The 117953-nt window shown below is 40.1% G+C and overlaps 2 protein-coding genes and 1 long non-coding RNA gene across 8 annotated transcripts; 2 read left to right on the top strand and 1 right to left on the bottom strand.

Moving 5' to 3' along the window:
* Nucleotides 1-14290: 14290 nt before the first annotated feature.
* On the top strand, nt 14291-30632 carry TTLL1 (tubulin tyrosine ligase like 1). The gene is made up of 10 exons (XM_041426810.1): nt 14291-14359; nt 17333-17465; nt 18660-18868; nt 20063-20243; nt 21303-21437; nt 21606-21714; nt 24658-24801; nt 26555-26641; nt 27776-27939; nt 29479-30632. The coding sequence occupies exons 2-10, from the start codon at nt 17353-17355 to the stop codon at nt 29606-29608; spliced, it is 1272 nt and encodes a 423-aa protein (XP_041282744.1). The 5' UTR covers nt 14291-14359; nt 17333-17352; the 3' UTR covers nt 29609-30632.
* A 5384-nt stretch (nt 30633-36016) lies between these two features.
* PACSIN2 (protein kinase C and casein kinase substrate in neurons 2) lies at nt 36017-96345 on the top strand. 6 transcript variants are annotated; one of them, XM_041426791.1, is made up of 12 exons: nt 39578-39688; nt 47288-47351; nt 70211-70321; nt 81156-81312; nt 82045-82280; nt 82960-83115; nt 84154-84329; nt 86767-86887; nt 88969-89093; nt 89769-89885; nt 90831-91027; nt 94517-96345. In XM_041426791.1, the coding sequence occupies exons 3-12, from the start codon at nt 70262-70264 to the stop codon at nt 94627-94629; spliced, it is 1458 nt and encodes a 485-aa protein (XP_041282725.1). In that variant the 5' UTR covers nt 39578-39688; nt 47288-47351; nt 70211-70261; the 3' UTR covers nt 94630-96345. The 6 variants fall into 6 exon arrangements, with proteins under 6 accessions (XP_041282726.1, XP_041282721.1, XP_041282725.1 ...); XM_041426789.1 differs by lacking the exon at nt 47288-47351 and adding an exon at nt 40013-40167; XM_041426792.1 differs by lacking the exons at nt 39578-39688; nt 47288-47351 and adding an exon at nt 36017-36040.
* An 11966-nt stretch (nt 96346-108311) lies between these two features.
* LOC121347848 lies at nt 108312-114207 on the bottom strand. The gene is made up of 3 exons (XR_005954290.1): nt 112843-114207; nt 112464-112660; nt 108312-109179 (listed from the first exon to the last, which is right to left on the bottom strand). It is a non-coding gene; the product is annotated as an uncharacterized LOC121347848 (long non-coding RNA).
* Between the last annotated feature and the right edge of the window lie 3746 nt (nt 114208-117953).

Raw genomic sequence — 117953 nt, 5'->3', positions numbered from 1 at the left:
TGCCTCCCCTCTGAACGGAACCCCGCGAGTTGTGTGGGATTTGGGTAGTTTTTAAATGAGAAATTTCAGCCTAAAGAGAAAAAAACCAGGGCACTGAGGGGGTACCAACAAACTAAGGGATAAACCCCAGCCTGAAGCCACATGATACACTTCACTCCCTGACAGTACAAGGGAGTCAGGTGCTCCTGTTGCCTACGTGCCAACAAAAAGGTGGGAGAAAAGGGAGAGAGCATACCCAGCCTCCATAGCCAGTGAGCCGCTTTGTCCAGTTACTGCTCACATCTCCACAGCTTCTTATAACACTTTTGATACCATTCCATGTCTGGAAAACACTGATAGCAACCCTGATGATTTAAACAAAACAAAGAAAGCATGAGGATAGAAAATTTATTCTAAAAAGTGGCAAATAAAAAGCAATGTTTAGGAAACAAAAACCAACAAAACAAAACCCAAACAGAAACCTTTAGTATATTCCTTCCTAAAAGTGTATCTGTACATGTATATGTCTCTAAATACTTAGGAAGTAGATCTTTGAAATCTAAAGATAATTTAGGTTCAGAATTAAGTGATAAAGTGACAATCTTTGTAGTTGTTTTAAACTTAGAAGAGCATAACCCAATGAGAGATGTTTATGTCTGATGAATCAGGACAGCAATACAAGACTGACACAGTAATGCTACAGGCTCTCTCTGGAGTGTGAATCCAGCTTTGCTGAAATAGATGTGTACAAATGTTATATACAGATATATTTACAGGTTATGTTACACAGCTGTAATTGACTGCATTCTGGTAGGTCTGCAATGAGTGACCATCCCCTCCCAGAAGCAAGGAGAAAATAAGGTAGAGTACCTGGGGCTTCAGACACAGCTGAGTGTCTCATGTCAGGACACTGCTGCACGTCAGTTAACTATGCAGGACAACCCTTCAGCTCACAGCAGATAAAAGGCCGATCAAACTAGCTCCAGCCATGTTTTCTTGGATGTGCATGGCTAAGTTGTTGCACATGCAGTAACATGTTAATCTCACACAGGGCTGCAGGTCTCTCATCACTCAGTTGTACTTAAAATTGTGTCTAAAGTTACTGTACCTCTGAGGAATTTGAAACAGCAAGACACTGTTTAAGTCTTTCAGCTTTAAATGGCTGTAGTTTGTTGAAACAACTTACACTTTACGTTATTACAAAGTTTTTCCTTGTAAAACAAGCTGCTTTGCTTTTCTATGTTCTGTATGAGGCAGCAGTAGCAGCAATAATTTTTTTATTTTTTGTACAGAAACATTCTTGTTTGTCTAACATGATTATTAAAAGGATCTGCCAATAAGATAACTTACACTTGTGCCAGGTGAAGCAGTGTTTCTTCTAATGTCCTGTGGTACCTCCTGTTAAATTCATCCCCGATCAGGGCCAGCTGATGGCCAACCTGAGTAGCTGAGCTGCAAAGCAGTCAGAATATACACATTAGAGGAGAACTCTGCAAAAGCAATTTTCTAGAAGCACTCTGTAAAAGTCAGGTAATGTAATTCCCCCAACAGCTGGGCTAAACTGGGAATGTAAAACTGAAATGTTACAGGAGGTTTGTTTCCCATTATTTATGGGTTTATTGATTAAGTATTTTGTGCCCATTCATGAAGTGTTTTGATGTTTTCATAAGAAGCTGCATATTTGGCACTTTTGAAAAAACATGTTGATTATTTAGGTGTTTCATTTCTTTATATAAGACAATGGGATTCTCTCTGGGGGTTTTTGATTGTCCTGCTCCCTTCCCCACCAAGTCAAAATATTGAAACTGCCTTTACTTCAAACCTTTCAAGATATTTCATCTTACAAAAATGCTGGCTTTGTCATCCAACAGATTTACTCCAATGTGTTCCACTGTGCAGTGTGGGTCTCCAGCTACTGGGTGGTGCCCAGGTACAAACTGACCAAAACCTTAATGTTTTTAGGGTGGTCCAGGGATATACAGAAACTTGAACAACATCTGTGGTACATGTTGATGCTAAAAACCGGTTATGTTTTCCTGATGAAAATTTCGCACTAGATGTAGCTTCTCTTAAGACACGTGATTTTGTTCTGGTAGACAAATAATATGAATATACATTTTTATTTTAATTTGCATTTCTGCTGAGCTCTGTTTTCCAGATCTGCTAAATAGTAAGTAGGCTTAAAAGCTTAATTCTAGAGTTTGCTGAAAAAAAATCCTTGGGCTTGGTCAGTCCACCTACAAAAAGCCAGGAAAAAAACAGGAAAACCACATAAAGGAATTTTCACAGATGGGGGAGAAAGGAAACCCCTGACTCTTATACTGAAAAAAAAAATGTATGTATGGGATTAAGAAAAACCCAAGACAGAACTACTAGTTTGTTCTAAGTGGCGCCTGGAGAATTATGTAAAAATGGCTTCTTCAGCTGCTTGCTGTAACAGGTGGGTCTCTAGTAAAGAGCCATATCTGTGCCCCTGTGCAAGATAAAAACTTAAAGACATTTAATGCAGCATAATCTTGAACAGTCAGTGTTAAGCACCACAGGTTATCTACACTTGCATCTATTCCATTTCCAGTAGTATGCACTGTGATTAGTTGGCTTAGCAGTTTTCTGGAAGTCTGGCACTTTGTACTTGGAGAGGACAGAAGGAGTATTAATGTAGTATGATACCTGATATCAAGCTCCATTTGCTGTGTGGTGTCTGGAATTGTTTGGAGGTTACTGTAGGTTTCCTCTTCTGGTGCTCCATTGGGGTAGCTGGAGAGGACAAAGTGCCTGGGGGCTCTCCTGATTTGAGACATCTTACTCTGCAACAAGTCATGAAAGACAACCTTAGGGCTTCATGTCATGAAGGGTCTTTTTAGTTTAGGTGGAAATTGTTTAAAGTGCTCTTACTCTTTTTACTTCTCCAGCCAGAACACGAATGTTTCTAAGACTACTATTTTAAGAGTAGTCAAAGGAAAGTTTCAGTGACCTATCAGATGTCTTGCAATTCAAACATGCAGCATTTAGATGGCTGCTACTTTATACTGGCTCAAAACAATCCAGAAATTGGAAAATCTCGATAAATATAACTAGTGTAGACAAGTGTAGTTTCTCAGTAGTTTCACTTAGTACAATATGCTTTCCTACATTGTTTGCAACAACCTGCCTGGCATTAAATCACTCTAACCCATGGAGAAGCCCAGGCAGCAAAGTACCTAAAACAAACTTGAACAGGTCTTTCTAAGTCTAATTCAGGTCCAAATTTACACATCTTCTTCAGCTGGATGCTAGCCCCATGGAAATTACAAGCAACTCACCATATAAATAAAATATAAGAAAGATTTAAACCCATTAATAACTTTCCACATGAAGGAGCAGACAGCTGGAACCAGTAAAATCAGTCAAGCTGCCTGCTTGTACAATGGGAAATTTATTCACAACCAGTACCACAAAATCAATGGCAAAATTTAACAGGTTTCAGCACGTGTCTTGTGTTAATATTGCAAGAATTTGTGTAACACAGAGCAGTGTTTGGAGAACAGAGCTGATGTTTTTGTAGTCATTAGGATTGTTTTATTTGGTTTATCAAGGGAAACAACATCAGAGCTACAGATGGGGATTATTCCAATTACAAGTCCTTGGACACTTGCTGTAGCGGAAGGCTCTACCTGATGAGGAACTTAATTACAACCATCTGGAAATGCTCTGGTTTTATCTGGCATTGGGTTTGGCTAGCTTTTTTATGGTTTCTTTGCTTTCTGGCTCCGTCATTAAAAAAATTATCTCTTTTGTTGATGGAATGATCCTGGACAGCAACAAAGGGAAGTTCTGCTGCCTCAATTTCTTTCTCATTTTAAACACACTCTCAGCAGGTCAAATGAATAAAATGCAAAGAAAATATTCTCAGAAATTAAACTAAACCATGCAAAAGGTAATGTCATAATGCTGCTTGGTATGAATTTGGTTTGCTACATTGCTGCAGTCATGCAAAAACTTTAAATTTTACACTTGGGATGAAGTTAGGGCCTTTGTGATCTTCTTTGAATATTTAGATGAAGTTTACATTTTCCACAAAGCAAAATTATTCATAACTAATGTGTATACATTACTGCATAAGGAAACTCACAAAAATGTGATACTAACTAAATGAAAATAGACTTGGTTTACAGAAGCATAGGATCCTCTTACAGTGGACAGGGGTGTTTAATGTGGCTGGAGAAAAGCATGTTACAGACCAGTGTCAGCTGGCAGATATTATGTGTTTTATACAGTTTGTAGTTTCATCTTCTGGATTTTTTTCCTTCTATGCTACAAGCATTTCTGCTTTACTTACAAAGATGTTTAGAATCTAGGGTTTCAAATATATCCAGAGTTCTGAAAGTTCTGAAAAGCTGTGTAGTTTGGCCATGACAAAGAGAAGCTGGGATCAGGTCTTCTGAATTTTATTGCACTGGTTTTGAGGGAGTTGTGTGACCCAACCCTCTTTTTAAGGGGAAATACCACAGCCTTACTTCCACCTATCTGAATGTATTTTATTAGGTGAGCTAAAAAGCTCTTTTAATTCAGATAATACTTTTTTAGAAGAGACAGTAGTTTTAGGTGCTGTATTTGCTTCAAAAGATGCCCTGTCCCGTTTTAAATGCTTCCTTTATGTATTGCTGTGTGTCTCTCTCTTCCATCCAAAAAAGAAAAAATCAGGGGGAAAAAGGGTGATGCCCATAGAGGAACTTTCTGCATTCCAGCACCATACCTGATTTCCAGATACCCAGTCACCCCTAGGGCTTTGTAGCTCTGAATCAGGTGCCAAGGCTTCACACACACCAGAATGAAGCTGTATCCCATTAAATCATTCCATATTCACTGGAGCAGATACTTGAACAGATCTTTCATTTCCCAGGGCAATATCTAGACCAGTGGGTTACTGGGTGTAGCGGTGGCCAAGGGCTGATCACATTCCCACAAGGGTATCCCTGTCCCTTTCTGATGCAAGGTCCAATGTGACACTACTGCAGTATGGACTGGGTGACCCAGGGCAGCTCCTGGTTTGAGAACTCCACCAGAGCTTGGGCAGGAGCTCCAAGACATCCTTAGATCCATGAATGGGAAACTGGGAACGGCAGAGCAGGGTTTGGAGGATCCCAGGGATGCTGAAGCGCTCAACTGGACATTTAAAGTGTCAGTTCTCCAGATGCAGTTAATCTCAGTAGCCTGCATAGAGAAACAGTCAAAGCACGCAGTGCTGCACTTTTGGAGGTTTAACAACCCAACTGTTTGGCTCACACATACAAAGTAAACATCTAGGGTTGTAGTGGTGTACTCCTGTGGCCTGTACCAATGGGTACAAATGGAAATGTATTAATTGTGTTTCTTCACAGTTCAGAAAGTTGTTAGAAGTTATCTAGTAAAACAAGTGCTATAATGGATAAAATGTAGTAAGACCAAGCATAAAGGTCAGCTGTCTCCTGCACATGTATTACTATTTTTAGCTTTCACAACGACATAGTGAGGGAAAAAATACTAAAAAAAAAGTATTTTCTTTTTCTCTTTTTTTTCTTCTTCATTTCTAGACTCAATGTTAGTTTCACATTCACAGGGCCATACAACGGAAATGTCTATATCTGTGTGAGACGAAAACTGTGTCCTGAAAAAGAGCTATAATAAGTCAACACAGTACAGAACTCAGACATGTAAATAAACCATACAGTGCCACAACAAAAGCCCAAAGTGCAACATATGCTACCTCACACCTGTTACCATGATAATACCTTCCTCCCACAGGCTAAAAAATAGTTGTTGGGTCATGCTCTCCACAGCTCAGCTGCAGCCTTGTATGTTGGCTTTGCTCACCAAGCTGTCTCAATGCAAGGCCCATCCAGCAAGGAGGGATGCTCAAATGTATTTTACAGGATGGGCAGTACTGAGGTAAAGGTAGTCTGGGAGGGTCACTGTCTTGAAGGTGTACAGGATGGGTCTAATTTAGTTTCAGAGCAAAGCTTAGCAATTATCTTCTTGAGAATTACCTGTCTTGAGGCCATTTACTGATTTCTGTCATCATTTAAAAAATCTGGATGTATAGGTATAATGTAGAAATGCACACAAAAGCTACACTAATATGGAACACTGTTGTGTTCCTCAGGTCTGGATCTGTGCAGAACTGATCAAAAGGAGCATGTATCATTCTCCACAGCAGGATGTATTAATCTTCTACCACCCATCTCACCCTTCCCTTCTTTCTCTCATTTATACAGGAAGAAAAGGCAAACTGATTTTGGTTTACAGAGACCAAAGAGGTTGTACATGTTTGTGAGTAATTGCTTGTGATTCAGAGAGTAAGTGTCCACCCCACAACACCTCTGAGGAGGCACTGGCATGACCCCATGACAGCAACAGGGATCATTTCCAAACAAGCAACCAGATCAAAAAAGCTCAAGCTTCCCTGTAAAGCTTTGACTGAGCATGCTTAAAGCTTAGTTTCAATGGTAAAATGCCTTCAGCAGAATAAATAATGTATTTCAAGTAAAAAACATACTTAATCTTCTGATGAAAAGAGGTCTAGATCCAAATTTTAAAAACAGCTCTCCAAATGCCTAATTATATGATGGAAATTATGACAATTTATGAACACAAGACTGATTAAATAATGAAGCATCTTCAGTAGGAAGATTATGTTGACGATGTCTTTACTTTGCATAGTCAGGTTGGTTTTATTTGTGAGGATGTTTTTTAATCTACCAAACCAGAACAGAAAATCTTGAAAAGGAAACATCGCTAAACCAGGCAAGCCAGCAGGTGAGTTGCGGAAAACAAAAGGATCTGAAATTTACTTGCAGTCAGTTAAATTAGATTTGCTGTGTTAACAGATTTTAAGACTGGCACAATGATTCTTTAGTACAATGCACCGAATGCATTAGTTATAGTTTATATATTATTCTTAAGTATTTTATAACTTATCAATGCAGTTCATGTGCACTTTATGTCTTATGCATACAACCTTACATATTTTATGCCGATGTGACACAATAAAGCTATGACAATATATTATTTACTATGTTTTAAAACTGGTTATGAAAACAGAAAACCACTACTGATAATCTAATTCCAGTGCTCAGGCTCAAAATTCCCAGCAACTGCCTACATAAATATGGATTGACAGACAGGACCTTCATCCTTTACCCCCACAGTATCAAAGCCTATCTCAAACTGCTTCAGATTCTACCAGCTGCCCATGCAAATGAAATTTAAATGAAAAACAAATAGAGGCTTGGTTGTTTGCATATATATCTTCAATCCATAGCCACCTCTTTCAAAACATGACATCATCCTCATGGCTGCAAGCACAAATCTCTGTGCTATTTTACAAGGACAAGTCTCTGACATAGTGACTGAAGATTAAGAGCTAGTTAAGGTTCCAGAGAAACAGCAATATTTGGCATACAGGAATATACACTTTAAATTCTCGGGCATTTTTTTGTTTGATTTTCTTTAGGCTCTCCTGTGACCTCTGTCAATGAGCAGCAGTTGCCCTCGACTTCTGGCCCGCTTCCCTTGCAGGCCAGACGCTGCGAGCAATAGGCAGCGCACCGCCCATGGGCACCAAGAGATCCCTGCCCCTCCCTCACAGGGGCACCTGCCTTTGGAGCCACCACAGCTCAGGGAAAAATGTTGCAATGTAACCATCAGCAACCTGAGTTTCTCTTAGAAAGATGAGAGGTTAAGTCATCATTACTATTTTTTGCAGGTTAAGTTAACCCAGGGTGCTAGATGAACTCTTAAATCAGTATTACGTCAAGGAGCAAAGATAAATTAATTCTTTGTCTCCTACCATGTTCTCAGTCAGCCTAACATCAATGACCTTGGAGACTGTTTACACAAAACACTTCTTAATATTGCCTCAAACAGCTATTAAGGGACACTTTGCAAATCTAAAAAATACACACTGTACTTCTTACATTTTACTTCATTTTTGGTTTTATGCTCAGTAAGTTAGTATGATAACATGCCTCCACTGGGAATGTAACAGACATTTTCTTACCTCAAAACAGAATAGGAATTAAGCATTTGATTATATTTAAACATAAAAAAAATGTATTCCTAAGCAAGTTCTGTAACCTCAATAGCAAAAGAAATGCATACAGCAGACTTTAAATGGAAGAAACCTTTTATAGGAAAGAGCATGTACAGATATTTTGTATTTCAGACTCCGCTGAAAATGTTTAAGGGGCTCTGATTGAGTCAAAACTTCAAGAACTTCAAGTTTTTTATTTATCATCAGCATGTTGTCTGTTAGAGCAGTCAGAGAGCACCAGTCCTGACTGTGACAGGGATTGTGACTGTAGAGAACAAGAGATTTCCACCTTAAAGAGTAAATAGCACAGTTATGTCTGCATTAAAAAGCCATCATTTGATAAGCCTATAAAGTATAATTTTCCTTAAAGAGTCTATGGATTCCTTCAGTGCTCACAAACTTATTTCAATGGCTTCTAAACTGAAAAAGAAACAAGGGGTGTCTGCTTCTATCAAAATGAACACATTCAGTTCCCAAGAGGTTTCATGCGAAGAACTAAGAACACTGACGATAAGAATATATTGATACCACAGTGAAACTATTCTAATCAAAAAACCCAAAACCACACACACATCTCTGTTCTGGGGTTGTTTTTTTGTTGTTTTTTTTTTTTTTTGTGACAGCACCACCTATCTCAGGGATATCTACTTGCTGATAAGAAGTTAAGGTTTAGATTGAGTCAGATTCTGCCCAAACATTGACATTTCCTTTTCAAAACATCTTCTTCCCTTTGTACTTCTCTGTCTCACCAAAAGCTCAAGATTCTTATATAAGAAATAAGAACTTGCTTAAAATTGATTATTGAATTGCATGACCAAATTGTTGGAGGTATGACAATATATATGGTTCAATAATCTGTGAATGGAAAAATGTTTCTTTGTTCACATTTACTCCAAAATTTTGTCTTAGATTTTTGTATTTTTGAAAGCTCCTAAAATAGACTATGCAGACAGAAAAGTTACTATTGAAAAGTTATTAAAAAGTCTGTGCAAAACTCATATAATACAGTTACATAGTAAAATATGAGTCTTAATTTTAAGATGTGTTCAGTCAAATTAAAAATTAAAATCTGATGTACTTTAGAGACCTTGTTCAACCTCTCCATCCACTTGCAGGGTAAAGTACCTGCAGTGAACCTGCTTGCATCCTCAGCAAATGGATTATGGGATTCATGCCTTGATATTAAATGTAGAATTCAAGGATGCTGGTCACTAAGGTCATAACCTATAAAAATACTGAGGCAGATGCTGAGCTTTAATGGACCAAATAACATTTTTAATTTAAACCTGGTAATTCATAATATTAAAAAGCTGGCACACTTGGGAGAGCTATGGGCTGCTTTTTCCTTCACCTGGTCCACTGAGCACTGCACAGCACAGCACCCACATTGTCACCTTGCACCTTCAGCCTGTCCCATTTAGGGACACTTTACTGGACTTTCAGTCAGAAAACTCATCATCTTCTAAGACCTTTGGTGGCATCTTCTACAGATGCCTCTGGAATCCCAGTTACTGCTGCCACACTGGGAAAGTGAGAGAAACTGTTAGTATGCAAGAACAGCGTGACTGTGAGTAAAAGAACTCAAATTTATGTCAGTATTGATGTTGTCCTTGTTCTGAACATCAGTATAGAGAATTAAAATGCCATGCTGTTTACAGTTTTACTTAGATTTCCTGTATTTGGTCAAGCTCACAGTTCCTATTCTACTCCCACCAGCTCTTGCTTTACCCAGCAGGCTGTTACCCTGCAGAAGCTGAGTACATTCAATTTTTTTTTAGTCTGCTCTAAATGATCTTATAGTCAATGACTTATTGATACAGAAATCATTAAAAATAACTACCACAGACACCTACCAAACAGGAGAAGTAGGCAATTTTGTTAAATTTCTTTTTTTTTCAGAGAGATTGTCTCTACAGAGGTGACATTTTTACAGCAAAAGATATCAAACACTTTACATAAAACTGATTTTCTTCTTCATTATACTCACTGCCAACTCTCATTCAGCTGACATGCATTAAATAAAAAAAAAATTAATGTGCCCACAATATTTTAGTTCAAAATAACTTTGTCCATGTACCTGTGACAGAAAATGACAATGGAATCTACTCTGTCTTCCTGTTATACATGTGTCTGTCTTTCTGCTATGGCCTTGAAAAGCAATCTCAGGCTAATACTTTCCACTTGAACATCTCAAAATCTGTTTAATCACAGAACTCACCACGCTGATGAAATCACTCCTTGTGAAATGACTTAAACATTACTGCTAAGTACTAAGTATACGCTGCTGAACAGATTTTTGTATTCATCACTGCTGTTGCAGATCATTCCCGTTTATCAACAGCACCGTTTTAAACGTACACAGATATAGTAAATGAGTTATTCAGGGATATTTTATGTTTAACTCTGGCATATTTTGCTACATATCTTGGACTTCTTTTGAGGGCTTATTTCCTGCTTTGCTAAGAGTGAAAGTACACGCACTCCGCTCTTCATTTGCTTAGAACACCGTAGCTGAGTACAAAGTGCACGGGTGCTCGCAGCATCCTTCGGAGGGACACACAGGTCCCTGCCGGGGCTGAGCAGCCGGGGCCGGACGCTTCCCCGTCCGCGGGCACAGCGTCCATCCCCGCCCGCCGCGTTTGTAACAGAGCATCGATCCCGCCTCCCGGAGCCGAAGATGTGGAGGTGCTGCCCGTGAAACGTCCCGGGGTACGCCGCGAGGCCGGGCGCGCAGGTGAGGCGGCGGGTCCCGGCACCGCCAGCAGCCCTCGGCACTCCCCGGCGACCCGGGAGTGCAGTCTGGGTCTGCCCGGAGAGCCCGGCCGGGTTCCACCCGCTCCCCCCGCGGAAAGGCGCCGCCCGTGTCCCGCCGGGACCCCGCCGCTCACCTGGGCCCGCAGTCCCCGCCGCGTCGCGGGCACACAGCAGCGTCAGCAGAGGGGGCTCCCCGCGCCCCCCGCGCTGGCCACTCACGGCGGTGATCCTGCCCGACTGCCCCTTTTGTCCACCCGCGCCCCGCCCCGGCCCGGCCGCGCCGCCCCGCCCCTGCGGGGACACCGCCGCCGCCACCTCCGCCCGCCCGCCCGCCCGCCCGGGTGCTGCCGGCGCCGCGGGAAGCGCCGCGGGGGGAGCGGGGCTGACTGCGCCGTGGGCCCCGGGGGGAGCCGGTGGGGCGGGATGGTCCCGGGAGAGGACCATCCCGCGGTGGAACAGCGGCCATGGTGGAATGGACCCCTGCGTGGCCACTACGGCTCTTGGTCACCACGGCCCCCTGGCCGCCATGGCGTGCGTGAGCGTTGCCGCACCGATGGAGATGCCAAGTGGCAGGAGCAGGCCCTGCGGGCACCTTTTGCAGAAGGAGCCCTGTTAGAAATGGCTGCTCTTGTCTCCCAGTGGGCCCATGTGGATATTTTTCAGCACGCTGAGCGTGCTGGAACCCGCGCAGGGCTTTGGTTTGGGAATGTGGTGGTGGTGGTGGTGGTGTTCACTTTTAAACAGGGAGGAGCAGGCTTTCCTCTTAGTTCAGCTTAGCAGCAAAAATACACTTGCATCCCCAACTGTCTCGAGGGTACCTGAGGAAAAAGGGTGTGGAGCAGAGAATAGAAGCCCTGGCAGCACAGCCAATGCAGAGGAGAGGTTAAAGAGAGACAGATCTGCTGAAACGCTACTGGCACCTTGCCCAAAAGGTTTAGTGAGCTCATGGGACTTGCGGTGTTTTTCTTTGTGCTGGTGATAGCAGTGTTGTGATTCAGTCAGTATCACCCATCACTAGAGAGCACAGTGTACTGCAAAAGAGCTCTAAAGAACCAACCCCGCTATTGCTCTGCACTTTATTGTCATGTCAAACAGCAGACTTCACCAGGTAATGTTTGAGAGCGGACTTTGCCCTCTATTTATAGTATGATTTCATCTCTCTGAGTGAAGGTAAACACCAGGAGAAGCAGAACAGCAGCATAGATACAGCACTCCACCTAGAGCTGGGATGTCCTTAAGACTTTCCTGGCTAAGTTTTTAAATGTATAAAAGTGTTTGCCTGTGTTGTGTGTGTGTGTCTTATGCAAACCACTTCTTTCAGCACTGTGCAGTAAAACCCCCCTTGTCTCCCCCCATCAAGTGCCGTACAAGAGCTTTACTCATCTGTAAAATGAACATGACAAAGCTTACCTTCCAACTCATGCCAAGGACTGTGCTGTGTTTACAATCGCACATGCTGGAAGAAATTTGCCTCGAAGGTACAATATAATAAAAGGTAAATTAACCTCTGCACTGTCACTGTTTGCCATGACTTTCTTCTATTCACCAGTTCTGATATTTCCATTCTTGTATTTACCACTTCAAATCAATAATAGTTAATCTCTTGACACCAGGCTGAATTTTGCACATACAGGTAACCTTGTGAGTTGCCTCAAGCTTAAAATAAAATACCCAAATGTCATCATAGGAGTAATTTCTGTCACAAAGATAGCACACCAGGGCTGCCACTGCATTTCCTGACACAATAATAGTAAGCACCACTGAGCTGCTCTCAAATTACACCCCACTTCCCTTTTTTTAACAATAATGTTAAAAAGTGGAGATGCCTTAATATTGAAAACCACAGCACCAATTATAAACTGTGATGTAATAGTGTCAGTGTAAATTTCAGAGAAACGGCAAAACAACATCTAATACTACGGAACTGTAACATCAATTAAAAACTGCTAAATTAAGCTAAAAAACTCTTATAATTAAAAAAAAAAAAAAACAACAAAAACAACAACAACAAAAAAAACCCCACCAACACAACTGTTTCTGTCCTTAATGAAATATTTAATACATTTAAAAAGTGATCTTCCTGTCATCTGTCCTCTGAGGTATGATGGATGCAGGAACAAAAAGGGATTGACCAGCATAAAGATTCAGGCTCACTTTTCTTGCTGTCAGCTGCCACGGCAGATATACCTTCTTGATAGAAAGAAGGCTGTGAAGGCTGCTCTCTTCTGCTGCCAGAGGTATTGTGCTAGGAAATTTCCACTGCATGTGGCCATGCACGTGACACTGCATTTTGCAGCTGCTTTCATGGCTAAACTAGGGAATACTTAATAGCTCTGATTATATGAATTATTAAATTAACTCATTCCTTGTAGTTGCATCCTTGAAACACCCTATTACTGTACCATCGCCCAGGAAATCATAATGTATATTTATTCTAGTCAGATTATTTGGGGAATTAAGGCTCTTAGGAATTTGCTGTACTCCAACACACTGCAAACTGCTTATTTCAGCTACTGTCTTAATGTATCTATTTTTAAATGAGTAATTTGTCTTACAAAGTAAATATTAGATAGAATATGTCGTACAGAGTCTCCCTCAAAGACTTTTCAGATCTCTGGAGTACACTATGTAGTATCTTATTGTTTTGTATCAAGCCCATCACAGAATGGACTTGAAGGTCTGGTGACCTTTATGTATAGCAGCTGTCTTAATGATCTCTTTTTGGAAGGATTTTTGTATGCACAGATCAGGCTTCTTCACACAGGAACTAAAACCATGACTTCTTAGGTGCTACTCTTCTCACTCAGCTCTCCCTGAGTAAATTAAATAGTGACCACATTGTTGTTGTCACTGGCACAGGTTGCCCAGAGAAGCTGTGGCTGCCCCATCCCTGGCAGTGTCCAAGGCCCAGCTGGGTGGAGTTCAGAGCAACCTGGGATAGTGGAAGGTGTCCCTGCCCATGGCAGGGGGTGGAACAGGATGGGCTTTAAGATCCCTCCAACCCAAACCAGTCTAGGGTTCTGTGATGAAATTTTTGGGTGAAAATTTGCCTGCTTCCTCTGAACAGTATCCGTGCAAAACCACCTATTCCTGCAGCTGTACGGCGAAGAACATTTTAGCACCTGAAAGGCTCAAACGTGGACTTGAGCTTTGGCATCTGAGTGTCCCCGGGGTTTTTATATTCTGGCAACATCGGGAAGGTTTTGTCACGCGATGGCCTTTAACAAACCCCCATTTACTCATGGACTGATGTTTGTTAGGGACTTGTTTCCCGATGATGGGGCAGGCCCAAGCCGCAGTCGCTTGAGACCAAAACATCCCCAGACAGCAGGGACAACCCTGAGGCGGCTGGGCGAGTTCGGGGCTTCCCCGTCAGGACTGCAGCACGCTCCTGCCTCTCGGGGAAGGGCTAACCCCGGCCTCGCCATGCTCCGCGCTCCGCCCCACACACAACATGGCCGCCGGCGGCCTCGGCAGCCCCGCCCCGGGGCGGTGGCCGGAACGGGCGGGGCGATGGCGGCGTCCGGTGGGGACGGTCGGGGCTGAGGGGAGTGGAGGCCACGCTCCCGCCGGCAGGTGAGCGTCGGGCGGGTTGTGGGTGTCCCTCTCCTCCCTGACATCCCCCCCACAGTGCCTCTACACATCCCCCGTCCCATCTCCTTCCTCCATAGCCCCGTGCCTGTCCTACATACAGCCCCAACACACCCATACACATCCCACACACATACACACCCACACACATACACACCCACACACATCACCACACATACACACCCCGCACGTGCACACAGACACACCACCCCACACACAGAAACACACACCCCTCCATCACCCCAAACACACCCACGCACACACGGCCATGTGTCTCTTTCAGTCTTGGGCTCCTCCTCCCTAACGCTTCGGGAATCTCGTAGCAAGCCCTCTTGGCCTCCTGTGATGGCACAGCCAAACTGGATTTTCCAGTAGTAAATTTAATTATGAAGCACAGTTACATTTTGTACTGTTGGAAGGAAACAGAGATTGCTGGATCGGGTGCTGGAGGCACAGCTTCACCCCTGTTTTGCGGTGTGAAAAGTCTGCCATCAGCACCTATGGCTCCCTAGAGTGGTGGTGATGCCATCCAGGCTGCTTTTGGATCTCAGTTCATCAATTTGTACCAGAGCAAGAGGTCTCACCTGCGGTAAGGCTGCTGCGAGGCTTTCTTCCTGCCAGTGGGAGTAGTCTGGGCAGGAAAGGCAGTGTTTCGGAGAAGTGGCGGGCCTGCTGTGCCTCTGTCACATGCCTGCTGTCTCTTGAGTAGGAGCTCTGGTGTTTTGTGAAGGATTTGACTTACTACAAATGTGCAGGCTACGGATGTGTTACGAAGCTCTTCTTTGCTGTTTTGTGAAGCTAAGGATCTCAGCTGAGCAGAAGTTTGAATGTGTAGCTATCGTGTGCGATCTCATTGGGTTATCTAGAACACCTATTTCCAGATTAGTGGATTCCTCTAGAAAAGTACATTGCATTAAAATTATATTATTTGTTGTGCATTCTTGTTTGTGGGTTTCGGCGATCAATTTGTACAAAATTGGAAGGTTTTATTTACAGGCCACTTAAACATCATCTGAGATTGATTAAATTCTGCAGAAACCAAGGACAAATTTTCAGTCTGCCTTCAATCCCTCTGTTGCAGGTGGGATAGGTGGGGCACCAAGATCCCAAAACAGGAAAAGAATTGTGTTCTTGTAATTTTTCTTTTGATTTCTGGTAGAAGCTGTCTCCAGTGTTTAGCTCTGGATTAATTTTAGCTCACCTTCCTGAGTGTGAATTGCTCAAGGAGTCAGAGAAACAGGTATAATGTTAGGTTTGAATTTTGGTGAACCTCTTGGGATAGCTTGGAGATATGAAGAATGTTTGTTTAAAGCCTTTTGAAAAGTTTGCATTGTGGTTGGTTAATACCATGGTAGCCTTTAATGCATTTCCATTTGAAGGGACAGTTGTATTGCAAGCAGACTAATCCCTGAACTTTTAAAACCACAACAAGGTGCTTTGTGGTATTAGTGAGTTACTGATCGTGGATTATGGAAACTTCGGTACAAATAATTAATTGTTTCATTTACTTTTGTTCTGGTAACATCTGGAAGGCCCAGAGAAAGATCATGACCTTGTAGAACTAGGGATTGTATAAAAGCACACACAAGAAGACAGACCCTGAGCCTTTGTATACTCTTTTCTATCTAAGCTTGATTTGATTGCTTTACCAACATGAATAAAAATGTGTGTCCTAAACTTTCTAAAATTGAAGTTTGTTAGTAAACATTCTGGCTTTGTAGGATTTGACAGGATAAATAGTCTGTGTGGGATTATATGGGTTATACCTCCCAGAAAGAAACAATAGGGGCCTGAGCTTGGTGGCAAATGTACATTCCCATATCTAGTCCTGGAAAATGAAGAACCCTTGAATTCCAGTCCAACATGTTACTTACAGAAATGGCATTAGCATTAAATTGAATTAACATTCATTAATTACATTACTACATTTAGTAAACATGCTTTTATGTTTTAATTTACTTTTCAATAGAAAATTGTGTGTAGAAGGGACAGTACATGGGGCTGCTTGTGGGTGTGTGATAACCCAGCTCTCTCCCACTCCTTTGCACAGCGAGTTTTGTTCTTGGGAAAGTAAGTAATAATGAAAAATGTAGGGAAAATGATAAAAATATTGGGAGAAGCACCCCCTCCCCCCACCTCCATTAGGTCAGTGAGGAAGTGTGATAGGATGCCCCGAGAAGCTGTGCTGTCTGTGTATTTGGGGCTTTTCAAAACATAAATGGGTAAAACTGTCCACACCTCGTAGCTAACCCTGCGCTGAGCAGGAGGCAGGACTAGGGGACTTGCTGGGGTCCCTTCCTGCCAGAATGGTCGAGTGATCCTAACAAAAGGCTGACCTGGGCAAGTGAGAGATCTAATGTAGAAAGTGACACCTGGTGTCAGGAGCTGAACTACAGTTTGTAAGCACTCTTCTAACAGCCTGACGTTTAGGGAAATGCTCCCGTAAGGGTTTAATGATACCAGTTGCGAGGTCAGTAACTTTAGTTCCCTCCCCTGAGGTACTGCAAATCTTGATTTTTGATAGAGCATGTAAGGGATTTCCCTTGGAATCATGAGTTTTTATTCTACAGGCACCACGTGATCCAGATGAACTTTCGCGCTTCAAAAGAAAGCAAAAATATATGTCCCTAAGCTAGAAACAATGCAATGTCTGTATTGATTCTTTAAATATTACCCAGTGTAGAATAGGTTGGTTCTGTCAGTAGTGTATTTAAGGGAAGGTTTTATGCCTATTTATAAAAGGTGGGGAGTGTGAAAACCCTCCCTGTAACCAGTGTCCTTGTGTGCAGTTCTCCAGCTGAGAAGTGCAGGGTTTTAGTCTGAGCCTAGATGTTGTTTTCCTTGGGTTTTAAGCTACTAATACTTATGTGAAAGTGTTTTCTAGGTGCCACTTTTCTTCTGCTTTTACTTCCCTGTATCCTCCCCTATTTTCAACTTTAAACTTTTCTGTATGAACAGGTTGAGTCCACTTCAGGATAATGGCAGGAAAAGTAAAGTGGGTAACTGACATAGAAAAATCTGTTCTAATAAACAACTTTGAAAAAAGAGGATGGATTCAGGTGGCAGAAAATGAAGACTGGAATTTTTATTGGTAAGTATGCTACAGTTCCCAATTTTTTTTATCAATGTTATGGAGGCTTGCCCTGTTACCAGAGTCCACACTTCTGTAATAAACTGTACTTTCCTTCTCTTCATGATAATGATTTATATTCAGGCTAACTATTCAACATTTCAATACTGAGAGTGAATGAGAAACTAGACCGAGATTATTGTAAAAGGAGGAGAGTAAATAATCTTCTCATTTGGTGTTTGTCTAATATAAGTGCTGTCCTAGAATGCAGTAATCTATTAATGGGCAGAAACAGTACTCTTTAAATAAGCAAAACAATTTATGATGTTCCTTTGAAATACATCAGAATGGCAGTTTGTGCTGCCAGATGTACCCTTTGTGAACCACTTATTTAAATGGACAGGAATCTAAATGGGCAGGAATCTAGTAATCTGCTCATGCTTTTGGAATGCAGTTGGGGGAGTGGGGCAACACTCATGGAAATTGCTGTGTTGTATTCTTTTGGGTTAGTTTTTTTTTCTTTCTGAAATGGAAATGTAGCAGATTGGTAGCATTCAGGAAATATTCTTAAATTTTCGCATTGAGACATCTAATATGGAAAATTCTTTGCATTTATGTTCCCACTCTTATCTTCTGTGAAAAGTGTAGTTGATAGCTGATTTAATGACTCTGTCACTGCAGCACTTTCATCTGTTATATAACTAAATGGCACAGGTGTTTTTAGCAAGTTCTCTTAAACAGTTTTCAAGTCATATGTTTGAATTCCTTTTGTAATCCAAGTAGCAAGGCAGTCAGTAAGAGGTTGGGTTTGTGACTTTTCTGAAGAGGAAAGGTGAGTATCAAGAGTGTGAAGTAAGAGATTTAGAAAGAGGATTCTGTAGCATTTGGGGGCACTTCAGTCATTTTTAGGCCCTGCTGGGGATTGACCTGACTATCAGCAAGCCAGAGTCCAGTAGGACCCACTTGTCATCTTTCTGTCCTCACTTCATGCACCAGTTTCAGTAGTAGTGGAGGAACTGATTAAACCTTCAGCAGGATTTAATTTGCTTTGTTAATAGAACTTCAGGGTATGTTGGATTGTCACTGCAGCAAAATATTAAATATGAAGAGAAATGAGAGGAGAAAAGATGAAGAAATTGGAGGGAAAAGATCTCTAATTTGTCGTTCTGAAGTGTGTTTCTTGAGAGAAATCACTTGGTGTCTGTCTGGTTTCAGGATGAGCGTCCAAACAATAAGAAATGTGTTCAGTGTGGAAACTGGTTACCGCCTCTCTGATGACCAAATTGTCAATCATTTCCCAAACCACTATGAACTGACCAGAAAAGATTTGATGGTAAAGAATATTAAGAGATACAGAAAAGAACTTGAGAAAGAAGGAAGTCCTCTTGCAGAAAAGGATGAAAATGGGAAATATATTTATTTGGGTATGTTCTTATTTTCAACATTCAGCTGTTTTCTTAGAGAGTCAATAATTGGAAGAGAACCAGTTTTTTTATGCATGAAGAACTGAAACTCTGGAGTGTTATGACATTAAAGTGACTACCTTGAAGTGCTCTGTTCCTTTTTTGGGTTTGATTCATTTGGGGTTTCTCAAAAATTATTTTGGAGAGGGAAAATTGTGGGTTTAAAATACTTTGCAGTTAGGTTAGTGGTGAAACCAAAGGGCTCTGCTACTTCATATGAGAGAGGGTTACAGTTTCTTTAATTCAAAAGTGAAAAACTATTATGTGAAAATCTTACAATGGAGCAGCAACTAAACCTTTTTGAAGGTTTTAGTTTTCTGTCACTGAATGAACAAACACCTCAGAGGGGAAATTTGGGAGAAGTTGGGGAACTAATAATGACTGCTAAAAATAAAATAGAAAGCAAACCAGACCAAAAAAATACCCAAGAAATTCAAACCCCAAAACTAAACCAAGAATAGATCAGGAATGAGGAAAGCAGAGTTGGTTTGGAGGTCAGAAAGCATTGAAGTGAAAGAGAGTGAGATATGCGGAGGTGAATTACATCTTGGAAAAGTGAAATGAAAACACTTCATCCATGTAAGAAGGCAGGTCTTCAAGAATGGAATTGAAGAGAATTTCATAGCAAAAAGTGAAAAATGTTTTTCTTTAGGTTTCAGTAATCACAGTAAAACTGAGTGTGGGAGCAAAGAAGAATAATAGGAGTTCAGAATAAGATATAATAAATAAGAATAGTGGGAGTTACATGGAAATCAAAATTACACAGCCAAAGGGGTTTTTTGCCTGCAACAGAGCATGATAAAGATTGGTAGAAGCTGATTGAGGAAATTGAGAAATGTTAATTGTTTTGTTGAAATGGTATCTAATACTGTAGTGGCACAGCATATAAATGGAATCTATCATAAATCGTATAAATCTATTCACATGAATTAGAATCTATTACTATGAAGTTAGCATTGTGCAACATTTTGCAATTGTTTAAGTATAAACTAGTATGTAAATGAGATAAAAAGCAACATGGATCTTAATGAAGGTGGATCATGCCAGACTGGAAAACTGAAAATACAGAACTTTTCTTTTTTAGTCTTTATGTGTCAGTAGCCTATCAGATAGAGTGTGTTTAATTGTGCACCCTTTTTTCCCCCCTTAATTCAGATTTTGTTCCTGTGACTTTTATGCTTCCTGCCGATTATAATCTCTTTGTTGAAGAATTCAGAAAGAATCCCTCCAGCACGTGGATTATGAAACCTTGTGGCAAAGCTCAAGGAAAAGGAATATTTCTAATCAACAAACTCTCCCAAATAAAAAAATGGTCTCGAGATAGCAAAACATCTTCGTAAGTTCTTGAAACCGAGCCCTTTATTGTACTTTCTGTAATTAGGTGAACTGCATCAACTTGCTGAGTATCTGATGCATGGGAGAAGTATGCAATTATTATTACTGCTTTGTAATTTCATAGTTAGGTTTGCATTTAATCTCAGTTGTTACCTGGCTTCCTCCTTCAACTGGTTATAATACAACTTGTTTTGGTATGAGGAGGTACACAGAACTGTTCAGTTAATACTCTTTATAAAATTGCTTTCAGTCTTGTTGGGGGAAAACTTGCACAGAAACAAATTGTTCTGCTTCACAGTATTAAATAACAGGAAGCAAGAGAAAAATCTTCACCTCAGCAATTTCAATAATTGTTTAATATATATTAAATCACTTTTTAAATTAGTACAAAATAAGAATGCATTTCTATGAAATAAATGTATTTTCCTTTTGGAACACAATATATGTCATGTTCATGATCTCCTTTCAAATGAATGAAATAGGTTAGCAATTTTATGTATTTCTCTAGAAGTTTTGATCACGCAACTTACGTTGTTTCTTGTGACCGAGTGACTGGCTGAATATCATTTGAGTATTTTTCCCTGTTTGGTTGGAATCTGAAGAATGTCACAATCTGAAAGTTATATTAACTTTTCACAGTGGTTTGCAGCTGCACACCAAGCAGAAATGCAAATATTCCAGTAGTACAAGACCTTGAATAATGAAGATAATGCACTACATTATTTTTGCTTGTCTGGACTTTGCCAAGTTCTAAATTCTCTTCAAGGGAATAAGGCTGGCTTGTAGAGCTGCGTTGTGAATGGCTTGGTCAGCTATTGTGTGAGTTTAAATGGGTAATTGATCTTGGTCATCTCTATAGTATTTTCAGCTTTTTTTTATATATATAAGGCCTGATGCCAAGTGTGTATTATTAACCACCACAACTTTATACACCATCTCGGCAAAGGATGCAAAATTTCAGTCAACTCAAAATTTACAGAACACTTCTAAAGAACTAAAGTACTTCAGGGATTGTATTGTTGGAAATATCATACTGTGAGACATGTTTTGTGTTTTTCAGGTTTGTGTCTCAGTCTTCCAAAGAAGCCTATGTGATTTCACTTTACATCAACAATCCCTTACTAATTGGTGGAAAGAAATTTGATCTTCGTCTTTATGTTTTGGTGTCTACCTATCGTCCACTGAGATGTTACATGTAAGGTTGCATGTCTTTGTATTTTGTTTAGAGATAATGTCCAGTGTAGTCAAAATAATGTTGTGCATGTTGCACAAGGAAGTGTAACCAGTAACTGGTATCCTAGGATGCTCACTTCCTTGCTTCTCACAGGGATTTAACACATTTTAATGACTTTTTGCGTTTAAGGTATAAGCTTGGGTTTTGCCGGTTTTGCACAGTGAAATACACACCAAGTACAAGTGAACTGGATAACATGTTTGTACATCTTACAAATGTTGCCATTCAGAAACATGGGGTAAGTGTGCTGATTTCTTAGATGCTCTTTTGTAGCAAGACTGATTTTCTTTAATTGTCCCAGAAACTTGGAATCAAAAGTTTTTGTCATACTCTTCATCATCTTGCAATTAAAATACTTCATCTTGCACTTACAAATAAATACATTTTAAAATGTAGACATTTTAGAAAACCACAAATCAGAAGTCAAGATAATGAGTTGCAGCTCTGTAATTGGATGTGATATTTTCAGTATTGACTCACAGTAGTTGAGAGCAGGGGTCTCTTTTCATTTAAAAACCAACATGCTCACTTATGAATTGAACAAAAAATTAATGAGCTTGGATCATGTGGATATGTACTTTATAATAGTGGTTTAATATCCCCTTCCTCATTTCCCCTTCCCTCTCTCTCTCTGGCAGCTAATTCAATTTCTTCTTTCCAGCATTTATTCATCACAGGACTTTCCAGCTTCTTCCAGTGTTCCCCCAGCCTCCTGCTCCTGCCTTCCTTCTGTGGGAAACAAAGGGAATGTACAGTTGCAAACTTGAGATAAATAAGTGCTGCCTGGCCGTCTGGTGGCTTCCTCTTGCATGGACAAAGATGGAGCTCTGCCTGCAAAATAGTTCTGTTCTGTAATTTGTCGCTGATACTCATGTGGAAACATGAGAGCTTTGACAGCCCTTCCTTATGTCAAAGTAGGCTGAAATTCAGCAGTGGGGAGGGAAGGTTAGTGAGGCAGGGGTGACATAGATGGGGATAAAGTGTCACTTCCCAAGACTTGTTCCTTCAGGGAATGACTTGATAATGATTGTCCCTTTGGTGTTTTTAGCACATGTCTGTGATTTACAAACCATGCCTCTGGTACAGTCATTAAAACTCTATTGTTGCACTTCCTAATGCCAGAAGCTTTATTTTAGTGGTGTGGAAAACAATATGTATGGACACACACACACACACGCTCCTGATTATATTAATATAGGTATACACATGTACTCATACACATGTTATATGCAATATATCTTAAATTGAAACCTTGCTTAATATGCCTTCTCTGCTACTCTTCCATAAGATGTGCAGCATAGCAGAACTGTTTTTGTGTGGCTATTGCTGTAACAATAATGTAAATTATAATGTTGGTACTTCTAAACTAGGGTAAGTGGTCAAATATGCCATTTTTCAGTACTACAAACATTTTATTGCTCAGTTGCTGATTTGTGAAGTGCTTCAAACATGTTTTGGTTTGACAGGGCGCACTGAGAATTACTTATGGTGAAAGCTGGTCCCATACAACTTTTAGAAAAAATCCTTGCGATTAGAGAGTAGAGAGAAGATGTGAGGCACATGGTACATTGTCTGCCTTGTTATTATGCACCCTTCAATCTTCTCTACCAGTTAAAGAATGGCCTTCAAGATTTTTCCCAGATAAGTGACCGTGATGGTGACGTCACTTAGAATAAAGGACAACAGAAATGGGTAGAGAAGTAGCAGCCTAAGAATATGGAATTATTACTAGAATATTTGAAAAGCTTTTTATAAATTGTAAACCACTGATATCTGTTTAGTTTTGCAGAAAGGCAGAAGAGAAGTTTAGTGTAAAGCTATGCTACCCGTCCTATTTGTTCTGTTTTAAATGTGCCTGTAACTTTGGAGGCTCTTAGACTGTACAGCTTTAGTCTTCTAAAACTGTACCTAATTTGAGCCTTCAGTAATTTATAAAAAGTATGATGAGGTGCTAGAAAATGTGTGTGTGATACAAACAAAACAACAATAATTCTTATACATAATTATTTTCACTTTGTTTTAATGTCTTCAGTGAAACAACTGTGACTGTGTAAAGCTCTACCCAGTTGCAATCTGTTTTGATTTGAGTACTTGTTCTGAAGGGCAAAGAGGGCGGAAACTTTGATCTCTGTTCCCTTGCTGGAATCTGGTCTCAAGATATTTTTTTCCATGGAGCAAATCCTGAGAATTATGTTTCAGGTCTTTATTTGTACAGTCCAGTTCTCCAAATTTACTAATGAGGGAGCTATAGGAGAAAGCCTAATAATAAGATAGATGCTTCTCTGACCTTGTCCTAGAGGATGACAGGATTTGTTCATCTGAGAACTTTTTTCTGCTCTATGCATTCCGTGTTTTGTAATTTAGCAGGCATACAATCATTAATTCTTGGAAGTACTCTGAGGAGAACACTTTATAAAGGGACAAAACATTTGTCCTGAGAGATCCTTGAGGGCTGAACATGTGCCTTTCCATCGGTATGAACACCCCTCACTTTGCTCTTGTCTTTCCATTTAAAGATAAATAATGCACAGCTTTGATAGCTTCTAAAAAGACAACATAAGGTAACCTCCTCTTTCCCTCTGTTCAGTTTCAGTAACACTTAGTGGGGTTTTGTACTGAATTAATTGAAAATTTTAACTTTTAAAAACAATTCAGGTGTCATTTCAGTATGTTCTTGAATGTAACTTCTTGAAGTAGCACCATTAAAAAGATACCAGGGAATAGATAAGTTGTACTTTAAATAAATAAACACAGACAAACACTTTCAAGTGCTGCATTTTACAACAACTATCTTCAGTGAAATTCTGCTGTTGCTCGTTGTTTTATCCTTATCCCCAGAGGAGCAAACTGTTTAGCTCTTTCACATTTTAAAACTTCTATTTCCAAATCATAACTCATACTTTATTATAAGACTGTCCAAGTACCCAGGCTTTTTTCTCCTAACAAAGATTTATTACTTTATTTATGATGTGTGATACAAGCATATTAGAGCTATAATAAAAGCAATTGTTTATGTAGAGGGCAGTTCAAAGTTGAGGTGTTCATGAAGCTGCAAGAGCAATTAGCCAGGTTTGTTTTTAGAGCAGTACTTGTAAATACAAGGGGGATTTTTGTGGGGATGAGAAAAAATCTGCTGAACAACTTCAAAATCTTAGACTGAGTGAACTCCTTAACTCTTCAGGATGATTACAACCATATCCATGGAGGCAAGTGGACAGTGAGTAACTTACGCTTGTACCTGGAGAGCACCCGTGGAAAGGAAGTCACCAACAAATTATTTGACGAAATTCACTGGATCATTGTGCAGTCCCTGAAGGCTGTTGCGGTGAGTGCTGCCAGCGATAGTGTTCCAGCTGCAGGCTTCCCATAACCATGGAAGTGAACTTGCCATTCAAACCCCTGCATCTCTTTTCATCACTCTTGGAGTGATGGTGTTGATGCTGATTTCTGCAGCTCTCTTATCTCTTGATTTCTTGAAATCACTTGAGATGAGGGAACTGAATCTTGGGTGTGTGAGTGGGTTGAGCTGTCTGTGGATATTTGAAGGAGTGAATAAATCTCTTTCCTTGAGGGATTTATGAACTATTTAATATGACTTGATACTGCCCTTGTGAATAGTATTAAGTTCTGCCAAAATGTGTGACGTCATTCTAGCAATAACAAATATGTCAAAGGGGAAAAAAAAAACTCTGGAGGACAATTTATCAAAGGAAACCTAAGGCTATTAGTTCATCAGAGTTACATAACGTACTTTTGCTACTTTTACGTATGTCACAGAGTTATCATTAATTAGTTAAAAAAAATAAATAAATAAAGCATCAGCAGCCAGTTCTCTGCTTGAGTGACTTTCTAGTGTTGGGGTAATATTCTGTGATCACATTACAGGACAGGTAGCACTCTGGGAGTCAGCTGGTGTAACTGAGGAACTCACTGTTGCCAAGGACTTTCCTGGTCCCAAGTACATTGTCTTGTCCTCTTTTTTGCGTCGGGCCTGGCACCATTTAGAGCTGAATCAGCTCACTTGTGCACTGACAATTACTACCTTGCTTTATTGATGGCTTGGTGTTCTGCCAGGGGAATAAGCTGAGCCACAGAAGGAGCAGATGAGCACCAGAATCAGCACGAGAAACAGGGATAACAAGGTCATGCCACTAGGATCAGTGGGAGCAGGGGAAGCATGCCTTAACCTGGCATCTGCTGGGCAAACATCTGAAGGTACTTGGGAGAAGAAAAGGGATATAATCAAATGTTAGCAAAACCTTAGAAGAGGAGAAGTGGTGAAAATGGAGCATGAATTCTGTTGTTCCTCTGTCCTTCTGACAATGGCACATGTAATTAGATTCTTATTCCTCTTCCCCTCTTCCAGTGCTGAAGAAATGAAAAGCTTCATTATTATTTATGGGGAAAACATCTCAGAAACCTTCACAAAGTTTACTCTAAAAGATCTAATGAGCTTCACATAGAAGAAAGTATTATACCATGCATACTGCAAATGTTTAGCAGATGCTGGAAAGTTCCTGGTTCTCTTGAGGATGTGCATCTTAGCACAACTTGATTCTTCGTCTCTCTTGGCTTTGGTGTTATAGTTAACCTTGAGTAATTAAAATTTTTAAATGTATTTTGTAATTGTTTGATCTAAAATTTCTGCATGGTTACAGCAGCAGAATAAAAGAAATGTCTTTGAATTGCTTTTCTAAAGTTTAAAGAATTCACAATTACATGAAACTGTAAATTTTCAAACTTTGTTTTCTCCTGATGCATGCAGGCTTTAAATATAGTTATTACTTTTGCAAAGTATAAAAACACTTTCACTATGGAGACATAATGGGAAATTAACATAACTCAATACTTTGCATCAATGCAATCATTAGTATTGAAATATTTACATCCAGCCTCAGAAAAAGAGGCAATGCTGAACTGACTAGTTAGGAAGCTTATATTTGAGTTACAATACTGAGGAGTGTTGTAGAAGATTCATAATGTCATTACATGTAAATTCTAGCAAAGAAAGTGGGTAATTTGGTTACTTACTGAAGAGTAGATTTTAATACATACTACTGTATTTTCTTTTTCCCCAGCCTGTAATGAATAATGATAAACACTGCTTTGAATGTTATGGATATGACATTATCATTGATGACAAGCTTAAGCCCTGGCTAATTGAGGTAAAGTTCTATAAAATACAGGAAAGAAACTTCCTTCTCATTGCACAGAATAAAACTAAGTAGATTTCAATGTAGTCTGTCCTCTTTTTAAACAGTATTTTTTGTTTATCGGGTAAGTGGATTAAGAAAAATATTGGAAAGTGAGATAGGTCATGTGATGACCAAGCTAGCATGTGCTTTTCTTTCCTATTTCTTTGGTATTTCTATTTGTTTATGGCTTTCTGTTTTGGTTTCTAAATCCAGTGCATCCATACAGCTGCACTTCAGAGGTAGTCTGAATGTTAGCAGCTCTGTTAAATACTGGATCAGTACTGTTAAGTACTTGGAAAATGGGCATTGACTTGATGGAGCAAAACATCAAATTTAATTTTTAAATGCTGTCATGGCCTTAATGTTACAGATTGAGAGGAAACAAAAGGGGCATACTAAGTATAATTAGGATATTTGGAAAGCTTTTTTATTTTTTACATAAATTTCTCTTTCATATATTTACTTTAGCTCTGTATGTTCAATATAAATTTTATCCGTCCATCTTCCTTTTCAATCTAAATTGAAGTGAACTTCATAAAAAAAAATCTGTTTATCGTTCTGATACTACTTCTCCAAAATAAATGTGGAACAAATATATGTTAAATGAATCCCTGGTTTAATTAAAACAAGATACAATGTGGTGCTTTGAATAGAGAGCACTCTCCAGCTCACAATATAACAGGGGAGAACTCAGGTAAGAACTTAGAGAAAAGTTGTTTACCCAGAGGAGAGCCACAGATTTCTGTGTGCAACAGCAATTCATGTAAGCTGGGCAAATTTTAAGGACTCAAATGTATGGGGTTTGTAACCATGTAAACAGAAAATTAAATAAAAAATTCTGTCTTGTCTGATTCACCCTGATGAATCTCATCTCAACAGAAATCTTCAGGCTGACACTACAGACACTTAACAGAGTGGTACTTTCCTGTCCAGGTAAAACGAAAAATGCCCAGTGAGGAATTCCTTCCAGGGCCTGAGGAACTAAAAGATGTGCTTTGAGCCACCAAGGCTCAATTACCTGTATGGTACACACAGACATCACACATGCTGTTTGGAGAACACTCCAAAAACTGATACTGACTGGTTTTTTTTTTCCTTTTGTAGGTCAATGCTTCCCCTTCTCTTACTTCCAGCACCGCTAATGATCGCATCTTGAAGTATAATCTTATTAATGACACGCTTAATATTGCTGTGCCTAATGGGGAAATTCCTGACTGCAAATGGAATAAAACTCCACCAAAAGAGGTTCTGGGCAATTATGAAGTCTTGTAAGTTTTATCAGTGTTTCATAGAAAGGCCAATGTTTTTCTTTCACCTCACTTTTTTTGATGTGTAATGTAGACCAAAAAGATAAGGTAAACTTCATTCTGATATGAAAAATGGGCGCAAAGTACCACTTCATTTCTTTGGAGCTGCTTTGGAGGTGGAAGTGCATTAAAGCAGGGTTCCCTTGCCTCATGTCCAGAGACAATGTTGCCTGATAAGCTCCTGCTTGCACCTTCTGAGCTTCCAGCAGCTAGAACTGAGGGACAGAAGGAAAGAGAATGTTTGTCTTCTACATGTGCAGAATTTAGTATGGAGGCTAATATATACATGGTACTTAAACAGTTAAAATAGTTGGTTCTGGTTTAAAAGCTACTTGATGCAAATTTGCTCCCAGTTCATAGAAATAATACCTCTTGAGTCCTGTGAATAATGAATGTAATAATAAATAATAGAATTGTAATAATAAATAATAGATATTTTTTAATTCCTTGATCTGTATTATAAGGAGAGAAATTAAGGAAACTGAGATTATTATATTGGGATGTCTGCAAGATTAATCTAGGATTGATTGGTTTTATGCAGAAGAACACTGATTTGAATACCATATTGCTGACACAGTTTCTCATCTTTTTTGAGAAAATGTTTGGATAGGTTTTCTAGCACTAGTGGTGCAGTTGCTCAGTATGTCAGGAATGCACTTTATGTACATAGCTGATCCACTAGTTCATGCTCATCTTAAATACTTTTTCTCTATAGTAGTAAAACCAGTTAAATATAAGTGGTCTGAATTAGGATTTAAGATTTAATGAATGTTATACACATGGTAGCTATGAATACCTATAAAACAGTATAACTAAGTATATTTTTTTATTTTCCTACAAAATTCTTTAGTATTATCTTTTGTTAATTAAAATACCTATCTGTAACAAATTCTGCTTGGAATTTGCATAGCAGCTGAAAAATCAGTTTATGCTAAAGTTATCTGAGGCTATAATGGGTTTAGATATTTACAGAACCACTCATCACTGTGGTTAAGTGTTACCAAATACATGTCATGAAATGCATTTTGTTTGATCACATGGCTGTTTAGTTCACCTCATTCTTTCCCTTTTCTCTTAGTGATGCAACAAGGGAGCTTTAACACTGCAGCTAACAATCCTCCCTTTGAAGCAATAGCTCAGGAGTTATTTAAACTGGCAGCAGGCTGATACTCTGCTTAACCACAGACCTGCGGAAGTACATGGGGAACTTCATAAGCACAAAATTTCACAAACTCAGGAGTTTAACTAAAGCTGCCAGATGACTTGTTTATTTCAAAGAGGGGCTGAAGATATTTCAGGATGATCTGTATTGTAAAATTATAGATTCATAGACTCATCGCTGCATGTCATGCTATGCCTGCATAAAGCTGTATGCAGAGCAGCTTGTATCAAATTCCAGTTCTAGACAGTAAGAAGAATAGAATGTAGATGTAGAGTGTACAGGACCCACTGCTGTTAGTGTAGCAGCACAAGGCACTGAAGGGGTTTTCTCACCTGCAGATATGATGAAGAGATGGCGCAGAGCGACGGAACTGATCGCGACCTGCGGGGTCGTCCTGGGCAGTCCACGGGGGTCAAAGGAAGCCGTGCAAGAGATTCAGGAAAGCCTGTCCTGACCACCTGGAAGTGATGACAGAAAAACAGCTGCACTTTTGGTAGGAAGACCTCAAGAATAACTTGAAGTTTTGGAACAGATTCCTATGTTTTGCTACATTGCATGTAGGAAATACTGACAAAGACAAAACACCCTTTGAAAAGTGAAACAAGCACTCCAAGCCCAGAAACTGTACTAGACATATACTGACCTGATAATTATTATTACAATAGCTATAGAGTGTGTATGTATATACAGTTATGTTTATATGATTTGTATAAACTAATTCTCAATAATGATCAAGAACTTTATTTGTAAAGGTGGCAACCCAAATGCTTATTCTGAAAGAAACTCCTTGCTGTTCTGGATAGTATTCATTTCCTCTAGTAGCCTATCCCTTCCTGCCTATAATAAATAAGCTGTGGATTCTATAAAAGGATGATGGTGGTAAACATTAATATTTTCACAGTGATGGTTCAGATTCTTGTCATAAAAGATGAGCATCTAGAAAAAAATAGCAGTACGTGTACTTGAGGCTGTTGCCAGTTAATGCAGCTATTGATTTATAACCAGTATTAACAAATTGAAAAGCAAGTCTATCTGCTGAGGGTTGGGGGTTTTTATTTCCTTTAAGTGTTCTGAGCTGCTAACTCTTTAAAGGTAGGAAGTTTTATGGACTGAGGGAGTGTTTCAATGGTATATTGATGGACTTTTTGACTAGCCATTAATTTTTATTTTGAGATAGTGCATGTCTGTGAAAAACAGGTACTGTGATAAATTTCATTGCTGGAAGCTGATGATAAATCTTCATTTGCACCAGAATCTCTCAGTGTATTTATTCATGTATATAAGTCAAATATCTGTATATTTTTGTATATTTTGTTTAACAAAGATATTGTTGCACATGACATGCTATTTCTGGTAGTTATGATAACAGTTATGATGATTAGCTACCAAAACTAAAGTGTAAAACTTAGCTACCAAAACTAAGGAGCAAAAGATAAAAATGGGTATTTCAGTCTTCTAACAGCAAAGCGTATAAATAAACTAGTGGGGTCTGTGATTGGCTGTTGCTTCCACTTGACTTTCAAGCAAATACTGGGTGGTAATTTATAAATAGTAACATGCATTGGTTGGTTTTATTCTCCTCCATCCCTCCCTTCTTCCTTTTTTTTTTTTTTGGTAAGGTTTAGCTCTCCCAAAGTTTTTAGTTTCTTGAACAGCTAAACCACACCACCTGCAACTGCACCACTTCACCTGTTTTAGAAGGTCCTCCTAGAAGAGGGAAGGAAACCATGGTCTCCAGGACAGCTGAACACAGTCTGGCCAGAGCAGCTTGTGTTGGGGAGGAAGGGCAGATGTGGGCTGTGCTGACCAATATCCTTACAGAGAATCTGGAGTTTATCCTGGCAGTAAAGAACAAAATCTCTACTCCAAGCACAGTCTTCATTCATCTTGTATATTCCACTAAAATAAAATCTAACTGATTCTCTCTTCATCAGCTTTGAATCTTCTCACTGGCCCCTACAAATGCATATTCCAGTTGACTCTTGAAATAAATAAGTGAAAGGTAAGATGATCACTGCAGGATGGTAAAGCTCTCCTAAATTCCAGGTCTCATATTTTGTGGCTGGGGTTTTCTGTTTGGGTTTTTTGGTGTGGGGTTTATTGGTGGTGGTGGTGGAGGGTTGATTTGGTTTTTCTCAATTCCTGACTGTGAGTCTTGCTTGTATATTTGAGCCTTGACAGGCAAACTGCTCTTAAGTAGAGGTGTAGTCAGATGTGTTAATCATCATAGTGTTGTTTTAATTACTGATCTTTAGTGGGCAGATGTTTCCGGTTTTACCACTAAGTGCTTGTTAGGGGTAAAGTGGGAAGCAGTAATAGCCCTAGGGACTGTGGGCCTGTAGTAAATAGTATTCTGTAGTATGATTATGTTTTTGACAGACAGGTAACATAAGGGTACTGTGATAGAAGCAAAATGAAGCTTTCTGTTACTGCTTGTGATTAATTTCTATAGTGGCTGGGACAGAGGATGTGTTGTTGTGGTATTCTTGTATTGCAACAGTAGCACTCTGTTCTGGGAAGGCTTAACATGACAGCAAAACCAGGTCTGGGTTTTTAGGATTTATTGCTGTGGAAGGCTGTGGAGACTGAATCCAGGGGATACTTTTAGGTGTAATTTCACAGTGACCCAATATTGATAATAGCATCTAAATAATCTTTGTTTTCCAAACTGGTTTGTTGGTGGTACTCTGTATGGGCAGTGGTGTTATTGCAGGTAGGCAGTGAGTTGAATCAGGGCCTCCAGAGCACAGACATTAACAACACAAAATAGTAATGGCACTTTCTGTAATATTATTAATATACATGTAATATACTAATATACAGAATATATTAGCATGTAATATACTAATATACTGGATATTCTTATGTAATTGTTTGGAGGGTTTCTCCTGGCTTAGAACGGGTCAGCTCATTTAAGCTTGCATCCTCACTATTCAATATTTCAAAAGTTGGGACTAGAAGGCTTGCTGTTGCTTTCAAAGATTTCTGTCCCAGTGTATAGCAGATACATTAAGTAAAATAAACTATCTGTAAAGAAGTATTTTATATGGAAAATGTTTTTGTAGCAGACCTGTCCATTCTAAATATGTAAATTCTTCTCTCTGACCCAGTGTAGTATTGGGAAAGCATAGTTCAAACCCTTGAGGATGGAACATCTTTGTAAAATAGCTAGTAAATTATCAGTATTACCTCAAAATAAAAGCATTGAAATATTACTAACTAGGGGGAAAAAGGAAAGTAAAAACCTCATAGGAATCTTTGACTATGTAGTAAATAATCTCAGAACTAGAATTAAGGTTTCAAATGTTGATACCACATTTTAGTGTTGTCTCCAACTAATGTATTACTAGTAATTTATCTTGCTGACCCAAACGTGAATTTAATCATGCAATATTCTCTTTAAAGAACAAGAATTCAAAGACATTGCAAATGCAGTGACCCTCTCTTCCTGATCGCATTTAATTTTCTTTTTAAAAACTATAGTTATAATCTAGTGATTATATACATCAGCCTGCTTTCACCTCATTTCATTTTCCTGACAGGCTTTTTGCAGAGGTTGAAGTTTGAAGGCCTAATTATATTTTCACTTCTAACATGAAAAACGTATGCATGTAAAAGGAGTTTTAAGGAACAAAACTGAAATAACATGGAATTCTAATATACCAAGATTGGTTTTCTGGTTATCAGTACTAAACTGTCCTGGTTTCAACTGGGTTGGAGTTAATTTCTTCTCAGTACTGTGTTTTGTGTTTGGAATAACAATGGTGTTGATAAGTCACTGATGTTTTGGGTTTTTACTAAGTTGTGTTTATCCTAAGTCCAGGACTATTTTTTTGTCTTGTCTCATGCTCTGCCAGTGAGGAGGTGCACAAAAGGAAGAGAGAAGGAGCACAGCTGGGACAGGTGACCTGAACTGGCCAGGATATTCCATACCATGGAATGTCTCATGCCAGTCTCTGAACTGGGGGAGTTAGTCAACAGGTCTGATTTGGGTTTGGGAACGGGGATCTGCGGGTGGTAAGCAGTTGTATTGTGCATCACTTGTGATTTTTTTTCATTATTATTATCATTATTATTACTACTACTACTAACCATTATTATTGCATATTATTTTACTTCCAATTATTAAACTGCTCTTATCTCAATATACAAGTTCTACTTCAATTCTCCTCCTCACTCCACCAGTGTGGGAAGGGGAAGAGACGGAGCTAAGCTGGGTGGTGTTTCATCTCCAGTTGGGCTTAAAACCACAACACATGCTCCAGGAAAAAAATCTGTAAGTGAGCAGAAATTCTTCCTTTTCTATGGAGAACTTGAGGCCTCATGTACATCAGTGAAATGTTCTTGAGAAACTTAAAATTAGGAAGCTCTGTTGCTATGTGATGTCTGTTTTTAAGGCTCGTTGAAAAATTCTCAGAAGGAATTTGAGTAAGGAAAGAATCAGTGTTAGCTGGAATGCATAAAGCAGCTTTTCTGCAGACTTGCATGGTGCCAAGGAAACAAAAGCAGTCATAGCTAATAGTTCTGTGGGAGGAGGAAGAGGATGATATGTGAATATTATGCTGTGAGATGCTGGTTTGTGCCTGGTCTTGAAAGGTAAAGGTGAAAATGAAGTTAGGAGGAAGAGAAGCTGAAAGGGAAAACTTCAGTTGCTTACTCAGAGGTAAAATCTTCACATTTTCACTTCTGCATCTTTAACTAAATCTCTTGCTGTAGTAGGACAGAACTAATAGTACCAAGCGGTGCCGAGTCTGGTGAGAGCCTGGAGCATGCTCTGCTAAGAGCTGGAACTGAGGTGATGAGGGAGATGTGTTCCCTGCTTGAGGCAGGTGTCTGCTGCAAGAGTTCAGGGGAATTGACTACAGGAGTGATGCTGACATGCGTAATAAAAGATGACAAACCTCATGTGGATGCTCTCATTCAGAGGTAAGGTAGCTCTTTTTCCTGGAGCCTGATTCTCCAAAAGGTTAAAGCCTGTTTCAGCTCTGACTGAGGGGACTTAAATCTGAGTGACTGCAAGCAGACAAGCTCTTAGTTCTGAGTAATTAACTGCAGCCTTGGGCCAGTCATCCTCCAAATGTATCTCACAAAGAAACTGTTTTGGCTTTCAGGGGAGCAAAATAAATCGGAAATAACAGTTCTCAGAAGTTCTGACTTTAGCTAGTATAATAACTTGCCAGGCAGAGCTGATAATAAATGTGTGTCTCGGTCCTAAAATACTGTTCTCCATATGCTCCAGTTCTCCCTGGCATAAGGACAGTATTGTATGAAGAATTAAATGGACAAGCTCTAAACAGCTACACGAATTATTATAATGGCATCAGTGTAGAAGGAGTTTATTGTTAGAGTTGAATAGTTGCTTCCTGGGCACTAACCTTTCTGCCTATTAATTCTTTGACATGGAAGGAATTAATAAGATTCCCAGAGAATAGCTTCTGTACATGGCTTGAGGAACTTAATTAGTATAAAAGAAACAGTATTATTCCTAAAGCTACTTCGTTACTGTTGGCTTTACAATAGGACTTCTGCCTAAAATGTCCCTGGCTCCTGATTCACTTCCTGCTATAAACTCAGCAAAACAACAGACAATTCACAGAAGATATATAGCCCTGCATTTCATCAGCAGCACATGTCAGGCAGAGCTCAGTTATCTGTGGTAAAGGAAGGGCTTTACTGTGGCACTATAAACTGGTGCTGTTGCTTAAGCAGTTGCTGTTCAGTTGACTTGGATGGAAATTACAGAAGGGAGCTGGCATTCCATGCCTGCTTTATGACAGGAGTTCACTCCAGCCTTTGGGTCAGTGGGAAGGACTCTGTTCCCCGTGGTGCAGAGGCATCCATTTATGCTGACCTGTGTGGCTTCTTAAAAAAAAAAAAAAGGCTAACAGAACAAACAGAAACTTTATTCCTGTCTTCTCTGCAGAAAACAAATGTGGATAGCTGGTAAAAGCTGACTTTAGCCATAATTTTGTTTAAAATTCCATTATTAAGAGGAAATAGCATAAATGAATATCTTAGAAAAATTGGTTGTTTTATACTGAATTGTAGGAAGTTTTGTGGGCTAGACACTATGTTTTTCCACCTTTTTTAAGTTGCCTAGGCAAGCTGTCCATACTTGAACTTTCCCAGTAATGACGATCACATAGATACCTTTGCTATTGACAGAAAGTCTTCTATGCCTTAATTATTCTGCAATTTTGTACCTATTAAAAGCAAATAATTCACATCCAAGGTAGTCATAGACAATTGTTGTAAAATAGAAAAGTTTGGACAGTATGAAACAGTAATTAAAAACACTTGTGAAAAACAAGGAGACAACAAAAAGTACTTCAGACAAGAACATGGCTTTTATTTGAAAGGATCTTTCCCAGTGAAAGCTGGGCAGTGAAACAGTGAAATTAATTGATTTGAGTGGAATTAAATTTAATAATCTGAAATTCGTTGTCATTGGTTGGCATATATAGTCACTAACGTCATTACATTTGCAATCAAAATATGGTTCAGGATTTCAATTTACATTTAAAGTGTAAATAAAGATTATAACACATGGAGTTTCTTAGCAAGAGAGAAGGAGTTTGAAGAGAATTCTGAAATGTTATGGCAGCAGTCAAGAAACACAAAATTGCTTCTGAGTGAAGGCAAGAGACAGAATTTCTTTATAGGGAAAGTACTAGTGCCTAAAACGACACATGGAATTTCTGAGGACAGCAGAAGAAACAAGAAGCATATTTAAAAATAGATTGTGTTAAAAGTAAAAATAACCGTGGGATACTTATCTAAAATGAGAGGATTTTTTTTTTTCCCCACAAACTTCCTGTCCTGTTCCTAGCAGTCTGAATCAAATGCTCACCAGTGGAGCTGGAGAGACTGTCAGCTGTTCTTCTAAGGAAAAAGATTAAGGTAATCTTTCACTGGATGTCACATGTTTAAGATGACTGAAAATGTACAGAGAACAACTGCTTTTTAATACTTAGGAAAAAAAAGTACCAAAATCAAAATTGTTAATATGGTTATGGTCGAGTGTGATTCTCTAAATAAGTAAATTATTTATGGCATCATAATAGTGTCATCTTGCTGGGGTCTTGCATCACTGATGATAGATATAATTAGACCACTAATCTATTTTAATTCACTATGAGAAAAAAGTAATCTTTGAATATACATAAAGCCAATTTACATTTTGATAAATTGAAAGAAATTGTACTTTATTAACCTTTGAGGTGTATTTCCCCAATCAGTTTTTCAAGTGCATATATGTATTTATTCAGTGCGTGTAGCCTCAAGTCCTGTATATATATATACAGACATTAAACTGTTACTATAAGTAATGCAGTCAAATTGCTGTAGAAGCATGTATATTAACCCCAGTGCAGACAAATTCTGCTTTCTTTACAGGAAGAGCAATAGTGTTGATTCCAAAAGTATATTAAGGTGACTCCAATAATGTTGCTTTCAAATTGTTTCAAATACTACACTTGGAACAGGGTAAAAACTTGGCAGTTAAAAATGTATTTTCAAAACTCTGGTAACCTTTATTGTCTTACTAACTTCCAGAGGTGTCTAGGCATTTTTCATTTAAGTGTCAAAAGGATAGAAAACATCTTGCAAGCAGAAAAGAATATTCAGCAGGCTCAAAAATACTATTCCCTAAAGTGGTGCCTTGAGAAATTTACAAATATCAAATTAAGATTTTCATAAAAATTGCCTTTTGCTAAGCTTTATTTTTTCCAGCTAATAGTCTTGATTTTTTTATCTCCAAAATTATTATTTCATAGCATTTATAAACATATTTTGTAGCAGTTATAAAGATGCTAGTCGAATCATAAGGATGTTTAAGTGAAACACTGAAAACCACAATTGTTATTTCTGAGGCTGTACTAAAATCTGAGTCCAGTTGTTTGTACAAAAATGTTGTGTAAATTCCTCATTTCTAATCAATCTCCATTCCCTTGGAAGCCAGAACCAGTTGAAATTCCATATGAAGGTGATTCCCAAAATAACACACTGCCTTTCCACTATGACACAAGGGCTAAATGTATTGTACCTATATGTGTGTGTGTGTGTGTGTATTATATACTCTAGATTATATATTAAAATCTGAGTCCAGTTGTTTGTACAAAAATGTTGTGTAAATTCCTCATTTCTAATCAATCTCCATTCCCTTGGAAGCCAGAACCAGTTGAAATTCCATATGAAGGTGATTCCCAAAATAACACACTGCCTTTCCACTATGACACAAGGGCTAAATGTATTGTACCTATATGTGTGTGTGTGTGTGTATTATATAGTCTAGATTATATATTATATATATATAATATTATCTATATAAAAAGTATAGTAAGTGTATATATGGAAATGCAGTAAAATATATGTAAATAGAGTAATAAATTGTATGCAATTTCCATGTACATATTATAATGTAATATAAATAATTATATGTTATACATATATATATACATATAATGTATAAGCAGTACATCAGCCTACCTAAGTCAATACATGGCAATAGCTGATTTGAAGAATATTTTCTTCATTGTTAAAAGATTGTCTGATAGTTTGTGCCACCAGACTCAGGACCTGAAGATATCTTTCTTACTTCTTTTACAATAATTGTCCCCAAACTGGCCTAAAATAAGAACCATGGACCCTAGTTTTCACAGGGAGTAGAATAGATGCAATCAATCAGCACTGGGTTTGTGCACCGTGGAGTGGTTTTGGGGCACAAGGTGGTAGCATTCAATAAACTCTGTGTGGAATAGTTGGGGATTTTCTGTGCCAGTCCACCCCAGGCTGCAGATTCTGACTTCTGCCAAACTGGAATTCCCTTTCATGCAGTATGAGCTCTGTTCTGTCATTTACCCTGAATTCCTCTTCTGTTTCTTCCATCTTTGAACAAGTTTGAGCATTATTTGAGCAAACAAAGAGATTAATGTCTATTTTGATGTAAGATTGAAGAAAGTCTAGGTGTTCTGGCATGGAGAATTTCCAGCTTTGTCAATGCTCTAGGCAAAACAGAAGCTTAATTCCTTACGGAAATAGCTGTATTTATGATTGTATTTGTCCCCTGTAGTGTGCTGTAAAGAAAGCTTGATCTCACATTAATGAGAGAGACTGTAGAAAACTAAAGTGCAGCTCTGGTCAGAAGTGTAAGAAACAATAAATTACAAGATGTCTCCTCGCAAATGTGAACTGTTAACTGTCAACACAGGAGAGTAAGGAAAGGGAGGCTAGGGAAGGGAGAAATCATGTTCAATCTTAGGAAGCTTACCAACCTGGCCAAATTTCGCAGTAATGTTAATAGCAATTCATTCCGATCCATTTGTCAAGGACATTCAGAAGATAAATTTTATCCCAGTGTTATGGTCTTAAAATCCTGCTCAACTAATCTAAGTGAACTAAAGTTAATGAGTCACAGACCGAGTGAAAGAGTACAGGAAGACTGGGCGCCGATCTGATTATATGCGGACTTGCATAAGAAAGACGGCCAAGAGGAAAGTACTGTTTTGCAGCCCTACCCAGTCATCCGGAGCTTTTGCTGTCCTCGAACCAGGCTGTCCCCAGGGACTGCGCTGGAGGCACAGCAATGAGAAGGGCAGATGGAGGGGAAACGCAGAAACTGGCGGCGAAGGCAAAGATTGAAGGGACGAAGGAAGGTCACTGTGGTGGCTGCTGCTTGAAACTTGAAATAGTTCTCTGGCTAAAACAAATACATCCGAAAGATAAGCGAAGGCGTGAGGAACAGTTGTGATACTGGGCGAGAACGGCGTAGCTCCGCGGAGAGCGGTGTAACCAGAGCAGCAGTGCCATGTCCGAGGTGGCCCCTGTCCTTGAGCCCGTGCCCGGGGCAGCTGTGAGCCCGGCCCGGCCCCGAGCGGGCGCTCCCGATGCGGCGGTGCCGGCGGAGCGCGCCGCGCCGCGCGGAGCGGGATCAGCGCCTGCACCGCTGCCAGGCGCGGAAAAGTCCCTGACACTTCCCGGGATCTGTGAACTCGCTCGCATTTCGCTTCGGAAAACAACATCTGCTTATTCACGGTGCCGCGCCGTGGAAACGGGACACGGACGCAGTGTTATTCCCGCCGCGCCCTGCCACGTTCCGCAGTGCTCCTGTCACGGTCTCCTACACTTGGACACCTGGCTGATTCTGCTGCCGGGCATACCGGGCAGCCGCCGCCCCCGGGGTGTGCCCGGGGCAGTCGGAGCCCCCCGGGGTGAGAGCCGGGGGGCGGCGGGGCCGCGCGCGTGGCTCTGACTGTCCCCGACGGCCACCGGGGAGCGCGCGCCAGGCGCGGGGGCGCGCACCGGCCCTCACCACCCCCGAGGGGGAAGCGACGTTGATTGGCGGTCGCAGGGAGCCAATGGACGGCGGCGGAGCGGGAGCTTGCCCGCCCTCTCGGCCAATGGGGAGGCGGCTGGGCAGGCGCCAGGGGGAGGGCGGGGGCGGCGGCGCCGAGCGGAGCGTAGGGATCGGGTCGGTTCCGCCGCGCGCTCGTCGTCTCGTCACCCCCACCCCCGCCGGGCACGGGCGACGGGCAGGTCCCGGCGTTGCAGGTGAGGGCCGCTCCGTGCCCCGGGGTCCCGCCTTCGGGAGAGGCTCGAGCTGGCGGCCGGGTTGTAATCCCCGTCGGAGCCGTTGGGCAATGGCGGGCGGTGGGTCGGGGCGGGGGGAGCCGGTAGTGCCGCGGCCCGTGCTGGGATCGGGCCGAATGGGCCGGGCCGGGGGATGACCCCCGGGGAGCCCGCTGGATGCGGGTCGCCCACCCCACGGCACTGCGGCGGGCGCGGGGAAGGTGAAGCTCTCCTTGCACGGCGCCAGGCGGGGAAGGGCAGGGCCGGGGCTTGCGAGGGATGACGACACTGGCTCGGTTCCTGTAGGAGGGGAGAGCTCCCTGCTCGGGGAACTTTAGTGACCCACTCGGTGGTGGTGGCGGCTTTGATTTGGGGAAAAAAAGAAGGCGAGGACGGAGTCCTAAATTTGAGCAGCTGGATTTTTCCTCGCTTTGAAATCCCGGCGCCCCGGATGATGGCAGGTAACGATGCTAATTTGGTGGGAGGAGATGTTTCTACGGGGGAGAGTGAGATTTTAGACAGCTCAGGCCCTCCTGAGTACTGGTAATGACCCAGCTCAGTCAAGCTGCTTGTTCTTGGCGTTGCCGCCTTCTATCTTAACTTTCCTTTTTTTGGCCTATGGAAAAAATCTCTTCATGTCCCAGAGCAAAACGTCTGTGTGAGAGACAGTCATCTCTTTATGTGCACTGAGGCTACCTGGTTAGGGAAGAACAGGATGGGTACTGTATCTGTCCTTCTCAGCTGTCTCTGCTTGGAGTGACTCAGAAGCCGATAGATTTAGACATCCTTTTGCCTGAGCACTAAAGGAAGCCAGAAAGACGCAAGTGGGGTACGCTGTCCTTTGTAAACCGAACATTTTGAAAACTAAATGATGTCTTGCAGTTTTAAATACTTTAATTACTTGATTAAAACTGTAGATTAGCTAGGATAATTTAAAGCTAGTTCACCACTCCTTATGTTTCCTATGCCTGTTTGTGTAAGTTTGATAATTTGACACAGTCTGGGGTAAAAAAATGAGCTGTAAATGTGCTAGGCACTTTTGTTTCTGTTGTCTTCCACGGCCTCCTGTTTAAGAGGCTGCCACGAGACTGTTCTGTCTTGTTATTGGGGAGTGGGTGAGGGATTCCCTTCTTCTAATTGGGATTTCACGCCAGCATCTGTTCACCTCTTCTTTAAAGCCAAAACCCTTTCCCTTTTAAAAATTAAAACAATAGTAGTGCATTATTATAAGAGCCATAGTGAAGGCTGCATTATGTAAAGAACTGAGTTTTCATCCTGGTTTTAGTGCAACAAAAGGATCATTCTCAAACTAAAAGAGTTTGCCAGCTGTGTTTCAGTTGGTCAAAACGTGTTAATTGCATTCTTTACTATTAAGGTTATTAACACCGAATGCTCATGTGGTCGCTGTTTTGTACCTGTACCTGCCTGAAATTATACTTTGTCAAACTTGCAATTTGCCTTCAAATATAGTAGTTCTATTCTGCCAATTATGGCTGAATCAGCTTAAACAGGACCACATATTTGCATAAGGAGCATGTCTGTTGAGCACAGTGCAGCATCATTTGAGAGATCCCTGATCTCTGTTCACCACAGCTTCAGTGTGGTGAGCAGAAGAGGTGTGCAGGTGCCACCTTGCTGTGACTGTTGTGTGCTAAAATGCTCCAAACTCCCTTTGGGAAGTCGTTTACAAATCTGGATTTTTTTTTTTTCTTTTTTTATGCCTTTGAAATACCATCATAATAAAATGGCTTTTTGATTGTGGTCTATGAATGTATTTAAACAATGCCTTCAGAAAATACCTAGATGATATATCTTTCTAATGGGTAGATGTCTGCGTTCTTTTCTTGTGACAAGCCACTTGAATGTTGGTCTGAAATCAGTGAACCTGTTATTTTTAGCGGGTGACATGTTTGGATGATTTAGTGTCAGGAATGAGAAGTTTTGTTCTCGTGGTCTGTCTGTGGAGCATATGGACACCCTTTCCTGCTCTAGAGCTGATTGAGCTACATGCTTAAAAATGTCTGTATGTCAATTCTGTGCTTCCCTGATTGTGGTTAAAATGAGCCTGAAGGTGACTGTGGGTTGAATAGGTAGCCTGTAAATGAAGGCTAAGAAAATTCCGTGCTCATTGCAGGAATTGGACGAAATGCTTAGCAGTGCTGCCAGTCAAAAGTTGCCTGTGCTTGTACAAATTTGTGTTGTAATACAAAGTAGCTAAAAGGTAGCTTTCTGTTTCTGAGTTAGTGTCTGGTTTTCTTAGTGTAACAGCTCCTGGAAAAACTGCATCTTCTCAAGCATTAAGCCAGGAGAAGAGTAGATGCAGACTGAAGGTGGTTTTTGGTTTGGTTTGGTTTTAATATATTTTTTTAAACATCCATATTAACTAATACATGAGTGCCTTTTTAGTTCTTAGAATATCTGCTTTTTAAAAAAATACTATGATTTAATGACTTTCTTGTTGCCTGAAGCCTGGAATGAAGTATCTAATGCTTGAATTTAAGACTAGTCTGTAAGACTAACAACTTCTTTGTAACATGGGATTTAATTCAAGCTCTGTCGTAATCCCCAGAACTTCAAGAGGTGACACTGTTCTTTCAACTAAACCCAGTTACTGATTTTTGACTTAATGTAATGATGAACTGTTCCCAGGAGATGAAAAGGAAGAAGTAGGAACTAAAAGAGTGATGTAACTGTGCTGAGGTAAACCAAGCTAAGTGTTCTGTGATTGAATAGAATGCTGTATTTAATATGAATGTTACATGGTTGGTTGGCTCACTGGGGTTGAGAAGAATAACCTGGAGTGAACAGTAAAACAGCTGCTGTACCCTGTAATTGGTTCCACAGTCTCCATAGTCCAATTTGTCACAAGACTTGAATGTTGTTCCTTTATGTGTTATCCTTTAAGGTGTCTTGCTTAGAGGAGGGGAATAATCCAAATTTCTCTAATGGTCTGGTCTAGAATCTGCCTTGATGAGTGCTCCTTGGAGTGTGAGGTATTCTGCTTAAGCCGCTGGTGCACTTGCTTAGAGCCCTGTGGATCTTGGTGGACGGGATGTGTCAATATTTGAGGAGGTTCCCAGCCCTAATTAGTAAATAGGGGTAGAGCTAACATGGCTATTGTAACGCAGCACAGTAATGAGCTCCAAGGCAAAAAGAAAATGTCTCTCAGGCTTTAAGTAAGGTGGTTTGGTTCAAATTTTTAGATTATGCAAATACTTAAAAATTGTTCTGGTTTACACAAGGTATTGTAAACACTTTGATAGTATTGGAAAACTGTATCTCAAGCAGTTTGGCTTTGAGCCAGTGCATATTGTTAATCCTTTCTGCTTGTGTAGAACTCTGCTTTAAAGAACTAATTCCAAGGTATCTACAGACCAAAAATTTTAAACTCCCTTCTTTGCCTTTTATCACATACCCTAGAGCAGTGAATGACAGACTGCAATATAAACAGCAGAAATGGTGCAAATGAGAAATCTCTATGGTATTATTAAATATTTCTTTGACAGGGTTTTACTGAAACCAAAAAGCCTGGATTTTTTGTCTTCTTTTGATATAAACTTGTAACTGTAACATAGTATATGCCCTGAAAATGGGCACCACTCAGACTTTAAGTGACCCTGTGGATGTGTATGTTCTAAGTATCTCCTATGTCTTCTATGCCTATTCTTCTTCGGTTCTAAGTATCTTCTTATGCCTGTTGTGATTAAGGTATCATGGAGTCCTGCTGTACTTGCAAGCTCTTAGCTTCTGATATAAAGTAATTTGCTACTAATAAAACTGGCTGACCTTGGTATAACTGTACTGTTCATCCTGAAGTCCTTGTTGCAGAAGTGTGATATTTGTTTTATTTTATTGTGTCTTTGTGCATGAGTAGCACAAACGGGGTTTATAAGTCTGACTTTAATGTATGATTGTACATTCATCTCTCCCACAGACCAGGTAGATCTATTGCCACCTGGTATTGTAGCAACAAAATGTGTATGTTGACTGGGCTTCAAAAGGTCTAGCAGAGTTTTTGTGCCTGGCATCTCACAGCCAGGGTTTTGGGTTACAAAACCAGCTTGCACAGAACTTCTTACCTGGCATAGCAATAGTAGGTGAATATCAAAATAAGAATTTTTTAAAATACTTTTTTTAATTCTCAATGGCAGATGCGCAGCCATACCGATTAACTTTAAAGTAATATGACAAAGAATATAATGAGCTGGGGATTTTTCTAATTTCTAACTTAATAAGTTAAATAAAAGGTGCAGAGTGAATATGCTTAATATGCCCTTTTTAAAAGAGGTAGTGTGAAGTACAGATTTCAATAAATAATCTGCAGTGAGTAATAGGACAAATGGGACATGGTTTTGGTTTGACTTAAATCTCTCATCATCTCCCTTAATTGAGGCTTTCTTGGCCATTTGACAGATACCTACCTCCCTGCTGAGTGGAACAATGCTGCTTTCTTTTTGGGAGAAGTGATAAATGGATAATAAACAGGTACAGATCTGTTAAATGAACTCTGTATTTAATGGAACCACATGTATGCAATATCAACTTGTAGGCATGCTTACTTCCACAGTTCTTGAATAATATTCTCAAAAAAATTTTTTTTCTGAAGTGTTCAGGTTCTCTTTATCCCTTAATAGCTAAAGATAAAAGCTTCAAAACTCATTTTTCAATTACCTGAAATAATCTAAGTGCTCAAAGTAATCTGGTCAACATATAATTGTGCTTAATTTCTAGGTGGTGCTGAACAGCTTGCTTTAATGTCTAGAGGGAATTCATTTGAAGGAAATTACTCCTAAGTTCTTGCTGTGTTGAGTGAGGTTACAGTTCCGTTATTCCAAAATGTGAACACGCTGTTTTATATAGGAGAAACTGTGTAACCATTTCCTTTACACAACTTTTCATTAGTTTTTGTGTGTTAGAGAGCTTCATATAAAGAATGCTGTCAGTCTAGTGTCATTGAGATACAGGTAGAAATAAATTGAGTCGTTGGCTTTCCCTCTTTTGGGCAATTAAATTCTTAGAAACTGTTACACCTACACCTGGGAGTATTGCCTTCTCACTGAGTATTATGTTCGAGCTCTGAGAGTTGAGGTTTTTGTTGTTTTTGAAAGCTGGTGCAACGGAAAGTAGTAACAACCACCACATAAAGAATGATCAACCAATAACTTTTGATTCATAGTACACTTCCCAAAGCACACTTCCATGCTGTCTTAAGCAAACAGAGTTCTAAATGGGAAGTTAAGTGAAAAAAAAGTTTTATTCTGTTCCTGTGTCATTGATGACCTATGGTGAGATGACCCTGGTTGGATGCCAGCTGCCCACCAAACAACTCTGTCACTCTCTTTAACTGGATAGAGCAGAGAAACTAAGACAAAAGGCTCACAAGTTGAGATAAGGACAGAGAGATCACGCTCCAGTTATGATCATGGGCAAAACATACTCGATTCAGGGAAATTAACTCATTGCAAATCAAATCAGAGTAGGGTAGTGAGAAATAAATCCAAATCCTAAAGCACCTTCAACCAACCCTTTCCTTTTTCACAGGCTCAACTTCACTCCTGATTTTTCTGCCTGAGTGGCACAGGGTGACAAGGAATGGGCATTGCAGTCAGTTCTTCACACGTTTATCTCAGCTACTCTTTGCTCCTCACACTCTTTCTCCCCTCCCACAGGAGACAGCTCTCCACAAACTTCTCTAACATGAGTTCTGTCAGGCTGCAGTTCTTCACAAACTGCTCTGGTGTGGGTCCTTTCCGGGGCTCAGTCCTTCAGGAGCAACTTGCTCCAGTGTGGGTACCCCACAGCGTCCCAGGTCCTGCCAGGAGCCTGTTCCAGCCTGGGCTACCCATGGAGGGGCACAGTCCCCCTTGGGCTTTCATGGCTCCACTGTGGGGTCCTCCATGGGCTGAAAATTTGGCTGTATCCTCAGGAGCATGTGTTGGAGATGGTTTTAATGAATAGGCAGTTTTGGTATGTGGATCACGCATTAGCATTCTGTAGACATTTTCAGATATTATTATTTAATTAAACAGATTTTAAGTGCTGCTGCTCTTAAAAGATGTAATTAGGTTGATTATCCCATTGCTAATAGTATGCAGAAGAAATGCAAAGGAATGATTAATAGACTTTAATCCAGGAAATAACCATTTGTAATCATCTGATCTTTTCTGAAAAAGACCATCCATAAGATTTGTGTGAATGGATCCCTGTTGGAATTCGATAATCCACAAAGAAAATTTTCCCTTTAGGTAAAATGGATGTAGAGTCTACCACAACCCTGTTAGGTGCCCAGTTAGCTAATTAGTCTTGCTGCCCCTAACAGGGTAATCTCTCTGATGTATAGTCAGATAATATATACTTCTAGCTGCAACCTAACAGCATTTTATTTATATCCTAAATTTCATTGAGCATGTTCAGCTGAGTGTTCTGCTCCATTACAGAATTCCTCAAACTTGATGCTTAAAATATTAGTTCATATTTATGAGATAGGGAAATTAAACTTTGTCTTGTACAGCCCAATGTGAATTGCAAATTAAGATCTTTAGGTTGTGCTCATTTCAGCAAACAGTCCAGGTAGGTTTACCAGCACTGATTTTGGTCTTATTTTAAATTTACTCAGGCTTTTTTGAAATTTGTCTGGGCAGCAGATCAGTCACGATTCCTGATCTGTTTACAGGTCACCAATAATAATGGTAAATAGCTTAGCAGTAACTTGATTAACACATCCAGCTTTGTAATATTTCTTAACTCTGTCTTTTCAGGGCTCAAAACAAATGTAGCATCAGACTGAGCTTGTATTATTCTGTATCTTGATCAGAATAACTAAACCATCACTCAGGATGGTGTCCTCATAGAAAAGAAAGTGATGCTAAGGATTTGGTTGTATAGTATCTTTGTTTTTACTATGTAATAATAATTATCATCTTGGTATGCTCAGATGCAATCTCACTTGTTCTGTTTTAATTGACTTATCCTGGTTCTGGCCAAGATGGGTTAATTTATGCAGTAGGCAGGAGGGGCATGGCCAGGACCTGGAGATTATTCTGTACCACATCAGGTAATTTTCCAAGCATGGGGTCAAAGGCTCCCTTCAGGAGCATGAAGGAGGGAATGCCTGGTCATTGTCAGGATGTTTCTTTGTTCTGAGCCTGCTAGAGCATCCCAAATAGTATTTTAAAATTCTTGAATAAAACCTAAGTCCTTTTAATTTCTAATTTGAAGGCTGATAATCATACCACTCAGATAAGATTATTTGTAAACATTCATCTTCTGCCTTGTTACTACATTAAAGTGAGTGATAGCATTATTATGAAGGTTGTAATAAAGGAGTTTTATAATTGCAGTCTACCAGTACAACTATTTCTGTATTCATTCTGCTATCTTCTGTCATTTCTAGCTTTTGTTATATTTGTTACTATGAACTTCCCCTCTTTTCCACTTCACATAGAGGTGTTTCTAGAGGTAATGTGGTTTTCTTCTTCTAATGTGGCTTTGGGGACAGCTATTAAGTCTTGTGTAATTATCTATTATTCTCATATTGTATAGTAATATTAAAATAATGCTGAAGTAATATTGTTTTATCAGATTGCTGAAGCTGAGCTTCTCAGGACAGGATGACTTCTAGTTCTGTCATCCATTCTCTTTTGAGGTATGGATGCATGGAATGCCTGCATGGTGAATGCAATGTGCTGTTTGAGTTGGGACACTGTCACCTATAAATCCCATACAAATTTTGCAGTTGGGAAGGTGAAACATGCAAGATACATGGGTGGGACCCAAGGGCCCCACAATAATGTGCCATTCACCTTCCCACAGCAGCTCGTTGCAGATGGAGCTGTGTGTGCTGTGTTGTGCAGTGTGCATTAGTGGCCTCTAGTGGATACCACTTAGTGCTGGTGTGGTGCAGAAACTCTGTGGAGTATTAAGTGTTCTTTAAAGTTGCTAATATTTCAAATGAAAAATGAATATTATTGCAAAGTGTCACCACTCCTTTCTTGACCAGTCCTCTCTCTCTACATAATCACATACAAGCTCTTAAGCTGTGTGACATGTACAGTGAAGTTTCAGTGTTATTAGATGGTCTTGATTTATGTTCCCAAAGGCAATAATCTCTTGTATGTCTGCTGGTTACACATAAGCAATGAAAAAATCTTTTTGCCTTTCTTTCAGGGCGCCAGCCTTTTCTGAAGGGCATCTTGTGTGTGTGGTCTGTGTACTTGCCTTTTCTTTGTGTTAGCATAACATTTTGTAGCTTATTAAACTGGCTCCAAAGTTTGTTGCTGCTTCTAGTCACAGTGATAAGTTACATCAAAACCAGTGACAGTCTGTGTTGTGACTAAAACGGGAAATGAGTTTTTCACTGGTACTCAGCTATTTGTTCTTGTTATGTACCCCGTGGTGGTTGTGTTTATCTGGCTGTGCTGTCTGGGCTCGGTTCTTTGGTCCAGCAAGAAACTTTTTTATTTTTCAGCTGGATAAATCTTAGCACCTAAATTCCCAAACAGAATCGATGGCATAGGGATGGGTCAGGAGGGATGATGGGGATGTGGCGCAAACAATATCAAAATCACTGTCAGTGGAATGAATTTATGCCATAACAAAGTGATCAGGCTATATATGAGCTATAGAGTGCAATGAATAATTTCTGTAAAGTTGACCTGTAAAGTGAATGTTGAATGTAAACAGATGTTTTTACAATCAGATGCATGCCAAAGGTGGTCAGGTAGAATAAAGAAAGGAAATTTAATGGGTATAAATGCAACATTGCTGTTTGTCCTGGCAGCTGAAGCTGTGCTACCTGAACTGCTGAAATACAACCGAGAAAGATGTGACTCTTCTTCACTCACACTCTACCCTTACACTGTCTACTTAAGGGAATTGCAGATATGCTTGAACTTGTTTCTTGATTTTTAGCAATTTTAAATGCATAGGTGAATGGAAAATAAGTATAAAATTATATTCAGTTCATCAATTTAAAGGTAAACTTGTAGGTGTTTTCTTGATTTTATTTTTTTTTTTTTGCTTAAAATATTTTGGAGTGGAAGACAACAATTGAAATACTTTTTAAATTTAAACAAGTTCCAAGTGGAAAGGAGCCAAAAGTCCTTGACTTTTTACTTTTAGAATATGCACTTGTAAATAATGTAGGTGTTTCTAAGGTTTAATGCTGATATTTTATCCTTATGTAATGAAATACAGTATTTACAGAAAAAAAAAGTGAATGCTTAATAATTGTTTAGGAAATTATTTAGATTAATCTGTTGGCACATTATTGTTAAACTAAGTGTGGAAGAAATAGCTTTGAATGTCAATTCAATATTTAATTTCCAAAATTGATGCAATTTTGTGGAAAGAATGAAGTGTGTTTTTATAATGTTAGTATTGTCTTTCCTTTTTTTTTTTTTTTTTTTTAATTCTCCCAGGGTAAAATCTGGGTGTACAAAAAACCCATGCTATTGCCATAATTTCCTAGACTGAAAAACTGCTTCCCTACCTTACTAAAACTTCTTTGGGTTTGTGTTTTTGGGTGTTTGGTTTTTGTGCTTTTTTGGTTTTGTGAGGGTTCTTGGTTAATTTGGTGGATTTTGTTTAGGTTTTGTTGGTTTTGAGGTCTTTTTTGGGTTGATTTGTTGGTTGGGTTTGTTAGTTTTTCTTGGTTTCTTGTTGTTTTTTTTTTTAGAATTACTGGAATTCAAGAAGTAGATTTAGTTAGGTTACTTTTGTTCTGTGATACTGTCCAATCTGCTTTCTTGGCTATTCTGAGTGAAGTACTGTACAAGCAGATTTATTTTTCTTTAGGCAGGTGCTTAGGTTGGCTATCAGAGAACATCTTAGAATAGTACTGCAGAACATTTTGTGGTTTTCTTTGTTTAATTGTTGTCTGCACTGGTAGAGGTGCCTGGGATATCATTAATGTCTTGTCTCTTCATTGAGCTAGGACCAAATTTATTAGTTATGTTCATAGACACAAATTTGAAGAAATTAAAGGACAATCCATATAGTTTTAAGTGATCTGTATGTGAACATTAAAATTTACTTGAAATGAGATTTGATCATAAAATTGGTTTGAATTTGGCTAAGAAATTCTTTGTCCAGAGTAGTATATAGGCAGCTGCTTCTGCTTTGGCTTGTTGCATCCCTAGATCAGAGAGCAACCTGTGGATTTAGTCTGTATCAAATGACTGTATTTTTAGCTCTTGGTTTAGCATAGGCTATTCCATAGTTTCTGGTAGAATGTAAATCCCTTGGTGTGTGATGCCATGCGTAAAATCTGTGCTGTGCAATGTTGGTGGTTGTCAGGTCAGTCCCAAACAGATCCATAACTGATAAACACAAATAGATGAAACAAGTATACAGTGATTCTGAATTTATTTTGAGCTATGCAAGATAACCTATAGTTTCTATGCTTTATACTTTGATTAGTATGATGAAATATGATGTTGTTTTTGATTCTACAGAGATCCACTTTGCTGGGGTTTTTTACTGACCCTGGACAGAAACGAAAACTGTGATTGGAGATCTCCCCTTTATCCCTCCTCTCCTTTCTTGCAAAAGAGGCTGGATAGGAAGCACCTTTGTTTCTACTTGTTGTTAGGCATTGGAGAAACACTTTGTGTAATTAAGGAAAAGTAGTACTAAATTTAGCATGTAATTAATGTGTTGCTAAACAAAATTAATAGTTTTACAGTAATAATTTTAGAAGTTTGTATGTCACTACAAAGGTGTCTTACTGCACAGCAGGAAATAAATGAACAGGTGTGGAGGTTTTCAAGTACATCTAAAGGTATTTTATTTGGTTTTTGCTTTATTTTTTGCATTTGCAGTATTTATTTCACATATGAATTATTTCACACAGATGGATAAAATACTATGTTTTCTAAGTGAATATTGCTATCCCAGTATAATATCTTTTGATATGATTTTTCTGAGTTGTGAATGATGCTAGTATTTCTGTTTTGAAGTTTATAGTGTGTTTGGGTTTTTTTAATTTTCCGGGTTGTGTAAAGCGTCTAATTTATCTGTACTCACTGGAATGCAATTTATTAGGTAGGAAAAATACCATCAAAATCTGTTGTACAAATTGGCTCTTGAAAGCTGAAGATTTTATAAACACAGTTCTCAAAATATGTTTTGAATTTGCCAAGGAAAAATGTATCACATTAATCCTTCAATTTTTTTATTGCAGTTATAGAATAGTTAGAGAACGAAGTTATGTAATGTCATTTCAGGAAAAAAAAAAGCTTTTATGAACGTCTTGTGAAACTCTCTTTGTAATGCAATACCAATTAACTTGTGCAGTGTTCAACCCTGCAAATGGGGAGAAATCGGCAATGTAGAACTTACAGCTCTTCTTAAATTGCCTTGTCAACTGTTGTTGCAATCCTCCAGGAATCTTCACATTGCTTCCCAGAATGAATTAAATTTGAGCTACTTTCTCTATTTATGAAGCTGAAGCAGCTCAGGAGAATTATTGGAATGTGCAAGGAATAGCATATTGCACCTAGGCTTTGACATTAGAGTTTATGTAGCTGTGAATACTGAAAGAGCTCCTGGAAGTCCAATCACATAAGCTTAAAAAGACATTTATATCTTGTTTCCTAGCTGTTTTTCTATCCTAAGGTGGGGGGAAATCATCTCAGGTCAAAGACAAGTACAAGTAGGGATTTGGCATATATATGTCAAATACATAAAATGAAAATGCAACAGGTTGGAGTTTTGTCTAAAGCTAGGCTGCTGAAACTTAAATATTCAAGCAAGAAGTTAGGTATTTGAAAATTCATTTAAGAATTTGTTATTTGATTCCTTTTGGTTTTCTCTGGAATTCAGAACTTGATACAGAATTGTTATCTGTGTTAAGCTGAGTAAGCCTTATGGAAGTAACTTGCCTCCAAATCCTGAAATCATTGAATATATTCTGGAATATTACTGCTGAAATGTCCTAACTAGAGGACTGTAAAATATTAATTTAGAGGTTTTCAAAATTTTTACAAGCTTTCAGTGCCTTTAACTTATAGGCAAAAGTGCTGGCTTTGTACTTGGATATATTGGATCCCTTGAGCCTGAAGTTTTTCTCCTAGCTAAAAGGAGCCTTCCTGCATAATTGTGTCCAGATTACTTTGTATCAGTGACATTAGGAGGAACTTTTTTTAATCTGTCTGTGCTGGTGCTGTCTTCCACTGACTTTCACCTTTTCAGACACAAGAAAATGGGCAGTGGTGATGCATTTTGATTGTTAGTTGGAACCATGGGGGGAGTTAGTAAAAGTAATTTTAAAGCTAATTTTGCTAGGACTTAGTCATAGCTGTGAGCCAGCATTAAACCTGTTCAAATGGCCTTCTTTATTGCTGCACTATTTTTAGGTTGAAAAGGCTATCTTTAGGAACATCTTTATTTGGTGAATCTTGTAAGGATATAGTTCATATATTCTCACACAGGTGTTCAAGGAGAACTTTGAAAAAGCCGTAGGACTCTTCTGATATTGCATAACAGTTAAGCTGCAGTTCTAAATTGTTCCAGGTTGTTACCATTATCATTACTGAGAGCCTCAGAGAGAAAACCAACAGAAGATTTGTGTGGCAACTATTGTATCTTCTTCTAGAAAAAGTGCTTACGGCTGAACTGCAGGTGGATGTTAGTTCTAACAAAATGTTGGCTAGACTGGTTTGGTGTCATTAAAATTCTTCAGTTTGTGTATCAATAAGAATAGACACACAAATATTTCTGAAAGAACGGGTGCCTTCCTTTGAAAGGAGTTTCAGGTGTCAGTGGTAGAAATGCAAATCTGAAATAGTTTGGATTTAGAGATTTATGTCATGCCAGTGGATGTTACAATAAAAATATGTTCATATGATAAGGAGCAGGTAGTTATACCAGGATATACCATGGCCAGGACAAAGACTAATTGTTGAGTATGTGTACCAAATGAGTGTTTTTTCTAGCCTAATTACCTGAGTATATGCAATTTATGTCATGCACAATGGACCACAGTGAAAGACCTATGTCATTACATGAATTAAGTATAGTGTGAACTTTTTGTATTGTACCAGTACCATGAAATTTGTCTTCAAATATTAGAATTCGTAGTTAAAGGATTAGTGAATGGTTTTGGCTGCAGGATTCATCTGTGTGTTGTTGTACTTCAGCATAAGAAAAAAGAAAAATGGACTACAGTTGTGTGTGTGCAGAAGGTAAAAAAGCAAACTAAATGTAACTGGCCATGAGAATGACACTGTTGCTTTTGTCTTTCAGAAGTTGAGTGATGTCTTGTGAATTGGTAGATAATTGATTGTAGAGTCCCCACCCCTGAACACTTGGAAGCTGTGACAGGACAGGGTGCTGGGTAATCACAGCAAGGCTCCCTTTCCCATGAAAGAGAGGTCAGGCTGCTGCATAGCTCTGTGATCATCATAACTTGACAAATACTCAGCTGAAGTATTTCTTGTGGGATCTGATTACTGTAGAAAAGTGTGGCTGTTGAATACTCTTTGAAGTGATATTGAGTAGTCCAGCCTCATCTGCTCCCAGGACTATTTTCAGGATCCTGTGACCCTTACTATAATCCTCATATTTTCCCAATTTCATCAGTTATTGTGTCAAATTCCCAATTAAAATGTGACATTAAAAATGCAAACAGATCTAACGTTTATCTTCTGTGGACCTGAAAAGTAATGGATTTTTTTCCTGATGAAAACAAAGTCTGCTAGACTGTCCTTTGTCACAGTTAACTAGATCATCAATAGTCAGACTCAAATGAGCAGAATTTCCAATGCTAAAGTGTCACTGGTCTATGACAGGATCAATAAACATTAGCCTTCCTTGGTTTGAAATTGGCATTTTCAGCTGGAATTATGGCTACACGCTTTTTAAGATAGTGTGATAAAGTAGATATGAAGGTGTTTTCCCATGAAATATACTGAATATTCAAATTCTTCATAGCTCTTATAAGGGGAAAAGGTAGGCAATTTGTTGAAAGGTGCCAAGAGTTGGACATTTCATTTTCAGTTTTATAAATCACAAGATAGAGAATAAACGCATGTTGTCTAATGAATCAAGGTCATTAAGCTCTTGAATACTCTGCATAGCAAATTCTTTGCCAATGGTCTTTTTTAGAAGTAACATATAGCTGGTTTTTAAGTGTACTGTCTATTTTTATAGTTTTGGGTAACTGACATATCAGCTAGATATTTTGTCTTGGTGAAGCAGCTCTTTTATTCTTCAGATATGGACAGTTGCACAGATTTTTTTTCAGTATAAAATGAATTTCAAGTTAAACACAAAAGGAAAGAAAGAAAGAAACTTTTATAGGAGTATTTGTCTGTGTACTCTTCAGATATTATACCACAGGTTAATAATACTTAATGACAAGAAAACCCTTACAGCTATACTCACCATCTCTCTTTTGTGCCTTTACTCTTCTCTTTTTAAGTTACACATCTGTCTTAAACATGACTTTGCCTGTTCTGAGATAACCTTAGTAGATACTCCAGAGTATAGTTCTAAAATATTTTTTACAGTTATTCCTTCATGTGCTCTCTACCCTTAAGCTTTGGGAGTAAGGACAAACCAACTTTGAAACAGCTATCATCGGAGCCATGATTGTGTGAATCATGATTCCTTGTGACCCTGACTCTTCAGCTGTTGAGCTGCCTTCATTAGGAACAAGTGTTAATGAGCTCATGGCTGGAGTTACTGGAGGGATTCTCTTTGTGGGTTTGAGAAACTTCTCGCCTTCTCCAGAAAGCTTGAAGTGACCAAGGAGTTACCATGGGTACTGTTTATTACTAGAGGGGGCATTAGCTTTGTGGGTTTAGGAGATTTTCTGGAGGTGGGCCTACTTTTTCTCACAATGTTTATATATTAAGGCTTTAAGCTTCAGAACCAGAAGTGAGAAATGTCTATACTTAAGTTTCACAGGTGTTCTCAGCTGAAATGTTCTTGACTTGAATTGTGACGCTAAAGAGTGTGATTATGAAAAGTATCATATGTGTTGCTTGTAAAATATTATAAATAATATTTTTCTGTATGCAATTTCTGTCATGTTTTCTTAATTGTCTAATGCTTTTTTCTGCAGTATTTCCAAGTCTTATATATCTATTTTATTCTACTGTAAGATAAAGATAGGTCAGTGTGAAATTTATTATTCATTGAATAAGCACATCCCTTGGTTTTCTTATTCTTGGGGAAATAGAAGTCTTATTTTCAGTTAAACTTGGAAGATATTTCTCTATAATTGAAGCTTTCATCTTGCAGCTGTTTCAGCTGTTGAATAATTTAATCCTTTTTTTGATTCCTTTGCTGCTCAGCCTCTTAACTGACAAGCCATATGGAGATACGGCTTTATAATGGCAGTCATATGTAGACAGGTGACGCATTTCAGTAACCACAAACTATTGCAGAGCACTGGCTGAGATATTATTGTGAGCAGGGACACAGAGCCCTGCCCACAGTGTCATGGTGCAGTTCTGTCTCTGTGCATTGTCACCCCACCCTGGCCTTGGACAGGCACTGGATATATCCCAGCTGTCAGCTCAGATACAAACCTTGGGAGGCAAATGTGGGATGGAACCTAGTGAGACATTCAAGCTGAACTCAGAAGCATGAGATCACTAGCTAGTGATAGGTAGTAAAATCCCTTGGAGGTGGACCCTGGTAATGCCTTTTATACGATGACTGAAAATCTCAATGTGTTAAAAACAGCTCTAGGCTAAAGCTCTAGCTTATATATGGTTTTATATATTTGTGTGCATATAGACCGTTACATATATGGTTTATGCACAAAGTACATGTTAGAATTCCAGTTCAAGCTGTTCCTTTTGAGTGTGTGCAAGTTGGATGTTATAATTCAGAATGATTGTATTAGATGATACTGACTTTGGTCTGTTGAGATTGCTTCATGTTATTATGCATAATGCAAAAATACCAATTGAATTCTATTTCCATTTAAAAGATGATGTTGCATTTGAATATAATGGCTCCAGACTTTCTGGAGTCTAACATTAAGCAGTTTTGTGATCATGTGTAGAATGATTTATAGTAAACTAAATAGCTTAAGAGATTTGATCACTTTATTCTGAAGTGCCTGCTTTTCTCAGCTGTTACAACTATCATACGGGTGTTTTGTGAGTGTGGGTGTTACTGACATGTGGGTTAAGTTAAATTCAAAAAGAGAAAAGGTGTGTTATTGTACCTTTAGTAGCAATTGATTGAGAATCCTTGTGTAACCATTTAAAATTCTGAAGTTAGCAGCATATATGGCAAGAAAGGCAGTTGTGTAATTCCTGCTTTTACTAAGACTTTGTTTCAATAGTGTGATCAACTTTAGTCTTATTTGATATTAGTCTTGTGTGCTTGAATTTTCAATAGCAGGATTTTACAGACTCTGCCCTTGAGAGAGCACTAAATTGAATTTGGTTGACGTTGTCTACTTTTCTTTTTTCTGTCTTTTCATTGTTTCCCATATGCAGGTTACATGCTGATGTTTCAGTGCTCCACAGTCAGTGATGGCACAGCTTTATTAACTGCAAAAACACAATGGTGATGGTGCAAGCAAGAACTGTCAGCTCATAGGGCCTCTTGTCCCACTTCCTTGAACTTCAGTCCAATTTAGATTACAGGGTAGATGGCTGACCTACTTGTACTTTGGTCAAGCATTAATTTAAAGTGGCATAAAAAGCTTTCCTTTTCCTGAAAAGTGGCAGCAGGGTAGAAAAGACTACTCTTTGTGAGGTTAGTTGCCAAATTTAAGCATTCATTTCACATATTTAGGGATTCTGCATTTCAGTGATTTGTGTGGAGTTGTATAAGGTCACATAACACATATCCAGATTGCTGAAGATCATGGGGAAGCCTGGCTGCTCTGCTTTATTTTCTAAACCCTTAATAAGATTAGTGAAACCTTCGTGAACCAAAGAAAAACTCTCACCTTCTCCCTTGCCTAACCTGGTTCTCATGTGCCTCTTTTAAAGCAGCACCTTGTTTTGCACACTGAAAACTCTTGATTTTTCAGTTGCATTAGGGTTAAAGTAGGTGTAAGTGTACTGTATGTGTTTTTTAAAAACCTCAAACAGACCAAAACAAACAACTCCCCCTTTCTGTCTTTTGCTTGTCAAATTGCATATACAGGGAAGGCCATAAAATATGATCTCTCATCCTAATATTTAAGTATGATACTTCCAGGTAGCTTAGACCAGTGAGTTTAGTACATGGTAAGGAGCCAGTTCATTATATTTATTACCAAAAAAAAAAAATTACATGTTTTTAGGGAATGTTTAATTCTACTAAGTCAGCAACTGGTGTTTTATAGATTACTAAGTTGCAAGTAGAGGTCTTCTGACTTTGTTGCAGTAATTACCATTTCAGGACCAGAAAATTTAATTGCCTAGAAACATGAGAAGTCCTGGCTAAAGTTTACCTCAGATTCACTAAGCTGCAAGTCTGTTTAAATAGAATTCAAGAGTTTCTTTTGTCGGTGACCATGTTAACGAAACGAAGTGTTGAGTAACCTTCTCTCCAAATGTAACACAGCCAAGCAATTTAAATTCTCCTAATAATTCTTTTGAAACTGCATTCAGTTTGCTTTAAAATCTGAATTAATGTTATTTAATCTTAAATATGAAACACAGTCACATGCTCTATTGTGCTGTTACAGTATAGCATTGATTTTAAGCACTTGAACAGATCTTTTATTGTTCCTAAATGAATAATTATTTATTCAATTTACTGTAAAAAGGATAGTTGAAGTTAAATGTGGTTGTTTTCTTTCTGCATTTATGAATTGTATTCTTCAGAGGTCTCTATATTTTGTATCAGTTCCAGAAATGAAACGGATTAAATAGTGCATAATCTGATGACTGTCACAGCTGAAAATGTTGCTTTTAAGTTGTAAGGCCATCTTCTTTGGCAGTTTTTACATTGATAGTGTTTCCCCCAAGTGCTGAACTACCCTGTAATGTATTTTGAGAGTCAAAGAATGTTGCGTGATGATTTGACCTGCTTTTTGTCAGCAGGGCTATGGCAGTGAGGGGATAATGCCTGCAGAAAGAATTGGTAATTAGGGAAACTACTGTTTAAAGCCTTTTCATAGCTTTGATGTGAGCCAACAGTTATGGAAGTGGTCATTTAATTTCCGCTTTAGGGTACAAGTCCTGGGATACAGTTCTTTGCCAGCTTCGGCTATCCCTCGAGCAAAAGCTATACTAGCAATTAATTTCTGGTGTTATAGGCTACTTGTGTTGAGGATCTAGCTTAGAAAATTGCTGGGTTTGCTTACTAGAGAACAATCCATTCAGCTCCAAGGAGTTTTGTGTGGAAATGTGATGTCTCTGTACTGTTTATATCAAATATAACATGAGAACATTGTGGTCTGTTATTTTACTGTCTGGGGGGTCTTCTCTTTCACCTTCAGCAATATCTTTCTGAAGTACTCTGTAGGAAGGTCTGTTACTCTTGTGCTTTCTCTTTACCCATGGTAAGTAAATCATCACTTGCCCTTTTTCTTTTATTTATATCTCCCAAAAGTGACAGAAAAATTCACTAGTACTTGAAGAATTCACAGATTTTCATGGGTTCACCCATGCAGGTTCCTCTGCCCCAATCAGCCTTCCTAGTTTTTGCCAATCATAGTCATCTGTGTCTCTCTAAGATAAGCAGAAAACAGGGTATTCTGGCATGTTGTTAATACACAGATTTAGTTTCTATCAGTGATTTTGGCTTTGGAAACAAGTCTGTGTTAAAGAGCAGGCTGAATTTGGTTTAAGTGAGGTATCTGAATTGGTTCTTTCCTCAAGTTAAGACAAGCAGCTTCTCAGTACAACCTTCAGATTCAGGAAGACTGCCCTGTTTCACCTTCATTAAAGGGTTTAGATATACTTCTATTCAATGCATGTCAGTATTTCATTAATTAATACTACAGCCCTCTATTTCCTGAGATGGAAAAGTACAGCTTTTGACTATGAAACACTGAAACAACACATCTGTTTCCTAAGTGACGCATCTGCAAAGTGTGCTTATGTGTTTCACTGAAATATTTAAAAACACTCTCCTCCACTGAAGCCAGTTGTATGATTAAAAATACTTTCCTTTAAAATGGGCCATCCATGGTCTTACCTAAAGATTATAGTACACCAAATATTCAGTTTTGCTTAATATACAGAATCATATTATGACTGAAAACCCTGTGTTATTTTGAGTGCTGCAGTGTGGAGGGGGGAGGAAAGACATTAGCTTGAGCTACAAGGTTTTCATCAGCCCACAGGAAGTGCTAAAGTACACACTGATGAGAGAATTGTGTTTGTGGAAATGGAGGTTGGGTAGTGCTGTGCAGGTACTGTGGTTTTCTGTGCAGTTATGCTGCCCAGCTCCATAGCTGGAAAAAATACAAGTGAATTAAAGCATGACTTTTCAGGTAAATAGCTTGTGAACACAATGTGGAATGACTTTCCAAACAACTGTTGTAGTTGTTTTTCATACCAAAATGTACTCTTCTGTGTCACGGCTGATACAAAAGTATTTTTGGCTGAGTGTGTTGATTTGCAATGTTTGTTTGAATGTACGGGAGTGTGCTTATCATGTTTGAACTGATGGCTTTGGGCTCATACAGCCTACTGTCCACAACACACATCCATTTCTAGAATGGTTATTGTATTGCTTTTTATTTATGTCCTTTTGTGGGATTTCTGTTTTGAAGTAGAGCAGTGTTCATGCTGGGTGGTCACATAAGTAAGTTTTTATGTCTGAGGCAGTGCTTCTTGTAATGTTCTATTTTGCTTTTTAATTATAGACCATTATAGAACAGTTGTGTATGTGTCACTGCTCTCTGCAACTGTTTTTTCAGTGCGGCTGTAAATGCTGTTTCATAGTTCCTCTCCTGGTGAATCCATCAATATCACTGCTCTGCACTCTCCTTGTTTTGTTGTAAAATTCTACTGAAACTAAATATGAAATATATATGCTTTAGATATTTCCCTTGACATTTTACAAAAATGAGTTTTCATTATGAGTATATATAGCAAGCCATCTAATTCCACTAGATTAGGGAATTAAAGGGTCAATTATTTGTTTTTAAAAGTATCTGGATATGTAAAGATTTCTTGTTAACTAAATGCTTACAAAGTGTAATTTGCAAATTGAAGACATGTGGTCTTTTGCTGCCTTCATGCTTTTTTTGAAACAAACCTAAAAGCATATTTATCTCAATTTTATTTATTTAGTAGGGATGGCAAGATATTATGGTTAATTTCATTTTGGGAGACTTACAAAGGACATATAAATTAGTTTGTGATGTCACATTACAAAAGTGAACATTCTGAAAGGGTGAAGACCTATAATTAAATTAAAGCTCTTCCTGCACGTTATCATTTTAATCACTTGATCCTAAACTGTAGAAAACCTCTGATTTGAAAAATCAAAGAATATTTTTTAATGTTTGAAGAATTGTGTTTCTTGGGCTGTTGGGGTCCACTCCGGCTAGCTATAGACCCTTGCCCACACGATACTTCATAGACAAAGGTAAAAGATTGAGAAGCGCTCTTCTCCACGTGGGAAACGTTGTCCTTTATTCCAAGAGACACATCAGGTGGACAAACCCATGGGAGGAAAGAGGGCATTCCCTGGCAGCAGGGAGCTTTTATACCCCCTGGGATGGGGACAGAGGGAGAGGTCCACAGCCAATGGGACACCAGTGAGGAGTGGCGAGGGGAGGGGTAACCCAGGGGAGAGACCACCAGGTGGTACCTGGACAGGTGAGGGAAAGACCATGTGATAGGGGAAGGGGGTAACAAACCACATGATGTAACATAAGCTGTACAGTGCAATACAAAACTATTCTGTGCAAATTCCCAGTGCAAGAGAACAGCTAAACTGGTGCACCACAACACCTCCCCCTTTTCTGTTAAAAAAAAAAAAAATTAAAGGAAAAGCATTGGACTATCTCTGTTTCAAGTTCAGGGGTCTGCCGGAATGCAGCTAATGCTTTTAGCAAGATTCTTCTTCTTTCCGGCAGTGTCTTCTCTTTGAGGCGACAGCTGCTTGCTTCTTTGCTCCATCTGCTGGAGCTGGATTCTTGGGACAAAAGGTTTTACCCACTTTTGGGGTATCCATCGAGGGCCTGTGGGGGTGGACACACATGCATAGCCCCGCCCCCAGGTGACAAGCTCATAAGGACCCTTGGTTTCCCAAGTTTCTGGGTCCTTAATGAGAACTGGTGGACGCTGTGATACCTTAAACCGATTGTTATTCTGGAAATGCCGCACTACTGAAGGATTCATGTTTTCAAATGACCAGTTCAAAAAATTAATCATAAACAGGGCTTTGCAGAGCTTTCGTTGTGGTGTCATCTGCACTGCAGAACTGCCTTGCCTAGCCAGGACTTGTTTGAGCGTCTGGTGGGCACGCTCGATCACAGCTTGACCTGTGGGGGAGTGGGGAATGCCTGTCTTATGCTCCACCCCCCACTGCTGGACAAACTCTAGGAATTCCTTGTAGCCATATGCTGGGCCATTGTCTGTCTTAATCTCCCTAGGGATCCCCAGTACTGAAAAGGCTTGCACCAGGTGCTGTTTGGTATGCACAGCCCTTTCCCCTGTGTGTGCAGAGGCATAAACCACACCTGAATGTGTGTCTATGCTGACATGTACATATTTTAGATGACCAAAACTGGGAATGTGTGTGATGTTTGTCTGCCATACTTCGCAACTCCCAAGGCCACGGGGGTTAACCCAAACGCCCAGTGAGCTGGCAGTTGGGACAGGTGGCCACAATGGCCCGAGCCTGACTCCGTGTTAACCGGAACTGACAAATTAGATCTGGTACGTTTTGATGGTATTGTTGGTGACTTAGCTTTGCTGGAAGATATCCGCAAGGCGTGCCATTTCTCTCGGGGGGCAAGGGAACATGCTTTGCTATTACCTTCTGCAATCGCGCCTGGCAAATCGCTATGTGACCTCATGTGCATCACATAGAATGGATGCTCCCACTGTGAAACTAAATATATTAGTTTTGAAAGCAACCTGAAGAGATGCTCGTTCTCAATGTCTTTGAGAACTGCCCGCTCCGCCCTGGACACTACTCCTGCCATGTAGGCTGAATCAGTAACCAAGTTAATTGTCTCCGAGAACTTCTCAAAGGCTCTCACAACTGCAGCCAGTTCAGCGACCTGGGGCGATCCCTCCACAAACTCGACATCAGCTTCCCAATGCTGAGTCTGGGGATTTCTCCAAGTCATCACCGACTTGTGGGATGCCCCGGATGCATCAGTGAACACTGTAAGCACGTTGAGTGGCCTACGACTCCTGATCTCAGGAGCAATGAGGTGGAATTCCTCATTGAACAGTTTGTGTGACGGGGCATGGACTGACACCCGTCCTCTGTAGCTGTTCAGAGATAGCTGGAGACTGGCATTGCTCTGGAGCAGGTGCTCGGGCATCTCCTTGGTCAGCCTCTCAGGAGAGTTCCTTCCCTCCTTAGAGAGTTTAACCGGGAGGTGAATACACTGAAAGTCACAACCAGCCAGCTCACGCAGTCTTACCCTAGCATTCCGGATCAGCTGAGCTATCAGCTCCCGTGGCTGTGTGATGGTTTTGGATCGCTGATGGGAGAGAAAAACACATTCTATGATTAAAAGTGAATCTTTATGCTCTTCAAACCACTGGAATATCAACCCGTGTATGTGTGGTAACTTCCCTAAAACAATGAATTGGAAAGGCAGCTCGGGCTTATAACGATGAGCCTGCCTCTCGGACAAAGCTTTCTGCACTTTTTGGAGGGCGGTTTTTGCCTCTGGGATCAGTTCCCTGGGAGAAGCCAGCTCTCTCTCCCCTTTCAATAAATGGAGGAGGGGAGCTAGGTCCTCATTGGTGAGGCCTAGCCAAGGCCTGACCCAGTTTAAAGACCCACACAGAGAATGGAGATCTGCTAGGGTTTTGAGATCACTCTGAATTTCCAATTTCTGCGAAACAACAGTCCGCGCAGCGATCTCCAAGCCCAGGTACTTTCAAGGTGGCAAATAATCCTGAGTTCTTCACCTGGTTTTCTGGCAAAATTTACACAAAGCCAAATTTTATGCACTTTTCCCCTTGCAGTGAAGAAAACATTAATGTGGATTTTTTTCTTCATACCTCAGATTAAAAACAAAGTATAATCTGAAAATGTTAAGGTTTATTTTAAATAGATGAAAATATTTTAAAGCTCTCCACATCACTTCATCAACTTTGCATCTTAGCTGATATATCTGTGCCATTTAAAGAATGTATTTTGCAGTGTTAATAATTTCTGTGGTCAGTGTCTAACTTTAAATAAAAACCTCTGCAAAACCTCTGAAAGCAATTAATAGCTTCCCTGGTTAGAACAAAAAGTGCTCAATTAAAATAATACACCTACGTGCATTGGCGTGTCAAGCTAAGAATAAAAAATAATTTTTCCCCAAAGTCAATCTTGCTGTTTCAGGTATCTCCTGGTTAATTGGAAAAATGCAGAGGGAGGCTCTGCTGGCAGCATGTGGGAGCTCTTAGGGATGGTTAGGTCATGAATGTGCAAAAAACCAGCATGTCTGGCCACTAATTATGGGGAGGGAGGGCAGGAGATAAGAACTGCTAATGCCAGGGCTCTGCCAGTCTTTGGAGTGTGAGAGCAAGGTTTTATTTTACATGGATGAAATAAAATATGCAGGCTAAGAGTCTTCTTGAGAATGTTGGGTCGTTGCCTCATGTTTCAGGTATACTTCTGTGCTGTGTGTTATTCCAGTTGTTTGATCAGTAATTTTAAGTTTCATTTATTTAATAAAATAGTCACTAAGGACCAAAATGGCTGTTGTTAGTCCTTTGATTATGCATTGTGAAATGTATCTGCTGTAAGATTGCATCGCACAGTGTTAATGTGCCTGAAGAGTTTAATTTTAGAGACTGTATCCTCACTAGAGTTGTGGGGGATTTTTTTTACATGTGGTAATTATTATAGAAGTTTAGTCTCTTTAGTGATCTTCTGATGTGTGCTGAAACTATGGCTTGAATGTGTGTTCATGGCTTGTGTACTTAGGGCAGTGAATGTGTGCTACTTTCAGTGGTTTCACATTCAGCATTTAACAGATGTGGGCATGGACAAATATAATACAATACCAAGGAGGTTGTTGTGAACCAAACAACCTTAAACTCAAGATTTCTTTAATTGAGAAATGCAGAGGGTTATGTTACTCAGGGTTATGAATTACTCCTATGAACAGATAGCTTTTTGTTATTTAATGTCATTTGCTAACTGAAAAATGTCTAGGTGGCAAATTATTCAGTTATCCAAACTAGAAAATCTAGGAATAAACATTGCTCTCAGTCTCAGAGGAGTATGCCTGGTAGAAAATAAGCTTGCAGAGTCTGTAACACAGCATGCATTTCCTAGATTCCTTCCTTTAGTGCTCACAGTTCACCAAATAGGTTGCTGTCAACTTCTTTCCAAAAATCATTTGGTGGATGGCTCTGCCAACTATAACATAGAGGCTGAATTCCCCAAGAAACAGTGATTCAATAACCTTTTATGGACCTTTCTCTGGTGTTTGTTGCTGTAGTTGTTTTTTTTCATGGAGACTAATGGATTATCTTAAATCCCTGTGGAGGAGGGTGCTATTCTGCCTATTTTATAGATTGAAGAAGAGCTAGAACCAAGCCATCAATTTGAGACTCTACCTTTAAAAATCTAAGGCCTAACTTCTGTTACAAAAATGCAGTCATGTCTACTGATTGCAATTAGAAGACTTCACAGCATTGAGGAGCAATGTAAACAGTAAACAGATTCCAACCCTGAAGAAACTGGGAACTCTTATAGAGCAAGTTCTTTGGACAAAATAGAAAAGAAGGTAACATCTAAATTGCTTTATTTAACCAGAGAATGAGATTGGGCATATTCATGGCAGGTATACTTGGTAGCAAACCACTGTAGTTCACAGTATTTATTTCTGTACCTGGAAGTCTTGTTTCCTTCCTATTCTGTGTGGAAGAAAACCTGAGAATTCAGTGAATAAGAAGGAAAAATATTATAGCTGAAAATTCTTAGGAGCAGCTAATTGAAGTTGAGTCATGTCCTTATACATAAGTAAATCACTCCTTAGTCATGAAACTTGGTATCTTGAAGAGTCAGATCCATGGTGACAAATGCTGTCATTCCAAAAATAAGTTTAAAAGGTAATGTGACCAGGTGCTTTTCTCTTCTAGAGGCTGGTAGACTGTTTGTGTCTCAGCTTGTATCTGTAGAGTCCCTGGAGAAAATGCATGACAACACCATTTGGTTTTCTAAGTATGGATTTTTTTATTTTTTTTTTTCTGTATCTCATCTTGAGGATAGTTAATCACTGGAATAGGTTGCACAGAGAGGTTGTGCCATCTCCATCCCTGCTGATTTTCAAGATCCATCTGCATGAGAGCCGTGAGCAACCTGTGCTGATCATGCTTGGAAGGTTACGTCACTTTTAGATGTTTCGCTGTTGTGGACCAGTTTGTCACCTAGGGCCACAGTTTAGTGATTGCCATGCTTTAAAGCAGCCTATTGTACATGGGACTGTGATTAGATTTTTTGTTGTAATGCTGTCTTTTTGAGTATAGTGAAATATATTTAAAAATAAACATTATCTTCCAAAAGAAGCCAGAATATTAAAATCTCACTTTAAACAACCCTACCTGTTTCACAGTAAGAGTTCATCAAAGTTATTTGTTATTAAAAGCCTATTTTCCCATCTTCCTGTTGAAAGATGCCTTAAGAGAAATTTTGAGATTCAGTGGATATTATTTCTTAACAGTGTGCATTTGTTGCACAGAAAAAAAAAAAAAAAAAAAAACCAACAAAAACCCAATTATTTCAACATGAACAAAGCTAGGAATTTTGCAAATTGCTTTCAAAGTAATGTCAAAACCAACTTCTTGAGAGCCGTGGCAGCATCTTGTGTTCAGCTGCTTTTGCATGTGGTATCTGAAGGTCTGCTCCTTATTATTAGTTAATATTTTCTAAAATCCTTGTATGTTAAGCCCTCAGGATGTTTATAGCACTTCTTTTCACACAGTGGGGCACTAGCAGTGAGGAAGAAATTCAAGGCCTGTAGCGTAAAGCATGGCTAGAATGTTCCCTAAGAGGAAGCTTTAAAAAAAGCCACCGTTATTTATTAAGGTCCATTTCCTCGTGGCAAAGATCAGTGTATCCTAATTTACAAGAATTGCTTGAAAGTCAGGGCCAAGAAACTGAAGCCTTGTTTGTTTGCATCATTTCTGTAGTTATTACACTATGTATAATTTAAGATGGAGTTACTTTCTGCACTTGGACTTTGTGATTTATTTTTAGCCTATATAAGCTCTTGTGGCTAAAGTGTGCTTGTGACAAAAGGCAGCAGGGGCTCTGAACTGGTAAGGCTTTCTCTGGGCTGCTTTTTTTGGTGGCTGCAGCCCTGTGCTGCTGTTTGCTTAGCAGTTGGGGGACAAGAAAAAGGTGCTAAAGAGATGTGCCTGGAGTTGTGGAATGAGAAGAACAAAAGTGGGTGAAGCTAAACTGTTGTGAGAACATAGGAAGTGGGTGTGGCACTGTGCTTTCCTATGGAGTTATTGGTTCTGCTGCAATCCAGCTGACCAGAGAACCCCCAATCTGTGAGATGTAGGTTTTCGCTTGTGGAGAATCTGTGCAGAACTCATCTTTCTTGGTGTATCCATCAACCGAAGCCTTGTTTGTTTGCATCATTTCTGTAGTTATTACACTATGTATAATTTAAGATGGAGTTACTTTCTGCACTTGGACTTTGTGATTTATTTTTAGCCTATATAAGCTCTTGTGGCTAAAGTGTGCTTGTGACAAAAGGCAGCAGGGGCTCTGAACTGGTAAGGCTTTCTCTGGGCTGCTTTTTTTGGTGGCTGCAGCCCTGTGCTGCTGTTTGCTTAGCAGTTGGGGGACAAGAAAAAGGTGCTAAAGAGATGTGCCTGGAGTTGTGGAATGAGAAGAACAAAAGTGGGTGAAGCTAAACTGTTGTGAGAACATAGGAAGTGGGTGTGGCACTGTGCTTTCCTATGGAGTTATTGGTTCTGCTGCAATCCAGATGACCAGAGAACCCCCAATGTAGGTTTTCGCTTGTGGAGAATCTGTGCAGAACTCATCTTTCCTGGTGTATCCATCTAAATTTTCTAGATTTTAAGTGACATCTGTAGTTGTTCATAGGTTTTCTTTTATAGTAAAATGGAAGACCCTGAAAAACAAAAAAAAAAAAAGTGCAATGAACTTTACTTGTGAAATCTCTGCAAATTCACTTGGAGGATGGGAGGACCAAACCCTGACAAAAAATGTGCTAGAGGCCTGGCTTCTGTAATAATTCTATTTTGTGAGAGTAGTATGACTCATACCACTTAATGTTCCTATCTCAGTATACAGTTTATTTTTAAGTAGGGCTGTAAAAACAGTGTTTTTCTGTACCAGTTGTTGCTATGACTTCACAATGTTTCCCTAAATGCGCTTGCTCATACTTTCTCACAGCACAGTATTTGGCATATTAAAACCTTAATTCCATCAGTATTTCCTGAGTGCTGATAGTTTTAATGCTTCTATGGAAAAAAAGGATAACTCCATGTATTATGTAGTTCTAGTTGAGGAGGAATAAAAGGGTTTTTTAAAAATCCAGTCACCACAACCTGTTTCTTCATTTAAGAAAATGTTCCTGTGTTTGAACTTTTTCAATCTTTCCATGTAACTTTTCAGAGTAAATTTGCAGGAATGATGTAGTTTAAGCTATTTTGTTAAAGGTAAGTGGACACTGTATTATTACTTCATAACACTTTCATTGTCTTTTTTATCCGTATTTGGAGGGAAAAAATAAAAAATACTGCTTGTGTGGTTTGGGAGAGTGGGATGGATGACTGGATGGGATGGGCTGAAACTTTCCTCTAAGTTTATACTTCAGAGTTGTTCTTCCAAGTTGCTGAAAACAACAGCTCTCCAGCTGTCTGACAGATCTCTTCCAAATGGCAGTGAACACTTTGGTTCAAAGATCTTGATGTAGAGGAGAAAAACTGCCCTAACCCTTCCTGACAACCTTCGGAACCTCATTCCTGCCTTGTTCTGCATGGCATGCCTGACTGTTTAATTTTAAACTATTTTTATGAATTGGTCCAGCTAGTTTCAAGCTTACTGCAGTTTGGTTTCTTCCTTATACTGCTTTATAGCTGTCTGAAAAAGGATCTGGAAAAATACACTTGTGTTATCACAGATGTAATCTTTGCTATCCTGAATGTATTGTAAAAATTGTAAGGGACAAAATGTATCTGGAAAGAACACATTCCGTGTAAAGGTGTGCTGCTAGAGAAACTGACAATTGCATAGTGTTTAAACTTTTCCCTCTTGGCTCAGTAAAAGCACAGGTGGAAGAGCTGTTTTTTTGGTAATTACTAATAACAAAATTTGAAGACTGTTGCATTAATATGTAAAAATAATTGGATGGGATGGGCTGAAACTTTCCTCTAAGTTTATACTTCAGAGTTGTTCTTCCAAGTTGCTGAAAACAACAGCTCTCCAGCTGTCTGACAGATCTCTTCCAAATGGCAGTGAACACTTTGGTTCAAAGATCTTGATGTAGAGGAGAAAAACTGCCCTAACCCTTCCTGACAACCTTCGGAACCTCATTCCTGCCTTGTTCTGCATGGCATGCCTGACTGTTTAATTTTAAACTATTTTTATGAATTGGTCCAGCTAGTTTCAAGCTTACTGCAGTTTGGTTTCCTCCTTATACTGCTTTATAGCTGTCTGAAAAAGGATCTGGAAAAATACACTTGTGTTATCACAGATGTAATCTTTGCTATCCTGAATGTATTGTAAAAATTGTAAGGGACAAAATGTATCTGGAAAGAACACATTCCGTGTAAAGGTGTGCTGCTAGAGAAACTGACAATTGCATAGTGTTTAAACTTTTCCCTCTTGGCTCAGTAAAAGCACAGGTGGAAGAGCTGTTTTTTTGGTAATTACTAATAACAAAATTTGAAGACTGTTGCATTAATATGTTAGACTGTTGCCTCTATAGGATTTTCCTTTCTAGTTTGCCATTTTGTGAAACCCTTAATATATTTTGGCTGTCTTAGAATTCTAACAATTGATGTACCTCTTGTGGTTTTTTGTTCCATATTCAGCTTTAAGGTTATGTAAGCTTTTTGTGAATTACATTATGTAAATGAATTGGATGAAAAACTGATAAGGAGAAACATCTTGTCTTCCCAGCCAGAGTAATTTTGTTATGTTTGTGCTGCAACTGTCCAAATAACTATTTTGTTTCAGTAGCTGGGTTTTGTTATGAACAAGTGCCCACCCTTATGGCATGGTTATTCTCAGTGTATTCCAGGAATGCCAATTTAATGTTGAATTTTCCTTGCCTGGGAGGCTTTCAGTGCTGTTTCTCTTAGTAGCTTGTCCTAACCACTGGGCAGCAAGGTCAGGTTTGTAGATGTTTTCAGCCTCCTTTTGAAGGGGCCGTGAGACTTTAAGGGGGCAGTAAGATTGAGAAGGCAAAAAAAAAAGAGAGGGAGCTTCAACTTATATTCTACTGATAAAAGTATTCATCCCACAAGGGGTGGTAAAATCTATTTACCTGTATATATCTCTGGTAGTAGTTAGAGATAAACTTGTCATGAGACATCCAAACAGGGGAACCTGGTGAAATATCTGCAGAGATCAGACAGGGATTTGTGTGTGTGTTTTGGGATGCATCTGTTTCCTTTCTCTCCTACCTCTTGGTCCCCAGCCCACAAACTGCATTTGTGGATGCAAGTGCCTGGATTTTTGTCTCAGTAATGTTTTTGATGTTAATCTTACATGTTAGTTTAGGGTAATCCTAACCTTTTTCATACCTAGTAATTCATAAAGTCATCTGCTTCGATGAGGATAAATTATATTTTTCTTCATTGCAGCTCTGTCTATAAAAGTTAAAATGCCTGAACTGTTAAGGTAATGACTTATTTCTAATAAAGCTCAGAATTCAGAGCTGATGGGTTTTCTGTTTGTTTGTTTTGCTAAAATAGAACAATGACAAGACGACATTTATTTTTATTTAGATCGACAAATTTTTGCCTTAAATATTTCCAATGGGTTTCATTGTATAACAGATTTCCAGTGGAAAAGGAATAGGACTCAGTGCAGGTTATTGTTGCGGAAGCAAAGGTCAGCTGATTGTCTTGTAGGAATGCTTTGAAAGTGGAGTAGTTAATGAGTAAGCATCTCACTGCTCAATCTTTTCTTAGGGTTATGATAGGAAATTTTATCATTAAATGAACTCAAGAGTCTAGTGAAATGTGATATAAGCAGATGCATTAAGTGTTTTATGGACAACCAATATATAAGAGCCACAAACTGCATGGTAGAAGTTTTCTGTTCCAAAATGCCCTGTGTGGTTACCTCTTGTTTTTATTTGGCATCTTTAGATATCAAAATACTGAATGAAGTTGCTTAACATAATTTTTTTTTCATAACTTCAAAACTTCACTTCATTAATAATGCTCATTTTTTTTTCTTTTTTTACAGATTCTGAAGGTGTTTAAGCTCTGAATACCTACAAGCTCTTCATATATAACAATGTCTGGCTCATATGATGATTCCGTTGGAGTAGAAGTTTCTAGTGATAGCTTCTGGGAGGTAATCTAAATGTTCTGTTCAATATTTTAATTTTATTTTTTACTCGTATTGTAGAAAATCTGATTTTTGTTCACTGTAAATTGTGGCGAGAGCCGCAATACAAGACATATTGGTTATTGTGATCTGCAGAAATAGCCTTCAGGGTAGAAATTACCTTTTAGATTTTGACCTATTTCTTTTGAGGGCTTTAATGGGCACAAACTTGAGGATCATCCACTTGGATATGGTATGGAATACAAAATTGAACCTTTGTCAGTTTTTATTGTCAAGGAAGGCCATATGTGAGTAGCTTTTAAAATGATCAGTGTTAAATCTGAAGTAACAGTTCCAAGCTACTCTTAAGTGTACATAAATTAGAAAAGTAAGATACTGTGTGGAGGTACTGCCTGTCTCCTGTTTGTATCTAGATATAAGTATAAACTTTCTTGAGACAAGTTATTCTTATCTCAGTGTAAAAGCATACATACAGAAAGATAATATGAAGTACTTCGTAATATCAGCAATTTGTGCTGCCCCAGTCTGACAGAGACTTTCAGATGCTGTGATAATTTAAGCCCTGAAGAAAGGAAAATTCATAAAGCAGAGATACTTTTACAAAAACAAGTCTTTTCCTTTGAGTAAAAAGAAAGGTTTGGCAGTGTCAATACTGACACAATTGGAGGTAAGCACACTGTCCAAATTAGCTGTATTCAGCTGGACAAACTTCTACCATTTGAGAGGGGGCTCTTTTGAGTTTGAACTATAGCAAACATGAAAATGACTTAGGAGAATCTGTCTGAATTTACCAGACACCTATGTTAGACAGCTTGATTTTGGTGACCTGATATTGTACTTTGAAATGTAAGCTTTTCTAGACTGCTAAACTGTGCTGTTTGTGGTGACAACATACATTTTGATGCAGATCTCTCATGTTTTTTTCAGTATATTCTGTAAAAGCCCTAATGCTAGTGAGGATCTGTTGAGTACAGTTTTTTTGAGAAGATGATTACTGTTATGTTAGATATATTTGTCTTCTTTATAAATAAGTTCTTTTAAAATCACTCTTTTAAGCCTTGACCCCTTTTGTTGTAGGGGTGCTTTGTAGGATGACTGCAGACAAGCTGTGGGACCATTTGATGTATAACCACAAAGATTGTTCTTGTTAAAATGATGCTTGGAAGCCATGGCAATCAGGTGAAATTCCAGGTGACAGGAAAGAGTGAAACATTGTACCTGTCTTTAAAAGGGGTAGAAAGGAGAACCCTGTGAACTACTGCTCTTGGAGGTGTCTCTCAACTGGCTGTGATCCTGAGCAATCTGAGCTATCACACCTGCTCCGAGCAAGAGATTGAGCTACCTGATCTCCAGAGGGTCCTTCCAAATTCAGTTTTACTGTGTGGTTTGTTATGTGCTGAGGCAATGTCCTGGGCAGTCTTGCTTGCTAGAAGTGTTTCAAAATAAAATGAGGCAGTCAGGAAAAAAGAATTCTGGAGGGATATTTTGATGTGTGTTGGGATATTTTGATGTGTGTTGTGCATCCTATACTTGGCAGTAGAACGTGATTTCTGGCTGGCTGTTCTGTACCAAGCTGTTGTCTTCCATCAAATAATCGTGTCTGGAAGCATAAAAGCTGAGTGAATGAGTTCAAATTTGTCCAAACATAATCATAGTTTACAGAAAATTTCAAAGAATTAAATCCAATAAAGTATGATCAGAAATGGCAATTACCTTAAATTAGTGCCTTCATGAAGGTTTGTTTAAATGTACTTGATACTTATTATAGGTGGCTTATTTGAGTTTGTGCTGTTTGTGACTTATTTTACATCATTTTGTAAACACTACTACTTAAGTCTGTTTCCTTGGACTTGTCTATGTATTCTTTCCAAAAGGTCAGGACTGCAGTCTGTTTCATAAGCAGTGTGAGTAGACTAATGTATAATGCATGAGCATACCTTTCTTTATCCTTGGATAAGGAAATGTTAGACTTCAGCAATCAGCTGGTTTCCTTATAGGTTTTTCTGTGCTTTCTCTTTTTTGATGTATAACCACAATGATTGTTCTTGTTAAAATGATGCTTGGAAAGCCATGGCAATCAGGTGAAATTCCAGGTGACAGGAAAGAGTGAAACATTGTACCTGGCTTTATAAGGGGTAGGAAAGAGGACTCTGGTAACTACTGACCTGTCAAACTCACCTCTGTGCCTGGGAAGGATCATGGGACAGACTCTCTTAGAAGCTCTGATAAGGCACAAGGAGGGCAGGGAGGTGCTTTGAGGCAACCAAGGGCAAATCTTGCATGACCAACCTTGTGACCTTTTCTAGTGGAGCGGCTCTATCAGTGGGCAAGAGAAAGGGTACAGATGTAATTTGTGTGGATTGCTGTAAAACCTTTGACATGGTCCCTCATACCATCCTTCTCTCCAAGCTGGGGAGACATGGATTCTGTGGGTGGATTGCTGGATGGAAAAGGAATTAGTTGGGTGGCTGCATCCAGAGAGAAGCAGTCAATGGCTCAGAATCCCAGTGGACATTGGTTAAAAGTGGTTGTCCCTCAGGGGTCTGTACTGGGACCAGTATTTAATATCTTCATTAATGACACAGAGGGATCGAGGGCACCTCAGCAGCTTTGCAGATGACACCAAGCTGAGGGTGCAGTGACAATCCAGAGGGACCTGGACAAGCTCAAGCAGTGGCCCATGGGAATCTCATGAGGTTTAACCAGACCAGGTGCTGGTGCTGCCCCTGTCTTGGGCACATCCTTCTGTGTGATGGATCCAGGCAGGGGATGAGCAGATGGAGCAGCCCTGGCAGAAGGACTTGGGGGTGCTGTGGGTGAGAGCTGGCCCTGCCCCAACCCAGAACCCCCCTGTGCTGGGCTGCACCCAGAGCCCCAGGGCAGCAGGGCAGGAGGGATTCTGCCCCTCTGCCCCGCTCTGCTGAGTGCTCCCTGCAGGGCTGCATCCAGCCCTGGGGCCAGCACAGGAAGGACAGGGAGCTGCTGGAGCCAGGCCAGAGCAGGGACACCAAGGGGATCAGAGGGATGGAGCCAGCTCTGCTGGGAGGAAAGGCTGAGGGAATTGGGATTGCTCAGCCTGGAGAAGAGAAGGCTTTGGGGTGACCTCCTTGTGGCCTTCCAGTGCCTGAAGGGAACCCGCAGGAAAAAGGGGGAGAGACTCTTGACAAGGGCTGGGGTGACAGGACAAGGGGGAATGGCTTCACACTAACAGAAAAAAGGTTTAAATTGCATATCAGGAAGAAATTGTTCCCTGTGAGGATGGTGAGGCCCTGGCACAGATTGCCCAGAGGAGCTGTGTCTCATCCCTGGCAGTGTCCAAGGCCAGGCTGGATGGGGCTCTGAGCAAGCTGGGACAGTGGAAGGTGTCCCTGCCCATGGCAGGGGGGTAGAACTGGACGATGTTTAACATCCCTTCCAATCCAAGCCATTCCATGATACTTCTTGTTTGGAGTCATCTATCCAAACTAAATTTGACTGCATTTTAGTCTCAAACCCATTCTTTTCTATATGTTCTGAATTGGTTGGTTTGTTTCTGAAGACTGCAACTTTGAATTCTGGTCTTAATCTTTCTCAAAAGAGTTAAACAGCTTTGATCAATGTATTCTGTTTGATTTGATTAGAAAAGCTGTGGTGCCTCTGGAATGCCAGCTGAGTGCTTCATGGCTCAGGTCACAGGAAGTAAAGAACTCCTAATCAGTTTGGAAGTTATTTAGTTGCTATGGATTCTGACATTTATGCTCTTGTTAGAGGTTTTTCAAGATTTTTGACACAGTAAATTTTTTCTTTGTTTTTAAAGTCAGCTTGCAGTTTGTTAAAAGCCACCTTGATATGTTTTAGTGCCACAGCTGAAAGCAGTGAATGTATTTGAACTTGGCACAGAAGTGTGAATCTGGCAGGGTGAGCTTTCAAGTTTGTTCCCTCACACTCCAAAATAGCTCAGATTTATTTACCTTTGAACTCTGCTGCAAAGCCCATCTTTTTCTTAAAGGCATTTGGGAAAGAATAAGGTGTCTGGAACGTAGCTGAAAAACTGATTGTCAAAGCTGTTTTTTCCTCACTGTATATCTATTGAAACTAAAGCATTTTCAGTTGTTGAAAGTTGGTTGTTCTGTTGAGCTGATGAGAACTGTACCTAATAAAATGTTGATAAGTGAACTTCAAAGCTTTTGCCATTGCTGTTGACAGAAATTTCATTGTCTTTAGGACATGAAACACTTTGTTCTCTATCAGTTTGCTGACTCTAGAAGGCTTTGGTTTCTTTTGGAAGGTCACTGCCTTTGCTGTGGTTTCTTACTAAAAAATGTGGAGTCTGTAATTGCCCGGTAGTAGATTTACTATGCTAACCTTGTCAGATTGCATATGCTCAGACTGTTCATGGAGCAGTTCAGTGCAGGTTACTTAATCTGTTAAACTTTTTTTATTAAGTTGCTATTTCAATACTGTTCATGGAAATTTCCAGTTCTGGCACTGAGAGTTAAGTTCAGTGCTGGAAATACAATACAAATAGTAACTGGTTTCCTCTAAAGGTTAGTAGTTTTTATTACAACACAGATATTGTTATCAGGTTCTGATTTGTGGTTGGGAAATTGCTGTCTTGTTGAAAGGGAATTGGAGAAGTTGCTGTTTGAACTTGTGTTCATGGTGATAGCTTACTGTAGATCTGGTAGTCAAAAAATGTGGGTAGGTCAAGGCTTAGGCAGGGGTAGTATCTTGTATCAGAACAGCTGATACGAGTCAAAAAAACAGGCTTTCAGAATTATATGTTTGTTAAGCGTGCCAAATTAAAATCAGCAGCTTTCATAATTAAATTGAAGTGGTATTTGGTAAACCCAAGATACTACTTTAAGGCTTTTTGTCTTCTAGCAGGATGACAAATCCTTTTCAGTAGAACAAATCCTTTTTTTTCTCCTAATTTCTTCAGGTGTTTAGTCAATAAAGTACTTTAGGAGTCAAAGAATTTTGTACCTGTTTTGATACACCTTGCTTAGAGAACAAAGAATTGAAAAATACTAAGAAAATACTTTCTGAAGAGTAATTCCCACAATAGCACTGGAGGATTTAATCAAAGTTTCAGTTGTACTAGTGTCTTAAATTACCTAAGAGGTGGAAATTTCACTCTGCTAATTTATTTTTCTGTCAAGCCTCAATGTACCTTGGTGTGTCTGGTTAAGCTCATGACTCTCTCTGGGTGCAGAAATCCTAGAGACTGAGGAATCTTGCTGATATGCTCTAAGAAGGTATTCCTTCATCTGTGTTAATTAGCTGACAAGGATGATGTGCTCTGGGTAATCAAAGGTTATTGCTGATAGCCTGAAGCAGGGTGGCAGCAGGTTTTCCAAGGGAAGGTGGAAAAGGTATGGTTTGAAAGCCTTTCTGTTCCTTCCTCATCTATTATATGGAGTTTTAGCATTTACATGACTGCTGTAAATGCATCATAATCATCTGGGGGACTTTCTGCATCCAAAAATAGACCAGTCCAAAAACTAGTTAGTTCCAACATTGTGTTGCTTTAGTTAAACATGAGAAGTGGGCATGAGACCTATTGGCTTTGTTCTACTGGAGTAGTTTGGAATGTCTGTGAAGGAATTTGGTATATTAATAATTAACAAAATGCATCATAAAGGTTGCTTTCTGTTTATTAAGCTCCAGCCTTATGCTGGTAATCACTATAAGGGATCTATTAAAAGAAAAATGCCTTGGGCAAGATGAGACCAATGCTCTTGTTCAGTTACATACCTGTGAAGGTAAGGAAGCCAATGAGTGAGTGTTTCTAGAGACCAAAGGGAAGCGTATGAATATCTTGCAAGGTAAGACATCAAAAGGAGCAGCTACCCTGCCTGTAGAGGCACTTACTTTAAATGAGCTCTAGGTCCCTCAGAGACTGTGTGCTTCCTGATCTCCCTGACTTTCTGCTTACATCAGCAATATGGAGCCCATTTATTGCAGGGGTGTTTCAAACACCTACTTACCCACACAGAAATAGTCACTGAACAGCTGCTAAACCTGCAGCTGAGATTATTTTAGCCCTGTGAGTGGTTCCCTTGGAGGACAGGACCTGGTGTGCATTCTGAAGTGCTGAACACAGAGCTTTTGTTGCATTCTGAAGGATTTGCTGAGAATCCATTAGCAATATAAGACTTTCAACCTCTCAAAGTGGAAGTTGATCCCCTGTGTAGTATGGATGAATTAAATTTGGCCTCTGTTTGCATTGCCATTGTCCCCTGCCCCCTCCTAATCACATAAAAAACCAACAAAACAAACAACTAAAAAACTCCTTCCCAAAACAAAAACCCCAACCAACCAAAGCAAGACCCAAATGCAACATTCTGGATAAAAATATTTGGACTTTGCAATAGTAGATTCCTGTCACATAGTTGTTTTTTAAATCTCCTCCTAACTTTGAGCAATGGAATATTTTTCATTTATATTGCCAGTGTTTGCTTTAGTGGTGTATTTGGCTTAAGATTTTTTTTTGTGTGTTTAAGAGCTTCCTCAGGATTTTTCTTGTAACCAGGGGTGAATTTATATGCATAAACTTAAACTTACTCAGAGCTAATGCTCACAGGTACTTGGACTGTGTGTGCTAATTATGCACCAAGATAATTATTCTTATTTCTAAAAACCACACATTGGTTTTAGATGTTTAAGCTGGTTGAAATGTTTGGAAACTTCCTGTTTGACGTAGCTGGAAAGAAATTTTCCTCATGGTTAAATGGAATGCTGGAAGTAGTGTGTGTCCCTATGTTGGCCATTGGTATGTGTGGGTTTGACTATGAACCTTTAAAGCTTATTATTCTGTTTCATGCCTAGGAGTATTTGTCCCTAAAAATACCTTGTTGACTTTCTTTTGAATGGTTCCAGTTCATAAAGGCTGATTTGTTATGAATAAGCTCTGCAAGCTTGCAAAAAGAGTTGACAAATCTATCTGCAGGCATTTGAAGCCCCTGAAGTATTTATGGTATAATGTTTGTCGTGGTATGCTGAAATTACCTAATAGGAGTTTAGCAATAGCTGAATGTTTGCCACCTTCTGGGCTGCTAACAAATGAAACTTCTTTTCTTTTTTCTCTCAGTGTACCAGAAAAACCTGCAAGGTGTATTTAACACTCTAGGCTTTTGTGCTGCTCTATGAATATGCCTTAAAATAAAAAAAGAGTCTAACAGTTGTGGTGAAGGAGCCAACATAATTTAAGACTCTCCCCTTGCGTTTAGTGCTGTGAAATTGTAGAATAATGAGGTTGCAAACTCTTAAGATAAATTCCCACTAAAGATCCTATCGGTGTCAGTGCTTGGCTCCCTTGGTAAAAGGCAAGCTGCCTGCACTGCCAACTACAGGATGATCAATGCCTCATCAGAGGATGCCTCTGTGGTTTTTTCTGAACCTTACAGATTTCCTAAATCTTAGATTTGGGAGAGGATTTGAGGTGACATTGCTGTGCTCATGCCTGAGAGAAAATGATAAAATCAGAAGGAATGCTTTCTTGGTTAAGCTAAATGGAGACATGACAGCATCTATAGTGCCTGTAAGAGATAAATGGGGCAAAATAGGATCAACTGAGATTTACAAGCAGTAAAGCTCAGTATTTTTTGCAGTAGAAGAGGGTTAAAACTGATGGTTAATTCAAATTAGAACAGGTAGGAAGAGTGACACAAAACTATGAACCACAATTTTCTTGGAATGAACTGATTACATTTAAAAAGTGACCATTATAATGGTATTTTTAAGAAATAAACTCTTGGTTATTTCCTTTTGAAGTGTTTCTGAGAACTAAGGTAAACAGTGAGTGAATTTGATACCATGTAATAAACTATCTCCTTCAGATGGATGTATTGTTGATACTAAAATGAAAGTGGGGTTATAGTATTTTAATATCTATTTTTCTACTTGAAATGCTAAGAAAGTTTGTAGTCTTAAAATTTACCCTTCTGAAACAAGTATTTTATGTGTAGGACATGAAGACTTAGAACTTCATGTCATAACTTCATGTCTTAGTTGTTTGCTCTCTGTTTAGCAAGAAATAGTGCAATGCTCAGAATGATCAGGAAATTATTCTAACTAGCAAAATTATATATGTTCATGTACTGTATAGGGCTAATTGAGAAATCTGAAAATTGCCAGGCATTATGTAAAATGGCCCTGACTGAAACAAAGAAGCACAGGATTTTTTTTTTTTCTTGTGTTGTTCCTGGGGCGAGTTGCTACAAATAAAAGAATTCTTCATTTTTAATTTGCTCAAATACTTCTTGTGAAGGGGAAGGGGGAAGTCTTGCAGAATGTTTGCCATTTACCTCAGAAATTGGAGAAAAGAGTCTTGAATAAACAATGTATAAGATCATGTTTTTCAGAGTTCAGGGTGTCTTGAGTGTGTTTCTAGGTTTTTCATTTATTGTTTTAACTTCTCTACAGTTAATGTAGTAGTTCCTTGACAACCTAAAGACTGAATTTCTTTTCCCTTTACTTGGCTCTGTGCCGTAAGGACCTTGTGTCTCAAATCTTATCTCCTGCAATGATAAGCTGCACATTCTACATCTCTAAAATGTGTCATTGCAGTGTCCCTAACTTAAAATGCAATTTTTAAAAGAAACCACTAGGTTTTCAAAATGTTACCTGCCAAGTTATATAACTTATGTTCTCTGTCATGAAACACAGGAAAAAATGCTGTATTTCCAAAATTCTAGCATTCCTGATGGGGGAAATTTCAGTGTAAAAGGCTTTCTTTGCAATACCAGGTTATTTTCTAGTATTGTAGGCCTGGTTCCTCTTTATACTGATTCTAAACTGTGGTGCTGAGTTCCTTCAGTCCTTCTGTGAGGAGGAGGAGAAGGAGATGGTGGGTGAATTATCTGTGGTGTGCATGCAGCTCTTTACAGGTGCCCTTATGTGATAACAGTGAATGGTCACAGCTAAGCTCAGTTCAGTTCTCGGAATACCTGCATGAAATTTGGCAACTGCTTGGTGCTACCATGAGGTTAGAGTTTGCTCAGAATGAAAGGCAGCCAGCTCTCATTCAATATTACCATTTAAAAAGGTAATTTAATAGTGAGAATTTATGAAAGGAAATGTTCGTGCTACAGACATAAATCCCTGGGCTCATAACTGGAAACACAAATTGATGCTAATGTAAGGCTTCAGTAGTTGTGCCAAGCTAACATAACCTGTTTTGAAAGTATGCTTGATTGTGAACCTACAGCTGGAGTAATTTTGAGCAGATGAATGATTTGTTTTTCATTACAAAGATTGTAGGTGTTCTTGGAGGTATTTAATTCCCTTAACACTTTGATTACGTATGTATAACTGCCTACTTCTCCATTTCCATTTCTGCTGAAAATAGAAGGTTATTTTTCATGCTTTCTTGGTAATAGATGCAATTAGTTCACATGGATGCATTGACTCTCTATGGTAGCTTCTTATCTTCAGTTATATTGTGGCTTATGTTTAAATGGGCAGGGGGTGTGTGTATGCATTTGTTTACGTGATTTAGACAAATCAGGGACTGCTAACTAATGCCTTACTTAGATGCTAACTAAATTCCTTTGATCTGTTGAAATGGATCCAGTCCAAACCAAAAAACATGCTCAGATGAATTCTTTGAAGCTACTAAGAGAAATGGCTTTGTCATGTCATTGATGGTTTTGATTTTTTTTCCCAGATTTAATGAGAAGACCTAGCATATGTCTGTATTTATAGCATAGTCATTTATTCCTCCAGCACTTAGTATAGGGATTTTTTTCCCCTTTTAAGAGTATTCCCGTATATACTGTTTTTCTCTGTCAGATGTGAAGCAGATATGATTCAAATGCAAAAATGACTAACACGCTTTGAGTATTTGAATATTTAATCTACTGCTTTGCTGCTAATCTTTGTTTTTCAGTCAGGTAGTTTGGGCAGATAAGAAACTGGCTGTGATATTTAATAGCCTGTGCAAGTTCTCTTAACAGAGCTCTTAGGTCTTGTTTAATGTTTACAAAAGCCAGCCTGAGTGACCTTGAATTCAGTGGAAATGTTACTCTGGGAGCAGTGTAAGGCTTTTTTCCCTTTCAGACATTTAGATTTATTATTCCATGTTGCTGTGTGCACAAAAGTGAAAGGGGAGTGTTAATGATATAATGGATGTTCATTATATGGTGTACATTTTGCTTCATGTCCTCATTTTATTATAGCTTGTACATTGAGCAACTGTGGGGGTTTTTTTCTTTAGTATTTACAGTTCTAAGTATGGTAACTCCACATCACTGCTGTCAGTATCTTCTCACATTAAATTCTAGAGCATACTTTGGAAATAATCGCTATCTGGTTTTTCAGCACTGACTGCATTCTTAAAAACTATTAATATGGTTGATAGAGATGTTGCAATGCTTCTTTGCATGTCTCTGCAGTTTTATTAATCCTGAAAACACAGTATAAAATTAAGGTATTAGGTACTTGATAATGAATATTGAAGAGGGAAAGTATACTCTATTATTTCTTTTAATTTTCTCCACTACCTAGAACATAAACAAGAAATAATAATGCAGAACAATTGTGGTGACTGCCCATGATTACATTGCAGACTTAGTAAAATATAATAAAGCTTTCACTTTTTAAATTAACAACTTTCTTTTACAGGGGAACTCGTAGCCTGTGCTGCATTGTTGCAGTTAGGTCTTGTGAATAATTTATGATTAATTTTAATGTTTTAGTTAGGTTTTATGATTAATTGATTTAAGATTAATGAACCTGATTCCATAATTGATTTTCCTGCTGTATTATCTTACTCTTAGTTTACAGTATTTCTGTTAATTAGAGATTTCTCTTGTTTTCAGAGCTTTCAGTCAGGAATTAAGTCTTTGTCTCTTGGTAGGTTGGAAATTACAAGAGGACAGTAAAACGAATTGATGATGGCCACAGACTTTGCAATGATCTCATGAATTGTATTCATGAACGGGCACGGATAGAGAAGGTGTATGCTCAGCAGCTCACAGAATGGGCTAAAAGATGGAAGCAACTTGTGGAGAAAGGTAATGCTGAGTTTGAACTCTGACAACTTTCTCAAATGGAAAAAAATGTTTCTGTATTTCTTTGTTTTGGTAAGTACAAAGCAGAAATACTGTATGTTTTAGCCTATAATGGAGTTTTTGCAAGAGGCTCAGTAATGTGACAAATGACCAAGCTTTTTTGGATAAAAACCCGACCAAGCAAAGCCCTGCTCTTTTGCAAGTTTGCTTCCTTCTTGCTGAAGCAGATGAATCTTGCCTCCAGTACTGAGTTATGTTCTAGAGAACTGTCTGTTTCTAGATAATTACCAGTAAAGTTTGAAAAGGGATTCTGAATTACAAGGGGCAGTGACTGTGGGGGAAAGACTGGTAATTATAGACCTAGGCATTTCTCTAATGGAAGGCTAAGGTGATACTATTTAATATATTCTGCAATAGTTTATCCTTGTAATGGTTATTCACCCTTCCAAAATTATGTTGAGAAACTGAAGGCAGTTCAAACGGGAGCTCACATGTGGAATACTGAGAACTGTGGTACAGGGGTAAGGACTCCAGACTAAATTAATATTATTTTTTCAGGCTTAAAAGTTTGTAATACTCTAAATTTATGTGAAAATAAATTGTTCTCTTTTCTAGATTTGCATCAGCATTGCTGTTTACAAGTGAATATAAGTCAATAGTTTCAGGTAGTTTCTTGGGAATATAAGTTCCATGTGGGTAATGGTTACTGAGAATGACACTTTTTGTTGTGTTTAGGCCCACAGTATGGAACAGTAGAAAGGGCTTGGTGTGCTTTTATGTCAGAAGCTGAAAAAGTGAGTGAACTACATCTAGAAGTAAAAGGTTCACTGATGAATGAAGATTTTGAAAAAATCAAGAACTGGCAGAAGGAAGCCTTTCATAAGCAAATGATGGGAGGATTTAAGGAAACCAAAGAAGCAGAAGATGGATTTAGGAAAGCTCAGAAACCCTGGGCAAAAAAGCTAAAAGAGGTACAGCAGTAGATTATGTATTAGATATCCTGTGTTATAATATACTAATGTTTCAAATCTCTATAAGGGAGTAAACTCCCTATTCTTTCTGCTGGACCCTCCTTTCTCTTAAAGATCTCTTGCTTTCTGTCCTCTTCTGAAAAATAAAAATTTTATCTTGATCTCTCCTAATTTTGGTGAATTCAGTGAAAATCTGGGAAAAGTGAAATTTAAGCTATCATTTTAACAGTATCTTATTTCATGCAATTGAAAGTTATTAATTGCTCAAATAAATGAGGGAAAATGTATTTGTGGGTTTTTCCCCCCCTCTCATATAACATTATTCGTAAATAACAGGTTGGTAGAAGTAAAGGGAGCAGGTGAACATGGGCATGAGTGATAAATGTTTAGTTGGGGACTTTCTGTAAACCTTTTGTTGAGCCTGTTCAACACTTCTCTAAGCTGTATGAGTGACATTTCTTGTATGGTGAAAGAATGCTCCAACAATTTCCTTACGTTGATTCTTACATGTTGTTTATTCTTTGGCCTAAATGAAAACAATTTCCCCCTCTCCCAAAAATAGAAAAATCATCCTGAAAACAAAACCTAACCGTTTCTTCATTGCAACATGATTTTATGGCTAAGATGTTATGGTTGCTGTAGACTGTTCCAGATGCAAAGACTCAAATCGCTTTTGTAGGTGGAAGCTGCAAAGAAAGCTTATCATGCTGCCTGCAAGGAGGAGAAACTGGCTATATCCAGAGAAACAAACAGCAAAGCTGATCCAGCACTGAATCCTGAACAACTCAAGAAATTACAAGACAAAGTGGAGAGAAGCAAACAAGATGTACTAAAGGTATACTGAATGTTTTTTGACCTATAGCTTGTGCCTATTTAAGCTCTTTTCCCCTCCTGAATGTGCTGTGAACACCAGTTCACATAGCTCTCTGTCAGTTCCAGTTCTGTACCAAAGTTTAGTTTTCTACCAAAAATGTGTTCTTGCCAAATTTTTCTTCTCTGAGGATGAATAATGTATGGCCTCTATTTCATTTAAGTACTTTCAGCAGGGAGCTAAGCACAGTAAGCCAGCAAACTTCTAGGGCAGAGTTCTACTTATTTACTAGTGAGAACTGCGCTATTTCACTCAAGAATCTGAGATACAGATGCCTAAAACTTGCTGACAACTACGTATGTCATCATTCTTGACTGCAGAATGCATTTTTTAAAAAATGAAGCTGATATAATCCACTTAAATAATGCTGTTCTGTTACATAGTTTGCTTTATCTCTTCAGAGGGCTGCTACTGAGAGGTTTTTAATGTGTGATGTCTTTTTCCTTTGAGAATGCTTTTCTCGGATCTGGAATGTTAAGTTGCATCAATTGGGATCTTTTAATTCCTGCCTGTGGACTACTTCTGTAAATTAGAGCAGAGTCTAAGGTTGTATCTGTTAGCTGAGCTCACAGTGTATGCAATTTATGTTCACAAGGATGTACACAATGTTTGGGGATTTGGTGATAACTCACAGTACACTATGTAATTACTAAAGGAGAAAAGACAGCACTTTGAAAGATCTCCAAATACCTTCAATAACTTGAAAGACTTCCTGTTCTGATTTACTCTGTAACTCCTTCGGTTTTTATCTTTAGAGTTACATTAACATTTGTCATGGTTTCTCTTAAAAAGCCAGAGAAGAGGCTTGGAGGTTTATTGTAACTGTTTCTGCAATTTACTTAGATAATTCTCATTGTGCCCTCAGTTGGGTACAGTGGTAATGAAAAAGAGTTTGCAGTCTGGCAACTTCTGGTCTAAACCTTGGCCATTACTTCATTGATAGGTCTGTGTTGCAGGGCAGCAATAAAATATATTGCTAACAGTTTGGTTTTGTACCCCCAGACAAAAGAGAAGTATGAAAAGTCACTGAAAGAATTAGATAATGCTACTCCTCAGTATATGGAGAACATGGAGCAGGTATTTGAGCAGTGCCAGCAGTTTGAGGAAAAGCGGTTGCGTTTCTTCCGAGAAGTGTTACTGGAAGTCCAGAAACACCTTGACTTGTCCAACGTTGCAAGGTAAAACTGCTAGACTTCAAAATTAATGCTTAATATACTTTTCTGTGTAAAGCAATAAATGCTTCAAGTAGATCAGAGTTCAGAGTTCCGTTTTCTTTCTAATGTGTTGCTTCAGTTTAAAAGTGCAAGTGAAAGAGATTAATTCTTTGTTTTGTCTAAAATGAGATTAGCACCTATCTCTAACATTTGCCAGAACCAACAAACCTTCATTCTTGTGGTATTTTATAATCAAGTATGTTCCAATTAGAAGGGATTCAGCACTTAGAACCAAAAAATGCTGGATCAAAGATTGGGAAAAGAAGGTCTTGGTTTATTATGTGTCTTGCATGTTTATTAGAGAACAAACTGGAATTTATTAGTGTAAGACAGCATGAAATTTGTAGTCAATACATTTATTGTTAAAATATTAGAGCTCAGTAATGAAATTACCTTGATCTGGAGATGAATTTAAGATCCATGGGTTAACCACTACTGAACTCTTGTCCACCTTAATTTCAAAGTCTGTTCTTTAAACTGTCATATGTATCAAGCATGTCTTGTATTTTGTTCTTTCTGCCTGAGCCTTCACTGTCTTCCAAGAAAGCCCTCACTGTATTTGCTAGGGAGCTCCAGACACAGGAACACTTGCCGTGAGTGCTGTAACTATGGCAGTATTTTACATCCCACTTCTAACAGCAGAGGTCATGTGCACTCTGCTTAGCACTTCAAGTGCAAGGAGAAAAGGAAGAACTGATTTTAACCTGAGTAGTGTCCCAACTGGCTTGCTATACTGTCACACAAATTCTAATGCATGAGGAAAGGGCGTGGCACAGCGGCAAGAACAAAAACAGAGCAAGCAATAGGTAGGGGCAAAACCAATTTTGGCATCATTACCGTTTTGGGTGCCTTCAAAGTTCTTATGGAACTGCTGTGGGAGATACTGTCAGAGTGGAGAGATGGTAGATTTGCTGCCCATTTGATTCAGTTTCATCAGGTTAAATGAAACTACAAATCAGAAATAAATGAGAAATAGTTGACTAAGTGGACAAGGCTGGGGGAAGACCACAGAAAATTACCAAGTGGAGAGGCAATGATTTCCTATTAAGATACTTAGAATTCCAGGAGTCGTCATAGTAAGCATCAAAACAAATAACAGAACTATTAGGGTAAAACCAGGGAAAAAGCAGCTCTAACTGTTGATCTGTTTCCTTATCTTTGCCTCTTTAGTACAGAGATAAAAGATGTAGAATTAGTCATGAAAACAAAGTTTGATTTTTAACTGTAATGGTGCTAAAGAGCACAGTCCAAAAGATAACCTGCCATGTTTTCCAGAGATGTAGACCTAAAGTTTATTGCTGATTTAACTGATGGCTGGTAATGATGTATTCCCTTTCTCAAAATACATGCCTCTCTATTGCTTAAATACATTGAAATGACTGGTGATGTAGGAAAAAACCCATACTGTGTATATGTTAAAGCAGTCAAGTATTGTATAGAAATTGAGAAATATGGAAGTGTATTTTGAGAAAGTTCGACTCCTTGACAATGTAGCACTAATGAATTCTAATTCTAAATTTTGTGTGATTTGGTCTGGAAGGATTTTCACAAATAGTCTACCTTGAGTATAATAGCAGCTTAACTATATATAAAATAATATAATAGCAGTTCTGTGTCTCTTATTTTAAGCCTTGTGACTGTTGTGTTGAGACTTTTTTAAACTCTGAGTTCCATATTGCACCATATTGGTGGCTTTAATATAAATGTATTCTCATGCACATTGCCATGTGCATGGTCTAGGATCAGAGCTGTGTCTGCAACATGACTTCTGTTAATGAAAAACAACTAGAGAAAAGATAAGAAAAAGTAGTAGGTTCTTTTTCACAGTGTTTGATACAAATAGTGTAGTTAGTAAAATCAGACAGTGCCCAAACCTGTAAAAGCAGTTAGCAGAGATTATACCTGCATAGGAAAATGTTTAACCCATTTACCTCTGCTTCAAGTTTGGGGGTTTTATTTTTATAATTGCTTACAATCCTCACTGGATTAAAAAAGAAGTTTTCACAGAGTCCTGTGGACTTAGCACAAAACCAGTTTCTACTGCCTTGTAGATAAGCTTTGAAATTCAAGAAACTTCCAAGACTGCAGTTCAGTTTAAATACAGTCCTATGTATATATATATATATTTTAATGACAGCCAATTAAATTACACAAGAGTCATAGTTTTAAAATCTGGTAAACAAGGATTTTATGGTGTGATGAACTTTGAGCTAGTTTTCTAATTGGACTACTCTTCCCTTTTTACAGGCAGTTAACAGGTCTGTCAGTTTTTAAAAGTCTATCTTGCTATAAGTTTTTTCCATACTATTGGGAAATTTAAAATATTTTTTTTAAAAACTGCTTAGGGATTTGCCGTGATTCTAAATGTGATACTAAATTAGAAGACAAATTTGTTTTTCAGTTACAAAAATATCTACCGTGAGCTGGAACAGAATATCAAAACAGCAGATGCTGTTGAAGACTTGCGGTGGTTCAGAGCTAATCAAGGTCCAGGGATGTCGATGAATTGGCCTCAGTTTGAGGTAAGGTCACAGTACTTAAACGACAGAATTGTTTTGTCTAGTTTTTTCCTCTTTACTTTTTGTAATATTTCTTTCTGGTGTATTTCTGAAATTCAAGCTCCCAGCACTGAATCTTTTTGTTTTGCAAGTCATAGTGTTTTCTTATCTCATTTTTCACTGGACCACGAGGTGGTTATGTTGAGCACTTTTAGAGGTGGTTATGTTGAGCACCTCTTTAAACAGAAAATGGGTAAACCAGAAAACTACAGTGCCTTTTTCTAAGCTTAAGTCATTACTGAAGTTGTTAGCCCTTGTTTAGTTGATACATCTCTGACACCTGCGTATGTTATCCTTAATGTTTTACTTCTCCCCTTTGGTGAGAGACTTCAGTTTGAATTTCCTTGCTGCTAGCAGGTAATTGTAGCGTATGCTGCAAAGACTCTAAAAAGAGTCTGAACTTAACAGTTCAAAATTTGAAATTTGATACTTAAAATTCAATACTTCTCTATATAAAAAAGAGCTCTACCTTTACCCAGTTAGTCATTTTATTGCTGGATGCCATTTTCAAAAGAAAGGAGTTTTTCTAAGTAGTGTTCTGATACCATAGCCTACAAGAAATACATACAGAAATGTGTTAGTGCAGATCATACTACTCATGTGTGATAGCTAGAAGTGGAATGAGTTGGACCAGAAACATGGGTTTAGTTGAAATAAATTCTAGAGATTAAATTAATTAAGTGGAAGCATAAACTCTGGAGTGTTTCACTGTTCCCTTATTAACCATAAAGGAAAATAGCACTTGTTTTGAAAATACCAAGTAACTTTAAATTACAGGTTTGAGGAAGAAAATTCATAACAGTACTGTAGCATTTCTTTGCCTGAAACACTGACATGCAGTTACTTCTGTGTGGGGAAATTACTACCCTATTTCTTAAACTTTATAATTAGCAAATTAAATGCACCTGTTACTGTTTTCCTAATCAGGTTTTTTCTCATTTACATGCTACAAGGATGATGTAAGTAAAAAAGTCATGATCAAATGACTATGAAATTGCATTGTAAACTGCAAATACGCATAGGTCAGTGGTCTTTTAACTGTGGTAACTCAGAAATCCAATATCTATTTTACAAAGTTAAAATAATGAAGTATTTGAAGAACTGTGTGAAATGCACTGGACTGACATAGGAGTAATAGGAACTCTGAAAACTTCCATTTCCTGATAAAAAATACTTATGTCAAATGCCATCTTTTGTATAGCAAACTCTCTCCTGACTTTTTTTTTACTTTTAAGACTTCTGAGAGGAAACATGTCTCAGCATAAGATATTTGCTTGCATCCACTTTGTTTTCTGTTGGTTCCTGCTTTGTATCAGTATAGTGTATATAGTATAACAGGATATCAAAGCTTAACTTCTACTTGGTGCAGGAGCTGTGTTTAGGTCTCACCATGCCTGTCCCATCTGCCTCTGAATAATTCAAAATATCAAGAAGGGTCTACAAGTGGCATCATTAGTCTTGTCAATATTTGTGTTGATTTGAGCCTTAACTCCTATAGATGTCCTTTTTAGGACACTGAATTTCACTAAATCCAGAGTGAAGTACCTTAAGGGCTTAAATCTTAGGCACAGATTTAAATTAGCTTCTTCTTTCTAAGTCATGTGAGAGAGCTTCTTGAGAAGTAAGCCCTGTCTTACAATGCCTTTTTTAATTGAATGTTAAGAATTACCTTTTAAAGCCAGATGTCTTGGCATTATTTGAAACTATGAGCCCTCACAGTACATCTTTTAAATATCTGTACTGGCCAGCTCTTTTGATTGCTCCAGTTGTGTGCCACATGTCTGGTATTTTAAGTCTTTTCAAGGGGTTCAGAATACTAAAGAGGGAAGTGCAGGTAACTTTGGGATTTTGTGAGTGGCACAGACACCTGTTTGCATTGCTGGAGTAGGAACTAGATGAGAATTGTAAATGAAATGTTTGGAGTCTTTAGTAATTATTGATAGTGTTGTATATACAGATGTATGTTCCATAAGTCAGTCTGAAAATTAAATGTGAAATTACTTGTTCAGTTGAATTTCTCAATCACATTTTGCATTCATTGGTAGGAGTGGTCTGCAGACCTGAATCGCACTCTCAGTAGAAGAGAAAAGAAGAAGGCTTCTGATGGAGTGACTCTGACTGGCATCAATCAGACAGGAGACCAAGTTTCACAGCCTAACAAACACAGCAGGTAGCTTTTTCTGTGCCTATAAACACTAATTGGAAAAGATTGTTGCCTTCAAATGCACTAAGCTCTATGGGATCAAAAAGTCACTGTCCAATCAAATTATCATTATTAAAAATGCAAGCATTTTTAGTGATGTCTCTGTACGTCACAAATTAATTGGAGAATTGTTCTTCATTTTATAGCTCTCTTTCCATTGGGAGCTGAAAGAAAGCAAGCTTCATGAGAAACTGAACTTCCTGTACTTGATCTGGTGGTCTCTTCCTACCTTCCCATCTCTAGAAATGACAATAATGCTTTCAGGTCTTAGTTTGCAAAACATCTAGTCACATCAGAATTCTGGATGTGATTAATACAAAACTGTTAACATCAACTGCTTTAAAAAGGAATGAAGCTGGCCAGAAAAATTGCATTGCGTTTTATTGCAGGCAGTAGGAAAAAAAGAAATTGTGGTCCACAAAGGATATTCTGATTGTGGAGGAATGCTCTGTATGTGAGACTTTTCCAAGCTTTCTTGAGTCTCATGCTGCATTTGATAGATGTTTTGGTTTTGTTTAGTTGTTTATTTAAATTTTTTTGACTGAAGGAGGGGTCTGCTAAGAAACTGCTTAGTGGGACACCAGTGACAGTGTTCTCTTATACAGATAGGGTCACCATAATGCTTTTTCTTTTCCAAATTAGCAGTCTTAGTGTCCAGAGTAACACAGTGCAGTCAGTACAATCAAGTTACAATCCCTTTGAAGATGAAGAAGATACTGGGAGTACTGTCAGTGAAAAGGAGGACAATAAGATCAAAAAGTTGGTGAAATGTTGTTTTTTAATTGTTTTCACATTTGCACTTTCTCTATCCAGGGTTTTCTATTTTCGGTTTCTATAACACTATGCTGGTCAGTGCATGAAGTGTTTTTAAGCAGTTGTGTAAGCAACACTGTAACCTAACTTCTCTTTCCTAACAGATGCCATATCTGTTGCTTGATCTTTGGTTTCAATCTACTGTGGTTATTGGCAGTTGCTAACAGAACTGCTGTTGCTTTTTTCCCTCCCTTTCCCAGTCCTATAAAATATTAAAACTGATGTGTTTTTCTAGTGAAACTGCTTCTGGAGCTTTATTGCTCTGTGTCTTCTCACTGAATAAATCTGCTTTTAATATGCTTCCTTTTTTTGTTTAGGACCTTCTCAAGCAGCTGCCTGTTGCTTCAGTGTACACTCTAGGGATATTCCACTCTCTTAACTGGCATGTGCATGCTAAACAGTGAACTTCCCTTTAAATTATCAAGTTGTTGCAGTGTAATGAAGTTTTTTATTGGTGGATTGCAATATAGAAAAATTGTTGGAAGCTACCATAGAAGTGCACAGTGGTTTGGGAGGAAGGTTCTGCAAAACAATTTAAATATCTTACCTAAAGCAGATAATCCCTCTCATCGACTGTGGCATCCCTTTTACCTCTTCCAGAGTAAATAATCCCATGGATTATGTGGATTTTTTGTGAGAGAAGTCCTTTGAGTCTGTGGGGAGATTGACGTGTGTTGGTTTTGCCTTTTTCTAACTTTTTGAATGCTTTGCAAGAATGTTTTTCTTTTTTAATGAGGTATTGTCAGTTAAAGATAGATGAGAAGATACCAGAAAGAAAGTTTCAAAGCTGGGCCTTAGAGTGGAGTTTAAGCATATTTAGGGGTATCTTAGTGGTATTTCTAGTCTCCTATTTTAAAAGCGGAAAATAATAATTTCAAAATTGATTTTCAGTGTTAGCAGCTATGAGAAAAACCAAAGCTACCCTACTGATTGGTCTGATGAAGAGTCCAACAACCCCTTCTCCTCCACTGATGCAAATGGAGACACCAATCCCTTTGATGAAGACACCCCTCCTGCCATGGAGGTGAGAGTACGTGCACTTTATGACTATGAGGGCCAGGAGCAAGACGAGCTCAGCTTTAAGGCTGGTGAGTTTGCAATGTTCACTTTAAAATACTTATCAAAAAGGAGAAAGGCAGGGGATTTTTTTTCTTCCTTCACCTTTTATTTTCTGAAGTTACCTGCTTCTCTGGATGTACAATTCCACATGCAGGATCCTATCTAACCATCATCCCTCCTAAGAGTGCGTTTTGGTTTCCCCTGTTTGGCAGCACTGACTCCTAAGCTCTTTGAAGTGTGTTGGGTTGCCTCTGAGATACTCTTTTCTTACTGTCTTAAGTGAAACAAAATTACCTGCAGAACTGAAAATCCTCTCTCTCCCTTTTCTTCCTTAGTGACAGTAACAGCTGCTGCTTTTAGCTGTCTGGAAATGCCAACCCTATAGAGTTGTTTTTTAAAGGAAAATACTATGGCAGGTATTCTTGAAACTGCATTAAGTCAACTGATACCTTCTCTGTTTAAATGGAAAACTTCCAATTTTTGGCATCCAACTTTCTGCACTGCCAACGTTTTAGAGTTAAAAATTTAGCCATGGACAGATACTTTTTAAACTGTTGCTTTTCACCCCTCTTCAGTGTATGTTAAGCACAGGAATTGTCTTTACCCAGGTTTTTTCAGTCTTGTGTTGTATTAGGGTACATTTAGTACACCTCTTCGTTCTTAAGGTGTTGTATCTCCCTTGAGCCCTAAACCCTTTTTTCCCTCTCTGTTACAGGAGTTGAGAGAACAAAATAGATGCAACTGATGGGGGAGACCCATCACACACTGTTTCCACACATAGGAAGGTGACATCAGGGTGCAATGGCTGCACACCACAGGTGCTGCTGCCTCCAGTTGAAATCTACCCCTGTTCATGACTTTCAAGCCAACTGTTCAGCTGTCTTGCCCAGAATTGCAGGAGACATTTTCCAACCAGGAATTCAAGAACAAGATTGCAGAAGTAGTTTAGCAAAAGCAAACAGAACTTCACTTTGTGCTAATGACAGAGATAGACACTCTTTGTCTCTTTTCCTATTTGCTTGTCAGTTATCTCCCATCCCTGTAATAAACAGATTAATTGTAGTAGAAAAATAGGATTCAAGTGTTGAAAAAAATTCCAGAAAGCTTTTGTCTGCCTCCCTTTCAGCTAGGGTTAGTTAAGGTTAGTGCTATTTCTCTACCACCTGCTATGGTTCTTAGGTGGATGTTAGGGCTAAAAGTTAGGAAAGCAGTCCATGTTGTAGCTAATCAGGGAACTGCAGGATGTCTGTTCTGCTGATGAAGGGGGGTGCTCAGAACAGTGTGTCCCCTGGTCATATTCTAAATGCAGTTTGTGCTTTCTGAACCAAAACACCCCCCAGCTCAGGTGGTGGTGCTGTGCCTTAAACTTACCTCCTTCCTTTTTTGTTAGTGAAACCACTGAACATCTGACCTTTCTTCTTTGCAGACAGGTATTGTAGGCTTCCAGAGTGGAGGAATGGGCTATTTGTCCGTGAACTTTGCTAAATTGTGGCCTGACAGAAGTACAGTAGTAACAAAACATCTGGTACTTTTTTGGCACACAAGCCAAAAGTTATTTTTCATTCTACAGACTTTACCTGCTCCATTTTTCTCAGCAGGGGATGGAAGCATGCTAATCCTCTTGAAATATATCTCTGGTACCTGTGAAGCAGCAAGGGTTTACAGTAATGAGTCTTTCCTTGGCAAAACTATGCAGTGTTTATATACACAGATGTAATGGTTAAATACAAAGTTAGGTGTTGTGTGCTGGAGTACCAGCTGTGTCGCATTAATTGAACCACTGAACCAAGTGGCTCTCAGTGTGTAAGGTCTGTAGAAATAAAGCAGAGGAAGTATGAACTGTGAGGTATTTGCAGACTTCACTTAAAAAGACTTCAGTACTTAGAAGGAAGAGCATTAAAAAATATTACAACACCAAATTATGTAATTGATACAATTGTGGGAAAGGGATGATGTGCTAGACCGTGAATCCCCTTAGAGATGCTGAATTAATAGGATGGCTACTTAGTTATTAGGCAGAAGTGTTAGTGTGACTAGCTTTACATTGAACATACAAAAAACTAAGGAAAAGAACTCACTAGGTCAGGTGGGAGCCAATTTGAAATGTACTCAATCCTGTGTTCCTCTGTAGATATCCCTAGGCTCCTAAGCAGCTGTCAAGCAGAGGATTAATACATCTTAAGGACTTGTTCAAATGTACATGGCTATTCTCAGATAGGATTTCCATGGGTATTCAAAGAATTCACCTACAAAATGCTTCTAAATACATATTACAGAATATGTGCTCTGCACAGTGTCCATTAAATGTACTTTAATACTTGAAACTAATTTTTTTAGTGGAGTACCTTTACATCTGGTGCTTTTTGTTTTGTTTTGTTTTTTCTCTTGGCAAACAGCTGTGGGAGGCTTCCAAAGAGCAAGGATAATTTTATTCATATTCTATGAGAGGTTTTATAAGCATGTAAGAGGATGGGACATAATTATTTTCAATATTTGTACTGTATCCCTCAGTGGCTAAGAATAGCGACAGTAAAGGTTGTCCCTGCAATGTTGTCAGAGTATGTTATTGTGTGTTCTGGTTTTATCATCACAGTGGTTTCATTGTAACTGCTGTGCAGATGACACTTAAAAGTGCTAATATTTTCTTAGACCTCCAGGATCACTGAGTTTCCAGCCCAAACTTTGATACAAATGCATTTGTTAGGGCATACAGTCATTGAAATGTGAATTTTGGGTACTCTTTGTTTCCACTCTTTATTTACACACGCTTCATGGAACGTTTGAAATTGTACACTCCCATTCTGCAACACTAGAAAAAGTGGAAAAGTTTTAACATATTTCCTAAACCAAGTAGAGTCTGAAGTGCCAAACATTTGTTCACGATGAGTATTTATTAGTTTTCTGATAAAAACTAGAAGAGATGAAACTTTAACCTTTTTATCCAAGAGAAAAGCTATAAAGATAACTACCTTGAGAAGATTTAATATGAAGTTTGTCCATTTCTACCAAAGAATTTATAGTCCTTAGGCTAGTTTATATTCTCCTAAATGACACCAAGGCACTCTACTATTTGGGACTGTAATAAGATACAGATGAATAAGATTAATATCTTCATCATCTATTTCCTATTGCTAAGATAAAACACACATCAGTTTTATCTAGGGAAAACATTTGACACAAATTAGTTGCACAGGAGGAAATAATTGTTACTCAATGAGGCCTTTTTTGCCTGGCTGAGGTGGAGCTTCCTTTGCTCCTGTGGAGCATCTTGGAGTCTGCAGGCTCTCAAAAGTCAAAGTATTCCCTGAGGATGTGGACTATCAGATGTGCATTGCAGTCAAAATGAAGTTATCTTATAGTTCATGAATGTCTGAATGGGTAGTCTGGAAGTTAGCAAGCACATTTTGAGTTATTTTAATCATTTTCTTCCATGTTTCCCTTAAAGCCTTAAGACAATAAGCCTAATGAAACATTTATTTGACTTGCACTAATTTGGGGAAAATGTTCCTTTTCTTCAGGGGATGAGTTAACCAAAATGGAGAATGAGGATGAGCAGGGCTGGTGCAAAGGACGCCTGGACAATGGACAAGTTGGTTTATACCCAGCAAACTATGTGGAACCAATCCAGTGACAAAGGACAAAATAAACACAGAAGTGTCACAAGAGCTCTGTAGGCCTGTACAGTGTATTTAGGTGAAGTGAGAGGAAACTGAATGGATGTATAGAGTGTATATATTTTAATGAAAAGGTGAGAGTTTGATACCCAAATAAGGCTGAATGAAAGACAAAAGCTTGACATTGTTCTCACAACTTGTACACAATGCAAAGGAAAGGAGTAAGGTTGAAAAAATAGTATAATAGGAAAAATACTTTTTAAACTTTTTCTTCCCACATGGTCTGTTATTGTGGATCCTAAACATTTTTGCATTTTCTCTGCTTATGCCTCATCCTACCCCAGGTATGTGGCTTATGCTCACTATTGTTTAATCAGTTATTTTAAGTGACTTTCAGTAACTTGCAACTTGAATTTTAAAAATTATTATAGTTAATTTTTTATTTGTTCTTATCAATGTCTGAAAGATGCAGTATTTTTTTATTTAAATGGTATGTAGTTAAGCACCTTTTTGTATGCTTTATCAATTAATACTTAAATTATGTCATAGATTTAGTTACCACTTGACTGAATGAAAGTTCTTTCTATGTTGTAGTAACCTTTTTGTGTTGTCAGCATGGCTTGAAGTTGTAAATGGAGTTGTAAAACAAAATACTGTATTTAATAAATATCTGTTACAGGAGTTTATTTGTAGCAGAGATATCTGCAGGTGTCATGGGTTGGGATTCTATTGCAAATGCTCTTTATGTGGGTTGACACTTGAACCATGAGATTTTCATCTAGATCTTAAGTAGCATTCAAAAGAAATATAAATTATGCATAAGCCCCAGAAGAGTGGCTATTTCCAGCACATGTTTGCAGGGGGGGAAAAAAAAAATCTCCTTTTAACTGCTAACGATTTTTGGGTGATTTGAAATGTTAAATCTGTGAAGGCTGATTATCGTGAACAGAGAAGACTGTAAAATAGACTAAATGCTTTTATTAATAGCCTATCTATGTTGTGTATATGTACATATAATTTGATATTCCAAAATATGAAGAGCATGGCTATTAGTTATCAAGCCTTTTGGTGTCAATAAGATTTAGACTATTTTAAGAGTTTAAATTATAGGTATATTTAAATCTGCTTTCCTGCCATATTCGTTACTGTACCATAAACAAAGTATTCTGTGATAAAATTTTTCAGAAGTACAGTAAATACACTAATATACTCAAAATCAGTATTTGTGGATAAATGAATGAGTCGAAGTATAAACTAGCTTTAGTCCAAACATGGATTATTGTAGCAGAACACTGTAAAATCTACATTTGTTTGCAGTTACAACTTGGCCAGCTGTAATCGTGTCAAATATGCACTTGTGACATTGAAAACTGAGTTGTAAAACTACAGCAGATCTGTGTTAAAACTAAGTACCAGGTAAGTAGATATGCCATGTTAGGAAGCTACACTGTAATGAAGTTAACAAATCTTTTTTGAGGTAACTATAAAACACTGTTGGTAATCTTGGACTCTGTAGTTTGATTTTTGAGCGTATAGATATATATAGTCATCATTTTCAGTGAATCCAAATGTGCAAGCTTAGAAAGTGGATGTATCGATATGTCTGTCAACAAAAACTTACCAACATATTTGTTCATCCACAGGACAGTTGCTAAAATTGTCAGGAATTACTGCTTTGGGTCTCTGTATTGTAAAATACTTTAGAAAACAATAAAATCTGTTAATCTCTTAAATACACAGAATGCACCTTTTACTATTTCAATGTATGTCAAAGCACAAATAATCTGTGCACTTCATTGCAATTCATGGTGACAAAACCTGCATTGTGTAAAAGAGCCACAGGCAGAGACCGCAGAATTTTTTTTCACTCATAAAAACGACGTGCACAAAGACTCCACATGGGAAAAAGGACCGTAAGTATCGCGTGGTTGAGTGGGGTGTGATCGGGTGTGTGTGTGTGAGACGTGACACTGTCACGGAGTGAGTGTGGACCCCAAGATCGCAGTTCCACTCTTCCACGAGGAAAGTGGTCAGTCAAGGGGGAAACGGATGAGAAACTCATTTTGCACACACACCAAAACCCTGAAAACCCGGGAAAATCGGGAAAGGGAGGGAGTCAATCACGAGCAGGATCACAAAGGGATAGGAAAGACCTCTGACACTAGGGAATTGGCAACTCCCTTGGATCGAAGAAAAGGTAAGAACGAGAGCTCATTTACAGGCAAAAATCCACAGACCAGTTCACTGCATGATTGAAACGTTCCCTTGGAACACCAGGGAAATAAGGAAAATTTTTTTAGGTCCATCCAGCACAACAAAAAGGTACGTAAAGGGAATTTGTTTAACCAAGCGAGATGGGACAAAGAAAGAGTAAAATCTTAGGGAAAACTCAAGGTAAGACAGAAAAAGGAGAAAAGTACTGTTTACCAAACCTAGGAACAGTCCATTGGGATGGATGTTAGAACACTGGGACGAGTGCCCGACAAGGTGGAGGAGGTCGAGGGAAAGAATGATTTACTATTGCGTGGAGAAATGGGCGAACGCGGAGGTTAAGAAATATTTATTCTGGCCTATGTTTGCCACCTTCAAAAAGGAAACATGCCAAGCCTTGGATGAGTTTGTTTCTGAGGAGGCGGGGCCAACCAGTGAAGAAAGAGAATATGTCTGACTATGGGAATATGCCAGTACGGGACTTTTCCCAGTTAAAACCTACAGAAATCAGACAAATCCTGGTGAGATGTGGGAACCCTAGACAATCTCCCACCGCCTTACCAGCACCACAAGAACTTCTCCCTCTCCCCACAGTTAAAACCTACAGAAATCAGACAAATCCTGGTGAGATGTGGGAACCCTTAGACAATCTCCCGCCGCCTTACCCAGCATCACAAGAACTTCTCCCTCTCCCCGTGCCAGTAAATCCTGCGCACCAACCCTATTACCCCAAGCACCGCCAACAGAAGCCTTACCTGTACAAGGATCGGCTTCAGTGGTGCAGCATTCACAAGAGCCGTCCCTGCCCCCTCCTCCCTCATAACAAGTAGAAAACACAAGACGCGCTGTTCCCACGGGTGGGAACGGATCTCCGCCTGCTAGTAGGACAAGACAGCGGACTCAGAAGGTAACCTTTGATGACATTGAAGACAAGGATGGTCAACAAGGTCTTTTTCCGCTAAGGGAAGTTCCAAGAGCTCCGGGAGTCATCGGATATGTTAACGTGCCGATAAACCCCAGGGATGCATGGGCATTCAGGAAGGAAATGGGGAAGATAATGGATGATCCACTGGGGGTGGCAGAGAGGCTGGATGAATTCCTGGTGAACAGCATATACTCCTACGATGATATCAGTGCCATCCTAAGGTCATTGTTTAATGTGGAAGAAAGGGAGATGATTAGGTCAGCTGCAATAAAGAACTGGGAGCACAGAAACCCTCAAGGAGGGAGTGGGGAAGATAAATGACCTAACCAAAGACCTTCATGAAATGCACAGACGGAGGAAGATAGACGTAAAATGATAGAATTAAGAAATATGGTCATACAAGGTATCAGGGGGGCGGTTCCAAAGGGACAAAATCTGAGCAAGACATTAGGAGAATGCCAAGGGAGGGATGAAACTCACCGAGTGGCTGGAGAGATTAAGGAAAAGCTTCCAGATGTACTCTGGGACAGATCCAGACTCCCCAGTAGGGGCAATCTTGCTAAAAACTCAGTTTGTAGCCAAATCATGGCAGTATACATGGCGGAAGCCAGAAAAGATGGAAAATTGGCAGGAAAGAACGCTGCAGGAATTACTAAGGGAAGCCCAGAGGGTTTATATGAGAAGGGAGGATGAAAAGCAAAAGGCACAGGCAAAGGTCTTGATGGTGGCAGTAAGGGAAGCCCAGAAGCAAAAGAAGGACGCAAACGCAGGTAAGACTAGTCAGGCACACAAGCCTCAAAGGAAACCTAAGCAACCCCAAAGGAAACCCATGAACAGGAGGGGAGGGACTGGAGTGCTATTACTGCAAGCAGAGGTCATTTTAAGAGGGAATGTAAGAAAAGGCTGTGGGATGAAAGGATCTTTCAGGAAGACTAGAGGTGTCAGGGGCTTTTTAATTTGGGGTCCATAACACCCAGAGAGGCCCTTGATAAAATTAAAAATAGGACCGCATAAGCAAAAATTGGTATTCTTGGTGGATTTAGGAGCCGAGTGGAGCATGGTGCAACAATTACCTAGTGGATGTTTTAAAAGCAAAGATTCCGTGATGGTTATTGGAGCAAAAGGAGAACCCTTTAGGGTACCAGTTATAAAGCCCTTTAAGGTACCTTTAAGGTACCAGTTATAAAGCTGGAAATAGAATCAGAAACTAAGTTCTGTTTGGGAAATATCCTATTAGTGGAAGAAGCAGATTATTAATTTGCTGGGACAGGATTTGATGGTGGATCTAGGGATTAGCCTGATAGCTCAGAATTCACAGCTTATGGTAAATTTGTACCAATTAACCACTAAGGATGAGGGAAAAATCAATCCTAAGGTCTGGCATTCAAAGGGAGAAGCAGGAAAACTAGAAATGGAACCAATCCATATTGAAATTGAGAGACCCAAAGATCCCATTCAGATCAAACAATACCCCATACCAATGGAAGGAAGGAAAGGGCTGAAACCAATAATCGAGGATTTAATTAAAAGAGGCACACTGGAACCTTGTATGTCCAGGCACAACACAACGCTCCTATCCTAGCAGGACAAAAACCAGATGGAAGTTACAGGTTGGTACAAGATTTAAGGGCAGTTAATCAAAGGACTAAAACTCTTATTTCCCACAGTTGCAAACCCTTATACGCTATTAAATTACGTCTCTCCAGAGGATACTTGGTATAGCGTAATAGACCTAAAAGATGCCTTTTGGACTTGCCCACTGGCAAGGGAAAGTCGGGATTATTTTGCATTTCAATCTGACACAAATTGTAAACAACAACTAAGGTGGACTTCCCTGCCTCAGGGGTTTGTAGATTCACCTCTTCAGCCGGGCTCTTGAGCAGGTATTGAGTGGGTTTGTCCCCGTTAAAGGGACCAAACTACTACAATATGTCGATGATTTTCTAGTGGCAAGTCCCCAAGAAGAACTGGTAAGGGTAAGCACTATAACCCTCCCACACTTTTTGGAGACAAGGGTTTGAAAGTCTCAAAATCTAAATTACAATTCACTGAACCTGAAGTCAAGTAGCTGGGGCACTGGCTCACAAAAGGTAAGAAAAAATTAGACCCAGATAGAGTAGCCAGAATAATTGCCTTACCCCCTCCCCAATCAAAGAGGGAAGTAAGGCAGGTACTGGGCTTTTGGGGTTTTGTAGACAATGGATTGAGGGATATAGTGAAAAGGTAAAGTTTCTTTATGAAAAGCTCCCCATGGATAAACCAAAGTGGACCAGGCAAGATGAGAGATTCAAAGAGCTGAAAGAAATGCTTATGACAGCTCCAGTGTTGAGTCTCCCGGATGTGAAAAGACCATTTCAGCTATTTGTGGATGTGAGTAACCATACGGTCCACCGAGTATTGACTCAGGAGTGGGCCGGGTCAAAGACGCTGTGAGGTATGTATCAAAATTATTAGATCCTGTTGGCCGAGGGTGGCCTACATGTTTGCAAGCCATTGTGGGGGTGGCTGTTTTGGTAGAAGAGGCTAACCTTTGGAGCGCCCTTGGTTGTTTTTTCTCCTCAAAATGTGAAGAGCATTTTGCAACAAAAAGCTGAAAAGTGGCTCACGGATGCCCGGCTTCTTAAATATGAAGCTATCTTGATCCACTCACACGATTTAGAACTAAAAACGACCACGGCACAAAATCCAGCACAGTTCCTGTACAGCACAAATTGTAAACAACAATTAAGGTGGACTTCCCTGCCTCAGGGGTTTGTAGATTCACCTCTTCAGCCGGGCTCTTGAGCAGGTATTGAGTGGGTTTGTCCCCGTTAAAGGGACCAAACTACTACAATATGTTGATGATTTGCTAGTGGCAAGTCCCCAAGAAGAACTGTAAGGGTAAGCACTATAACCCTCCCACACTTTTTGGAGACAAGGGTTTGAAAGTCTCAAAATCTAAATTACAATTCACTGAACCTGAAGTCAAGTAGCTGGGGCACTGGCTCACAAAAGGTAAGAAAAAATTAGACCCAGATAGAGTAGCCAGAATAATTGCCTTACCCCCTCCCCAATCAAAGAGGGAAGTAAGGCAGGTACTGGGCTTTTGGGGTTTTGTAGACAACGGATTGAGGGATATAGTGAAAAGGTAAAATTTCTTTATGAAAAGCTCCCCATGGACAAACCAAAGTGGACCAGGCAAGATGAGAGATTCAAAGAGCTGAAAGAAATGCTTATGACAGCTCCAGTGTTGAGTCTCCCGGATGTGAAAAGACCATTTCAGCTATTTGTGGATGTGAGTAACCATACGGTCCACCGAGTATTGACTCAGGAGTGGGCCGGGTCAAAGACGCTGTGAGGTATGTATCAAAATTATTAGATCCTGTTGGCCGAGGGTGGCCTACATGTTTGCAAGCCATTGTGGGGGTGGCTGTTTTGGTAGAAGAGGCTAACCTTTGGAGCGCCCTTGGTTGTTTTTTCTCCTCAAAATGTGAAGAGCATTTTGCAACAAAAAGCTGAAAAGTGGCTCACGGATGCCCAGCTTCTTAAATATGAAGCTATCTTGATCCACTCACACGATTTAGAACTAAAAACGACCACGGCACAAAATCCAGCACAGTTCCTGTACGGGGTAATTCCAGGGGAACCTTCTCATGACTACACTGAGATAGTGGAATTACAAACCAAAGTAAGACCAGACCTAGAAGAGGAGAAACTGGAAGAAGGAGAAAAATGGTTTGTAGACGGGTCAGCCCGAATCATAGAGGGGAAAAGGAAATCAGGATATGCAGTGGTAGATGGAAAAATGGGGGAAACTGTGGAGTCGGGGCCCTTGAATACCAGTTGGTCAGCCCAGGCCTGTGAACTATATGCAGTACTGAGGGCTTTGCAGATGCTAAGAGGGAAAAAGGGGACAATTTTCACAGACTGGAAATACGCCTTTGGGGTAGTTCACACTTTCAAGAAGATATGGGAAGAAAGGGGGCTGATTAATACCACAGGGCGAGGGTTGATGCATGAAGGGATAATAATACAAATTTTGGAGGCTATAAGGGAACCCAAAGCAATTGCAGTTGGTCATGTAAAAGGACACCAGGTGGGAGTACAGTTTCGGATCCGAGGAAACAACTTAGCTGATAAGGAGGCTAGAAACGCGGCATTGCTGCAGGTAAGCCCCCCAGAAGTCGAAATGAGGGAGGTACAAGAATTTCCCCCATGACCCTCTCTGAAAGAAATTGAGGGATACGAGAAGATCGGGGGAAAACTAGAGGAAGGTAAGTGGAAATTACCTGACGGGAGGGAATTACTATCTAAAGAGTATACTAGAAAAATTTTAAAGAAGCTTCACTTGCAAACCCACTGGGGAGCACAAGCACTAGCTGAGCAGTTTTTAAAGTTTTTTGGGTGCAAAGGAATTTACGAGCTAGCGAAACAAGAAGTACAAGGATGCATGATATGTCAAAGGGTTAATCAGGCAAGGGTGAGACAAGTGGCATCAGGTAGCTGCCCGGTGGCATACTGACCCTTTGAGAGGATCCAGGTGGATTTCACTGATATGCCAAAGGTAGGGAGATACAGATGCCTTCTAGTAATGGTAGATAAGCACTGGGTGGAAGCTTTCCCAAGCTCCAGGGCCACAGCGCAAGTAGTGTCAAGGCGCCTACTAGAAGAAATTATACCTTGTTACGGTTTGGTAAAGTATGTAGACTCAGACCAGGGCACACACTTTACCTCAAGAATCGTCAAACAATTAGCTGAGGTGTTAGGAATCCGCTGGGAATACCACACCCCATGGCATCCCCAGAGTTCAGGGCAGGTTGAAAGAATGAAACAGACTTTGAAATCTCAACTATCCAAATTAATTTAGGAAACCAAGATGTCCTGGATAAAGTGCCTTCTCTTGGCCCTATTAAATATCAGGACACAGCCTCATTCTGAAACGGGATTATCACCTTTCGAAATGCTGCAGGGGATGCCCTACAAACATGGGATGCCTATAGGACACCCGAGAGTACAAGATGGTCAAATCCGACCTTACCTGATAACCATAGGTAAAAACTTACAGGAACAGAGGAAGCAGGGAATTTTAATGCAAAACACTCCTCTAGGGTTCACGGTGCACCAAATTCCATTCAGGGATAAGGTACTCATAAAGACCTGGAGAGACGCTCCCCTCTCCCCACACTGGGAAGGGCCATTTCTTGTTCTTCTAACCACAGATACAGCAGTGCGAACAGCAGAAAAAGGCTGGACCCACGCTTTGCGAGTAAAGAGGGTCAAACCACGAGAAGAAGAGCCCGAGTGGAAAGTCACTTCTCCTCATGGGAACCTGAAATTAACTCTGCGTTGGTCAAGTAAATGACCGAGAATGACCGAATAAGATGCTCAGAGCCAGGCTGTAACTGGTACCCGTTCGCGCAATTCAAGTGTGAATATTGTAACGAGGTGTGAGTGGTGCACTGTGAAAGAGGGGCGCAGCCAAGGGATCTGTGCGATAAGTGCTTGGATGGAGAAGTGCGTCTGACTAAACTAATCTTAACCCTCCTCACAGAGTTGGGGGTAATCGAAACAGATTCATTAGTGTGGTTTCGGTTATTTCAAAATGGGATAAGGGGAAAACTGAGATCCAGAGCAAAAATCTTAGCAGTCGAGTGCCGGAGACAAAACAAAGTACCTTGCAGCACCATAGCAGTCAAGCTATCAAGGTGGGGCATTTTAAAAGGAGATACTTGAGCCAGGTACGATACTGGTGAAGGATATTCCTGCTGCCAAGAAGATGGTTTTCCCCGTCACTGGAGGCACCCCAGTGGGTGTAGGCAGAGGCAGAGGAATGAAACTAGGGGAAGTCCTGACGAGCCTGAGTCTAGTCGTGTGCCTCAGGATTAGCACGCACCCACTCAGCTTGAGAGAACGGGTCTTCAGTAACGAGTGTGGGCTGTGCATGTGAACCATCCTAGACGGACGGGGCGAAGTGGAGGCTTCAACCCACCCACCCTTGGGAAATTGCGAAGAAGGTAGAAGAGGCAGGTACTGTTTCTTCAATGGCACCCGATATGGGATATGCAAAATAAATGGAAAGGAGATTTGCTACTTGAAAGAGGCAGCATCTAAGATTGGAGAGTCAGAGCACATCCGATGCAAAAGAGAGGTGAGACAAGCACCTATTCCTATTTGTAACAGATGTAATTGTACTGTATGGACTGGGGGTAGGATGGAATCGGTGTTTGTCGGATACTTCCAGGTGAACAAACTGTATTATGATAATAACTTACTGGAAATATGTGTAATGGGGGGAAAAACATACTGGGTGGGAACTTAAAATATGGGAATAAGTTGCCACTCAAAAAGGAGCTGGTTATCACTGACCTTCTCGAAGATCATGATGACCGAACATGTTTACAGTATGCCATGACTTTTTGTTTCTCTCGGAACAAAGAGGGAATGGACCCAGAGAGTAAAATATAACAAGTGGCCCAAGAGCTAAAAAGACATGAGGCAGAAATGAGGAAAAAGAGGGTGTAACAAGAAAGGTTGAGGACCTTAAGTGAGCAATATGATCAATTAGAGAAACAGTATAACGATCTGGGGTTGCCTGCTTCGGACAAAAATCTTTTTATAGACTTGATGCAGGAGATCACGACAGAATTAAGATTGTCTAATTTTTGGATTTGTGGAGGACTGAAATCAGCGGAGAAATGGCCTTGGAAAGGTGAGAGTTTATCTCCAGAGCAGCTTCTTTAATGGGATAACACTGAAATATCCAGACTAATACAATGGCCAGAGGGTTGGGTTTTGGACCAACGAGTAATTGGAACAATTGGTATTAGCCAGGAAGGGAGGGAGTATACCAAAGTAGTTGGATATTCCCCATGTATCTCCACTCTAGCGGTAAATTCAAATACTAAAAGTAAAACCTGGCAACAAGAGCCCCCAGCGGGGTATTGGAGCCGGGAAAAGGGAAACAATTGTGAATGGAGTGATAAAATTGGACTGTGCTGGAATAAAGTCTCTGGAGCTAACACTTACCAATCTCTGGAAGGATTGAAAGGTTATTGGAACAAACCAGGGAGCACTGCCAGTAAATGGAAGGTCCCTAGCAGTTTATACTGGATCTGTGGTAAAAAGGCTTATAGCGAATTGCCTCAGAAATGGAAAGGCTCCTGTACCTTAGGAATAATAAGACCTGTGCTCTTTACTTTACCTCAGTCAGAAAGCAGCTCGCTAGGAGCTCCTTTGTATGAAACTCTGAACAGACAAAAGAGGGAGGTAAAGAAGAAATTTCCTATTTTTGAGGGAAGCCAAACTTGGGGAGGGGAAGAGTGGCCCGTGGAACAAATTATAGAATATTATGAACCAGCAACCTGGGCCCAAGATGGAAGTTGGAGTTACAGAACCCTGATATACCTACTAAACCGGTTAATAAGACTCCAAGCAGTAGTGGAAATAGTTTCAAATCATACTTCAGATGCCCTGGAATTACTATATAAACAGCACTCCCAAATGAGGGCATTTGTGTACCAAAACAGGATAGCCCTAGACTACTTATTAACAGAGAAAGGGGGAGTCTGCGGGAAATTTAACGAATCGGAATGTTGTATTGAAATAGATGACTACGGGGAGACCATTAGGGGTTTGGCAGTGGAAATAAAGAGGGTGGCTCATGTCCCAGTCCAAAAATGGAATTCTATCTTAAATGCCTCTTGGTGGGATAATCTGTATGATGGAGCATGGTGGAAGAAATTAATTTCTTCGTCCTCTGTTCAGTAGCAGGAATCATATTCTTACCCTGCCTGATACCATGTTTCATCAGATTAATACATTCAGTAGTACAAGGCATGCAAATAGCAGCCATGCCCATGGACCCCAAATGTGCCACAGGGAGAACAAACCCAGTCTCTAAAATAATGAAACTAGAGGAAGGAAATCCACACAAATGGGCAGCAGATGCCTTGGCCAAATTTGAAAAACAAGTAAAAGGAAATGAGATTGAGTATAAAATGTATCAGGAGATACCCAGGGAGGAACGGGAAAACGAAAGTGGGACTGAATAATGTTTATGCTTATGTCTTCTTTGTTTGAGCACCAAATAGGTAGGATCATGCACATGGAAAATAAATTAAAAAAGGGGGGAAGAGGGCTTAAAAATAAGTATGTATAAACATTTTTAGAAGAACAGCACTAATTAATAGATTTATAAAAAGAGAGGGGGGATTGTTATGAATAAGGTGGTAATTTGTGCGGGAAATGTAAGATTAATAAGTAAAATAAAGTCTTAAGATCATGCCAGCAAAGGAGAGAGGGTGTTGGGAAGATAATGCAGGAAAACCTTATAAAAATGATTGTCTGGCAAAAGATTTTGAGAATATGGAAACTATAAGCGAGATTGAAATGAAAGCAAGCTTTGAGATACCTTAGTTACTGAACAATTGGAAAACAATAGTATGGCCGGCTGAAGGTAATCCCCATTAGATGAAACAATACCCTCTACTTGCAGACAGGTAGCAGAAGAGGGCCAAAGAATAGTTTTTAGGGTTTAAAATGTAACACAGTATGGTAATGTAATTATTCTTATAGGCTGTATGTAAATGCTATAGGATTTGTATCTTGTATTAGATTGGTTAGTAAAAATTAGAATACTCAACACAGAAGAAGATTTATTGTATTGTAACGGGAACCATTAGTTCATTCTCTTCTTTCTTTACCACACTCTTGCATTCATTCTCTTTACTATTCCTCGTTCTCTCTACCACTCTCTTTACCTCTCTCTTTCGGGCCTTGCTCCAAGCTGCAGCTGGCAGCTCTAAGCAGGACCCTGCACCCACGCCCTCTGCAATAAACCACAAGTCCCAAGACCTGGCTTCAGAGATCTCTAGTCTGCGTTTGTTCCGACCGTCCTGACACCCAGCTGCTCCTACATGAGGGAGATTGCCACACAGGATGAGGAAAGGAGGAGTTGCATCATTAACATACGAAGAAAACCTAGCCCACACAGGAGGTGGGCACTCCACCATGGCATGAATGAGAAAACGCCCAGCGATGATGGCCCATGAAGATGTCCACCTCAGACAGACAGGACCATCAAGGACATACATCTGAATGAAGGATTCCAGGAACTGGGGACAGATACACATCAATTCCTGGACATGGCTTTGTCCAGTGCAAGACAGAGAATAGACACAACATGAAAAAACTCCAAGAGGGGACAAAGGGACTCCACCTCAGGCAAGAAAAAGAGTATAAAAACTGAACTCTGCCAGGCGTCACTGGTGAGCAGGGGGATTGAGTCCGATAGAGGCCGGATCATGGTTCACCCGCTCCGATCCCAGGGTCAGGGCTGCTTTTTGATTGTTGGCAGTCGGGACTGTACATCTGTCGCGAATAAATTTTATTTTTTATTTAATTGGCTGGATCAATTTTTTTTCAACACCTCTTTCTGCACTCCACTCAAATCACGAACTTGCTGAAGAATGAGAGACCCACCTCTATTCCCTAGAAAAATTCATCACTTTTCAGGGTTTATTCTGTTGGCTTCCTTTATTTAGACCAGTTTGCTTCTCCCCTGGGCCTGGACAATCACCATTAGGGGGAGAATAGGATATGGGGTATTTCCAAAATTTCTTCAACAAATTAGTGTTCATTCCCACGGCAAAGGAAATGACAGCACAACATACCATGGACAGTGGTGCCAGGGAAGGAATCTGTGGGCCTTGGATTGTTTTTGTCAAGATGAAATTCTGCTGAGAGTTTAGGACATAAACAGTATCAGACCAGGGGAGCCAGTGATGCTCACAGTGCTGCTGCTGGGTCTGAGTAAGAACCTGCATTGCTCACCAAGTTGGAGAACACTCAGTGCTTAATCCACAGCCACCCTTGAAGGTAAGTTGTCTGGTTTGGAAGTTATTTGTGGTTTGGTTGTTTGGATTTATTTTGGGCTTTTTTTCTATTTACTCACTGGAGAGAAGCCAGTGAATTATAAGTACTGCCTTCTCCTTGCTGGAGATGGACCAGCTCATCTACCTTCTTTCATGTTCTCCATTCTCTATATTACCTGTCTTCCACAACGTGGAGGCTGCTCTGTGATTGCAGGACCTGCTGACCTCCTTCCAGTTCACAGACAGATGCTTTTATTCCATCTTGTCCAGAACTCATCTCCTGGCAATCAGCTGAGCTTGCAGTCTGTAGCAGGAATCTGCCACAGAGTGAACTGCAAAGTGTGGCCTTAAGGCAGAAGTGCTGTGTGTTTCTGAGCCCTGCCATAGGTTCATTCCCCTCTGGCTGCCTGCATAGAGACCTGTGAGCTGCCTGCACAACGTGGCTTTGAACAGCAGCAGCTTTTTGACATCCCAGCTTGGGACAGAGAGGTACCACTGCCTGAGACAGGTCAGCAAAGACAGAGGAACAGCTCCCCTGTGGTGTTACTTGTATGTGACTCCCAGAGATGCATTTTGCGGTCTCAGGATGCTGCAGTGGCAGTACCTTGGTTTTTTGATGTTAAAAGTTAAATGGCAAGATTATACCACTCCTTTTTTTTTCTTTTGTGGTTTTTTTTTTTTTTTTGGTTGGTTGGTTGGTTTTGATTTTAGTTTTTGTTAATTTTTTTAAATCCTTGTCAGGGTAACTAGTGCCTGACTCCTGTGGATAAATGAGGAGCTGCAGGGTCAGGGCACACCTCTGGGTTGCCATGCTGAGTGTCCAGTGTGGGGACAGCACGTGGCACATGTTCCAGCAGAAATCCCTGTCCCAGCGCTGGGGGCTGTCCCAGTGCCCCTCTGTGGCTGCCCTGAGCAGCGTGGCCAGGACTGGCAGTGACAGGTGTCAGCACCCCAAACAACTTCCCTGGAGACCAGTAAGAACTGGGGCTTCTGAGCTGCTGGGGGAGACCAGGAGTCTGCTGATTTAAGGTGTGGAAGGTGGTGCAGAGTGGAGGCTGGGGGGCAAAGCTTTGGAACTGATTACTTAGATAGCTGGATGGCCCAGTCTGTGGAGGAAAGGGGAACCTAAAACTTGTGCTTGCAATGAGGTAGAAGGTGTATCAAGGAAAGGACCTATCACAGAGAAGATAATTTTGCAAGCTCCTGAAATTCAGTGGCACTGAAGAGATCAGGTAGTTCTGTAAGGCCATTGTGATGCTTTTTCTGTATTGGTATCAGAAAATAATTAGAAAGTGCCTCCCATACCTGGTGAGGGGGGAAAGCCTAAGGATGGAGTGCCTCAGACAGTTCCCCCGTACTGAACTCACCCCCATGCAAGACTCTCCAAGGCGAGGTGGCACCTGTGGTTACTCAAGAAGATCTGTGTCTCCTTATAGTCACAGCAGATGCCACACAGGAATTTAGTGTTGATATCGACAAAGCCACATCAGCACATTGTGTGCTGCCACACTCAGGGGCAGTGGGACAAAACCAGCTCAGGCACAGAGAACTCCATCACACTGCAGGGAACCCTTGTTGGCCTGCAAAGACAGAGAGGAAGGAGAGTCAGAAACATCAGCAGCTTTGATCTCACAACTCTCCCATTAATTAACTAATTCTGTATTATTCATGTTATGGACAACATAGCTCACATCACCAACTTCAGAGAATATTTCTTTTGACTTGTTAAGCATCTTTAAAGGTAAGACACATCTAAGTAAATACAATACACCATGTGAAATTAAGTTGGTGGTAAGTTTCCCAAATGACACTTTGAAGAACTGAGATTATCTTGCCTCAGTTACACATCCAATCCAAATTTTTATATGGATTGTCTATTTATAATTTTAAAATTTTAGTAAAGATACATTTTAGTTACATACTGCAAGCTTAAGTGGTTATGTGGTATCTAAATTGCTGAATGAAATTATTCTGCTAATTAGACTTAGTACCAACTGTCCCCTCTCCTGTGACATGTTAAAAAATTCCTTGCCTAACTTAATGGTTGTGTTCATTCCTGAATGATGAGCATGTAACCTTTTTGACAGAGTTCATAATTTTTGGTTGTTTATCTTTGGCATGTAGTAGGAAAAGCCTTGAGAGATTATTTGCCTCAGAGTAATCTTGGAGAGCAGGTTATAGTCCTGTCCTGCACAGTGCTAAGAGTGATCTGCGGCCCTGTGGCAGTGCCACCCACGCACCCCCCCCACCCAAGAGTGGGCACTGCTCCAAGCTGCTGCCATCGGGCACAACGCTGCTTTAACTGTAGCTGAGGTTTTTGGACTCTGAGATGAGGTGGGAAAATTGGTTACAGGACCAGAACACACAGGTACAATTCTGAAAACGCTTTCCACTGACTGAGAGTGCTTTGTTTTCAGGTGGATTTGGCTTTGTTTTGGTTTTTTTCTTTTCCTTTCCACCTCACCAGCAACATCCTTTAGGGCAGATAAACGCTAAAGTGCTTATAAGGAAATGTGCTTTTTTATTCTCATTATTCACTAAAGTGCATAAGAAAATGAAGCATTTACAATTTTCAGATGCTAACAAGACATTTCCTGTGTGCACCTGAGCAGCAACAGCCAAGGCCCCTGCCCCTGCTGTAGCATGGGAAGTCCAGGTTTGCTGCTCTGTACTTGAGGGAGAGCTTGGGAGCCACCTCCTGGAGGATTGTGCCAGTGAGAAGCACATGCCATCCTCCTCAGGGACAGCAAGATGAGGAAACACCGACCTGCTGGGCTCTCTCTTCCACCTTTACATTCTATCTCTGCTTCTTACCCTCCTCATTCCACTTCCCAAGTCAGGAACGAGTCAATAAGGCCCTTGCACTTTATGGTGGGACCACAAAACCGACTTTGCTTGCAGAGAAGACTTGAATGGCTCTGTTTGTACATGACACAAACGTAAATGTACATAAACGGAGACCAAAACCCAATGGATTTGATATTTCCCTGCAGCTGTCCAGGCACTTACGCAACCTTAAGGGTAGGATTTGCCATTCAGCCACAGCCCTTGTTCCAGCACTGTCAGTTAACCTCAGGCAGATCCAGTTCAAATGCAAACTTCACAGCCCAGCCCCACAAGGCTCCCTTGTAATCCACATCTTAGCCTGGTATTCACTTTTAACACTCCTCCAGAGCCTTGCTGATCCCCAAACTTCAGAAAGCACCTGGCAAACAAAGCCACCTCCCCAGCAGAGAGCAAACAGAACCCAGTGACAGGAGAGAAGACACTGCTGGTATTAAATACCTGTCTGGGTATGCCAGTGCATTCCTGCTTTACACATTGCAATTTATGTTTTAAACAGGCACAATGCAAAGTGCAGGTCAGACATCACATGGGCAGAAGATATTAGATTTTTACTGAGCCTGTGATGGGCACAGAACTGTGTGAGTGATGGTTGTCAGTGAATGGCTTAAAAAGCTGCCATGACTGAGACTTTGCTTGCCATTCAAGAGCTTTTTGGTTGCCCCAGTTACAGGATTTTATCAGATTTCTCAGCCCTACAAGAAAATCTGAGTGATTTTATTCAAGTTTGAAATTAGCTCAGCTCTAAGCAGGTAGCGGGACTTGTTGACTTTCCCCTGCAAATTTTTCTGAGGCTCTCAAGTGGTGATGGTTGTAAAAAGGAGAGGAAAAGGATCAACAGGATATATTTAGACCATATTTTAATTGCAGTAACTATATTGATTCTCTATTTATTATATAATAATTGTGATAATTTTCCTTGCACTTTATAAAACTATGATCTATGCCATAGCCAGAGCATGATACTACATGTGATAATCAGAGGGCATTTATGAGGTATAAGGAGAACCAGAGAGTTCTGCCCCCCTAGATTTGGCCTTGTATCAAAGTGCACATTGTGGGCTTTGACCACCACACTGGCTCAAGGTCCCAGGATGATTTTCTCAGTAAAATTCAATTTATTAATCAAAATGCTGCCCAGACATTACTGGGGATGAGTAGGTGCTCAGTTCCTTAGCTGGTTGTGCACATTCCACTCTTCCCTTTCTCCATCAGCCGTTGTGCAGCTTCTGGATCACCCCCAACAGTTACTGCTGAGGAGCTGACCTCCAGCAGCTCGTGTGTGATCCTGCCTCAGGATTGCAGTGGATTGGGTGCTGTGCTTGCAACTCCTCTTTAGGAAATCTTCTTTGTGGGGTTAAATCGTGAAAATATTAATTTACTGGGCAGAAATGCTGGTGTTTCCTGTATGCTCAAAGCACCCAGGGAAATAGGCATGAGACAAAACAAAAAGGGGTCTCCAAGAAACCATTCCTTTGAGCATGGAAACAGGGCATGACACCAGCTTGGGGAAGTCTGCAGTGAAAGGAGAACCCACCGGCCGTTTCCCAATTACAGGTTAGATTTTTTTCCTTATTCCCTATCTTTTACTGCCATCTACTGGCTCTGACTGAATGGCTTCTTCGTTGGCCCTGGAGTAAATACCTTTGGTGTACTTCACTTAGGAGCTACATGTTTTGACAAGGGACCCTCAGAGAGGGCTTTGGGGATGGATTAACTGAGAAACATAATTAATTGAAAAACATAACACTTGTGGAATGGTAAGCTCAGACCATAACTGGGAAGAAATAATGGATAAAGAAATGAGAAGATAATTCTGAAAAGTCAGCCCTTAAGTATTGCATTTCAGCATTTTGAAAACAAGTAATTTTGGGGTTGGTTGTTTGTGTATCTATTTTGAAGAAAAGCTTTTATTTGGAAAACAGACCCCCAGAACCCTCCCAATGTTTCATTTTAAACAGGTCTATATAGAAGGAGCCAAAATGCAGCTTGAGAGTCAATTACATTTTTGTGGCCTTACCTGCAGCCAGGATTAGCAAAATGACTCCAAGAAGCACTTCAATGCTCTCTCAGGGGAAGGAAAGCAACTGCTTGCTTGGACAAGAGTATCCTGCAGTTTGTTTCTCTCCAAATGTGCTGTAAGGGAATAACACCCTGCAGGCATTGGCTGTTTCATGGCTCCAGGAAACCGCAGGTAATATTATAACTATCAGTGTCCTGTAAAGGATCAGATGGTATTGAGTCAGGCAAAAATCATTCATTCATTCATTCATTCAAAAATCAAATCATTCATCAAAATCTTTGATTTTGCTGTTGATATGAGAAGGATCTTTATCACGGTTGAGCCCTGACAAATGTCCTCTTCTCTCCTCTTACACACAGCTTCTGAGCAAACCCACCTGAATACACCAATGCTGCCTGCTCTCAGAACAGGAAAGGAGAGAAGGCGCCAAGTCCAGCCCTTCCATGTTGCTGCAACACAGCCAAGTATTGAACCACTTAGCTGTCAGTAGGTCTCCTTCTGCCAGGAACAGAGTAGTGACCACCCATGGGTAGGTACCATATGGGCCAGGATTATGTTTTTTATTCCAGCACATCCTTTCCCAAGGAAAGCACTGGAGCTGAGCTGGGAGTTGGATGACACCCATGTGAAACAGATCCTTCCCTTCCTTTGTCCAAAGTCCAATGGCAAAGCATGGGATAACTCACAAGCGGGGCCTGGAATGAAATGTTCTGTTGGTTCTGTTAAAATTAGGCAAAGAATGCAATAAGAAAAAAATGGTTCTGTTAAAATTAGGCAAAGAATGCAATAAGAAAAAATGGGCATCCTTTTTATGTATGAAAAGAAATGTAGGGGAAAAAACATTGAAAAAGGGAACTTTTATTTGGTGCCACCTCTCATTTTTTATGGATAAAACCCTATAGTGAGCAATTTGAACAGAAGTGGGAAAGCCAGGAGTCTTTGCTTTTCTCAGTGGACTTAATTTCCACTTTCTCTTCTCTTTCAGGACAGGAAAAAACCACTTAACTCATTCCATCTTTGCCAAGAGCTTTGGTGTTTGAGCAGCCAAACCAAACAGGCTCCAGAAGTGCTGGCCTGCACTGGAGAGCCCCAGGTCCTGCCCATTGTGTAGGGTGAGTCCCTGTTTGTCCCCAGAGTGTCCCAAATCCAGAGGAATCTGCCCTGGTTTCAGGCTGTCCTTTCCCTGGTCCCTGCAGTCCCCAATGTCTGGGACACAGAGCAAGCCCTGTCCAAAGGGGCCTTTGGCTCCTTGTCAGGAATGTGGTGGCAGCCCCGGGAGCAGGTGGGAGGTGAGAACTGGGGCAGTGTCTGAGACTTAGCCAGCTCAGGTCAGTGTTTATCTGGAAGAATTCGGCCCCATACGCTGAGTTTCACCAGGATCAGGGTGACAGATGCTGCATTTTGTGCATCCTGGGAGTTTCTATCCCCACTGGAGATTTCCTGCTGGGATGTGGCAGCACAGGGAGCAGAATTAAACCTGCACTTCCTGTGGGCGTTGTTGGCCTTCGTCTCTCTGTTGTGCCACCAGACCATGGGAATTTGCTGCTGTCACTGCCACGCCAGCTGGAGGCCGTGTCCTCCTGGCAGCCGTGGCAACATGAGCTCCAGAGGTGCCTCTGTGCTGTGTGGGAAGTGTTTGCTGGGAATGTGCCTCATCCCTTTGAGGCAACAACAAAAGGGAGGATCCTTTTGTTCCAGAGTGGCCAGACAGAGCTTTTGGGCTTGTCAGCTTCAGAGTTTGAAGGCAGAAGTCACTGAAAGGAAGAAGGACAAGGAGGTTTGTCAGAGTGGTGCTGTCAGACCCCACCTGACAGTCTGTGCTTGGTGTGTGAGGTCGTTGTGTATTTGCAATGCAGGGAATTAATGTCCCCTTCCCAGTTCAGCCCAGTAGATCCCAAGGGCTCTTACAGGAATATTTATCCTTTACTTCCCTTGGTGACAACTTCATCTCCACCCTACCATGTACAGTTCCTTGATTTCTCCTGCAGAAAACCTTATGACAGAGGGGATTTGCAAAGGAGCCCAGAGCTGTGTTTGGAGCAGAGAGAGCTGAGAGCTGCATCTGCCCCAGCCTGGCAACATCCTCATGGAACAGCCTGGGCAGATGGGATTAGATGGAGCAAAATCCCTTCATAAACGGGGTTTTCTCCTGTGCAGGTCAGGCATGGGGCAGGAAGTAAACTTTGGAAATCAGCAGATTTCCCACAGAAAACATCACTCACATAATCATGAATGGCATGACCTGTGCCCACTGCTCAGGATTCACCCAGCCAAAATCAAGAGCAAAGGGTGGTTTGGGTTTGAGAACTTGAAATAACTTTGAAACAGAATAAATCACCTTTCCCTTCCTTTCCCCCTTTCCCCCTTTCCTTTCTCTTTTTCTGATGCTGGACTTGCCTCTGTGGACAGATGCTGAGCTCTCACTGCAGGGAACTGTTAGGCCTTGATGGCTGTGAGTTCATGTTCTTCTCACTGGGGAATTGAAAATAATGATTAATTAATTGCAGAAAAGTTTTCTGAAACCTTTCCCCTTTTGTGCCCCGCTGTGTGGAACAAGGGTAGAGAGAGCAAGAAGAGGAGCGGCCTTGGGCTGGAGAGGGGCAGGAGAAAGGCAAAAGGACCTCCCTGGTGTCACCAGGGCACCTGTGGGGAGCAGAAGGGACACTCTGAGGGCAAGTGGAGGTGAGGAGTGGACAGTTTGGGGCAAAATCTGAACTCATCTGCAGGGAAATAACTAGGGGATCTTTTGGAGGGGAAAGCTGAGGTGATGAGTTCACCCAGCTTGGCCCAAGTTGAGTTTGCACAAAGTGGGACCAGAGGTGAAGGTCAATCCAAAGCCAACCCTGCTCAACCTCTAAGTTCCAGAATAAATTCTACAAGCTGCCCATGGAGGGACTAAAAATACATAAAAACAGAACCAGGAGCATTTCAAGAGCAAACCAGAAGGTTCCTGGGAATCCCATTACTGTGTTGTCATGGCCTTTTTAACCAATCTTTAAGATTTTTATGACAACACTGCATTTCTCTGTTGGGATCATTCACTCCATGGGATGTGGGGTTTGTGTGGATTTGAACTCTCTCACAGTGGCCCTGACACTGCTCAGGAGCTGGGAGGAAAAGCAGAGTTAGAGCTCCTGGCAGGGCCACAGTGTTTTCCCCTAGAGCTGCTGCCCACCAGCCTGGCCAGGAGGGCTTTGGCTTCTGCAGGGCAAGAATGTTTTCAGTGATTCAGATGAGATTCCAGCAGCCTCGTGTCCTGGCGCTTCCTGGGCAGCCGATCTGCTCTCCCACTCCTCCTGCTTCCAGCCCCTGCCCATCCGGGCCAACCATGCCCAGGGGAATTTGTCCTGCCAGCAGCAAGGGAAGGACACGAGCTCCCACCCTGGCACTTGGATTGTCCCTCTGGAAGATGCTGGAATGTACATAATTCCGTACATTTGGCTGCTGAAATTTCCCAGCCCAGGGGCTTTAGCTGACAGGGCAGCACAAGGATTGTTCTCTGTGCGGTGCCCAGATTTAGGGATCAGCATCAGCTTTGCTACTTCAGATGAATTATACCCACAGCCCCAAATTCCCTGCTGAATTCCTGCTGGAATAACCTTCTCGGGTTTAGCGTTGCTGAAACGGCTCCCGCGGTATTAAAGTATCTTTTTTCCCAGCCCCACGACTGAAGAAGAAGCCGAGATGTGTCGGTTCTGCTTTTCAAGGTTGTTTATTTTTCTTTATCACATTCTTTTTTTGACGTGCGGAGGTCTGTCTGGCAGGTCGGTTCATGGCACACTGACCGCCCTTGGGCGGTGTTATCTTTTTATACTAAAAACTATGTGTACTTTATTTACAATAATTTTCCAATACCTATCACCTATGTTAGACAGTCTGTCTCTACTCTAAACCAATCTAAAAGTGCCACCATCACATAGAAAATGGAGGCTAAGAAGGAGAAGGAGGAAGGACAGGGCATGCCCAAATCCCTCCATCTTGCCTCCTGAACCCCCACTCTAAAACCCCAAAATTTTACTTTTTTCACCCTGTGACAAGTTAACTATCATTCTACTCAAACTCTTGTGTCTTGTACATCTTCATACAAAGCTGGTAATCTTTTCCATGGGTTAAAATCAAAGGCACAGGTGTCTTTGACTCCATGCCAAGATCTCCAAGTCCCCTGCCAGGACCTCAAGTCCTCCAAGGCAGTCAGAGGAATGTCCTGGGTTCCGACATAACCTGACAGTACCTCATGGAGTGTGGACATTCCCATGCAGAGCTGCCACTTTAACACCAGCTGTGGCAGGAACCAGCAGAGGTTCCAGGGAAGCTCAGTGGGATCAGGACAAGGACAGGTTTATATTCCATAGAATTTGCTATTTATAACCCTCATCCCCCAGCCCCACTGATGTCCCTGGGGGACACTTGACAGAGTTCCCTGCAATTCAGCTGATTTCATCCCCCCCTGAGCTTGGGTCCAGTTGATATTTTAAGGTAGGAGAAGGCAGTTGCCAGATGCGCTCCCAGCCCATACTGAGGCAGCTCCTGTGCCCAGGACAGGACCTATCTCCCTGCAGAAGCTGAGTCCATTTCAGAGCCTCAGCAGTGCCTCTGCAAGTTCTTTTCCCTCAGGAAAGGGATGTACACCCCTGCTTTCAGCACATCTTCAGTGGGAAAGCTTTCCATCGGTTCTGTGGTTCCAGCTGGCTCCCTGAAAAACTCCAAACTTCATCCAAACAAAACTTCATCCCACTTGAACCCTTGATTTTAAGGCATCTCTGAGGGCATTGCTTGGGGTTTCATTTCTGTGAGGGAAGAGTCCCTTGACTTTAACGCTGCTGATGGGTGATGTCCCCAGGCTGGAAGGGAAGGGGTTTGGGGGGCTGGGACACACCTGGGGTGTGCAGGAGCTCAGGGAGCTCAGCACCAGGAATTGCTGTCTGAACCTCTCCTCAAATACACCGTGCTAACATTCCCAGGTAACACCAGCAGTTTCTCCGGGTAATTTTGGGGTGTCAGTGGGGTCTGTCTGGGCTGAAGCATCTCCAGGTGCCTGTTCAGAGCAGCCAAGGAGCCGTGGGCAGCTCTTTATCCACATCCATCCCAGTGCTGCCCAGGCATCCCAGTGCCCATCCCCAGGATGTGTGTGTGGCATACAGCCTGTCATGGGCAGAGCACTGAAGTACAGCTCCTCCCCTGCAAATACCGAGGACAAGAGGTGCTGCTTCCCTTCCTGGGGTTCCCAGACTCCTCCTGCCCTGCATTCCCAGCCAGCTTGGGGGGCTGGGACACACCTGGGGTGTGCAGGAGCTCAGGGAGCTCAGCACCAGGAATTGCTGTCTGAACCTCTCCTCAAATACACCGTGCTAACATTCCCAGGTAACACCAGCAGTTTCTCGGGGTAATTTTGGGGTGTCAGTGGGGTCTGTCTGGGCTGAAGCATCTCCAGGTGCCTGTTCAGAGCAGCCAAGGAGCCGTGGGCAGCTCTTTATCCACATCCATCCC

The sequence above is a fragment of the Onychostruthus taczanowskii genome, unplaced genomic scaffold (assembly GCF_017590055.1).
Source record: "Onychostruthus taczanowskii isolate IOZ18803 unplaced genomic scaffold, ASM1759005v1 scaffold95, whole genome shotgun sequence".
Classification (NCBI taxonomy): Eukaryota; Metazoa; Chordata; class Aves; order Passeriformes; family Passeridae; genus Onychostruthus; species Onychostruthus taczanowskii.
Note: the sequence above shows the minus strand (reverse complement) of the source record. Positions and strands in the feature narration are given on the sequence as shown.

Excerpts from the sequence above, each read along its gene's own strand:
- TTLL1 (XM_041426810.1), top strand. The coding sequence starts at position 17,353 with ATGGCAGGAAAAGTAAAGTGGGTAACTGACATAGAAAAATCTGTTCTA. Across the intron at positions 18,869-20,062 it reads TGGGAAATATATTTATTTGG|ATTTTGTTCCTGTGACTTTT; the intron begins GTATGTTCTTAT and ends CCCTTAATTCAG. Across the intron at positions 24,802-26,554 it reads AGTCCCTGAAGGCTGTTGCG|CCTGTAATGAATAATGATAA; the intron begins GTGAGTGCTGCC and ends CTTTTTCCCCAG.
- PACSIN2 (XM_041426792.1), top strand. The coding sequence starts at position 70,262 with ATGTCTGGCTCATATGATGATTCCGTTGGAGTAGAAGTTTCTAGTGAT. Across the intron at positions 82,281-82,959 it reads GGGCAAAAAAGCTAAAAGAG|GTGGAAGCTGCAAAGAAAGC; the intron begins GTACAGCAGTAG and ends TCGCTTTTGTAG. Across the intron at positions 83,116-84,153 it reads GCAAACAAGATGTACTAAAG|ACAAAAGAGAAGTATGAAAA; the intron begins GTATACTGAATG and ends TTGTACCCCCAG.